We start from the raw sequence: 118,713 nt of genomic DNA on the forward strand, positions 1-118,713 counted from the left end.
CAAAACTGATTTTAAAAAGTCTTCTTGAGAGGGTTGTTATCCCCTCCGAAGATTTACTACCCTCTTTATATTTCTTCTTAAATGCAAGATTTGTTTCCATGGTTATCATCTTTTTGCTTCTCCCTTTTGCATCACGTCAAGCCTTGGGACCCACAGTGAATAAGTACAGTACTTATAAATACAGTATTGTCCCGCTGACTGCAAAGTCTTTGCAAAGGACACCGGATTCTGAACTGAAAGAGAAAGGCGTTGTGGGAGGTAGTTCAGCCAATAGCATGGTCAATTCCATGATGGCTAACCAATAGCAGACCGGCATTCTATTCGTTGTCGCAAAGATTAAATTTCATAGAAAACCTCTTATTCCACAGCTTTGAATACGGTGAAACATCATAATGCGGGATGCCGTATCTCAGGGATCTACTGTATGTTAAAATAACACAAGTTGTTTAAACAACAAAGCTTGTGATGGCCCTTTTTTTCTTATTTGCACAGCACTTTATATTTACTGCCCTTTTTAGGACCATGAATCTACGCCTCTTAAAAGGCTCCATTTTCCTCCAATCAGCCAGCCTCTTGGATCAGCGCCATAAATAAGACAGAGGCGAAAGATACAATCACGACAATAATAGCTAGCCGTCTCTCTTGCCATCCATTTCGGGTCATGTTGATGCACTCAAAGTCAAAGTTTGAGGTTAAAAACAGAAACATTGTGTGCGTCTGAAATTCATTTTTTGACTTAAAATCTTTTTTTTTTTGCTCTCATTTTTTCAGCTTTCAAATCTGATGCAACTTAATGTAAAACCTACTTCAAAACGGCGCTATAGCGATCTGCACACTAAATACTAAATCTAACAATGACTGGGGGAGAATTTGACTAAAAATTCAATTTTAGTATATTAGTGCTGGTTTAAAGGTTACGAATGTGATACTGTTATCCCTTGTTCATCACAGTTAATGGGGACCAGAACCCATTCTCAGTATGCAAAAATCCGTAAACTGGACTCCCCTCCCCCATTTTAACATGCACTCTGCTCATGACAATAGTCGACTAAGGATAATGGATGGCGGCCCGCACAGGAGCTCTCCATTCTAAGTGGAAATAACTACCGTGCATGATACAAATTCGGCCCTCACTCTCAGCAAAAGCAGGGAATGGATCACAGCCAGAACAGTGCAGTTCAGTTCAGTTCGTCTTGGAGACGCTTAATGCTAAGCTGTTAGTTGCACACCACCTCTCCAGGTTCAGGACCTCATCCCTGTAGGCCTCCTCGTTCTCCCCTGTTATCCTCCCCACCACCGTTGTGTCTTCAGAGAATTTGACGGTGATGTTCTCTGGCTGGATGGGGCGGCAGTCGTACGAGTAGAGAGAGTACAAGACTGGGTTCTGCACGCAACCTTGCCGCCAGCCGGTGCTGATGGTGCGGGTAGATGAAAGCTGGAGACCCAGTTTCACCCAACAGAGTTGGTTTATTAAAAAGTCCTTAATCCATGAGCAGGTAGTTGATGGGAGCTTGGGGATCAGAATGTCTAGTACGTATGATGGAGTTGAACTCTGAGTTGTAGTCAAGGAAGAGCATTCTAACATAGCTCCCTTGTCACTCCAGGAGGCTCAGCACACTGTGGAGAGCAGTGGTTATTACATCATCTGTGAATCTGTTGGGTCTGTATGTGAACTGGTGTGGGTCTAGGGTCTGGGGAGACAGGTTTGGATGCGGCAGAGGACATGTTTCTCAATAGAGGCCTAAGTGCATCACAGTTTGATAAATATTCTGCGATGCATTATCCCGAAACACATGTAGCTGCGAGCTGCCAGTAAAGCTTTGTTGCCTTTACTGCATTTCCCCCCTAAAATAAACTTATTTATTGCGTCTATTCATTTTTCGTCATTGGTTCTGTTAGAACCACTTGGTATTCTGATGAATCCCACGTTGTCCCCCTTTCATGTTTTGTTCAGGGTGAGCTAGTTTGTGTTCCAACACATCATGTGTCTTCTTTTTTTTGTGTTTTGTTTTTCAAGTGTTTTCAGTGTGGGGTAGTTTTCATTCCAACATATCGTGCGCCCCTTTCATGTTTAGTTCATTTAGATAGGTAGCTTATTACATTTTTCTTTCATGTATGTCTTTTTCAGTTGGAGCTAGTTAGTGTCTCTGCATGGTCTTGTCGTCATAGCACTCGTTTTTGTTCTGTCCATGTGAGGAAAGGTTTCTTATGTCACCTTACTTTCGTGTTTTTTTGTATTTGAGCTGTTTGGTGTTGGAACAATCCATACGTTTTCTTATCTTCCTTTCATATTTTGTTGAAACGTCATGAAAGTTCTCTCCACGCACGATTATGTTCCTTGCATCCTCTTCCTTTTGTGTTTTGTTTTGTTACCAACAGTTGGTATTCCACCATATCCCACGTTATGTTTTTGTTCAGTTCCAGCTAGTTAGTGTGCCGACTTCCCATTTCATGGTGTCAACGTCATGGTGTTAATGTTCTGTCCATGTGTGAGAATGTTTGTGTTGTCCCCTTTCATGTTTTGTTTTGTTTGTGCTGGATGGTGTTGGAACACTATGCAGTGAGTATGCGTCCAGCCTGCATCTTTCATATTTTGTTCAGTTAGAACCAGTCATAATTGGAGCATATCCTGCGTCATTCATGTTTTTCATGTTTTGTTTATTTAGATCTAGTTAGTGTTTCAACATGATGTAGCATTGTTGCGTAGTCGAGCTCGTGTTAGCTTTAATGTCTTGGAATTTTTAAGATCCCGGTAAACTTTGTTGTTGTTCTGTTTCTGTAAATGTATCCGATACGATTCCTTTTCTGTAAATGAATCCTTTTCTGAAATCGTATTTCGTTTTGACATTTATGGGATCTGCTTCTCATGATGAAACACCTCACAGGACCTAAGAACTCGCTTCATAAGAGCCACCAGTGCAGCGGGAAGAGATTTCGAGATGTTGTCGTAATACAAAGCACAGATCAGTTGTGTTTTGTATAAAAACGTTTGTGGGATTGACCTTTTATCAAACCAAGTAAGAAAAAAATTCAATTTCTCGCACAGTGTGAAATCACGCAGTCGAGTTGACTGAGATATGCCGTAAAACTTTTAATGAGGTTGCCAGAAGTGCTTCAAAGGCATTTTTTTTGTTCTTATGGTAAATCAGGACAGTCACTGGTTGCTTAGACCAAATGGTGGCACTTCAAGCCCTCTTTTCATTTTTTAATGGATCCCTCAGGGTTTACGTGGTCCTCTATAAGAGGGAATCTGAGACTTTGGACGGGAGAAGTATGTCATGATTTATTCTAATGACAGTCCAGGGGGAATCCTGACCAGTTCCCTAAACCGCTTCATTCAGATTATCGTATTGTGAAGAAGCAGAAGATCTAGTCTGATCCCTTCCTGCATGACTGAGATTCTCCAAGTCTTCTATTGGTTGCAGTCTAAGGATTGACATTTGGTAAAGAAAATGAGGTGGAAGACTTTAGGTCTTGATCAGTACAGTAGACGCCAGGGATATGGCGAACCCGCCTTACGGTGTGGGATAAAAGGGTTTTTCAGCACATCTTTATGACGATTGCTACCTTACTGCATAAGGAACATATTATTTCCAAAGCCTTTCGATGTTCATGTGCGAGTTAAGCCTTCCTGGTATTGATCTACAAACACACGGCCCGCAGGCCGGATCAGGCCCGCCGAGGGTTTGAATCCGGCCCGCTAGGCAAAGCTGAGAGAAGGACAAGAGTAAAAAAAGAGCTGCAGTTTGGTAGCGACAAAGACGGGCGCCACCAGCAAAGCAACTGGAGCTGTATTTCTTTTTCTCTCTCATTCTTTTCCCTCTCTCATTCTTACACTCTCTCTTTCTCTCCCTTTTTAACTCTCTTTCCTCCTCTTTCTCCCCCTCACTCTTTTTCTTTCTTTCTGCCTCTGTTTCTCTCTTTTTTCTCTTGTCCAATGCCTCTCTTTTACTTTCCCTCTTTCCTGTCCTTCTTATTTTCTTTCTTTCTTTCTCCCTTTTTCTTCCTGTTTCTCTCTTCCTCTCTGTTTCTTTTATCTCTTTCTTAAAGTGTCACTCTTTTTCTCTCCCTCTTCTTTCCCTTCTCTCTTCCTCTTTTTTCTGTCTTTTTCTCTCTGTCTCTCTCTGTTTGTTTTTCTCTTTCTTAAATTGTCTGTCTCTCTTGTTTCTTTCTGTCTTTCTTTACCTGTATTTGTCTCTCTGTCTCTATCTCTGTCTCTCTTTTTCTCTCTTTATTTATCTCTCTGAATTTCTTTCTCTCTCTTTGATCTACTTGTCTGGCCCGCGTGAGAAAGGTTTTTCAACCATGTGGCTCAAATGAGTTAGACAACCCAGGTCTACATCACATAAAATGGTGGTCTGCTATCAGTTTAAGTCACGGCATCATGGAAAGGCCGATTTGCTATCGGGAGAATTTCCTCCCACAATGCCTTTTTATATTTCCTATTCAGAATCTTGTAGGCTTTGTGAATCGGCAATACAATTCTGTATTTTTTTCTACTTCATTATGAGTTCCAATGAATGCAGTGATTCTAATAAGGGAAGCAAAAACATGCATCGATTTACTCCACTTGACCAGCTCAAGTCACATTAATTCAAAATAGAAATAAAATTTCATTTCTCCTATATATATTTAATCATACATTGTTATTACACAATAGTACTTAGTATGTACCATTTTGTTATTATCGTGTTTTTATCCGGTTGCCACATTAACTAATTAACCCAGGTTTCTATCTATCCCCTACTATACAGCAATTTCACTTTACCAACCTCACCTCAGAACAGATTAAGGTTGGATCACGGAGGTCTACTGTATCATTGGGTCCAAGTGGCTCCACATTTTTGGCACACCCCAAAGTACACGGTTGAAGTTTTTCCAAAAAGGGGGAGGATTTTGGTCTTGCAAGGACACAAAGGCCAGAATCCAAACATGAAAAGAAATACTAAGAAATTTGTTTTTTATAGTTTAGCATAAATGAGCACACATGCTAATAACAGCTACGGAAGTTAACTTACCTTATAGTTTAACATCCAGCAATTTGAACCACTTCAATTTTGTTCTGTCCGCCTCCTGCTGGATTCGTTGCACCTAGACTAAAGAACCACGGATGGAATTAGCTATAACTCGGAAAAAAGCTTTTTTGGCAAAGGTAATACGCGGACACACAACTGTAGCAATCACTGCTGACCCATCAGTGGTCAGAAATGACTCACGCGACGTCTTAGGACTGTGTCATGGAACTTCCATCGAGGTGGTACCAAAAAGGGTGGTGTCAGGGACCAAAAACCAGGTACTTTTTCATAATGGAAAACCAAAAAGGGCGAAGCGAGGAAAACTGGAACTGTGTAGTGGAGAAGCGCCTGTAGCATCCTCACTGGCGCTAACCGTCAAATAGTTTTTTGGGGTTTTCTATTTTGACGCTGCAGATTTGGTCAGGTTGCTGCGTCGGCCCCGTCGAGAGCGTGCACAGTCACCATAGAAAGTTTGCAGAGAACACCAAGTTCTGTTTTGCTGCATTAAATATGGAAGTGAACAGATGTTGTCTACCCTACCCCTCCACCCCCAAGTGTCCAGCGTAGCATTGTAGATAATCCTCCCCGGCTCGCTCTGCAAACTCCCTTCACCTACACACACGTCTATTCTACTGTTTGCGTTTGGGAATCCCCTCCACATCCCCGCCGCGCTTCTCATCCTCCAACACGTCAGTCAGGTTCTCTGGAGAGGAGCAAAACCCAGAGACGTTGGGGACACCAAAAGAGAGAGCGAGTGGTGGAATAAAGATTAAAAAAAAAAGGAAAAAAATAAGCAGAGTTTTGAAAGACTTTTAAGTTGCAAGCCGATTGCCGCCGCTGTGCTCGCCAGAGGGGGAGAGCACCTTTAAGCATACGGGATGAGAAACGCTGTGGAGGGACTACAAAAGTGAAATAATACATAAATAAGCAGCCGTGTTCACGTTTGTTCTGCGGGTTTGAGTTCGACACCCCCTTTCGGTCGCTGTTGAGGAACATTCGGAACGCGCTCGGGAGGTGAGCGCCCGGCGGTCTGTAAAAAGACATTTCTTCCGGGGAGGTCGCACCGATGGAGATGTCGGCGTCGATTTGGGAATTTGCATAGAAATGAGAAAAAAATTATCAGGGACGTGACAAACTGAATTTCAGAGTTCCCATATTTTGTATGAATCTGATTCTGGACATTTTTAGGTTAACTTGGACCGCGGTGAGAGAGCGGTTATTAGATTGGGGGCAGCATTATCTCAGGAGGTAAAGCACTCGTCTTGGGATCAAAAGGTCGCAGGTTCGATTCCCGGCTCCTCCGTGTTATATCTCCAAGTGTCCTTGGGCAAGACACTGAAACCCTAATGCCCCCGATAGCAGGTTGCATGGCTTACTCCATATTGGTGTGTGAGTGTGTGTGAGTGTGTGTGTGTGTGTGAATGAGTAAGTGTGGAGCACATTGTAAAGCGCTTTTGGCTTCATTGACTTGAAAAGCGCTATATAAATGCAGACAATTATCAGTGCTAATTTAAGAGAGTCATTAGTTATAGTTACTTGCTTCTTCTTCCAAAAAGTAATTAGTAACTGAATTACTCCATAGTAAAAGTAACTCGTTACCAGGGAAACTAAATCTTACCGTAAATTTAAAAATAAGTTGCTTTACGGCAAAGAATTTGAAATTTTATGAGCAGCATTTGAGTCAGTTGAACAGAAAAGAACAGGTAGTTGTGTTAAAGAAGCTTGTAATATTTATTGCACCTTCCCAGCAACAAAATTATACGAAACGTGAAGTTCAACAAAAATAAACAGTAAACAATAAAATAAAATAATAATCAACAGTAAACGATATAAAGTGAGTTTAATAAATTAGATATAACTCCCACAACCTGAGACAACTGGTAAGGTAAACAAAGCCTACTGTACTGAAAGTATTTTCACACAACAAAAAGTCATTTGTAAAAGACTATAAAGTGACTTTCACTCTATGAAACAAATCACAATCTCAAGTCAGACAACTGGTCAAATAGACATATGCTACTGTACTGAAAGTATTTTCACACAACAAAAAGTCATTTGTAAAAGACTTTAAAGTGAGTTTCACTCTATGAAACAAGTCACAATCTCAAGTCAGACAACTGGTCAAATAGACATATGCTACTGTACTGAAAGTATTTTCACACAACAAAAAGTCATTTGTAAAAGACTATAAAGTGAGTTTCACTCTATGAAACAAATCACAATCTCAAGTCAGTCAACTGGTCAAATAGACATATGCTACTGGACTTGCTCCCTCTTATCTTTCAGATCTGATTTGCCCCTATGTCCCGGTCCGAAGCCTACGATCTGAGAGTGCCGGTCTTCTGGTGATCCCAAGAGCAAAGAAGTGTTCTGCTGGTTCGAGAGCGTTCTCCATCCGGGCACCGGTGCTGTGGAATGCTCTTCCCCCTGAGATCCGATCTGCAACCTCAGTGGAAATGTTTAAATCTAAACTTAAAACTCACTTCTACTCCATAGCATATAAATAACCTACTCTTCTCGTCGGCTGAAAAATAGTCTGTGTAATATAGTGTAATAATCTGTGAAGCCCTTTGAGACTCTTCGTGATTTAGGGCTATACAAATAAAGGTGACTTGACTTGACTTGACTACTGTACTGAAAGTATTTTCACACAACAAAAATTAACGGTTCAACAATATAAAGTGACTTTAACACTGCAGTGTAAAATAAAGAAATCAACCACTCTCAACCTTTGACAACTGGTCAAGTAGAAAAAGGCAACGGTACTTCAAATATTTTGTTCAAAACAAAAGTCATCAGTAAAACAACAAAGTCACTATCCAATCCCTCTCTCTACCTCTCTCACTCCCTTCGTCTCTATTCTCCTCCCTCTATGCCTCTCTCACTCTCGTCGAGGATAGCTGACAAGACTTCTTTCAGTGAGGAGCAGCAGTTTTGAAACCACTGAGAAAGAATTCTACAATAGATTCCCCAAATGAGATGTTAAGTATTGTGAATTTAATAGCGCTATTACTTAATATTTTGGTAGGATGTTCCCCAATGTGTGACGTCATCACCCACTGCATTTTTTGGTGTTATTGTAGATGGCTCCCGTGTTAGGTTGAATGAGAGCCGCGTTTACGTTCCCGTTTGGTTGCCAAAAGGCTGACCGAGGATGTCCTGCCTATCCTCGTTACGCCAAAGAAGACTGCACACTCTGACATAGCCTTAACACGAGACAATATGCTGATGTGTAATAGACAAAGCAACGCACCCTTACTGAAAAAATAAGGCCATTACGTAACATCGTTATTATTAAGGGCATTATTACTAACAGTGGTTATGAATCTCGCCTGGGACCAAAAATAAAACAGGTTCAATTTTCTACGAATGTGTGAAGGGTACAGTAGACCCCCGGGATACAAAATGAATCTCTTCTGGGATGGAAATCGCACAAGATATTCTGAACTGAATGAAGAGACAGAAAGGCACTGTGGGAGGGAATTCAGCCAACGGCATATCAGCATTTTCATGATGCTGTGATGCCAACCAATAGCAAACTAGAATTTTATATGATTTCCAGCAAAGACCACTTGACGGTTGAGATTTGAGTCTTTGGATGAAAGCTACTGTGGCTCACCTTTCCCACATGCAAGGGTATTAAAGTAAGTACACTTCAGAAAAAAACCCCAATGAATACATACACAGCAGCCCACCGTTACTAACAATATCAAACATAAGAGAGTTAATTAGCGATTAAAACACCAATATGCATTTGAGGAAAAAAGAGGCGAGGAAGAAATCCCACAGCGTCATTCCTTTTTCAAGTCTCGGGGCCTGTAGGGAGTTCGTAATTGGTGATAAAAGACAAAGGGGAAGTCTTTTATGGAAAAGAACGCTCCCCCGTACCCACGGGAGTCAGCGGGTTTGGCTCAGAGGTCTAAACTTTTTTTTTTGTAGAGAGAAAGAGCACAAACAAAAAAAGTTCCCATTTATTACTCCCCACCATGGAGCTTTGAGCCAATTAAAAGTGCTGATCAGATCGTGTTGTTTTCAAATTTGCTGTTAAGTCGAATTGTATGATTCAGAGAGTTTTCTTTTTGTTTTTCAGGGAAAAAGAGTTTTCCTGTTTTTACCGCCTAAAATGAACTGCACCTGTGTTGCAGTGATCCATCATCCCTGGTCGCCTATTGCAGTGAGTTGGGGTTGCGGAGCGCATTTTTCTCAGGTCTGGCAGCTCCTTTTTGCCATTCTGTGAACTAAAAAGAACTGCACTAGTGTGGCCACATTCCATCAACTTTTGTCCCCAATTGATGGGACCGGAAATGGGAGATTGCTCTTTTGTCTGGCCTGGCAACTATTTTTGCCGTTATTTCCATCCAAATGAACTGCACCCGCGCAGCTGCGATCCATTATCCTCAATCCCATATTCCTGTGAGTGAGGACTTGCAGAAAGCACTTTGTTAGGAGTCGTGCAGTTCTGGCCAGCCTAAAATGAACTGCACTGATTTTGCCACGACCAATAATCGTTTTATGATCAAATCTTGAATTGTAATTTAAATTTTCTTTTATTGACATTCTAGAAGGGGAATTACCTAATGTGCAGTCCCTTCTCAAGGTTCCTTCATTTTCCTCATGATGAGGTTTTTGAGTTTTTCCTTGCCCTCATGTAAGTTTTAGATCAGGGGATGGTGTCATAATAGTCTGTGGTCTGATAATCTGTGGTCTGTGCAGCTCTTTGAGTCTTTCAGTGATTAAGGGCTATTCAAATGATTTGGCTATTGTGAGCCTCCGAAAAGACCCTCAGCCAACTTTATTGCCATTAATTTATCAGTCTGGCCCGCATGAGAATGAGTTTGACAGAGCTGACGTAGAAGTAAGGAGGTCACACGACCAAATTGTGCAACAACTTCTATAGAAAATTAAAACATTACAAGGAACAAAAATGCTTAGAACACATTCAGTACACGCCCCCAGCAATTGGACTAACCATGGCCGAGCTCTCCAGTGCCTCGCGGATCATACGAAGAGGTTAAAGAGCAGACACGGCCAAGTGGAGCCACTATTTTTTCAGAAAATCCCAAAATATTCTAAAGAGGGACATAAATGCTTAAGTTGGCTTCCAGGTTTTTTTCCCCTACCTGTCCGATATCGGGGACCACCTATTATCAGTTTGTTAACTATCATATTGCATTCCTAATCAAGAGGGAGAAGCTCACTGCCAAACATGTGAGACGTGACGGGAACAGAAGCAACGATAATGACCATTAGAGGATAATTGCGCACCGGGACCAGCCGAAAGTCTTTCAAGCGTGCCGGCGGGACAGTCTTCAGACACACTACGGGCCAAATTATCTCCGCGTTCTGCAAACCGTGTCAATGACAGATTAAACTTCCCGGCGGATTTGCGGCGTTCTGTTTAAATATCCCCGATACGGAACCTGGTTCGGGGACTGACTAATTTCCTGCGCCGTCGACAGACTGCTGCGTGGGCCCAGAAGGAAATGGAAAGCAATGACCTCAACTTGAATAGCTTGTGAGTCAGATGTCTTTGTGTTTATTTTCACGGCTTCCTTACAATGCTGGGAGCCGATTGGAGTGACTAAATCCAGGTCAGACGGTCCGATTAGTGCCTCGATTTGGCAGGCATCCTTCCAACTTACTAATGAGAAAGCCTTGAACTAAGGACCGGTTACCACAGTTTAAGACCATAGTGTTTTCATACAGGGTTTGTACCCTTTTTAATGGCAAAATTCAAGCACTTATAAAGGACTTTCTAAATCAATTTCTCCAGTACAGTGGTTTCTCTCCTTTCCAATTGAATTTGTTCTGGGTATAGCTTCGTAACCTGAAAATGACCTAAGTAGAGACGCATTTTGAATGTAAATGTGCTAATCTGTGCCAAGTCCCGCAAAAGTACAGTATATTTTTTTAATAAATCATCAAAGAGCATCAGAACATGAAACAAATGCATGTTAAAATTACCGTAGATTACAGCACAATAAACATAAAACAAGAGACACATAATGTAAAAAAAAAGAATAAAGGAATAAATAAAAACATTCATTTAACTTTTTGCCTGTCTTGAAAAACTGAGCCAATGATATCTGCTTGAGTGGGGTTTTGACAATCTGTCTGGAATGCCCGAGGCAGACATAGCGGTGGCGTGACTTGTCAACACTTTATCTGGGTGATTCTTTTCAACAAACTCCGAAACTTCATGAATTTTGCTAAAATGTCTTTTGTTTGGGCTGATTGAATGATGGCTATGTGCTCCTCCCGCTAGCTTGCCGGGACCCCACCTCGTCGTCTGAGGGGTTAAGGTCTTTGTGACAGTGACACGAAGAGCATGCCGGAAGCCGTATGCTCACTGGGTTGCCAGGTAGATTTTAAGCGATAACCAGTTTATGTTTGAGAAACTGGGAGCAGGAAACTGCCAAGTGCTAATTAAATGAGAAGAACGTATTTGGCGAAGGCTAAAAGATGTCCTAGGCAATTAAAAAAATGCTTACACAAGTTATCTTTGTTTCTATTGTACATAGTCTGTCTTGGTGTGAGTAAATAGGTGCTGCGTTGTGTTTGTAATGATTATCATCGTTTTATAAGAAGAACTGCAATCATTGAAAAGGAAAGCAACTGGCTGAAGTTCACAAGTATGATAGTTTGAGGACCCTGCCTTTATATGAACGTTAAAGGAACATTGTGTAATATTTGAGCACTAGGTGGCGCTATTTTCTGCCGTGGATCAGAAAACGAGTAAGAATGAAAATAACGGCGACTCAGAGTGACAACAAAGCATCGTTCATCTTTTTTGCTCAGCTTTTTGACAATTTTTTGTTTAGGTGTACCCTTTGCAGCAAGATGGTGGACAATTATGACATCTGAGGCTCAAGGTATGTAAAACGGAAATTTCTCTTTCTACGAGTGTTTAAAATCAAGGCACATCTATACGAGAGTTCACGTATTTTTCCTAATTAATTCAATATTCTTTTTTGTTTAATGAATGACATTTTATTTAACCCCTAGGAGGCACTGAATAATACATACTGTCCCTTTAAATGCATCCCTAGCAGGTTATGGATTCTTTATTACTAATTATCTTTAAATGAATTCTTAATGCTTTTTATTTTTTCATATCTTATTTTGTGAAGGAAATTTTAATAAAAACAAGATATTTGAAAACAGTGTAATGTTATTCCAAACCATTTTGTGAAAAACCCGATTTGGGCCCAACCTCACCCAGACCCCAGCTCCGGCAGCCCCCAGGTAGGTTGAGTTTGAGGCCTTTGATTTAAACAGGGATCAGAATGGAGATTTTCATTTTCAGCTGAAATAGCCAGCGTCCAGGAATAAACCAGGCCGTTTCCTTCTCTAGCCCCTTGGAGCTGAACACTGGTTGTAATGGTCGCGGCGCTTCAGATATTTGCCAAGTGGGCTTCATTTGTGTGTCTTCTTCCGATGAACAGGTTTCAACTCCATCCTAAGCCAAAGTGGCCTTTAGTGGTGGATTATTAGACACTGCCACTTTAAAACATTTTGAAATGAGTTCACAAAGATTCATTAGATTAAAAAAGTTTTATATTTGCTGTGTCAATAAAGGAACACACCAAACAATGATATGTACAAATTGAGAAACATTTCAAAATAGCATTAAAATGAGTAGGGAGGCTTTCAGTGAGACATTACTGAGGAAATTTCCATCAGAGTTAAATAAATAAAGAGAAATAGAGAAGAAGAAGCATGGCTCATTATGGAGTGTGTTGTGATAATCGAGTGCATACCGTTTTGCACCTCTCCTCTTTGGTTGAGTCCCAGCATGTTAAAGTTTCTGCAATCGTATCCGGGGAAATTATTACACGGCTCAATTTCCAATTCCGTCACAAGGACGTGCATGCTCAAGTCGCTGGCGGAATACGGAATCGTAGTACGGTTAAATCTTTACGTGTAGCGCCTTGCTTATTTATGACGCTTCTGTTTGGTTATTTCTTCAGAAGATGAAGCCAATTGGAAGCAGAATTTTGAAAGAAAATACTTGAAAGCACTTTCTAACATCGAAAAAATACATTCGAATAGTTCTTAGTGCATTCATGGAATCGTGTATGCCCAGTGGCATGATGGGAGAGGAATGCTTCACAAAATTAGAAATCGTAACGACAAAAATTACAAATAAACCTTTGAATTTAGAAAACATTTTGTCCATTTTATAATGCTTAAAAAAGGTTTTTATCTGGATGAAAATTATGCTACATTTTTTTCATTTATCCGACAAAATACGTTGAAATAGGTTTACTCAACATTTTGTACATCGAGAGTCATTAATTTTATTGGTAAAGTTACAAAAAAACTACAAAAATGGCTCTACAGATTGACAGCTTTGGGTTCATTTGAGCCAAATTTGTTATATTTGGTGTCTAAAACTAAACTTGAGGACGCTATAAGCGATAAGAAAACTAGCTTTTGTGATGTCGTCATAGCAACAAAGTAACAAATCAGTTATTAGTCTGGTTAACAAACGGATTGGCTAGCACATCTCAAGCGTCACCTTTTCACCAACAGTTGAAATAGTACAGTAGAAAGTCAGAATTGTTAATGAAAAGGGTACTTTTTGATTAGTTTTTGTGACTTTATTTGTAATCGCAGGCGGCAGAAGCGTAGCTAGCGTCGTCACGGAGTCGAATAGTCACAATGTTGACTCACTGGGAGATAGTCAGCGCAATAAAATAACATAGTTGAAGCTTCTTTATTGAAGACTTAAAAAAAAAAGGTTCAGCCTCACTCAGGAGTTAAAAAGTTTCAAATAAAAAGCTAAGCAGGATTAGTCTGCTCCGGTTCACATCGTTGCTTTAAGGCAGGAAAAGGTACAGTACAGTGCAATAGTAGTTTAGTCAAACATACCCCCCAAAAAAAGAGCTTTTCACGTCTATTTTGGAAACGTCTTTCCGCTCTAAGTCGTTGTTTACGGAGATAAAACTGCCGGCTTGGGATTCACTTGGAGCAGAAATGTTTTTATAGCTTTTATCCTCTTTTTGTTTTGTGCTACATTCACTTGTGTGGACTTTGAAAACAATGAAATACAGAATTTGGTCCCACCAAAAAAACAATCACTGTCGTTATAATGTTTGAAAGGCACACGGAATCCAACTGGAGGGCGAGGGGAAGCGGGGGTCAAAGGTTCCCCTCGTCCAGCATCTTGTTGAGGCCGGTGCAGATCCTCTGCAGATGGAGGCGGTAAACTTCGGCAGGCCCGTACAGAGCGGCGAGGAAGTCGCAATCGGCAAAGTGGTTGAAGACGTGATTGACGCGGGAATGGCTTTTGGCCGTCAGGTGGCGTTTAATGGCCTGGTGCAAGAGCTCGCGGCATTCGTTCAGCAGGGCGCTCATCACCCGACGGTCGAAGGTGAAGTCGATTTGGTGGAAGCTGACTGCCGTCATGGCCAGGGTGTGGACTTTCTTCCTGCCAGGTAAAAACAAAAAACAACAAAATAACACTGCACTGTCCTTTCTCAGTACAGGGTTTGTAAACCTTTTCCATGGAAAATTCAAGCACTTTCAAGGCCTGTTTTTCCAATTTTACCGGTACCTTCACAGGGAAAAAAAAATCCAGCACCAATCAAAAAAAATAATCACCGTCGTTGACTTTGATGACTAAAATAAAGTCGCTGTCTTGCTGCAAGCACATACATAGTTTGTGCTATTTTCAACTTTTTCCTATCTATGATCTTCGATCTTTTTGTGTCAATGGGCTGCTATAAACTGACATCAATTCTGTTGTTCTGCTTCAACAATATACGAGCAGCGTACCTTCATCACACATGTTTACAAAAACAGAAAGGGCTCGATAGGTAATAGGAAATAATGGAATTCAATACGGAAGACAAAAAAAATACTGTATGTATAAAAAGCAAAAAAATGAGCCAAGTTTGGACTCATTTTAATGATATTGATTGCTCTGAAGCGGAGTGCACTCAATCTTAATTGTTGAGACTCTTAATCTTTTGCTTTTTTATAATTTTATCTTTTAATAAGATAAAGATGGTGGTATTAGTGCACTTGAGGAAAAGGTTCTAAATATAGTGGACGCTAGAGCTTTTGTTGGTGATGGAAATGAGTGGAAAGGTATTATGAAAGGATAGTGGGATGTTTGGACGCGTTCTAAGGGATGGGCAGGGCACCTATATAATGCGGCAGGGGTAAACCAGTGAAAGCTGTCGGGCCCTGCTGTTGAACAGAAGAGTGTGTTGTGTCACCCTGACCAAAGTGACATGGCCGCTTTCTTGTGTCCCGTTTCATCTGGAGGGACGAAAGCAAGACCAACTTGGGTGGTGTGGTGCCTAACTTGTTTGGGTGTTTGGGCATTTGGGTTGGCCATAGTCAATTTTTTGTGTTTTTTGCAACTTTTTCCTTTTTTTCTTTTTTTTATGATTTATTGATAGCAGTGAATAGTATATGAAATTTTTTTTTCATTGTTTTGCATTTTTAGGGATTTTGTGTTGTTGTTGGACCTAAAATCAGTTCAGTATGTAAAAAGCGTACTTTTTTTTGTAAATCTGCGGATATCTATTTCAGGATGCCCTGGAAAAAAATAAAAAATCAAAAAGAATCAGAGGAGCCATTTGGGAGCCAAGCCTAAAGAGCTGGGTTTCTTAAAAGAGCTGTCCTCTTGGGTGTGACCAGTAGGGAGTGGTGACGCTTCACATGACAACGCCATAATGACAAGCCTTCAGAGCAGGCGCGTCGGCGTCATTCTCACACACTTTTTAATGTTTCTTCATTTATAGACTCAGACTTTCACAAACACGACAATGGCAACAATTTCAAGTGTTTTCATGCACTAAAACAAAAATTCAAGCATTTTTCTGACCTTGAAAAAAAGTAGGAAGTAAAATAGTCAATTTACATTTTTGAGATCGTGTTGACAAATTCTTGACACACTTATGGCCCTTCTGCTTGATTTGAGCACATTAAACTTGAAACGCAACTCTCAACTATTGTGTTTTATGCCTTTAAAAGGGGCAGAGCCTGCTTGAATTCGTAATATTGGTCCCTAGGTGTGAATGAGCGGGCGAATTGTCTGTCCCTGTATGCCTTGGCAACCAGTTTAGGGTGTCCCCTGCTCACTGCCCGGAGATGGGCTCCAGCACCCCCCGTGACCCTACTGAGGATAAGCGGTGCAGATAATGGATGGATGGATGGATGGTATCAATGTTTGTGAATGTCCAAGTGGCTGCAGAGAAAGACAGCAACTTATGTTGCTAACCCAATTATTTTAATAATTTCTGATGATGATTTAGCCTAGAGGTGTCCCAACTTCAGAAAGTGAGCCAGATTTGGTAAGCTGAAACTGTGTGAGGGCATTCTTTGATCAGTCTTTAATAAATTCACCCTCCGTGAAAGGTTTGCAGTGCTTGGCTCACTTTTGTAGCATTTTCATTTGACTCGCAGGGTCTCGTGAAAAAGTGCTGCTGTGTCGTTAAAACAGCTTCTAGTTGCTTCACCTTTTCACAGCGTTCGTTTCCAGTTACCTGTTGTAGTCAGCATGTTTTGGCAGCGTTTCTTGATATTATATTCCTTGAAAACAGCCAGTCTCTTGGCAAATTAGGAAGGCACATTTTTTTGGGGATTTTGATTAAAAAAAAAAAAAAAACTAAAATTTGCACTTGTTAGATCTTAGATTGATGCCCAAGTGTGTGCATATGAAGAAAACACATTATGAAAGCTTAAGGGAAACCACTGAACAAACTATTAAAATAGTTTATAATCGATTATTTGTCACACCTGTACCTCAAAGCAAAGGATATTTTAAGGACGCAAACAAAGGAGATGATGTAACTAAGTGTCCTAAATTTCTGGTTAAAAACTCCGCAATATTATTTGCTTAGGGATCACAGTGCCCAAATTGAATCAGAAGACCGAGTTGGACAAAAAACATCTGTTCTGGCCTGATAGAGAGCAGCTAGTGCTTGGTGAAGATAACGAACAGCGTATGATTCCATCAGTCCACACACAAATGCTGAATAGATTAGAGCAGTTCGAGACTGGGTCAAGTTTATGCCTGGAAAAATACTGTATTATTTTGTACCCACCTGAAGTTCTCCACTAGGATCAGCTCCTCGCTGCTGAACTGGTTGTTTCTATAGAGCACTCCCAACTTCACCACCATCTTGATTAGGTTCTTGATAATCTTCTGTGACTCCTTGCGGTTGCGGGTGTACTCCTTGGTGACCCGGTAAAGCTCGTCCAACACTTCGCTGCTGGTATCGTCGATAAAGAGGTTGGCCATGCTCTTGGTGGCCATTTTGCTCATCAGCTTCTTCTGAGCCTGCAGGGCCAAACTCTTGGTGCTGAAAGAGTCCATGATGAAGCTCTGGACAAGAGAAAAACAAAGTTTATTCGCAAATGCAAACTTTCCATTCTTTGCATGAATACAGTGGCATGAAAAAGTATGTGAAACTTTTGGGATTTCTCACATTTCTGCATAAAATCCCTATCAAATGTGATCTGATCTTTGTCAAAATCTCACAGAGGAAAAAAATCAGTGTATGCTTTGACTCAAATCACTCAGACATTAATATTTTTTTTTGCTTTTTGATGGGATTAGCATAGACACAAGGACAGAATGGGGAAGAACAAGTAACAGAACCCTCTCTTTAAAGACCAATTGAAGTACATTTTCACCCAAAAATTCAAGTCAGGTGTACCGTCTCTCAATCAGAGCCAGGTTTATATTATTTGGACATTTAGACTAACCCCTGTTCGACATCAGGGAACTAATAATTAAACTGTTACTTCAAGATATTACACCACAACCACAGTGAAACGATGTTCGGGTGTTTTTTCCAGTGAAAACGTGCCAAAAGGCGAAGATTAGGATGCACGGACTGGGGTGACATGTTACCACCAATATTAAACACTCATTGTTTTGTCCCCACCAATATAATGAAAAAGATCGATCAAAGCAGCACAAAAGGGGTTAAATCATGTATCGGACCAATGTATTAGTGGGGCCTTTCCGTATTTTACCTATGTTTTGTTATTATTAGTTTCTCGCTAATGCGAATCCCAAACCTATGTCTTTGGTGCCGAATATTCAAACTTTGTGACTTCTATGTGAGTATGCCAGCAGGAACAAAGAGATGCTTGGTCCTGCTTGCAAAACATGCTGCTTCATTCCTATCAGCTTTGATCAAAAAATTTAAAAGAGCACTAAATTTTTTATCTTCTGAAAGGTTGTTTAGTATTGTGCTCTTGAGTTATTATTAGTTATAAGTCTGAATGCATAATTTATTGATTTATGTAATTTTATTTTTAGTATCATATGGTTAGTCAGTCAATAAAACATGTTTAGTTTAAGGAATTCTATTTTAGAATTTCATTAAACTTTAAATCCTTTGTTACAGTCGATAAAGCTATTCTTTGTTGTAAATCGTCCCATTTTACCTTTATGTTTCTCTTATAATCTGTGTATTATTTGCCCTCATGTAGGTTTTAGATCAGGTGATGGTGTCATAATAGTCTGGTTTGCAATAATCTGTGGTCTGTGCAGCCCTTTGAGACTCTGTGACTAAGGGCTATACAAATAAACATGACTTATAATTTCATAACTTTTATGCAGAGGTATACTTCAAACAATTTAATAGACTAATTATACTATTTTTAATCAGGGGGTTGTGGTGTACAAGAGGATTTCTTCTTCTGGGGGGGCGTGACAGAAAATAATTGAGAAGCATTGACCTAAGGAGGGTCCAAATTGTCCCTAGGTGTGAATGAGCGAATGAGTTGTCTGTCCCTGTGTGCCCTGCGATTGGCTGGCAACCAGTTCAGGGTGTCCCCTGCCCACTGCCCGGAGATGGCTGGGATGGGCTCCAGCCCCCCCGCGACCCTAATGAGGATAAGCGGTACGGCTGATGAGATGAGATGAGATGACCTAAGGAGACTCAAAGAGTAATTAAAACCAATTTTCAACAAACAATTTAAGCCATATGGCTTCAACTAACTGATGGTTTGTCATGTTTTCATGAATATCTCCTCTGTGGACATTTATTGCAGTCGAGATACCCACAAACGTCAAGGTTTGATATACCATTGTAAATATATGACAGAGGGATCGATAACCTTGTTGATTGATCATTAAAAATTGTGCTATTGATTGTGTACCTCGATGATGAAGCAAAATGATTTTAGTATGGCTGCATCTGGCGGATGTGCTTCTGATTAGGTCGCAGGAAGTTAGCTGTAGATCAAGTCATTTCGTACAACGACTTGTGGGAAAATACACTCACGACATTTAAAATGAAAATATGTAAATAAACATTTGGAAAAATACCACACTAATCCAGTGGTGTGCAAACTGTTGAATACTAAAATGACTACGTAAATCTATTTATATTATGTACTGTAATCTTTTCACTAAAAAATCCAAATGAACTTATAGCATTACTCTTCATAACCGTGAGATGGATATTTGATTTTCACCTTAAAAATGGTCGTGGTTGGCTACATTTTAAAATACTGAAAGAAGGAACTACAATAGCGGCTAGAAGCGAGCCATAACATGCAGCAGAGTAGCTAACATGAGAAGGAAAAAGTGGGGGGAAGCTGCCTGCATCACAGAAATCTGCGACTTTTACTTGCATGAGCAGCTGAGGAAGGTGAGTTACAATGAAGAGGCTAACTATAACATTAGCGGCAAGCTACAACCTGAGGGCAAGTGGCTATCATGACCGTCGAGAGAAGGAAACGATGAGAAAATGTAGTAACACAAAACTCTGCGGCTTTTGCTTGCATGAGCAACAGTGGGAGGCGTGTGACACTGAGGACTGAAGCAGCTAACTATAATATTAGCGGCAACCGATAGCCAAGTGGCTATCATGACTGGCTAGAGAAAGTTGGAAGAAATAGTAGCATATGCCTGTATCATAGGACTCGGCGACCATAACAAGAAGCTAGGTGGGGAACGTTGCCATCAAGAGCTAAAATTAGCACCGGGACAAGCTACATTTGCAATATGGTAATTTGGGCTTTCGTGGTAGTAAGAGGACCACCAAGCCTGTCAGTTTCTCCAAGTGTTGTTGAAAATTACAAACCCTACGAATCATGTTTATGATATAGTATAGTTTTCATTGTATAATATTATTGCTTGAATCAGGAGTGTTTTAATCGAACAATTTGAAGTAGCACTAAGGGCCGCTGTAAACAACACAGGGCTTTTCCCTAAACAAGAGCAGAAAGAAACAGACCAAAAGGAAAAAAAACGAATCCAGATTCTTGTTTGTATCAGGGTATGTACACCCATTTCCTGGACAAATTCAAACACTTTTTAAGTACTTTCAAAGCCAATTTTCCAATGTTTCCAGTACCATTAAAAAGAAAAAAAACTAAGAATACATCGGCGGTTTACTTATGGAATTTTTAATCTTGCGTGTGAGTTTATCAAGACATAAGATTTTTTAGATCTTCAGTAAATCACAAGTATTTGTATTTGCAACAAGTCTCTCCTTATATGAGGGGTTGGGTAAAAATGACTAGCTTATGTTTTCTGTTGGGCAGCACGGCGGCACAGTGGATAGCACGTGTACGGCATAGTTCTGAGGTCACGAGATTGAACCTCCTGTGTAGAGTTTGCATGTTCTCCCCGTGCTTGCATGGGTTTCCTCCGAGCACTTCGGTTTCCTCCCACATTCCAAAAACATGCAAGTCAGGTTAATTGGCCAGTCCAAATTGTCCCGAGTGTGAATGAGCGAGCGAATTGCCTGTCTCTGTGTGCCCTGCGACTGGCTGGGAACCAGTTGAGGGTGTCCCCTTCCCACTGCCCGGAGATAGCCTGGATGGGCTCCAGCACCCCCGCGACCCTACTGAGGATAAGCGGTGCAGATAATGGATGGATGGATGTTTTCTGTTGCAGGAAGTTCTTTCTATTACATATCACTGGTAAACACTACCTTGATTTTTTTGCGTATCCTATTGTAAATGTCCATAATTGATAGGTAATCCTTGCACTAATACACATTTCATAGTTCCCTTTTAGGTGTAGCATTCACCTGTCCTCTTGGGCCCAACCTGTAGGGGGCAATGACGCTTTCATAGGACAATAACATACAAACTGATGTGCGCTGCCGTTAGTTGTGAGGCAAACAAAATGCAATTGCAAAGTGAAGCCCCGAGAGAGCAGTGTCAGCATCATTTTTAGGCAGACTTGTTGAGAAGGTAATAATGTCAAGCATTTACAAGCACTTCACACAAAATTCAAGCACTTTTCAATTACTATTAAAGGTTAAGCATTTTAAAATATTTCAAGCACCAGTACAAAACCTGTTAGGTATATATTCTGGCCTTAGCTTTCCTTGAGACCTAAAATTTGGATTAATGGGATTCACGTTGCTATAAAAAATATCACATATTCCCAATCCCGTAAAGAAATAAACCATTTGAGTAGTCAAAATTGGTCTTGAGAATTGCCACATTTAAGACCAAAGCGCCGCATACAGCGGGTAAATCATTTGTCTTTCTAAAATAAACGAGTGGCGACAGCTTCCCAATAAGACCCCGTCACTTTCTAGCTCGTAGCCTACAAGCCGGTTGGAGAACTCCCCTAATGCATGCGGACATCTCATCTCATGCGCCGAGGCCAACTTAGCAAAAGACGCTAGCGCCGCTCATCCTCCCTTTGATTTATGTACGATGCCCAGCTCAAAAATAGCGAGGGTCGGCGCTTCTTTTTTCTTGTTCCATCTTCGGAATCAAATGACTGCTGCGGCTCAAAGGCGTCAGGCGGGTCATCCTTTCAGGTTTGTTGAAAAATAAAACAAATCTGTTTTCTTGTATATCTACGTAGATCTGCGAGGATAGTACACCAAAATAAATAGGCAACCAAAAAGCCTTTTCCCCCCCCAAGGGCTTTTCAATGTCAACACAAAGAGAATGAATAAAAAAAGGTGTGGGGATTGAGTGCATGCGAGGAAGCCTTTCTGAATACGGACCTTCAAAAAAATAGCAAGTCTATTTCGTTTTCAGAATCTTTCCCATGAGTATTAGGATTTGAACGCATAAATATCACGGAAAAAGTTGGCAGTATATTTTTAAACCTTGAGAGAAAATGTCCATGTTTAATTGCTGAATAACAATATTTATTGAAATGAAATGAAATGATCTGCATTTATATAGCGCTTTTCAAGTCAATGACTTCCCAAAGCGCTTTACATTGTGCTTCACATTTCCCAATAGCGGCCGTGATCTGTGCAGCCATGTAAGGCGCTAACCTGCTTATTGGGGGTAATTGGGGGTTTAATGTCTTACCCAAGGACACTTCGACATGTAACACGGACAAGCCGGGATTCGAACTGGGATCCCTTAATCCTAAAACGATCGCTCTACCTCCTGAGCTACTGCCGCCCCAGAACTACGATGTGATGGTTATTCGATATCAAAAAAAAAAAACCACAAAAAAAAAAAAACAGAATTAATCGGTCACTCAGAGCCACGAGTTTCCCAGAAAATGTCAACAATTACTTTCTAGAGAAGGGCGGTAACAAATTGGACACATAGTGGCAGAATATGACGTCATCATTATCCGATATGAAAACTAAATTTAAATTTTTTTTACAAAAAAAACATTGATTAATGGTTATGTGGATTCCCTTGCTCAGAGAAAATGAGTATGGTTAAGAGCTGAAGAAAATAGACATTGATCGGACAGATAGTAGCAAGACATTACGTTATCTATCAATCTACCCTGGTCATATACCCCAAGAGGGGTGACCGACAGCAAGACACATACAAAAACAAAAAAACTAAAAAAAAAAAAGGGAAAAAGTAGCAAAAAACACCCACAAAAATTTTTGGATCATGGCCAACCCAAATGCCCAAACACCCAAACAAGTTGGTCTTGCTTTCGTCCCTCCAGATGAAACGGGACACAAGAAAGCGGCCATGTCACTCGGGTCAGGATGACACAACACACTCTTCTGTTCAACAGCAGGGCCCGACAGCTTTCACTGGTTTACCCCTGCTACATCATATAGGTGCCCTGCCTATCCCTAAGAACGCGACTAAACACCCGACTATCATTTTACAACACCTCTCCACTAATTCCCATCACCAACAAGAGCTCTAGCTTTCACTATATTTAGAACTCTTTCCTGCAGTGCACTCATAACACCAGCCATCCTCGTCAATCGCGGCCTTTCTCTTGGTCTCCTTCCATTTACTTCTGCAAAGTTATCTAATGACAAAAAAATGAATAAAATACTGAAATAAAATAATGATAGTCGGTCATTCAGAGCCATGCTAATGAATTCCACACATCAAAATAAATTATGATTTGTGTACAGAGACCCCTCGCTACGTTGTGCTTCATTTATTGCTGGTTCACTCTTTCGTGGAAAATAAATATATATATATATATATATATATATAAAAAGAGATCGTGAAAAAAGATGTGATTTAAAAAAAAAAGACAGACGACAACACATGCTTCCCGCACCATTGAGGAGCGTTTTCAGGCAAACAAGATTCAAGCCTATTGGCCATACAAATAAATAAACAGATTAAAAAAAAATAAATAAAAAAATAACGTTTCCAACACTGCACAACCCCTCTGTCGTGAAATCGCTCGCTGTGTCTGCTTGCCGGCTTGACCGCAGGGGCAGCAAAGAATAACGCCGATCACACCCTTTGATTTGAGATCTCCATAACCAATTCATATCACAGCGAAGAAGATTTGTGTCCTTCGCCTTTGTCGTGCCACAGAAGCGCTGTATCTGTCTCTCGCTCTGGCTTGCTCTATCCGTCCCCTTTTTTTCAAATACTTAAAATTTGCAAAATGATAAACAAGCAGGGATGCTGCTGGAAATGTGAATGCGGGGATGAATGAAGTATCTATCTATCTATCTAAATCATCTGCTGAAGCCGACAATTTTAAGTCTTTTTTTCTGTTCTTGGTAATAAATCTTAGAATCAGAAAATACTTTTTATTTTCTCTGTACACTTCTTTTTCTCATCTCACTACAAAAATTTGTTAAAACTAGCATCACATTTTTCAAAAGTTTAGCATCCCCTTTGTTAGACATTCTATTAAAATAAATAGTGAACAAGTAAAATTTTAAAAAAGACAAATTGCACTTCAGCATAATGTTGCCATCATGTAAAAAAAAAAGTAGCTCCTTTCGCCTTTATAGAACGTTTACAATCCAATTTGGGATTTTTTTTAATAGAATGATCTATTTTGAGGGGTTCTTAAAATAAATAACATTTTAAGGGGTGTTGTGTAACACGCGGCCCAAATTTCTTTACTAACATTCCATGGAGACAAAACTGTAAAAGGATAAAATATAGTTTTTTTTTTTCAAAGACAGCGATGTTATACTTAAGTACAATTAATGTACATATTACGTATTTAGATGAATATGAATTTGGTGGCTAGAATAATACTTGGGGAAATCCTGTTTATGTGGAAAAAGTGCTTATTTGGCCCCCTGTAGGAAAGGGAAAATTTTGAATATTCTGGTTGGATGTGAGGGCACATAATATACACTGCATTAAAAAGTTATATATGTATAACCTGTATATTTGATAGATGATTTTTCTGGTGTGGCATCGGCATGATCTCATCTACAACGTTTGAAGCACTGAGCAAAGCGTTTATATGCAGCTTAAGCGTGCGACTGCAAAGACGTGCAGCAAAGGAGCGAGAGAAACCTCGTCGGGCCTCCCTAGGGCCAAAGATGTAGAACAGGCTCAGATCTAATATGCCTCCTACGTCCCTGCCATGCTAAGCATCATTTCTGGGAAGGAAGCCGCAAACATATTACCGATCTCTTCATTCTATGAGCTGAAGTTCCAACCAAAATGAGCGTTTGACAGCAATTTTTTGGGGTCTGACACGAAACTTCCACGGTTGGTGCTCGAAGGTAAGCGCTCGAGTGGGACTCTCATTCCTTTGCCCGCTCTGTAATGCCTCTCCAAGAATATCAATAAGACTCCTTGGAGAGTGTCAGCAGGATGCTTCCCAGGGAGGGGTGAGGGGAGATAGAGGGTGAGGAAAGCTCGAGTGGTACTGGCACTGGGGTCAGGTGCAACATATCAATTCTAAGCCCGCGTGGGCGGAGGGGGTTTGGTCATTCTATGAAGTCTCCGGCTGAATCTACCTTTACATTTCTTTGTTGGAGATCATCCCGCAACAGACAAAAAGGAAGCAAATGATCTGCAAAGCAAACAGGTTAACGTCATATCTTGAGAATACAATTATTTACATTACATGAACATTATTTACAAAAGTGGTTCTCAAATAGTGGAACGGGCCCCCTTGGTTTCAGGGAACTTTTGAAAATGAACTTTCCCAAAATAAAGTGCAATTGCACCTCTACTACACTAGGGCGCAGTGGCGTTCTCATTGGCAGAGTGTTTCATTTACATTTAGCGTCTATGCAGTGCATTAGGCACAGAGTATGAAGTGCAGGCCTTAAAGTGACCCCATGAAAATATTTAACACTGATGCGGGGACCAGCCGAGAGAGACGGGTTAAGAGACAAACTAAAGTCTCCACCCGAAAGCTAAGACTGGGATGTTTGACTAAGCTTATGTAGCACTTCCCGCGACATTGTTGATCCAACAAACATCAGTCAATAAAACAGTTTGATTTCAAACTCTGATAATTATTAAGTTCTTTTGTTACAGACTTTGTAGCCAACTACTGAATTTCCTTAAACAATGCACATAGTTTTATTTACACTTCTACTCCTGCTAATGTGCCTGTTCTTGGTTAAGAAGGGATAACAAATGCTTGCTTGATTGAATTTTTTTTTAATTATTTGCCTGTCCCTAAAAAAAAATGAAAAGATGTTTATTCATGGATTAATGTCTACTGGCAGAGCTCTGTGCCTAATTGGTTTCAGATAGGGCATTTTATTTATTTTTTTGTCCAAAATCACAGTATTTTTAATAAACCATGTATTTTTCATTGTAGCACTTTAACTTGTATAATCATTGGCCACATAACTAAATCAAGTTGCTAAATTTAAGAAAAAAAAAAAAAAAATTATCAAATATTTCGACTAATCGTTTTAATTGTCTTACTAGTTGACAATTAAAATAGTCATTAGGTGCATCCCTACTCTCCATTGTGGCTCTGTAGAAGGCCACCAACAGCTACTGTTCGAAAGTGTAGAGCCTAAGTAGAGTTTTTATTTGGCATACTTAAGCCAAGCATTAACCTTATCTTCTCGACGGATAAATCACGGCGATCGTGTTTGCACTCCCTCGTCTCTTAAGATTCACTTTGCTCCGTTTAATGCGCCCTCGCCGGGGACCGCCGTCATTGGAGCCGAGCCGCCAACCAGCCATGGCTTGTTGATGAGCGAAAAGCTAAACGGATGATGGGAGGGGGTTCTGTGGAGTGGTGTCTAAGACGAAAACACAACCTGAGATTGTTGGGAATCAGCTTTCATTTTACCAGCTTTGAATAAGATCCAGCATGGCTTTCATTTTGTTCTTCATCTTCTGCCCTATGGCGAGATATATGAAGACTTCATAGGAGGACGTGGGAGTAGGGGACATGATCCTGCCCCCATGGGACAAGTGCTCAGAATGATAAAAAGGCTTTAGATGGAGGATGGCTTCTTCCGACTGCGTTTAAGGGCATATTCAGAAATTCAGGCATCCATCTTCTGAAGCAGGACAGAATGTCTACAACGTCCTTCGAAGTGTCAATAGTGTCCCCACAAGAGCTTGACACCTTGTTATCTTTGTTATGTCATCTCAAAGGCCGTAGTTTTATATGGCCGCATAAGCGTGTCTCTGCAGTGTCCCCAAAATGTCAAAATTATCATCACCACATGGAAACACCAGCGGCAATTTCCCGCAGATGTAATAACGTACACAGTTGAAGAACATCTAGGAAAAAAAGTTATCTTAAAGTGAAACCTGACCTCAGCCCACATGGGAATGGACGTCTTAGTGACGCAGGACATTACCACCAGATTTGCGCCCTCATGCAGGTGCTGACAGCCTGCGAGAAAAGCCATACCGGTCGAGTAAGAAATGATAAAAAGAAAAAAACCCTTTTGGCTGCCCATTCTTCACGATAAATGGACGTGGGTGGGAATATGAACCCCCTAGCTGAACAAGCATCTTTTGACGGCTGACCAAAAGGGCAGAGAGTCTCCAGACAATAAAATGGACGCTGGAAAACAAACAGACATGGAGACAGAACCAATAAGAAATGTTTCCCTTTTGTGTTTGGCCACGACAAACATTTGAAGGACTTTCCGTGACGCAGAAAACATCACGACTTGTCCTGGAGGGAGGGGGTGACCCTGAAAGAGGTGCCAGTCCTTGAAGCAGAGAATATTGTATTTAAGGGGATTTACTGCTCTAACATTCTCAAGAGTCATTAATCATGTCAGAATTATGCACTCCGTAAACACAAACAAGCCGATAACCAGCTGCTGACAGCCAACGTTTTTTCCGCTAAAGGATAAATTTGGTATATTAGGGTCGGCCGAAATTTTCTTTTTTCCGCCCCTGATGTCCCCAAACCAAATCATTTCTCCTTTGCTCAGCATCTTTTCAAGAACATTAAGAAACATTGCTGACAACAGCCTGATAAATACAAAAATAGAAGAAGCTCGACAAACGCAGTCACGATCAACGGAGAGCTGAGGCGGGCTTTTGTGAAGGCACCAGGCCACGCGTTATTTACATGTTGATTATTCGATTTCAATATCAAACCTCTCGGGGGGCCGCTTCAACAGCGCCCGGCTGGGAAAACATGAAGCGATGATCAAATGAATTGTTGATAAGTTGAATGATCTATAAGCGGAAAAGGGCATTGTAACACATCAAAAGAATTTTGCCGACTGTGGAATTGATCATTAATCTAGTCCTGGAGCAACTTGGGCAAAGCCAAATGCAAAATTTGGCTGCCAGCAGTTGATGCACGCTCGACTAATTTCCGACTAAAAAGGAACAATGAAAGCTACAAGAAGCTTAGCGACATATACAATAAGGCACGACACCACCAAGCAACGCCAATCGGTTCAATATGTGTTCGCATTGAATTTTTTCTGTACACTTAATTATTTGGTTCAACTTGATTACCTTTTCCTCAAGCTGTCAAATAAATATGTCAAGTGAATGAGTTAGTGCTTAGCAATTAGGCCTGGGGCGGCACTTTTTGAAAATGCCTTTAGTCTTATTTAATTATTTTTAAAAACATTTTAATGAAATCGTATAAATCTAAATTCATCAATCAATTGAAACCGGTTTAGTTTAAAAATAATAATTTAACTATTTTGCCATTTTAAAATGCCTGCAGGTGACACTTTTAAATCAAGTAATAAAATAACAATAAATCTAATTTTATTACTTTATTCATTTAAAAAATAATTGATTAATTATTTTGCCGTTTTAAAATATAAACACAATTAGCTACAGGTGTTGACAGTCTAAAAATGCATAATTAAAAGAACAATAAAAATTCAAATTAAATTATTGTATCACATTTTATAAAATTAATCGAAACTTGATCATTTAATAATAATTGTTTAATTATTTTTGCTGTTCTAAAAAATAAATAAATATATATCTAATAATTTGACATTGAGAGAAAGGAAATTGAACCGAACCACTTATTGTCACTTTGAAATATATCGAGATACTTATAAAATCATCTTTTAATTGGCTCATCCGTTGAAAGGTAAAGGCACACAGTATTGATACATTCTAGAGACCGACCGATTATCGGATGGGCTGATAAGCGGCAAAGATATTTGGGAATTTGATGGTTATCGGTATCGACATTTCTTTCATTCAACAAGCAGATTATTAAGTGTCATGCAGAAGACGCTCGCTCTCTCTTTACTCCTACTCATGCCCTCCCCCCCGCCGTCTGATTGTCCCCGGTTGCTTACCCAGAGCCACTAAAGTAAGAGGGAGCTGCATCTCAGCTAACTTTTCCCAACATGCCAGTGTCTGTGATAGAAAAGCGTGTTTGTTAGCGTTAAAAGTGTAGATAACTTGTTTTACGGAAGTAAGTTAAGGTTGAGATTGAAAATTTACCTCTCATCATAACATTAGTTGTCAATCAAGCGTGTCTTTTTGTGATTGAGAGCATAAAAGTACGCTTAAGTGGAAGTAATTATCATAACATTAGTTTGACGATGTAGCTGCAAAACAGATCTGTTGTAATCCCGTGGCCCTTTTTGTTTTAAGTTAATTTAAGTCATGTTGGTTGTATTGTTTATTTATTAAGGCTATTGTAAAACGTCTCAGGGAGCTATTTAAGTTTTTTATGTACCTTTCTACAAGTTGCTGCTAATCCCCATTTTATTTACTGCACTGTTAGTTTAAGTAAAAGATTAATCATGCAAATTGTGTTGAAATTTTAATTTATTTACTGTAAAAGGTTTCAGAAAGCTATGAACGTTGATTTGAATTTTTAACAAATAATATTTTTTTTGCAATATTAAAAATATTTTACAAGCTTTTACAGCAAATGAATAACGGCTCCAAATATCAGTCATCGCCCCCCATTTAATACCAATAATCGGTATTGGCCCTGAAAAGCCCATATCGGTTGATCCCGAAAAAATTCATTCAGATATTGGAAAAATTACCTGAAAATGGAAAGAGAAAAGAAGAATCATCATATCCTTGTAAACAGAGTCTTTGAATTGTTTTGTAACGCACATATCAAACAAAATTTTAGTAGAGAATACTTAATTCATGGATTACTGATTAGTTGGGTGACTAATTTGAAAAAAATTACGAAGTATAATGACATGTTTTTGCTATTCATTCAAATATGTTCGGTTTTAAAAACAAACACTTTCCTTTCAGTTGCCAAGCTATCTTGTAGCACATTTAATGATTACCTTAAGAATTACCCTTGCGTCATTTAACACATCTTTATTCTGCCCTGTTTATGGAAATCCAACTCAGTAGTGCAAATAACGGTGACGTCAAGGTCCAAGCATTTAATGTATATTTTTTCTTACGACAGAGCCACAAAATTCTTTTATCCCAAATGTCATAGGTTTTCAATTGTTAACAGAGTACCTGCTGAAAAAAAAAAATCAGATCTGCCAACTACTGAAATAGTCTTTCAGAATGGATTAGAAAAACTTTTAGCATTTTAGACCGCCAATTATAAATTGAAAGTGGTTCTGGGAAAATGTTTTCACTTTAAAAAAATTCTGTAAAGAAAGAAGCAATCATGGATCACTTTATAACACACATTTGGTTTACACATAGCCATTTAATATTGGTAACTCAATGTATTGTAGTTGTAAAAAACCTTTTCAATGCACAAATGAAATGGCCTGATTTTATTTCGATTTTTGTAGTTTTCATAGAAAAGGTGTATTAAGTAATTTGTTAAGAATTGGAGTGTAACCTATGGAAGACTCTTAGTATTCAGTAGCTCAGTCTTATTTTAAATATTTTGGCCATAATCGACTTACTTAAATCGGCCAGCCAATTAATTAGCTGGGCCCTCGCAAAGAATATAATCACGAAATAGGGCGTTAAATTGGTTAGAGATCACAGCTCGACTTGCATGAATTTCTCATGTAAAATGGACACTTTGGTCTGCAAAGTGGGATCTATTGAAAGAAAACCGACTCTGTAAAACTTTGAATTCAAACGGATGGATTACTCTGAGGGATAAGTACAATGATTAGGAGCCGGAACGTTTGATCGTGATTAGAGTTCAACGGAGAAATCCTGGATGAGAACTCCAGTCCATAGGCTTCTGAACCGGCTGCATAACATAATCCCCCCTTCCACTGTGAAACAATAGACAATCGGACTGGTTATATAAAAGGTGCATCCGTGCTTTGTGTTCACAACTAAGCACACGAATGAGAATCTGCAACAGCAGGACAGCACGCCTCTCGTCAACTCTTGTCTCGTTTTTGTGCAAGCCCCGATGATGAACATGCGTGTGCCCTTGCAATTCCTTCAAAAGTACACGCATGTGGGCACGGTTCAACATGCGTGATTTGAATGCGGAGTGACGATTAAGCGCCAGCCGCTTTCTCATCTTCCCACGCGGTCTGTCAAGATGGCAGCTTCTCAATCAGACGCCACGCACCCCAGCAACAATTTTTCCCCCCAGATCAGACACATTCCTGAGGATAATCAATAATTTAAACTAAAAGGCATATAATGGACATGATTAATAATTCATTTTGGAGATTTGGACCAAAATAGACCAAAGAGTGAGTGAGGGAGTCCTCTGGCAACAGGTTGGTGTGAATCATGTATTTAGCAGATCCACAAATATATTCCCTTTTTGCTCACGTTTTTCAGCCCCACAAGTATTTACGTTTTTCACATTTGTGTTCTATGGATATGTCAAGACATATCATTTTTAAATCTTGTGTCAATTGTGACACTGAACACTACTTGTGCTAATATTTTTGCGACAAACCTCTCACCCTTTTATAGGTGTTGCGTAGAAATGACGGCAACATGTGGCTTACAATTTCAGTTGCATAAGGTTTTTCCCATTAATTTACCACTGGGAAACGCTATCCTAATTATTTTAATGGCCCATACTAAATTTCCGGAATTTATATGTAATCCTTTTACTAAAAGAACCTACTACAGTGCCATGTTTAGGTGTAGCAGTTAGCAAACGATAACCAAATCAAATATATACAGTGAAGAAAAGAAGTATTTGAAAACCCTGCTATTTTGCTATTTCCCCCAATTAGAAATCATGGAGGGGTCTGAAATTTTCATCGTAGGTGCATGTCCACTGTGAGAGAGATAAACTAAAAAGAAAAATAAAGAAATCACAATGCATGATTTTTTTCTAACCATTTATTTGTGTGATGCAGCTGTAAATTGTTTGCTATATTGTTGGCTATTACAGAGGTCAAACATTTCCTGTAGTTTTTCACCAGGTTTGCACACACTGCAGGAGGGATCTTGGCGCACTCCTCCACACAGATCTTCTCTAGATCAGTCAGGTTTCCGGGTTGTTGCTGGGAAACGCGTAGTTTGAGGTCCCTCCAAAGATTTTCAATTGGGTTCAGGTCAAGAGATTGGCTGGGCCATGCTAGAACCTTGATATGCTTCTTACAGAGGCACCCCTTGGTTTTCCCGACTGTGTGCTTTGGGTCGTTGTCATGTTGGAAGAACCAGCAACGACCCATCTTCAATGCTCTGACTGAGGGAAGGAGGTTATTCCCCAAAATCTTACAATACACAGCCCCAGTCATCCTCTCTTTAATGCAGTGCACTTGTCCGGTCTCATTTTCAGAAAAAATCCCAAGACATGATGCTACCTCCCCGTGGCTTACAGTAGTGATGGTGATTACTAGATTTGTCTTTTTAGTTTATCTCTCTCACAGTGCCAATGCACCTACGATTAAAAATTTCAGAACCCTCCAAGATTTTTAAGTGGGAGGAATAGCAAAATAGCAGGGTGATCAAATACTTACTTTCTTCATTGTATATATCGTAGTTAGGCAAGTCATATCGGTGAATTACCTTTCAAATTACTGGAGAGCTGCTCTCCCATTGTGAAGCATTAGACATATTGTATACTTCACCGCATAAAACAACAGAAAATTTGCAAAGTCTGAGTTTTTTTTCCAAGACAGATCTACTCATGAAAAGAGTATTATATGGCTCCCCATTGGTTCCTGACCCCTGATATAAGGATTTCAATCACTTGTACGAACGAACCCTTAGTGTAATTTTTGCATCCTCAGTGCATCGCAGATTTTTTTATCTATTAATAGATTCCACAGATACATACAAACTTTTTGGAATTGCAGCGCCACCTTACAGTACACGCACCTTTACACGCTAATGGCTAACCAATAGGAGAACTGCCTTCTGTTTCTGGGGCGCTGATAGGACTAATGCAAATGAATTGTTTACATGACTAGTGACAAATGGATAACACTGTATACATGCCTGTTGGGAGCAACTTTAGACATTAAAGGACCTGGACAGAATTTAGAACGTTTTACCCTCTTCCGCCATCTTCTGGCTTAGGTTCATCATTGCAGCCTCTGTCAGCTCATTCATGATGCAGGAGCAAGTAGGTGCATTTCTTAGTCAAGCTCAAATAAACTTTCTTATTTATCTTTGTTTGGGTTGGTGTTTGGATTACTTGAAGCAGGCCGCTTCTTATCACTATTTTCATGCTAGACTAACAAATAAAACGTGGGGACGAGAATGACTCTCTAGCACTCCCCATGGCTCCTTTCCTCCTACCTAATGTATTCCGCCGCAAACAGCTTTATAAAGTACCGTATTTTCCGCACTATAAGGCGCACCTAAAAGTCTTGTTTTTTTTCAAAAGCTGACCATGCGCCTTATAACACAGTGCGCCTTATATATGGCTCAATATTAAATTCGCAAGGTCTCGCAACTACGAGAAACAGCCGCCGACTCCATTTTTCGCGCTGTGCATACTGGGAAATATTAAACGATTGGTAGTTGCCGGGGCTCGTGTTGTATTTGTTTACTAAGTGGCAAAATGGCTACCCCATTAAACTGCTTAATTCATATTCAACAAATACAGTATTTGTCTGAATCCAGGGTTGTGACTGGTGAAGATGTAAAGCACAATTTACCTTAAACAAACGCAGAATTATTCAGAATGTCACGTTTGAGAGAGAGAGAGAGCGAGAGAGAGAGAGAGAGAGAGCGAGATTCTCTTTCATACGTGCATTTGTATAAGAAAATGGCTCCTGTTAAGAGACACGCGTACAACGCCGAGTTTAAACTCAAAGCGATCAGTCACGCAGCACAACACGGCAATAGAGCGGCAGCGAGAGAGTTAAACTTAAATGAATCGATGGTACGGAAGTGGAGAAAGGATGAAGATAAGCTCCGCCAAGTAAGGAAAACTCAACAAAGTTTCCGTGGCAATAAAGCAAGATGGCCAGAGTTAGAGGAGACACTTGAACAGTGGGTTGTTCAACAAAGAGCGGCAAGCAGAAGTGTCAGTACGATAACTATACGTATGAAGGCAACAGCGCTGGCACAAAAACACCGGACGTGTTGGATGGCCCATTCACTGAGATATGGTCAATTCGAACACAGCAGAAGAAGAATTCGAGGGATTCGTCGATGAGGAGCTTATAGAGTGATCTTTGTTTTTCTTTTGTGTGTTTACGTTTTACATTTTACAGTTATTATGTTATTGCTTTGCACTCGTTGTTTTTGCACATTACGAGTGTCACTTTATTGCGATTGCACTAACGTTTCATTTAAAATAACAGTATCAGACGTTTTTTTCTTTGCGTGTTGACTAAATGGACAAAAAATAAAATGATATGTCGATGTTGTTCAAAGATGTCAAAGATGTGTCACGAAAATGCTTTACCTCAGAGAAAATAATAAAACGGCTGTTTATTTATTTTGGGAGTGAATGGAGTTGTGGAAAGCTTGTTTGTTAATAAAGTTTGACCTTTTTGAATATTTTGTTGACATTCCCTTGAGCGTGGCAACATCTAGAGGTTGCATAAAGTAACTACATTCTCTACTGTAGTCAAGTCGTCACATTTATTTACCGTAAATAGCCCTTAATCCCAAAAATGTCTCGAAGGACTGCACAGGATTACAATTACAAAATTGCACAATTACCTGATCTTAAACCAGCATGCACTTATAGCGCCTTATAATGGGGTGCGTCTTATGTATGGCATAAGTTTTAAAATATATCATTCATTGAAGGTGCGCCTTATAACATGGTGCGCCATATAGTGCGGAAAATACGGTAAGCTAAAAGGATACAAGCGCAGTGGAGGATAAAGCATAAAGGCTCTTTGAACTCCGCTGGGTATTGTTGACAGTCTCAATAAAGAAAATATTGAACTTCTAACTTTTTAAAGGACACACCAAACAATGCACCCAACTTCTTCTTTTTATCACTTAACAAAATCAACTAGGTATCGTTCTTGTTTGCTCCATAAGCATGCTCGACTGCTATTGACAAGTTGTGCTCATACGTGCCTATAGAAAAGATTAACTCATCACAATCAGTCTGAAACACGATACTCGAAAACTATACAGCTGGCGTCGCTCACCAATTACATGAGTCATCAAATGAGTTAAATGTCCACAAAAATAACTTTGTTATATCCAGGCCAGTCCAGAGAATCCAACAGTGTAAATAATGCCGACAGATCCACCTAAAAGCATGTCTGCATTGTCTTCATCTGTTCATGTCGCCACATAACTTCCATTTACAATTAAACTATTCCAAATAGCCTGTCCTTTTGATTGACACCACTTTCAGCCAATAGCAGGCTTTCTTTCACGTTCCACAGCCCCTATTAGCTAATAAGGGCCTGTATTGATAAAACAGAGATCGCATTTTTTAACTTCAAATATCTTTAGCCATTAATACCACATTAGCTAGCTAATGAAATTCCTAACATATTTTATGCTATTTTCCAGGAGTTTATTACAATCGGAGCCGAAAATGAACGTGAATGAATGCAACCCAAGATTCATTTTTAAGTGCAAACATAACGCACTAGTGTGCACAATCATTGATTGACTTCTGGAAAGAGAAGTCAAACATTTACAACTCTTTAAAATGTATAAAAAAATTGGCCAAAGTAAAATACGAAGTTGCAGACTTTTTCTATCTGTAAAGTTGTCGTCTCCAAATGGCCACTTTTTTTAAATGGCTAGACCTACCTATATAAAATGTCAAATACAGTGTTAATTTTTTTCACATTTTGATTAAATTTGACAAGAAAGCAGGTAAGGCTTCAAGCTATTGTCTTACCTGTTTTCCAGCTAAGATGACCATGCTACATTGATCTGCAGGCATTTGATTGCATAATTTTTTTAGGTGGGAATAAAAACCTATTTCAGTGTGTTCCACCTCAGATAACTCAGTGTCAGTAGCACTTGCAGTCAAATTTAAAATTGGGAAAAGACTTGAGTCTTACCTTTCAAAAGAGACCAAAATCCTCCATATTCTCCAAACAGTTCAAGAGGAACATTTAATTTACTTTGGATACGTTTTGGATTGGAATATTAGGTAAGTTTTACAGGCGCGATGAGGGGACAAACTTATATTCTTTACAGGTAAATACACCTGAGGTATTTTTGCCGTCGGGACAGAAAATGCTGGAGAGATAAACAAAGATACATTATGCTTTTTAGCAAGTAAACTAGAGTTTGCGTAAATCATTCGTCTCTGTACTACAAGTCCCACAATGCTTTGGAGCAGCAAAATATCCCAGATGACAAAGACTGTTCCTGCAGTAAACGGAATAATTGTGTTACGCTACAATGTATTTGAGTATATGTAGGACCTGCTTCACATATATTCAATTAATACAAGTTATGGAATGGATTCACCGGGAAAATTATGGGAATACAGTCCTATGGCAGGGATTTTAAACGTTGTGCCAGCGGGCACCAGGTAGCCCCTTAACAACACCTGTCTAGCCCACGAAAAAAATCAAAAAAAAAAAAACAGCTCACCAGTGAGGAGTATTAGCAATATCTAGTGAATTTGATTTTGAACTATTTTAGTAGTTGACTTAACTTCTAATAATTCAACCTGGTAATAGCGTCGTAAAAACACAGTTATTTTAGAAAGGTTTATCGAAGTGGTAGCCTTTTGCACCAATCATTAACAAAATGTAGCTCCCATCTGCAAAAAGGTTGATGACCCCCTGGTCTAAGAAACATGCCAGTTATACACATATACATCTGGTATAATTGTTAATATTGAAAGGGAAAGGGGACATTAGATAACGTCTTATAAGAGTGTCCCCTGAAAGAACAAAACTCTGCTAAATTAGCAAAAGATAAATGGTTCTTTTACGAACGCCAAATATATTAAAATCACTTCATCTCACCTTAATCACCCATTGCCATATTTTGTGAAGTAATGGCCATAAACACACATATATTTTGCACCACTATAATAAGGAATATGATTTCATTGGATAGGAATGAAGACTGTTGACTGAACATAACCAAGAGAATTTTGTTTATCTAGTTGTAGATAAAGTAGTGACTTAATTGATCTGTGCAATAAATAATTAATAAAAGGGTCATTTTTAAAAGACACAATACCATAATTGTGGAGTACAGTTCATCAGAATTTCAGTTTATCTGTTTATTATAGATTTAATCCTTGTACACTTTTAATTACTTTTTTTCTTTACAGTTATTAATCTTAGATTTGCGCAATATAATTCCGTAAGACCATAAAAAATGACGTGCAATAATGAGCTATTAAGTCTGAACAGAAGCTGGTTGGTGGAATTCCTTTGAATCATCCAAGACGCACCCCGCTGAGCTTTTTTAGGAACAGGACAATAAAGTCACAGTGCTGTACTGTCCCCATGTGGGCTTATTATTATTATCATTAAAAGCAAGGTGTGAAAGTGCTGTGGCGGCAACACTTGAGAAATTGTTGTAGCTTAGAGCAATTTAAGATAACTTATTGACCAGACAGGGTAGAGGTCTTTGACCCAGTTGTAATAGCTTGCAAAGTTCAGCGGCCGGCTTCCAGTTTCCCTGGTAACTCAAAACAGTCCTCGACACAATGGCCGTTGCCATGTTTGAAACGGAAAGAACAATAGATGACTGTCAGTTACGTATCGTGCCAAATGATTAAAATGTCGCCCCAGCTCGCCTTCCTTTGTAACGACTTTTCGCGTTATGGTTTTCTCCATTGACACGACTAAAGTGGAACCAAATTTTCAAATCAGGATTGTTGATGTCAATTTGTCCCCATTTGAATAGATATTTCTTGATATTTTATTGTTGTGTGAATTTTCCAACAAGAACTGCCTTCAGTGCTGTTGCATATCTTAATGAAGTCATGCTGTTCCATTCTGATAAAATTGACGCGATGCCAGCAGCCGCAAATATGTCTCGAAAAGGATTTGTTTGCCGCACAACCGTGTTATCTTCATTAAGGATGTGAACTGGCATAGTCATCGTTAGCAAAGATATTTGTACGATTTCTTGGTCTTATAATCGCAAATCCAGCCGTCATGTTTTTTTAATCAAGCCAATCAAGAACAAGTCTCGTAAATGGATTATCCCGGGTGTAATTATGACTAAATCTTTTTTGTAATAATAATTTCTGATGGCTTTAATATATTTTTCTTTGCTCAATGAAATCTTAGTTCCGAGAAGAAATAATAGTCCAACAGTCATTTGAACAAATAAACATTTACTGCCCTATTTATACAAAGAAAAATAGTGGCGCTCGTAAAAGCAGTGTCGCCTGAGGAATCGAGCCAAGACCCAATATGTTAAAAAGTAAAAACTGGTATTGACAACAAAAACAAATGGTGGCTAGCATAATAATTCTTCATGGGGTAAAATACAAACAAATCAACTTTGTAAAAAAGTGTTTTCACTGGTTCCAAACTTTTAGGACATCATGCATATTTTCATGTGTGGGCTGTCAAATGGATACAAATCTACATATGCAAAACCCCAAACTTCACAGTTGATTAATTTTGCTATTTTCTAAATTAGAGTGGCAAAGCGTAACAGCAGTGTGACCTTTCCGTACCGGCTACGTAAAAGCCCCCTTTGCCGTTCTATTAGCCGACTTAACAAATTAGGCTGTGTCGGCTGGAGGTGAGGTTAAATTAGTCATTATGTGACTGGTTTCTACGGTGGCCTTAATTAAAATGTCTTTGGCCCAGGCATTAGTCATTACCCCCTCACCACTATGGATTAAATTTATTATAGTATTGCTTATTATAATGTAAATAATATGCAATTCATTTTTGGATTTGGCAGTCAAAAGGAGAATGTCTGCCGCATTAAATCACTGTTAATGCGAAATAACCTGGAGTAGTGCAAGGATGAATGTCAGACAATGTTGTTTTGACCCTCAGCTCTGGTGGTCTGGTCCAAAGGGTACAGTATTTCCTTGATTTTCACGGTTATTCCGTTCTATTATCACTTGTATTGAGTGAATTTCTGTGAAGTAGGAACTGCAAAGTTTCTCTCACCCGGGATAGTTTTATGCCGCAAAGCACTGTGGGAATTATAGTGCAAGAATGAATGAAACACTCAAACTCCAATTTACTCAATCAAAAAAGCCACATTGGTATTGTTTGATTTGGTATGACATGGAGGCGCTGAGATCAGCGAGGGCTAACCTGAACCGTGCTATCAGACTAGCAAAGCGAACGTACAGTCAAAAAATCCAGGAACGTTTCCTCAATAAAACCAACACCAGGGATATGTGGAAAGGCATTCAGGCCATTACCAAATACAAGCCAACCACCGCCCCAGTGCAGGACACTAGCATGGACTTTCTGAATGACCTCAACAAATTCTTTGGAAGGTTCGAGGCACAAAACGGCACCACTGCAGCGAAAGCGGTTCCAAATCAGGACGAAAGAGCACTCCACTCCACTCCATGTCACTATGGTAAAATACTATACGTAGCCAAAATACAATACAACTTTATTTATATCTGTACATTCAAGGAAACTGTGGGGGTCAGATGCATCGACATTTCGTTCTGTATACACGTGTACTAGAATGACAATAAAGTAGATCTGAATCTGAATCTGAATTTGAATTTCTCCGGGACATTTCAGTTTTATTTTCTGCCCCACAGAAAAATGCCATAGGCTTAGCCATCTACATATAGTGGGTGTCACTGTTGCATTCACCCATATATGCTTTAAATCTATTCACATCTAGCAAACAAAACGACGTAACAATGGAGCACAAATATGGAGAAAACAAGCACGGTACTTAGTAGATTTTTTGACAAATATTTCTCATATTTTATTTAACGTCAAAAGTCAAATGGGGAAACGTCTTTTTGAATAGCAAGTATATAAGTTTATTAGATTGTCACTTGAAATTGAGAAATGAAATTGTGAGACAAAACCGAAGTAGTAGTGGAACTGAGCATGAGTGTGGATAAGAGTACTCGGTTGGTTTGGACACATGGAGAGGATGGATGAGGAGTGAATGTTGAAGAGGATCTACAGAGTAAATGGTAAATGGTCTGCATTTATACAGCTCTTGTCAGGTCAATGAAGACCTCCCAAAGCGCTTTACAATGTGCTTCACACACACACACACACACTAACACACCAATACCGGCCATGTAGCCATGCAAGGCGCCTACATGCTTATAATAATATAGTATTCTGTAATAGTGTGTGGTAGGTACAGCCCTTTGAGACTTCTTGCGATTAAGGACATGACAAATTAACATGACATCATGCATACCACAGTGAGACCAGCCATAATTCACTAAACACTACAGAGCAGAAATAAATGGACGGAGACCAAGAGGAAGGCTGTGATTGACGTGGATGGATGGTGTTATGAGTGCACTGCAGGAAAGAGGTCTAAATATAGTGGAAGCTCTTGTTGGTGATAGGAATGAGTGGAGAGGTGTTGTAAAAGGATAGTGGGATGTTTGGACCAATCTAAAGGATAGGCAGGGCACCTGCATGATGCGGCAGGGGTAAACCAGTGAAAGCTGTCAGGCCCTGCTGTTGAACAGAAGAGTGCGTTGTGTCACCCTGACCAGAGTGACATGGCCGCTTTCTTGTGTCCCGTTCCATCTGGAGGGACAAAAGCGTGACCAACTTATGTGCAGAGGTGCTTAACTTGTTTGGGTGTTTGGGTATTTGGGTTGGCCATGGTCCAAAAATGTTTGTGAGTGTTTTTTGCTATTTTTCCCCCTTTTTTATTTTCTTTGTTATTGTATGCGTTTGTCTTGTTGTCGGTCACCCCTCGTGAGAGATATGACCAAGGTAGATAGATAGATAGTCACTAATCTTGAAAACGGTTCATCTTGATAGGAACAATCTGCGCCTAAGAAAAAGAAGGTAGTGGTTTGAGTCGATAGGCGCTTGTAAAGTGACGCCGTAATTCCGTGAAGTATGTATTTATCCATATTATCGGTTTCATGTGGGGGAGCAAACCACTACCCAAAAAACAGCCTGGAGAGGGATGGGCGCCACCAGGCTGTACTTGCCCAAGACACACTACTGGAAGTGGTGCCCCAACGACCCTGGCGGTTAAGGGATCGGTGAACCGTGAACCAATTTATAGAATAAAACCCCACTAAAAACAAAGTTGAACCGATGGCGAGGAATTACTGTAATACAACAATGTTGCTGAAGTACATTTTCTTAGTAAAACAATTAAAAGTTTAATTCAATGATTTTAAGAGAAACTAGTTCACAATTTATACTTTATCATTTCCAACTACGTTTATTTCACTCAGAAATATTTTGCAGTTCATGCAAAGCCAAAAGATGTCAATACTGAACCAACAGCACCTCTACTGGCCAGACTACAAAAAGGAAATTAATTTGACTTCGGTTTAGAAAACCACAAACATTCAATATATTGATTTGAATTTTCAGCCAGATGAAGTGAAACCACTTTTAATCAACTCTCTTGATTAAAACGAAAAAAACATAATGTGTATAAAGTGGAACGCAGGCTTTTTTTTCTTACCATTTGTTCCTGTGTGACTGAAGAACATTTTGTAACACCTTGATCTTGGTTACGATTACAGCGAGCAAAACTAAATAGGGCCAAGGAAATGTGAGAGAGGTTGTGAAACTCCCCACAGTTTAAACCTGGTAACACAAGAAGTTAATTTTAAAGCCTGCATCCAAAGTCATCATTCATCAGACACGTCTGTGGAGGCTGTGCAAGATAACGTGGGCTGCAAGTCACCCAGAACCCTCGGGCTGCACACTGAAGCCATTCATCCACAATTGAGTCTTGTTCCAGAGCCAAGCTTTACATTGTAAACACCGCAATGTGTTACAAAACATATCAGTGTTTTCAAAACACACGTCTCAGCCTATTCAGCTTAAGCGGACAAGAAGCAAATCAGCCGGCAACTGCATTGAAGATTACTCACAACCACTTTTTTTCCCTGCATTTTCTCCACTTCCTGTGAGTTTCTCGCAAGGCCTAATGCGAAACATGACACCCTTGCGCAATACAAAATATGCATCCTCTTTCCGTCCAGACTGTGTGACTCATTTATTGTTTGAATTGTTGCGCTCCAAGCTTGCACATACTCGAGGTGAAATATGGAAACACATTTGTTGGCATCGTGCCGTTGAACAGAATTATCTCAATTTTTGCGGTGAATTTGTTACACAAGCACTGAAAAATTCTGCAAAGTAGAATCATTTTATATATGTACAGTAGTGTTGATTGATTAAAGACTATAGCCTGTCATATTTATTATACTGGAGCACAGTAAGTATTTTTCTCTGTAGTTTCATCAGGGATACTTTGAAGCCGCAAAGCACTGTGGGACTTGAAATGCAGAGACTAATGATACTCGTAAACTCCGTCTTACCCACTGAATAAAGCTTTAGGTGTATTGGTTGATGTCTCCGGGACTGAGCCGGTTTATTTTCTGCCCTCACGGCAAAAATGCCACATTCTGATCTATCCATGTATAATGCAAGTGCAAATTGCCAACAGACGGGAACCAGAAACTAAGCACACAAGCACAATGCAATGTTGGTTTAGAGTGAATGATATGAATGAAATAATCCTTTAATTATTGTCAAAAGCTAAAAATACAGAAACAATGTCCATTTGCTAGATGACGTCGGTCATACTAGCTGCCCCCATCAGTTTGCTCGCAAACGGTATGTACTGTTAAGGGAGTTATTTGATTGAAAAGAAGGATACGTATTTCAACCATTAGCACCCAGGAAATAGAATGCAGTTCTTTGATTTGTTTGATTGTAATGGCGCTTGTAAAGTGCTGCTGTAATTCCGCAAAGTAAAAAGAGTAAAATTCGGCAATACACCGAGGATGCGAAAGTCCAACTGTAAAATGGCTAGGGAAACAAGTCTATTCTGAAAAACATCCAATATGGATTGATCATTAGGCAAAATAATTAAAAGTCAACATAAAGCAAATCTTGATAAACGAAAAGCCAAAGGTAAAATGAAGAATTGAATTATAGACTACCTGATATCAGTACGTCTCCAGGTACAAGCGAGCATCAACTTGGATCTGACCAATTTGTGCCGAACACTTTGTTCTTTGGGTTATCTAAAACTTTGTAATTCACAGAAGAAAGTACTTAACCCCAGGCATTCGTTCCTTAAAAAGTTTGGCATACGATCAAAGTGAAAAATGAGCCAATCAGAATGCAAGCATGAGGGCTTGGTTCTCATGATGAACACAATAAAAACAAGATGAAATGCGTGTGAATTTACCTAAAAAGTACTTCGTCTACTGAGCTGAGAAGACTCATGCTCGGCTTACTGTTTTCTTACTCAAAACCTAACAGTGGATGCCAGACAAGTCTTTTGGTTGCAATTAAGACCATTCAATATATTTTTGTAGGCAGAAGTCAGCTTTTACTCACAGCCTTAGTGATGCTAAGCTTGACTCTCTAAATTCACTTCATCAAGGTTTTTGACACACAAAAACATTGATGTGAATGTTTTGACACCCAGGACTCTTTCAGTCAATGTTTTATACTGTTAACACTCGTTTTCGGTAACACGGAGTAATGCAGCAACATATAGTGGGCAAATGATACACACTGTCCTGTTTTACTTTTCTATTAAGGGAGGTGCCTCAAACTATCATCCTGGGGGCCATTATTGGCCATGAGTTTGAAACCCCTGCCATAAGGCATTCTGCCACCTGTTGCAAAAGCTTAAGTGTCAGCAACAATTTTGAGAGAATTAAAATAAACTCCGAAATTCCTTGTCTCGATTTCACTATCTCAGCCAATTTCAAATTATTGATTTTTGGAATAGCAAAATATTTAATTTATTGGATCGATTACTGGGCCATATGAATAAGAATCAGCGAGTACCTATATTGGGTAGTGTGACGAAACCAGACTTTTTACTGTATCAGAACTGGCTGTGGTAGCGCTGCCTTCTAGTGGCTATTTAACAGTCAGGAATTTAAGATGAAAAGAATTGTAATTTCCCATTTAATATTAACTCGAGGGTCTCCAACAAACAACTGAGAAGGTTCTGAAAATAACTCACCAGTGATGGGTCGTTACGATTTTCTAGTAAAATTACATTTCTAACTGACATGGTTGTTATAGTGGTCTAATTCTTACGACCTGTAACAAGATCCTTTGAGCCTTTAATACGTCACAAAAGCAAAGGACATACTGTCATCGCCACAAAGTTTGTATTTTAAAAAAAATACGAAAGGGATGCAATGCATATTGTGATTTAAGATCTAGTATTTGTTGGCCTGCAGAGGGATGGGTGCCACCAGGCTTTACTTGCCCAAGACACACCGCAGAAAACGGTGCCCCCATGAACCTAGTGGTTAAAGGAACCCACCGCAAGTACAGTTTTGTCACACATATGCCACTGTCCATCAATGCCAAGATCAGGCTAATCTCTGAAGGGACGACGTTTCAAAACAAAAACAACAGCGACCAGATGATAAAAATGCTGTATCTGAGTCACATCAGGAGGTTTCTCCTGCTACTGAGATGCATGGAAACCAGTACTATCCGTTTCATCGGGGAGCATACCCCTACCCAAAAAACTGGCCTGGAGAGGGATGGGCGCCACCAGGCTGTACTTGCCCGAGACACACCACTGTACTTGCCCCGACGACTCATGTGTTCCAGGCATCTGGACAGTAATTATATTATTTTATTCACAAATAATTATGCTTAAATTTGTTAAGTGTATAACTCAAAAAGCAAAAAATAAATAAAAGAGGAGCCAAAGAGCATGTTTTAGTGGTTGAAAAGCAACAGTTGGGGGGGGGGGGGGGGGGGGGGGGGGGGGGAACGTATTCTGGGTTTAAAATCTGGACCACAATACATGAGATAAACACAGCAACAACTAGTTTTTGGAACAAATTTGGTCCATGTTTGATGGGCTAATAGGACCATAGGTAGCTCAAACGCCAATGCCCAAAAGATATCTAGGGCTGGTTGGGAAATAACCTGTCAAATATGTTGTCAATTAAAAAAAAAATATATATGATCTTAGATGTTCATTTTTGGACTTAATTATGTCTAATATGGACCAGAGAGTCATCCCAGCACCAGATGTCTTTGGGAGATGAATTAATGGCAAAAACTGGTCTTCTTTAGACACCTTATAGATATCTAGAATAGAGTTGTGTTTAGCCCATCTAATGTGGACCAATTTGAGTCAAATTTGGTTGTTTTTGTGTTTGTTATGTCTAAATTTAAACCAAATTTAGACATGACTTTGTTCCAAATTAGATTAGAATTGAGTTGAGTTAGGTTCATTTAACGTGGACCAATTTTGGTTGTTTCTCTGTTCACAGCTTGTCCAAATTTACTCCAAAATTTGAGATTGCAGGTTCGATTCCCGGCTCCTTCGTGTTATATGTCGAAGTGTCCTTGGGCAAGACACTGAATCCCTAATACCCCCAATAAGTAGGTCGGCGCCTCGCATGGCTGCATGGCCGCTATTGGTGTGCGAGAGTGTGTGTGAATGGGTAAGTGTGAGGCACATTGTAAAGCACTTTGGGAGGTCTTCATTGACGTGAAAAGCGCTGTAAAAATGCAGACCATTTACCATTACACCTAAAGTTGAGTTGTGTTTGGCCTATTCAACATGTACCAATTTTAGTCATTTTTGACTTAACCTTGTCCAAATTAAGACCCCAAAAAGTGTATTTTTATCATCTTTAAAGATACATTTTACCTCAACTTTGACTTTTTGACCTGAAGACAAATTTTGGACGAAACCTAGGTATCATTTTAACGTCTTTTAAGGACGGAATTTGGGACTTTGTTACTTTCTGCTTATTTGTTTTTCTAGGGATGCAGGTCTACCTTAGGTCATGTGCAAATTTTTTGCGTTTTGATTCCTCATTTTGTTATCTTTTAATTTTGTTTAATGATCCTGATATTTGTGAAATGCTTTGTAGGAGTTGGTCACCATGCACCTTTGTTCTGACATTAAAGATTGGTTAAAGCAACATCTGTTTTTGTCATCTTCAGCTCACAGGCAAAAATTAAGACTTAAAATGTAAAAGAAAAAAAGATATACATAATTATCTCTATATTAATCATATCGACTAAAAATAAATTTTATATTGTAATAACAATTTTTGTCATGTCCCCCAGGCCTACATATATAATAGATTATTTTAAGCCCATTCAATGTAGATCAATTTTAGTTGTTTTTGTGTTAACCGTGTCCAAAGTTAGACCCCCAAAAGACGTGTTTTTAACGTCTTGAAAAGGACGGAGGCTTTCCCCAAATTTCAGTTTTTGACCAAAAGATTTTTCTGGACAAAACTTATTTATCCCTGCAACTTAATGCATGTTAAAGTAAAGAATTTCTTTTAAATGCCCTTTTAAATCATATTTACGACCAAGTCGGCAAATAATAATAATAATAATGACAATAAATAAATAAATAAATAAAACCACACACACAATTGAAACAAACAAAACATAACAAAATTACACACAATACATCATGCCTTGTACACATTACCTGGGGCAGCTTTTAGCCAAGGCGAAAAACGTTTGTCGGACAACCACTCCTTAATAAAATTACACTTTCACATACAGGTACAGACGCTCCACTACTTACGACCATTTGTATTACGAAAAACGGTAGATACGATCATTCTTTTCAGGATGTCGAAAAATATCCGGACATACCTGTGGGTTAGATTTTGTATTGTGTGCACCTTTTTTCGAGTACAGGACAGTACTGCAGGGCTTCCTTCACGCTACCGGCGTGTGGCACTGTGAAAGGTCACCCAGAATCCACCTCGAAGAAGTAGTCCGGCTTCTACTTCCTAGTTCTTGTTTAATGTCTCGTGCATCCATTCAATATGGTTGGTGTAAAGTTTAAAGGAGAGGCTAGCCGTTTCTTTTCAAACAAAGGTGGAATAAGAAAGCTTGATGCGGTTGAGAAAATGGTTGTATCGCTTTTTTCGGCCACTTTTTACAACAGAGGAGGACCTGTTCAAGCGTATATCCCAAAAGAAAGTTACACTTAACTTCATTTATCTTTAAAGAGCACATTATTTTATGAAATTGTATTTCTTAGTACAAAAACAATACAGGTTACTTATACAAGCCTTAAACATACTTATGTTAACCTTAATCATACAAAATATAGCACTGAAGCAACACATGAGCAAATTCAACTTACAAAACTTGAACCCATCTCATTCGTAAGTAGGGAAGCGTCTTCATTGTGGGTAGCCCGAAGACATGCATCTGCTCTAAAAGGCCTGACTGAAACCACATCGCCGTTTTAATCATTCTGTTATTGTGGTCAAGCCACGGTGCCACTAAAGTAAATAGGTGATTTATTTAAAAAAAATACAATTGATAAATGTAACTAGAGCTTTTAAGATTAAACAAATATAAATCTTATTAACATGTTCAAATTTTTAACACTTTCGAAAATTGGATTGAAGACATTTTAATGCCAATTAAGGCCTTATTCTTTAGAATATTCAAATATAAATTACATCCCGTTTGAGGCTCTCGCGGTGTCAAAAGTGGGCTTGAAGTGGCAGCATTCGTTTTTGACGTCCCCAAGCCAAAAGAGCCCACCCTTTTTAAAATCTTGATGGAATGTTCTGTTTAAAAAAAAATCACTGAATCCTGATTCTGGCTCACCTTACTCGAAGCAGTCAAGTGGATCGACCCAAAACGCAGCGAACTTCTCGCAACTTCTTATCTGGTCTTCATCCCTCCCGGCCAGGCGGGCCAAGCTGTTTTCACACCATTTTCTTCGGCCGCCTCAAGCTTGTCGTCCTTCGGTTTCAAGTCGTCTCCGGTGCTCCCTTTTCCTTGTTCTTTCTACAAACGTGTAGCAGGAACTGATGTGTGAATAATTCAGTGTTTTCTTCCCCCAGTTCGGTTGCCAGAGCTCGTTACTTGTAACCCAACGCCAGCTTGTTTTTTTTTTTAAGTTTTGAAGTTGAGGGGAGACCTGGAAGTGACCAGACTGATGTGGTTTTGGACCAATAAAGACGCAGCAAGGTAGTAAGTTTGGGCCAATTGGATAGGAGGATTGGCGGTCAAGCAGATTTGGACACGCCCTCTCTGCCCCACTGGAGGTTTCCAGCAATTATTCAGGTCCCAAAGGAAACGGTGCAGAAGAAACAATAAGCAGGGGAAAAATGAAGGGGATTCCCCCCTACCCCGCATCATAGTTTTATACTTCAAAATGTTTGTGAGCAGAAAAAAAACTTGTACAGTAAAATGTGCATTAATTCTTTACTTTTTTTTCTGCACAATGTGGCTACTAATGACACTTGCAATTAAGGCAGTCTACAACCACTACCCTGTAAATATTATGCATACAATCTATCACGATATTCTTTTTAAATAATTTTTAACTCATTCGATGCCAGACGTTTCTCTTAAAAGAGAAGAGTTGGTGCCATCCATCCATCCATCCATCCATTATCTACACTTCTTGTCCTGAGTAAGGTCGCAGGGGTGCTGGAGCCCATCCCAGCTATCTTCAGGCAGGGGGCAGGGGACATCCTGAACTGGTTGCCAGCCAGTCACAGGGCACACAGGGACAGACAAGTCACTCGTTCATTCACACCTAGGGACAATTTGGACCAGCCAATTAACCTGAAACGCAGGTTTTTGGGATGTGCGAGGAAACCGGAGTGCCCAGATGAAACCCATGCAAGGGAAGAACATGCAAACTCCACACAGGAAGGTTCGATCTCATGACCTCAGAACTGTGCCGCTCACGCGCTAACCACTGTGCTGCGGTGCTGCCCTAGTGCCAGCTATCTTTTGCCATTTTAACTCATTTCAAAAGGCATATAAATACTTTTTACAGGTATAGGATGTATCAAAAGAAAGCCCAACTCTTGTCTTTCATTAGAAAAAAAAGGATAATTCTCCAAGGCTCCAAACATATTTTTATGGTCCAATATGGGATATTTAGAGAAATTGGGTTAAGCAGATAACATGCCATTTTTTTATTTTTCACAAATAACTCCTTTATTGTCAAGTAATGATTGTAAAAACAAAAGTTCATTGTTTTTCTTCTTTAGCAGTGGGCGGAACTATGCACATTTACAGAGCGCACACTTCTCTCTGCCCAGCACCGTCTGCACCGAAGGTAAATACGTCAGTAAACTCGTTTGCAGTATTTTGTGACATTTTTACAAAATAACTCTGTTTGTACCTGGTTTGAAAAAAATAAATAAAGGTGGAAATGAGCCTCAATGATCTTAAGTAATTGCAGGAGGGGTACAAGTTTAAAGTGGTATATTTCCTGATAACACTTAATCGAAACACTCGGTATCCATTTTATCTCTGGGCTTCAAGCCACTCAAATATTTGCTTCTCCATTTTTGGGTATTGTTCCATAATTTTTGTTTTTCTTTTTCTCCAGGCATGTTGTATTGCAAAGGTACACTTTTACTAATGTTTGCCCCATTTCCACCTTAAGATGATCACTGTTTACAAATAATGGTTTTGAGGTTTTCCAGTTTTTCCTTGCCCTTATGTAGGTTTTAGATAAGGGGATGGTGTAATAATAGTCTGTGGTTTGCAATAATCTGTGGTCTGTGCAGCCCTTTGAGACTCCTTGTGATTAAGGGGGTCACAAATAAACAAGACTTGACTTGACATACTTGTGCAATCTTTGGAGTTTAAAAACTATATTTTGTTGTTGGGCTCTGTACAGCCCTTTGAGATGTTTTTGATAAAGGGCTTTACAAATAAATATAACTTGACTTGACCTTTACAGTTGTATATTAAACAACAGATGAACATCGCTAAGTTTCTTGAAAATACTAATTTGCAAGAAAACTTCTGAGGAAAAATGGCTTTTTGTGAAAGAATGTATTTCAAGCAGAACATTCACCTCTGCTGTATCTTTTTTTTCATTTGTGATACCTCCAATATCTAAACAATGCTTTCCATAAACACAAGGGCATTTTGCGCTCAAAATAACAATTCATTGCAAGAATACTGAACGATGCATGAACTTTTCAGCGTCCGATGTTCCCGGTGACGTTTTCACACGGTTTTGGTCACCCTGGGGACTACAGTATGTCGCTGCGCGATGCATGAACTTTTCAGCGTCCGATGTTCCCGGTGACGTTTTCACACGGTTTTGGTCACCCTGGGGACTATGTTGCTGCGGACATGCATGAAACACCATCCCTCCCTGTCCAACAATAATAAGGGACTTTGTCATCTTTAAAACTTTTTATAACTTGCCCTACTCCAATCACTAGAAAGTAAGGGCTTCGTCGATGTGTGGACAAAGATCTGATCAAAGCTACTCCTGCCATCTAATGGTGATTCATCATTCTGAAATTATTCCCGAACCCTTTTTAATTATATATATATTTTAATAAAACAAAATGTTTTGGCACTTAGCGACAAGGCTTTTGAAAACGCACTGAACGAGTCTTTATCACATGTTTACTCGGGTGTGCCACGTCAAATCTTATTGTAAACAATGAGCAAAATGTTGTAACCAATGACAGTTAAGACTCTCTTCTTCTTTGTAGTCATTAATTTTAAACCTATTGATTTAGGAGAGGCGGCGCGTCGGTCTGAGTGGTTGGCGCGCAGCCCCACGGTGGGGAGGTTCATGGTTTAAGTCCAGCTACCGCAACCTCCCCGTGTGGAGTTTGCATGTTCTCCCCGTGCTTTGGTGGGTTTCCTCCGGCATGCCGGTTTCTTCCCAAATTCCAAAAAACATACAGGTCAGGTTAATTGTCCGGTCCAAATTGTCCCCCGGTGTGAATGAGCGCATGGTTGAATGTCTCTGTGTGCCCTGCGACTGGCTGGCAGCCAGTTCAGGGTCTCCACTGGCCACTGCCCGGAGATGGCTGGGATGGGCTCCAGCACCCCCGCAACCCTACTGAGGATAAGGGGTGCAGATAGTGGATGGGGATTTTTAAGGGTTATTGATCTATCTTCGCTATTCATTAGCCATTATTCGTTATCGGTAAGTTCATAATACGCTACAAAGCCAAGGCGCCGGGACACTTACTCTCAGCCAAAAGGCCGAGCTAAGGTCCTAGCCCCAAAGCCTTGCTGCGATCATTGCGAATGCACCGCTCCCGGAAGTACTGCAATACCGGGCAGATGCGTGGAGTGGACAGAGCAAGCTCTTATTCTATCTCCGGGTTGCAAAAATCAAATCGCGCTTAAAGTACTCAGCTCAACAAGGAGGAAGATGAGAACGGTTTACCGATGGATGATTTAGGAGAGTAGCAATGTTATGGAGCTCCGCTTTGAGACAAGGGAGATTTCAGACCTATTTGTGAGTGCGGTGCTAGTAGGACAGGGTTCCATTGACATGCTACAGGTATACAATTTAACTAACAGCTGCCAACTCTGACATGTTCCTTCTTACTACATTTAAATGTCACTCGTCAGCAAACAAAACTACATCTCATCCTTTCTTCTATAATCAGAGGTGGCAAAGTGCTCATCCTCTCTGCTCTGCTTCAAAGGGGAAAAAATGTACTAGTCAAGGACATATGTTTGGTATCTGCATTGGTGGGGATATAAAGTGATTACATAATAATGGTGGGGATAAAACAATCATTCCTTGATGACTGTTTGAACATGTTACCGTCCACGCCAAAACTATGCCTCTGGTACTGGTACAAAAAAGTGAAAACAAAAATGTTCATATTACTATATGGGCACAGCAACATGAAATCATGTTTGCACATTCACTTTTATGTTGCAATCACTCAGGGAAAAAAATGGAGCAGACTAAAAATGGAGGCATCAAGACATTTTGTTCCATTAGCTTTGATAGTATAAAACAAGCAGAATAAGATAATAATGTCATACATTTTTAAAAAAGGGATAGTATTTATTATTTGGCACCTCCTACTGGTAAAAAAAACAAAAAACTTCAAAATAAAAATACTGATATAAGTAATAGGCAAAAAAAATACATGGACGATCATTTGAATGAATGGAACAGCAGCGAGCTCTTATGATAGATTCTTATTGGGAAGAAATTCAGGTACATGTTGATAAAATAACAGAAAAATCTTTACCATTTAAATTCAAAGGAAAATTATGTAAAAGATTCTGATATAGTCAAGTCTAGTTTATTTGTATAGCCCTTAATCACAAGTAGTCTTAAAGGGCTGCACAGACCACAGACTATTATTACACCATCCCCTGATCTAAAACCTACATGAGGGCAAGGAAAAACTGGAAAACTTCAGACAAAATTGAAGAAATCTTGAGAAGGGACCGCACATGAGGGAATACCAACAGAACCTTAAAATCAAATTTTAAGCTAACAGGTTGCCAATGCAGGTTAGCTAAAATCTGGGTAATGTGATATAGATAAAACATATTGACGTATGTTATTTGAAATTAAAATTGCATTTGACTTCCCAAAGGATTGTCAGGCTTTACTCTAAACTCTAATGAAGTAGCTTAATTAGACACATTTTAAGTAGGCTGCTTAAAACATCAAAATACTCCTAAATAAAGCACTGGTCTCTGTAACTTTGTTGATGAAAATGTCATTGTCTATAGATGTGCTAATTTCCTTTTCAGTGTACATCAGCATGAAGAAGTGAGCTTCTTGGCTTAGTTTTCACACATTTTAAAGCAGTGAAGCTCCGCTCAGATGCAACCCAAATACAGGATGTGCTCAACAGGAAGTAATATATTCCAGCCTAATGACATGGTAGGCATCTGTGAGAGGACCTGTTTTATTCTTCTTTTCATTTATTTTCCTTTTTTACTATCCGAAGCTTTTTTCTATTTTCTAGCATTTTTCCTATTTTTCATATTTTTCCAGCTTTTCCTTCCTTCTACTAATTTTTCTTGTATTATTTAGATTCTTCTAACCTTTTATTTTTTTCCCTTTATTGATGTTTTTTTCGTCTCGTTTTTTTTTAAATCTTACCTGAAAACTGTGTTTTTGACCATAAAATTGAGACAATGTCACACAGAGTCTTCAAATGTCTTGTGTGAGGTCAAAATGTAAATGAGAGTACAGTACTGTAACCTATGTCAATTGATAAAACTCTCTTCCAATTGGTCATACTCTGACTATTACAACTATCCGTGTTACAGCTGTACCCGATCTCTTCTACAAACAAATAAGCATTTCCCCCAAAGGTATTTACATTTTTAATTGTGATTGTTTTTTAAGTGATCTCCAAATAAATTCGAGTTGTGCAGGAAAAAAAGAATGCTCCACCAATCACAGAATGCTACCTTAATTGGCCGCTCCCATTATTAAATAGACCGCTCAGCGTCCAGATGACTGCTCACATTGCCTGCCCTCTACTGGTTATTCATGTTACAAAAAAAATAGGAACCTTTTTCTATTCATAGTTTGTATCTTTATCTTTCTCTTAACATCTACGATTAAAGTAGAAAAAAACCTTAAAAGTTGTTAAAATGTTTCGAAACTATATTTTTTGTACTTGAAACTGCATTTCCCATAAAGCACCATACAAAAAAGGAAGTGGCGTCACTCCGCGACGTGTCCGGAAACTCAAGTTATTTTCAACATGGCCGCGCAGCAGACTGACGTTGACGAGCTTTTCGATGTCAAAAACGCTTTTTACATAGGCAGTTATCAACAGTGTATTAATGAAGCCCAAAAAGTAAAGGTAAGTTTTTTTTCTCGTTTAAACACAAAACATGAAGTTAGCGCCTCTAAAATCAACCCGTTGAGTCGAGTGTCACCGACTAAAACGATAATTGATATAAAGCTAGTCTTGCCATTGATCTGACAAGATTCGTGTTTATTTCTTCTTCGGAAGACTTCTACGCCAGAAAAGGAGATCGAAAGGGACACTTTCTTGTACAGAGCATACATTGCCCAGGTGAGCAGCGCCTTAATTGTGTCACAACATCAACAAGCAGCATCTTCTAAAGAAGCTTTGCCATCTTGATGTGTTGCAGAAAAAGTATGCAGTCGTCATGGACGACATCAAGTCCAATTCTGCACCAGAGCTTCAAGCTGTCAAGATGTTTGCAGAGTATTTGTCGAATGAAAGCAAACGGTAAACAATTGTGTTAAACGGTGTTCCCGCAGATCCTTGAAAACTCTTAAAAGGCGCTGAATTCATTATCCTGAAAATAAAGCCTTCATTAGCATGAAAAAGTAAAACGTCTGTGTCACAGAAGTACATTTAATTAAATGACATTATGAATAAATATACAGGAACAGGTGTTACATTTGACCACGAGATGGCACTGTTGTCTAATGTGAACGAAAACCAGTGACACAGCAAGCAACAAGGCGCCAGACAAACATGCCGGCGACCTAAGTAGGGATTGTACTATGTAAAAGAAATACAAATTTCTCGATTTAAAATAAATAAATAAAAAATAACATTGGTACAATAGTTCAGGTATTTTTGCCTGGTATTCAAGTCAATGTTTTTTTTGTTGTTGTTGTTTTGTTTTCCTAAATGAAAGGTTTTCTTGTACCACCAGGGAACACTGGATATTACACACGTTCCAAGTTAAAGTTAACTTTGTGTGAGCGGGTCATGTTAGTTTGGAGTAGAGGATCTTAACCCCTTAAATGTCTATCGCTAGGTTGGCTTCTCTTTTTTTTCCCCAATTATCCACCTTGTATTGTATTTGTATTTATTTATTTATTCAGCCAGTATTAACCATAAACATGATATATACAAGAAATCATTTGACACGTGAACACTCAATAATGATAAAATAATAGATTTAAAAGAGTAGAGTAAAAAAGATATTGTAGTGTATAATACAAGGTAATTATATAGAATAGTTTGAAAAGAACGAATATTTAAATAACAAGACTAGAGTAGAATAGGTCGGAGGAACGCCGTTGGCATAATAATACTATATATAACAACCTAAATCAATTCCCGTTGAACATACGGATAGCGGAAGGGTAAAAACTCTCTTTAGGATGTGTAGTCTTGCTTGCAATGGAGCGAAGACGACGACCTGACTGCGGGTAATCAAAGTACCTGCGAGCAGGGTGACTGGGATCGTCTATAATTTTTAGTGTCCGTTTTGTAGTTCGATCGATGTAGATACTCTGCAGGGACGGGAGGCCATTACCTATTATTTCCTCTGCCGTCCTCACTACTGATTTCATCTTTGACAATTCTTTCTGATTGACACGACCAAACCAAACTGTGATTGACCTAGTTAAAACGGATTCAATGATAGCACAATAAAAATTACTAGAATGGATTGACAGATTCCGAATGATTTGAGTTGAGTAAGGAAGTAGAGCCTTTGTCTGGCTGACTTTAGAATATCATTAGCATTGACGTCCATGTGAGGTCAGCTGACAAGTATGTACCCAGAAACTTGAATGAATGGACCAGTTCCACCTCACTACCATTAATTGACAGTGGCACATGCGGGGGAGGCTTGGTACAGAAATCTATTATCGCCTTAGTTTTACCTACATTCAATAACAGATAACTCTCATGACACCAGGTGAAAAGTGAATCAATTTCTGCTCGGTATTCAGTTTCGTCTCCATTTGAAATAAAGCCAGTAACCGTGGCGTCGTCTGCATATTTAGCGAATAGTGAATGGTCAGAATTGGGTTGACAATCATTAGTGAATAGGGAAAACAAAGTTGGAGACAATGGACAGCCCTGAGGCGTACCAGTGTTGAGGACAATAGAACATGAATCTTTCTCACCAATGCAAACGGACTGTACTCCATTGAGAAGGAAATCTAAAATCCAATTTGATAATAAAACGGGAAAATTGAGGTCATGAAGAAGTTTAAAATGTAGTTTACAAAGAATGATAGTGTTAAAAGCTGAACTAAAATCTATGAATAAAACCCTACGTATGAATTCCTATGCTCAAGATGACTTAGAATCTCATGAAAAATTGAAATTGCATCATCTACACTTCTATTAGCACGATACGCGAATTGGTACGGATCTAGATTCGATGGTAGAAAGGACTTCATGAATTTCAATACGATGTTCTCGAAAGTTTTCATGATCATGGACGTGAGTGCTATGGGTCAATGATCGTTCAGACAATGTTCTTCTTCAAGACCGGTACAATTTTGGTGCGCTTCCAACACGATGGTACAGTAGCTGAACTCAAAGACCAATTGAAAATACCAGTAAAGACAGGGGCAAGTTGAGAAGCACACTTTTTGAGAAGGCGGGGTGAGAGTTTATCGGGGCCTGGGGATTTCCCGAAATCACATCTTACCTCTTCTTCACTGATGATCAAAGGATTGTCGTCCTCGGTCACCGGGGCTGGCACTGGAGTACTACTATTGTCCTTGTCAAATCGGGCATGAAAATCATTGAGCTGATCGGGTAGAGTAGCGTCCACATTACCAATAGTCTTCTTTGGTCCTTTGTACTGAGTTCTGAGCTTCAAGTTTGACCTTAGAGCTCTGGAGTCCTGAGTGTCGAATTGTATCTCTACCCTATCGCGGAATGAACGTTTGGCGGCCTTAACACCCTTTCTCAACGCTGATTTCGCTTGGCGGTAAGCGTCGGGGTCCGAGTCCTTGTGTCTTTAGGCGGAGTCCTTGGCAACAATAAATTTCCAGATGGACTTCTTGAACCATGGTTTTGGACGTAGTAGATAGACAAAGCTCCTGGCAGCAACGTACGTAATCCGACACAGTATCCGTGTACTCGTTGATGTCATTCCCGTGTTTGAGTACTTCCCAGTCGGTGCACTCCAAACATCCACGCAGTTTATCCACATCAGCTGGTGACGTTTGGTAGGTGGAACTTGCTTGAGCTGTTGTTTGTAGGCGGGTATGAGTAGTACCGTGGAGTGATCGGAATTCCCCAGACTTGACGTCATCACTACGCGACACCCGTAGATAGGTGTGCTGTCTCACGATAGGTAAACCTGTCATTGTTCTTGGTTTCTTATTCTATATGTTGAACGGTGGAGGATCTGTGCAATGGTTTCAGCCACGCTCTCGCACAGCGCAGCCCAGCCCTCACGAATAAAATATTCAGGGTTTTTTTTTTTTTTTAGTCTCGGCCCTTCAAATCAAGTTAATTGGTCAAGCTTGGGCTGGGTCGGGCTTTAATACTCAATGACATAAAATGGGCCAAAAAACCTCTTATTCCACTGTGTAAAGTGAAAACGCTGTAATGCAGGATGCCGTTTCTCAATGATCTGTATTTTGTCAAGGAGAGGGATTTATTTCCTACAATAATTTTCCATTTGAACAGCTATTTTTAATCTTCCGATTAGGGATTCTATTGTGGAAGACCTTGACAAGAAAATGGCAAAGAGTGTGGATGCTGCCAACACCACGTTCCTCCTCATGGGTGCTTCCATCTACCACCATGCAACAAACACCGATTCCGCTCTGAGGACGCTTCACCAAGGAGACAGCCTAGAGTGGTAAGATTGGTTTAAATGCTTTTACATGATGCATGCTCTAAATTTGGATGAAACTAAACAAATGCAATCACTAAAGCGTAACCGTTTGTGTAATAACTTGTTTTTTCAGCATGGCCATGACAATTCAAGTGCTTCTGAGTCTGGATCGTGTTGACTTGGCCAGGTAAGAAGCAGTTGAACAAGCCCTTGGAAGCTGGAAACCATTGTTCATGTTGGTTTTATCTTAGATATTCGATGCCTGTTATTGTATTCAGTGGCTTGCGAAACTATTTAGCCCCCTTGAACTTTGTGACCTTTTGCCACATTTCAGACTTCAAACATAAAGATATAAAACTGTAATTTCTTGTGAAGCATCAACGATAAGTGGGACACAATCATGAAGTGGAACACACCTAATTGGATATTTTAAACTTGTTTAACAAATAAAAAATGAAAACGTGGGTGTGCAAAATTATTCAGCCCCTTTACTTTCAGTCCAGCAAACTCTGTCCAGAGGTTCAGTGAGGATCGCTGAATGATTCAATGTTGATCTAAATGACTAACGATGATAAATGGAATCCACCTGTGTGTAATCAAGTCTATGTATAATTGCACCTTCACTGTGATAGTCTCAGAGGTCTGTTTAAAGCGCAGAGAGCATCATGAAGAACGAGGAACACACCAGGCAGGTTCGAGATATTGTTGTGGAGAAATTTAAAGCTGGATTTTGAAACAAAAAGATTTCCCAAGCTTTAAACATCCCAAGGAGCACTGTGCAAGCAATAATATTGAAATGGAAAGAGTATCAAACCACTGCAAATCTACCAAGATCGGGCCTTCCCCCTAAACTTTCAGCTCATACAAAGAGAAACTTGATCAGAGATGCAGCCAAGAAGTCCATGATCACTCAAGATGAACTGCAGAGGTCAACAGCTGAGGTGGGAGAATCTGTCCACAGGACAACAATCAGTCGTATACTGCACAAATCTGCCCTTTATGGAAGAGTGGCAAGAAGGAAGCCGTGTCTTAAAGATATCTGTAAAAAGTGTCATTTAAAGTTTGCCATAAGCCACCTGGGAGACGCACCAAACATGTGGAAGAAGGAGCTCTGGTCAGATGAGACCAAAATCAAACTTTTTGTTAACAATGCAAGACATGTTTGGCGTAAAAGCAGCACAGCTCATCACCCTCAACACACCATCCCCACAGTCAAACATGGTAGTGGCAGCATCATGGTTTGGGCCTGCTTTTCTTCAGCAGGGACAGGGAAGATGGTTAAAATAGATGGGAAGATGGATGGAGCCAAATACAGGACCATTCTGGAAGAAAACCTGATGGAGTCGCATGCTGGTTTAAGATCAGGTAATTGTGTAATTTTGTAACTGTAATCCTGTGCAGTCCTTTGAGACATTTTTTGTGATTAAGGGCTATATAAATAAATTTGACTTGACTTGACTTGAGTCTTCAAAAGACCTGAGACTGGGACGAAGATTTTTCTTCCATCAAGACAATGATCCAAAACATAAAGCAAAACCTACAATGGAATGGTTAATCAAAAAACATATCAAGGTGTTGGAATGGCCTAGTCAAAGTCCAGACCTCAATCCAATTGAGAATCTGTGGAAAGAACTGAAAACTGCTGTTCACAAACGCTTTCCATCCAACCTCACTGAGCTCGAGCTGTTTTGCAAGGAGGAATGGGCAAAAATATCAGTTTCTCGGTGTGCGGAACTAGGTAGAGACATACCCCAAGGGACTTGCAGCTGTAATCACAGCAAAATGTGGCGCTACAAAGTATTAACTCAATGGGGATGAATCATTTTGCACACCCACTTTTTCGTTTATTTGTTAAAAAAGTTTAAAATATCCAATAAAGTGTGTTCCACTTATTGTTGATTTTTTTCACAAGAAATTACAGTCTTGTATCTTGATGTTTGAAGTCTGAAATGTGGCAAATGGTCAAAAAGTTCAAGAGGGCCAAATAGTTTCGTAAGCCACTGTATCTTTTTAAAGGGATTCTTGTGAAACCCCAAAAAGCAAAGCACAACAACCTGGGACAGAGAAGAATTGTTGTTATTGTCATCGATCACAACGTTGTGTAGATGGTTTACAACAGGAATAGATGTGACACAAACATTAAATAAATTAAAAAAAACTTAAATAATACAAATATGATGGAGATGGGTAATGTTTACACGGTAGTTGTTGTTGACTGGCCCAAATTTTAAGGGCACCAAAAATAGTGCAATGACATTAGCAGCAACATTGTGCTAAAATACAGAAATTAAATATCAATGTACAGTTTCCTATACATAGGCAGGCTATGGATATTTTTTACGGCGGTGATGCCTCCGGGGAAGGAACTGTCTCTAAGCCTGTTAGGTCCTGTTTTAAGAAACCTGTGGTGTCTGCCAGAGGTCATCAGGTCAAAGAGGTGGTGGCCAGGGTAAGAGGAGTCCTTGATAATGTTGTCTCTGCTGTGTGACGCGAGCAGGCAATGTCCACCAGACTTGGCAGAGAGCAGCCAATTATTTTCTGGGTTATGCTGATGACACTCTGGTAAAAGATTGTAAAGTACGATGTTGTTTGTCTCCTTGGTTTTAATTCCAGCATGTTTTAGTCCATCTCAATCCCGACTCTATTCCCTGACAGGAAGGAGCTGAAGAAGATGCAGGAGCAAGACGAGGACGCCACGCTAACCCAGCTAGCCACAGCTTGGGTGAATTTGGCAGTGGTGAGCAGATCAGTCCCCAAAGGCTCAATTTTCACCTGCAGAATTTAATCACACTTTTCCCTTTTGGGAAACTTTTCCGTGTGTCCCCAGGGTGGAGAAAAGCTGCAAGACGCCTACTATATTTTCCAGGAGATGTCCGACAAGTACTCCTCCACGCTGCTGCTTCTCAATGGACAGGCGGCTTGCTACATGGCTCAGAACAAGTGGGAGGAGGCCGAAGGAGCGCTGCAGGAGGCGCTAGACAAGGTGAGATGGAAACGCTGGTCAAACTTTGATGATTTGCCTGCTCAAACGGAAATACTTGGATGGACATTAATAAATATATATATATATATATATATATATATATATATATATATATACAAAATTTTTGTTTTTTGTGCCACACTAAACCTTTCATTGTGGTTTTTATTTTTTTGTACTTAGATTGGACCATAATATCCACGTAGATAAAAAGTTTTGTCATTAATATGCGGCTGTGAGAGGATTGTTATGAAGTTGGATTAGTGTCAAATAAGCGTGATGTTTTCATTGCATCAGCAGGGGGCGCCAAAGCGTTTGACAAGAATTCAATTCGATAACGTTGGGGATGCCCATTTGTGGTTGACATGCAATGATAGGGTAACTTTGATTGTAATCACTCAGATAAGGCCTTTTCACCTGATTGACGTGGCAGACTCCGGGATTATAGTTTTGTGATTATTGGCGGAGCTATGTGACCTTTTACGTTACACTGAACCTCCCACGTTTCCTTTGTTAATCCTCATTTACAGGACAGCAGCCACCCTGAGACGTTGATCAACCTGGTAGTGCTGACTCAGCACCTCGGAAAAGCCCCCGAGGTTAGACTTTTGGTCCTGGTCGACAAGCCATGCATTACATTTAGTTTTTACAGACACACATTTGGTTGTATGTACTGATCGACATCATCTCAATTAATCCTACTGAGTTTCCTTCATTTTGATTATTGCATGTAGTTTGCAGATTATCATAATTACGTAATCATTTTACCACAAAACGGTCGGTCTAATCATATCTTTTGCGCTTCGTACCGAGTCAGTGCTTTGCACCCTTACAAATGATAACGACTTGATGTAACGGAGTGCTGATCATTGACTCTTAGCCATCACTACACAGAGATAACCCGTGATTACATCTTTGACGAGGTTAAATGTTTGTGCAACACTTAATGGACGCTTGCACAATTCGTTGCGAGTCCGTACCAGAGATGGATAGTCATTGCGTTGATGTTTAATGTGGTAGGAAATCACTTTTTTAGTAACCCGTTTGGGTTACGTCATATTTCTTCCCTATCTCTTTTTAATTACATCACTTTTCGTCCACAGGTGACCAATCGGTACCTCTCTCAACTGAAAGATGCATATCGGGCTCACCCTTTCCTGAAAGACTATTTTTCCAAGGTGACCTTTGCGCTTCTCATTGTATTGATTGATATGGTGTAATGTAATGTAGTGTATGAGCCTGCAATGGCATACATTGCAGGCGTTGGCTATTTACATTTGGATTGCTTAAGTGGGCTGCGCACACATTTATCTTTTGTACGATGTAAAATAACTTCATTTAAAATAGTATTTTGTCTACTCAAGGGGATGTTTGATGAGCTTTTTTGAACCCAATTTCATTGAAAATATCTCTTTGCATAATTGAAAATGTTTAGAAAAACTGAATTACCTGTTCCAGTTTGAATTGTCAATGCAAACTATAATTGAGACTTAGTTGCAAACGAAGTTGTTTGAATAGAATTCTATTTGTGGCAATCATGTTGTAGGAGGTTATTTGGGTAAATTATTTTTCTAACTCATTTTGTTGGAAATATTTAATTGGTATTTTTATACTTGTTATTTTTCCTTTTTTATTTATTTGTATTGATTTTTATGTAATTTTGTAAAAACTTAATATTTATTCATTCCCCCTAAAGCTGTGAATTAAGCTATTTTCAAGAAAAAGTCCAACACATTTGAACTTATTTTTCTAGTACAAGACAGGGTCACTTACCTTACAAAACTGAGCCCTGCATGTGATGGTTGCCGAGTCTCATGATTCCGGCATCTTCCAGTTTTTTTCCACGGTTTCCTTTTCTAGCCTTTGTTAGCCACTTGGCTGCTGACCATGGCTCGTCGTTATTGATAGCTGCTCATGCTTCATCTTTCAGTGTCACTTGTTTTTCCCGAGCAAAGAGTTGCTGAGTTCTACGATACAGGCATTTTCCACTTTTTTTCCCCCCCACCATTTTCTTCTCTAGCCACTCATGCAGGCTGTGGTTTGCCACTAGCAAGTTTTGCTCTGTGGCATCCTTCAGGCTTCCATAGTGCGTCCTTTCTCAGTGCAGACGCTTCAACATCATTTTAAGCTACAAAAACATCCAGGGGTGAATTTTAAACACTGTCACTTTAACCGTATTACATTATACGCATATCTTTACTGTTTTCTGTGCCAATAAGAAACAGACAGAGTGGTCAATCTGAACACCAATGATTAGAAGACGCTCACTCAGTCTTCAAACTAAATACAAATATTGCAACGTTTAAGTTCAAGTCAAGTCAACTCACATTTATTTATATAGCCTTTAATCACAAAAATGTCTCAAAGGACTGCACAGAATTACAATTACACAATTACCTGATCTTAAACCAACATGCGGGCAAGGAACAACTCAAAACCTCAGCGTGAGGAAAAGAGAAACCTTGAGAAAGGACCTCACAAGTGGTAATCCCCCTTCCAGGATGACCAGGGTGAATCACAATTAGCATTACTATACACAAGCATAGTAAACACTAGGTAAGATGTTGAAAATTTGTCCGGAAATTGCAAGACCGCAGCGGCCTGTAAACTAGTTCAGAAAGTCTATGACGGCCACGACGCAGTTTCCCATCTCTGCCAGCTAGTCCATGCAGGCGTTCACATGCTTCAGGTCAAACGCTGGTCCGCTGACTCATCTCCAAATCGTCCTTCTCCTTCGTATCACCACCAGCCAGGCAGTCGGAAAAAGACAAGACAATACAGAATATGAGATGGGCATCAATCATAAGCTTTGGAATAGAAGTGTGTCTTAAGCCTCGATTTAAAAACTTCCATTAAGGTTGCAGATCTTATCTCCGGAGGCAGGGCATTCCATAACACCGGGGCCCGGATGGAGAACGCTCTCGAGCCTGCAGACTTCTTGGCTCTCGGAGTCACAAGTAGACTGGCATTTTCCGAGCGCAGACTCCATGCAGGAACATAGGGGGAAATCAAATCAGAGAGATAAGAGGGTGCAAGTCCATGCAAACATTTATATGTCTATAAGAGAACTTTAAAGTCACATCTTAAGTGGACTGGGAGCCAGTGCAAGTTGGCCAATACAGGAGTAATATGCTCAAACTTGTTGGTCTTAGTCAAAAGTCTAGCTGCAGCATTCTGAACCAGCTGCAAACTTAAAAGCTAGACATAAGTTGACCTGATTATCGATACGCGTGCATTTTCTTCAACCTGGCCGGCTGTCTTAAGTGGAAGCGCCGCAGGCGTTCTGGGAGCCCTGCCAAAAGTTACTCTAAGTCTTTGGCCTTTGTCACACATTCTGTTGCACAATAGCACAGATGTACATAAACACTAGATTATCCACATATTAGCAAACAAATCATGCTATGCGCAGCTGTTCTTTAATGTTTTTTTCCCCTTTTTTCCCCCCGTGCAGGAGAATGAGTTCGACAGGCTAGCCATGCAGTACACTCCCACCGTCACCGCATAATGGAGCTCAAGTTTTCTTCAAGATTTTTCTTTTCATGTTTTATACGAAGAATGCTGAAACTGAATCTATATAACACCGGGCGGATTAAAATTAATTTAGCCAGTGTGTTTGAATTTTTCCCCAAAAGAGAAATGGCGATGTCAATAACCATTGTAAAATCCATCTACTTTAAAAAAAAGAAAATAACGCATTTTCATGTAAGTCCAATTCAGTCTGATGTAACATTCCTCGTGGTTCAATTAAAGCTCAATAAGTATTTGGGGTTGTTTTTCATTTGTTTCTTCACTTTAAAGGTCATGTTGTTTTGCGCTGATTTAAAAAAAAAAAAAAATTACAACACGTTCAAACGTAATACAATTTTTACATATTATTTCGTCTTTCTTTAGTTTTTTTTTTGTTGCAATAAAACTATGGATACATGTATAGTTCCAATAAAAGGTAAATCAAAGAGAACCATTGACTTGACAGATCTGAAAAAAGGAAAATGTTTGAGAAATTCGGTTGGGAACAGAAAAAAAAATACAAAAAATAATACAATTGAATACATAAATAGTAAAAGATAAATACTATATTTTTATTCCTTTTGGAAAATCATAAAAATATGTTGAATTGTCTTAAAATAAAAATGAATTGGAAAAAGGAAAATAAAGATAACAATATGTTCCCTCCTTTTTGTCATAAAATCAAAGTATTCATATATTAATGTATACATTTGATTTACAATTAAGACAGTCAACATAGTGTAATATGAAAAAAATAAAACGTTAAAAAAATTGCCGTTTTAGTAAAACTAGAAAAATAAAGCGAGCAGTTAGACTATCAATATGTACATTTTTTATAGGATTGTCACGCCCTCTGAGAATTTCCTCGCAACGTAGGGAATATAGCTTAAAATTAATTAATAAAAAAAAAAAGATACATAGATTCATTTAATAAACCCAGTTTGTACCATTTTAAAATTGGAAAATCACAAAATATGTAACATACACAAGATTATAAGCCGCACCCTCAAAATATTGCATTGGACTATAAGGCACATGCAATAAATACTACAGTAAGAGTGAGGGCTGGAAGAGAAAAAAAAAATTGAAAATTTAACTTATTTCATAGTACATAAATGTTGGGAAATCGGTTCTACCATTTAAATTACATGGTCAGTGAAAAGTATTTTATTGTAATTTTGCATTTCTGGTTTATAAACTGTGTTTCTGGTCTATAAGGCGCACTGGATTATAAGGAGAACTATTTAATTTCTGGAAAATGTCTGGTCTTAAATATCTTTATAGTCCGTAAAACGAGGTATTTAAAATGTCACCAATATTGGATGGGCTCATCAAACATAACTCATTATTAGACGTCTATTGTATTTTAGGTCTGAATTAGGATTTAAACAGACCAGACAGAATTAAGACCCAAGTCCAAAAGACGTCCACTGGTGGGTGGGGTTCAAATCTGTTATTTGGGTGTTCCAAAAAGACTTAAGATATAATTTCTATCATATTTTTTTGTCTTTAAATAAAATTCTATGAATTATTTGCCCGCTTCAAATTCGCATCACCCGGTTTGGCGATAGCCCTCGACGGATAGCGGTCCCCGTGACGTCACAACCCCGCCTCCCCCGTTTTTTTTATCCGCTCTTTTTTTTTTTAAATTTGCATAAACTTGGCCGTCGCCTTTTGTAGCGTCGCACTCGAGCCGCGAACACACTCGGCTCCGGAACTCGAATATTTAACCGGATTTCGTTCATTTTATTGACTGGTTCGGGTTGAAAAAAGAAGAAAAAAAAACCGTTATATAAGCGGAATAACGGATTCGGGGATGAGACGTTGCGTAGGGACACAATAGTCGCGTGCTGCCTTCAATGACCCCGGCTGTCGTTTTTTTCCGTTTATTTTGGAATCCTTATAACGACTCGACTGGTTGTTTCGGGGGGGTTTTCGTCGTCCCCCTCCTCTCGGACTAATTTGAAGTTAGCTTTCCCGGCTAGCCCCGCCGCGCTCCCGCCCGGTGAAGTGCAGCGGAATGACGATGATGGGGAGAGGAAACCTGCTCGCCGCGGTTCGTGGCTCCCTTTAATTGATATTTTCTTGCTAATTTAGGGGGCTATGATTATCACTGCCAACAAAATGAGCGACCCCCCGTCGTAAAAACATGGACAACAAAGAATAAGCCAAGAGTGACATATCACTTTTTTTTTCTTTTAATTTGAAATCAGCGAGCAAGCTTTTTAGCGGATTAGCCACACGGCCTGGACTCTTAATTCGGATCACCCCCTTCTTTTGTCCCCTTAATTTTTGCTACTATGGGCGCTCAAAGCGGAGATGTGGAGCCCATGCCGGGTTATATGGAGCTGGTGAGTCGAGCCTCCGGTGTCATGCTTCAAGCGTGGCGAGATTGTAGCCAGTGCGGCGTGGAGCTGACGACGAGGACCCTCCTCGATCACGCCTACATCACTTGGAGCGAGATCGCCCTCTTCTTCTTCTGCGCCTTTTTGTGGACGCAAGTCAGGTGGGGGCTGACGGAAAGTCTGTTCAAGGTGGGTCTGAAACGCACACGCGCATCCTTAAATCAACTCAAGTCATGTTTATTTGTGACGCCTTTAATCACAAGGAGCCTCAAATTGGCGCACAGACCACAGATTATTGCTAACCACGGACCATTATTACACCACCCCCTGATCTAAAACCTACATGAGGGCACGGAAACACTCAAAAACATGTCGAGTCATTCTTAATTGTGGCGCCCTTAATCACAAGGAGTCTCAATGGGTTCCAAAGACTATTGCAAACCACAGACTATTATTACACCAACCATGATCTAAAACGCACACAAGGGCAAGGAAAAACTCAAAAACCTCAACATGAGGAAAATGAAGAAACATTGAGGTCATCCCCCTTCCAGTAGCATAACAAATAATACACAGATATTGTCAACATGAAATATAGGTCTTTCATAAACTATAGAATATGTGTTTTAAGACTAGATTTAAACACTTCCACTTACGTTGTGGTGTAGTAGACCCCCCTGTATAGATCACGAGTCTGCTCCGAGGTGGGGATCACCAACATTGGAATTGCAATAAAGAGGGAGATAAAAATCTATGGTAACGCGGAGCTCCTGCATTCACAACCCTCGTTACCCCAGATAAGAAAACTTTCAAATAACAGAGTAATACTTATGTGTAATGTACATGCATAGGATCAAATAACATTTAAATAAATGTACATGTAACGTTTTGCCTACTTTTGGTGTGACGTGACTTGAACTGGTCAAGTAGAGTAGTGGGTGGATGCAGAGGAGGTTGGAGACGGCGGATAAAAATGATACTGTATACACAGTAAAGTTTAAATAGTAAAATACAATCAAAAATTTATAGAGGGACAAAGAATGTTCTCTTACCTTTACTTTCCATGTCCTGTTGCTTTTACTGAGTACCAAAAAGCTTTTCTCCAATCTTGGGCTTTATGCATGAGACCAAATGTCTACAAAGAATGCATACAATGCCATTGTTTGGGGGTGGGGAGTAATGTAGCACAAGTATTGTATTATGACTAATATTTTTTTCACATCTGCACAAGGTTGTCAATTGACTCCAACTGCACTCAATCGACAAAGAGCTGGGAAAAAAAACCATAGGAGGGCTTTTGATTACGCTTGAGTACTGATTAAATATGTCTTTTAGCGCAGGTAATAATTTGAAAAGATGTGGCTGAGCTTGTGCAAACACACCTAACTGGGGTTAAAAGTGTGCGTGAATAAATAGGCAGAAATATTTTACTGTGCCGTATTAAATGTGCATTTAAAGACTTCGGTAATCGGATCTTAAAGAGCGACGTAGATATTTTAGTGTTTTTTATGAGTTTTGGAACTGTTGGGACTGAATTTCCTTGATTCTGTGGGAAATGGAATGGACAATTAAATTAGAGGTAGTAGAGACTACATTTTGCACATATGTAAGAAAATGGATACTTATTTGAATAAATACTACAGTAAGATTATCTATCCATTATCTGCACCGATTATCCTCAGTAGGATTGCGGGGGTGCTGGAGCCCATCCCAGTTGTCTTCGGGCAGTGGGCAGGGGACACCCTGAACTGGTTTCCCAGCCAGTCGCAGGGCACACAGGGACGCTCATTTGGTTAGGCCAATTAACCTAACATGCACGTTTTTGGATTGTGGGAGGAAACCGGCAGCGGGCAAGGAACAACTCAAAACCTCAGCATGAGGAAAAGAGAAACCTTGAGAAGCATGGGGGAGTACATGCAAACTCCCCACAGGGGGTTCAATCTCATGACCTCAGAACTATGCCGCACACGCGCTCACCACTGCTCCACCGTGCTCCCTCAGTAAGATTATAAATACGGATATTAAAAATGTATTTGTTAACTTGATAACTTGATACGAACTAATACCAGTAAAATAATTTCACTTTTCTTTACAGTGATGTCATATTTGTTGTAGGTAGTTATAATACCTTTATAAATGGTCATTTTCACCCATTTTATTCATCTCAAGGGTCAGCCATTTGGCTGCTCACTGCCCACCGAAATTAGGAGTAATCTGTAGTAAAGTGAAATTACTGTATATTGGGGATAGAAACCTATAGTAATTAGCTAATGCTTTCCAAACCCCACGGTACTGTAAAAAAAAAAAATATATATATATATACATATAAAACATGATTTAAAACATACATAACTAGTACAGTATACCCCTGGGATACAACATTAATATTGTCTGTGGTGGGGATCGCAAAACGAAATTGCTGTGTAGCGGGGTATAAAAACGTATGGTAATTAGCCTATGCGTTCCGTCTTCCCAGTACCTCAGGTAATAACGTTAAAATAAACCACCAAAGAAGAAAGGTGACCACAGTGGACGTGTAATTATAGCTTAAATCCCTTCTCCAAAAAAAAAGTGAAAAATGCAAAAGTACATTAGAATGATTTGAGATCATGTGCAAATAAAGTTTATACACTTGACTTCTGTCAATACTATTACAAGATATAGTTGTTTATACATTATTCAAGCACGTTTAGAAACTTACGGCTTGGCCTTGTTAGTCCTTCAACATGGATGGAGATAGATTGGACCTGCAACCATCCTTTCAGCCATTGTGTGAGACTACTCATGACAACCAGATCAAATAACAGGAAGTGACACGGAAAACCAGAAGGTTGTATTACCCAGAAGTATTATCATTTCACTTTACTTTTCAATTTAAAGCTCAAATAAACCCAAAATATTTGTGTAGAACACTTCTAAATGAACGGTCATCCATTTTAAGCCTTGTATTACATTTTAAACACAGTAACTTTAACCAAGAGAGCTGTCGTAAAGACAACACACTACTTCTTTTTTTTAAATACTTGCGTATGATTTCAAAATGATAACATTTTGAAATGATAAATATAAGAACATGTTATTGACATTTTTCACCTGTAACTGGAGCTGGTACAGTGGAGTCCGTGGGTGGGTGCAGAGAGTGAAAGTGATGGTGGATTTAAACAAAACTGGTTTCAAAACTTCGATTTGCAAGAATTGTCATGCCCATAGAAGCCCATAAAACATGGCATTCCGTATCTCAACCTGAAAACGTATGCCAGGGATGCCGTAAACCAGAACTTATCTATCTCACGTGAGAGACTATCACATTGAAGACTGGCCAAAGAGGGAAGAGAGAGCAGAGAGCGGAAGGAACAGAGGCCAGAAGTAAGACCTGCTGAGTCAGCATGTAGCCACTAATCATTAACACAATAACGCACTACTCAGGCATGTTCGTATGTCGGCACTCTCGCAATCACTTAAGCGCCCGGACGCAGTTATAACACCAGTATCGGTAGTTGTCACGTATCGGCCGAGACCTTCTACCGCACGTGCCGCGATACACTCGACCGTTAGCGGCGGCTTATCTCCCCGAGCAGAGCCGAGAAGCCGACAAGAGGCCTCAGAGGAGCCAAAAGTGAAAGCGGCCTCGGGTTGAGCAAGTTTCCCCCACCGCAAGATACACGATCGCCTCATTGTTATTGAATCGGAGCCGGCGGGGGAAACCCGACTCTCCTGTCGCGGTCGGCGAAAGCGCCCGGGCACAAAGTGCGCGATCGGGCGGACGTCTTGGAATTCGGAGCCCGCAATGAAGTTTGGCTCTTGTTAGTATTCTGCCATGATACTGTAATCTAGTTTTCAGCTGCACGTGCCATGTCATCCTTGTCCTGCATGTTCCTTTGGGTGTTGTATTCATTTTGAGTAAGTATAAGGGCTGGTCGATTAATCCAGAAAATTCCAGTAGAATAGAATAGAATACCTTTACTGACATTACACAGCGAGTCAATGAAATTTGAAGCTGCCCCATATAGTGCACATTTTCTCTCTCTCTCTCTCTCTCTCTCTCTCCCTCTCCATTTCTCTGAATATCTCTCTCGATCCCTCTATCTGAATATCTCTTTTCCCCACACCTCTCACAAAAAGCTGGATAGTTCTTTGTTTTTCTCTCTCTCTTAGTTTATTTTGTCTCACCTTTTATTTATTTCTCTCTCTTACACAAGAAAGACAGAAAAATTGAGTATCTTTTTTTCTTCCTCCCTCTTTCACCATCTCTTTCTCTCATTTATTTCTCCCTTTATTTTTATTTCTCTCCTTCCTTTATTTTCTTTATTTTTTTCTCTTTTCATTTTATATCTCATTTTCTTTCTTTGTCTGTTTTTATCTCCTTTTCTTTCTTTCTCTCTTTCTTTTTATATGTCATTTTCTTTCTTTCTCTTTTTTATCTCTTTCTTTCTCTTTCTTTTTATCCCTCATTTTCTTACTTTTTGTTTTTATCGGTCCTTTTCTTTCTTTCTATTTCTTTCTTTGTTTTTTCTTTCTTTCTCTTTAGCTTCTGTCTGTCTTTCTCTTTAGCTTCTGTCTGTCTTTCTAATCTATTACTCCAGCCTGCGTGAGGTTTTTTTCTTCTATGTGAGCCTGTACGTTTAAAAAAAAAAATCCTTTCTACTTTCAGTACCTACTCTGTCACTCCAGCTTGCCATGGACATCAACAAACAACAAACAGCTCATGCTGTTCAAAAAAAAAAGAAAAAGAAAAGAAAAGGAGCTTTTAAGAGCGCACTTTAGCGTGCACCACCTACTCGGCACTTAGCTGCAAACTGTGAGCAAGCGACCAGTGCGAGCCAAGGTGAAAAAAATGCATGTTGTACTCGATGGATACGAACATGATTGTTGATGTTTTTGTGTCGCTCAAATCTATTTTTTTTTTTTCCATAAGATAGCAACAACATGTTTTTTTTAGGAGATATACAACTATGTTTCAGCAAATATTTGGATTGAAAGTTTAGATTGGAAACATTTCATTGCGAAAATTGCAAAATAAATGTCAATGTTTTCATTCGTTACTCTTTTTTTATGAAGGGGGATTACCACTTGTGAGGTTTCTTATTTTCTTCGTGCTGAGGTTTTTGAGTTTTTCCTTGCCCGCATGTCGGTTTAGGATCACGTGATGGTGTCATTGTAACTTTTGAGACATTTTGGGATTAAATTTGTATTTATTATTATTATTCAGCCAGTATCAACCATCAACATGATATCTACCGGAAATCATTTTGTCACGTGAAGCTATCGACGTGACTCGTCGCCTTCGATTGGCGCCGGGTTTTTAGACCCAACTGGTGTGTTGGGAGTCATTAGGTGACCAAACCCCCCAATTCCAACCCTTAATGCCGAGCGCCAGGCAGGGAGGCTATGGGTACCAATGTTGTAAGTCTTAGGTATGACTCGGCCAAGGCTTGAACCAGCGACCTCCCAGTCTCAGAGCGGGCGCCCTACCATCTAGGCTACCGAGCTGGTAAAGGCGATACAAATAAATGTGACTTGAATCGACTTGAGGAACAACAACGGTTCACAATTTGGGTAAAATTTACTGAAGTACTGAATTTACTTATTTGAGTACGTCCATCCATCCATTATCTGCACCACTTTTCCTCAGTAGGGTCGCGGGGGCACTGGAGCCCATCCCAGCTATCTTCGGGCAGTGGGCAGGGGACACCCTGAACTGCTTGCCTGCCGGTCGCAGGGCACACAGGGACAGACAATTCGCTCGCTCATTCACACCTAGGGACAATTTGGACTGGCCAATTAACCTGAAATGCATGTTTTTAGAATGTGGGAGGAAACCGGAGTGCCCGGAGGAAACCCACACAAGCATGGGGAGAAGATGCAAACTCCACACAGGAGGTTCAATCTCATGACCTCAGAACTAACCACTGTGCCGCTGTGTTACCCTGTTTGAGTACAGTGAGGTTTTTGAGTTTTTCCTTGCCCTCGTGTTGGTTTCAGATCAGGGGATGGTGTAATAACAGTCTGCTCAATATCCTGTGCAGCCCTTTGAGACTCTTTGTGATTAAGGGCTATACAAATAAAAATGACTTGACTTGACTAGATGTAAAATAATCCTACATATGAATGTAATCAATTATAAAGATATTAATTGAACTGACATTGTATAACGAAGTAACTAAAAAAAACAAAACACTTTAATAGTATTGAAAATGACTTCATTATTTACACAAAAATACAAAAGTCACGATTAAAAATATACTCGGGTACAAAAGTATAAAGTCAATTGAATTTTTCCAAAACTGTTACTCTTTGAAAAATAAACTACTCTTATAGAAATAGTGGTATTACTTACTTCACATAAAAATACAAAATTCACAGTAAGAAAATATAATAGAAATTAAATTTTTAGAGTACTGTTACTTGTCCAATAGTTGCTTGTATAAAAATACTAAGATGACTTATTTGCGTTAAGGTACATAAGTCCAGATTAAAAATATAATTGGCTCCAAAAGTAAACGTTATTTGACCCTGTACAGCAGTTTCTCATTCAAAAACCTACACGAGTTAAAGCAGTGTCTGAAACTCATGACAAAAAGTTAGCGGACACCAGGACAGACAACTCTGAAAAGTTGCAGTGTACATTTTACCTCTGAAAAGTGATGGGTCCCGGTCTCCTTTTATACTTCCTTTTTTTCTTAACTTCTTTATACAACATAATTCGTAATATCAATCATCAAAGCAAGTGAGACGTTTGAGAGCCGGCTCTTTTTAATGAGTTGAGCCAAAAAAGACGGTTCTCTAAAAAAAGACGGACTTCTTTTCACTCCACAACGAGATCTCGTTGGCTGAGATCGGTGTGCTGACGAAAACTCGAACCGCGAGACCAAAACGAAAATGCCTGACGAAAAGTTTGGAGTGCAGTAAATCTTTGTTAAAAAAAAAAAAAATCGAGTAATAATGACAATTTTGTGGCAAAAAGGTTGCGTCCCGGGGACGCACGTTGATTTGAGACTATGCGTTCCCAGCAAAAATGATGTGTCTAGGACGCAGGGACGCGGGCAAATGAGAACACTGAAGTTGCTTGCCGCATTTTTCCCAACTTGAAATGCAATAAGATGACTAATCGCAAAAAAAACTGTTGTTACAAAGTATTAAGGATTGATAAGCACAATATATAACAGAACAACACTTTATTATTATTAATTATGTTTATTATAAATCTACTTATAACATTCATTGCATGCTTATGACATCTTCATTCATGCGATGTTTGCGTTGCGTCGTCTGCTACAAGCCATGTGAACTCCTCTTTCCACGATGCTTTTAATGTACGTTTACGCTTTGTAGCGTCATCCATTTTTTTTAGCTTCTTTCGAATCTTTCTTCTGGGGCTGAGGTTTTGGCTTGATTCCTAACCACTTATCCATTTTTGTTGTGTTCTCTGTGCGTGTACTTTGAAAACTGATATGCAAATGCACGACCTTATAACGCTCGGGAATGTCCGGAAGCACAAAGTTATTCGATGCAGGCTTCTGATTGGCTGCCGAGGATGCAAATTGCCTAACGAACCGAAATTCCGAAAATTCCAAACCGAACGAAGATTTCGAAATCGGAATAAAGCAAACATTTGATTTGAAAAATAATAATAATAATAATAATAATAATTAAATAAAAAAGTTTTTTGTTTTTTTCTTGAAAAAGTTGTTGACCACCCGAGCAGAGACGTTGTGTAAGTTGTACGCCCGACGTAAAAGATGCAAGCCCCGAGCGTCTGTGCAGACGTTATTTCAGAAACTGGTAAAGGTACTAAAATTACATATTTATGTAAAAGTACAAAAGTCGCAATTAAAAATGTACTAATTCTGTTATTTTTTTAAAACACAAAATACAGTTAACCGAACTTTCAAGAGAATAAACAGATTAAAGTATTGAAGTACTCGTTTTAGTATGAAATAGAAAATATTTTAATGGAATTGAGTGTTTTAAAAAAATATTCATTTATTATTTATGTGTATTTATCGAATATAGAACTCATTATAAATAATTATTTACTAGGCTTAAAGGGGTAGGAGGTTAGGATAAGGGTGTCATATGTATATATATATTCTTTTACCAGAATATTTTTTCGCTACTATATTATATATAAATGGCTGCTAACTGTTTACAAGCAAATTCTTTCCCCTGATTCAACAACTTTGTCAGCCAAGCAAGCGATGCACTCTGCTTACATCAACAATCTACACAATCAACAGAATTTTTAATCCGCTAATACTCATCGCGATGTCATGCATTATTCAATATTTCCTGTGGCGGACGCGACTGGAAAATAGATACATCGATTGAGTAACGCACAAAAATATTGTTCGCTTGATTGCTGAGGCTTCTAGTTGCGAGACCAGAAAGTGGTGGATGGTGCAAAACCTTGGAGAAAAAAAATACAAATATAATTATTTGGTAATATGTACAATGTAAGGATGATCGCTAACTGTTCCCTCCTACCGATGACAAATGGAAATGCACGCAAAATCCAATAGTTTTACTGTATGTGTGTTATTTTTTTGTTTAGAGTTACTAAAACATTTTAAGGTCTTGGTAAACAAGTTTCCAAAAAACTGGTGTTGTTGACTAGAGCCTAATCAATCAATCGTCCGATACTTAAACTATAATCAGCAAGCTCTCCAGTTTCTCACTCATCTTACGGAGAGGTAGAGAGGATACACGACCAAGTTGTGCTACTCATCCCATTATCTGCACCGCTTATCCTCGGTAGGGTCGCGGGAGTGCTGGAGCCCATCCCAGCCATCTTCGGGCAGTGGGCAGGGGACACCCTGAACTGGTTGCCAGACAGTCGCAGGGCAAACAGGGACAGACAATTCGCTCGGAAAATTTGGACAGGCCAACTAACCTGAAATGCATGTTTTTGGAATGTGGGAGGAAACCGGAGTGCTCGGAGGAAACCCACGCAGGCACGGGAGGAACATGCAAACTCCACACAGGGGGTTCGATCTCATGACCTCAAAACTTTGCCCCACTCGCGCTAACCACTGCGCCGCTGTGATGCCCGGTTGTGCCACTACTTCCAAAAAAAAAAAAATCGATGGTGCCATTATAAGTGGCAGTTATTGATCTGATCATGAATAACTAGTCAAGGGTAAAACTGTACTGATTTTAAGATGTGTTTAACTTTGTCAATTTTTTTAGATAACATAAAAAAAAACTGAAGAACATATACTTAAATGGAATTATTTTTTTTACGTAAAAAACTAGCCAAATAAAGATACCTTAAATCATTTAAGACTTTAAAGACAGTAAGATATTTAGTTTAGTAAGAAAGCATAAAACGAATGACCAAATATTAATAATAGTAGTAAAAAAATACTACATGTTATTTTGTGTTTCGGCCTCTTCGGCAGTGTTGTGCCATAGAGACTTTCAATTAGAACAAAAGAAAACGAACTTCGGAGACAATCGTTCTTCACAACAGGGACGATTCAAAAAGAATGACACTCCCTATACTAATTTGTTGTCAGCTTTTGAGAAGGGTTTTCCAAGTTCTTTTTAGCACCAGTGCTAAGCTAGCGCATTAGATTGAAATATATAGTGTTATTTAATCATTTTCTCTGTTTTTTGTAGTATAACAGTGAACCAGGGAAACAACAATAATATTTTTTAGAAAGTTTTTATCACATGTAAGCAACAATTCAAACAAATAACAAAACCAAAGTAAATGCTAATATTCTGTTAGCATGGACTTTTTAGCATCAGCGCTGAGTCAGCGAATGTTTCATATTTAGAAACTATTATGCTTTGAATATCTCTTTAATAACTTTGAGGGAGGATTAAATGGTAAATGGTCTGCATTCATACAGCGCTTTTCAAGTCAATGAAGACTTCCCAAAGCGCTTTACAATTTGCTTCACACTTAACATAAGATTTAAAAAAAAATTCAAGTTAAGTTTCTTACTCACATGAACGCAACAACTTGAAGAGGTCGCTGCTAATTTTCTGTAAGCTTTGGAAAAGGCTTCCCTCGGAAACTTTTTAGCATGATTTTAATTTATTAAACGACTGCAATTTAAAATGTTTTAAACAGTGACGATTTTGATGACAAAAACATTTTCTGTCACATGACAGCAACTATTTCAACGGATAATACACCAAAAGTCAATGATAATTTCCTGTTAGCATTTGAAAAGGTTTCTCAATGGACTTCCTAGCATTAGCACTAAGCTAGCGCATCTTTTATATTTAGAAAATGGTTACTCATTAAATAATTTTTCTACACAACTGTGTTGATTTAAAAGAATAACACTCCCAAGGTTGATGCTATTTTTTGATAGCATTTGAAAATATTTTTTTCGGATTAGTGCCATGATAGTGCCTGTTTTGTATTTAGAAAACAGTTACTAATGAAATCATTTTCGGATATAAACTATTAAAGGGATTATTTAGATGATGAGAAAACAAAAGCTAATTTCCGAGATAAGCTAGATAAGTTCCTGTTTGCATTTAGAACGGTTTCTCCATGGACCTCTAGACATCAGTGTCAAGCTAGCGCATGGTATTTCTTAGAGAACAACTGCAAAACATCGACTAAGGATTTAAATAAGTTTTCATGACAGCGTCGATTAAGAAGAATAAAAATCCAGAGGTCGATGCTAATTTCCTTTTAGCAATTGAAAAGCCTTCCCCATAGATTTTCAGCATGAGTGCTAAGCTAGTACATGTTTTATATGTAAAAGTGCTATAGATTTAAGTCTTATTTTCATTTTTTGGTATTACAGTTAAGTAACACGGATATTTTTTTCAATGTAAAATCGCAAATTGAAATTTTGTTGCGCACGTTAACGGCAACTCTTTCCGATTTTTCACACTTGCCCTTCTCGGATTCACACGCCGATGTGAAAGCTAGGCAGCGTGACGGCAGGATGACTTTGTCCGATTTGTCGGCGAGGTTTTCGAGCGTCTGCGGTGTGACAGCTAGCGTATAATTATCATCCGGCGTAAATCTTCTCCAGCTAATTGCTACACACACATTTGCACACAGCTGTTGTGTCACGTGACCTCTCTGCTAAGTCGTGTTAATAGCATTAGCGCTCACCAGGGACCCAACCTGCTGGGAGGACAACAGCCGTCCATTTAGATTTGCCAACGATTGGCCTTTCGCGCTCTGGAAATTTCTCGAAAGAACATGAAAGATCGTGCCGGTGGCTCGAATTGCTCGTGTGAGCAGCGAATTTTCCCGATATGAAATAATTTAAAACAAATCGGTCCGTTCCAGTCCAACCAAAAGCATACAAGTGAACCCTAAATAGCTATTACGTCTTCCTCATCACTAAAAAGACATTCAAATAGTCATTAACTCATTCAAATGCCATTAAAGATTGTTGTTATTAAGACATTTAACTTCACTACCATTGACGGCCGATGACGTCAAAGATACATTTTACCAGGGCTTGCAAAAACTGAGTTGTGAAACATTTTCTGAATAATGTTGTGAATTAACACTGAGTGTGTGTGTGTGAATGGGTAAGTGTGAAGCACGTTGTAAAGCGCTTTGGGAGCTCTTTATTGACTTGAAAAGCGCTATATAAATGCAGGCCATTTACCATTTAACTTATTCACTGCCATTGACAACTATAGACATTAATAACATTAAACCTCTTCACTCTGCCATTGAGGACTATAGACGTAAATTGCATTTAGTCTCTTCACTGCCATTGACAACTAGATAGGTCAATGACCCTTAACTTATTCTTTACCATTGACAACTGTTGACGTCAAAGATCCATTTTTCCAGGGCTGGCAATGAATGTCTTTAGTAAAGGCCCGGTCACACAGCCTTTCATGGGCATATCGAGGCTGAATCACGGCCAGAAATTTCTGCCCGTGAAGCAGACGCTGTTGGACGCTTTGAGATCGCGATACAGACGAAATACAGCCGAGCTTTACACGCGGTAAGAAATTCACACGAGGTTGGCCGCGCGTAAAAGTTTTGCGCTGCTCAAAACTTTAGACCACGGGTAACCGCGGGCGGCACACGTGATACACACGAGGTAAAGACGCGGTACGAACGTGCTAGGACGTGCTACGGCCGCGGCCAAGACGTGGTTACTCGCGGGTAGGACGCAAAATTTTAGCGGGTAATCGCAGGTGGAGCACGGTCATAGCACGTTTGTTTTGCGCCTGTATTGCGGTGTTATCACGTGCATTAGTGTGTGTACCGCGTGTAAGCACGGTCAAACGCGATGCAGCCGCGGTTACTCGCGATAAGGACGCGGAACAGTCGCCGGCGTCTGTTTCGCGGGCATACCACGGGTAAACAGCGGGTTTAGCCAATTTTGCACATTTTCCACCGCGTCTGCTTCACGGGCAGAAACTTCTGGCCGTGATTCAGCTGCGATACGCCCGTGAAAGGCTGTGTGACCGGGCCTTAAGGTAAGGTTTTCAGAAATTATTGTAAAATGTGAAAAAAAAAAATAATTATACTTAACTTCTTCACTGCCATTGATGACAATAGACGTCAATGACCCTTCACTGCCGTTGAGGACTATAGGCATTAATGGCATTAAACCTCTCTACTCTGTCATTGACAATTATAGACGTAAATGCCATTTAACCTCTTCACTGCCATTGATGACTTTACACGTCAATGACCCTTACGTTTTCCCTACCATTGATGACTGTAGACGTCAAAGATCCATTTTACCAGGGCTGGCAATGAATGTCTTTAGTAAGGTAAAATCTTTGAAAAATAATGTGAAATAACAAAATGTATACTTAAATTCTTCACTGCCATTGACAACTATAGACGTCAATGACTCTTCTTTACTGCCGTTGACAACTATAGACCTTAATGACATTAAACCTCTACTCTGCCATTGACAATTACAGACGTAAATGACATTTAACCTCTTCCCTGCGATTGATGACTATACACGTCAATTACCCTTACCTTTTCACTACCATTGACGATTGTAGACGTCAAAGATCCCTTTTACCAGGGCTGGCAATGAATATCTATAGTAAGGTAAAACGTTTGAAAAATATTGTGAAATAACAAAATGTATACCTAACTTCTTTACTGCCATTGATGACTATAGACGTCAATGACCCCTCTTCACTGCCATTGACGACTATAGACATGAATGACGTTGAACCTCTTCACTGTGCCATTGATTACTAAAGACGTAAATGACATTCAGCCTCTTCACTGCCATTGACGACTATCGACGTTAATAGAAATTAATAACTTTAAACTTCTTCACTGCCACTGATGACTATACAGGTCAATGACCCTTAACTTATTCACTTCCATTGACGACTATAGACGTCAATGACCATTCTTCACTGCCATTGATGACTATAAATAGAAATTAATAACTTTAAACCTCTTCACTGCCACTGATGACTTTAGACATTAATAACATTAAAACTCTTCACTCTGCCATTGAGGACTATCGACGTAAATTACGTTTAGTCTCTTCACTGCCATTGACAACTAGACACGTCAATGACCCTTAACGTATTCTCTTCCATTGACGACTGTTGCCATCAAAGATCCATTATACCAGGGCTGGCAATGAATGTGTTTGGTAGGGTACAGTTTTCGTAAAATATTGTGAAATTTTCGATATTGTCCTTCCCATTTCGCCTCTAATACAGTTTCGGTCACTGATACCAGACGTCAACGTCATCGTAGATTGCTAATATTGTCGCTGCGTTCAACATAGTTTGTCTTGTTGTGAGAAACAAGTGCCGTCTTGTGTTTATCATCGCTTAATGAGGAGGATTCGAAATAATTAATAAGGAGAGCATTGGCGGAGCTAAGCACTTACTGTACACTTAAAATTAGTTACTGTATCTTTGAGTGTATGTACACACAAAACATCTTTTTTTATTATCTGTTGTAGTTTGCATATGCAAACAGGCCGAGCTGAATCGGGTATTGAGCGTTCTCGAGCTGTAGCCTCTGGGACAGGTCGTGTACTGGATTTTCCTTTATATAGCGAGATAGCTTTGTGTTTAAAAAAAACTTGCATACCAAAATTCTTGAGTTTAGAGGTGTTCTTTTGAAGAGGTGCCATTGAAATCGAAACAATGACACTGATGTGCAAAGCCAATAATTCTCGAACAGCTGTAAAGAAGATTTCGAAATAACCTACCTTAATAAATATATAAATATGTATTTAAGTACATATTTTGTATGCATTTTTTTCAAGACTAAATAAATATGTTCAAAAGGCTCTAACAATAGATTGATGAAAATCAACCCAATTTGAATCAAGAGTGGACCCATCCTTGACTTGAGTAATCTCTCAAAATCTGGGTCATTTGATTCAAAACAATCCCACGCCCAAAATAGGTCATTTTGTTTAAAAAGATACAAGAAAATGGTTAAAAGAAAGTCTGAATCGCCCTCTATATTTTAAAGGCTTAGAAAACCCTATTTTGAACGGTGCTGAACCCAATTTAGGTCAAAGGTGGACAATTCCACTACTTTAGTCATTTATCCATAAATGAAAAAAAAGTAGAAAATAGAAAATTAGATCTTTTTGTTTTACACTGAAAATGTGTCATAAAAAGTAGGAGTTGTTCAAAACGACAAACCAAAATTTCTAAATGAATGATGGTTGGTCCATTTTTTATGGTTTTCTGACATTTAAATTAAGGAGTTCTTTTTTGTTCTTTGAAATGAAAAATCCAAAAATAAAACAAATTTAAATAATGATTTTAATAATAGATTGGTTTATTTTTATGTTGGCTCCAAGGCAGAAGTTTTTTTTTTGTTTTTGTTTGTTGGTTTAAACAAAATTACTCCTTTTTTTAGGCTTGTAGAACAAAAAAAGAACTCCTTTATACATAATATAGATAGTTGTTATCCTTAACCATAAAAGCAGATAAGAAGTACATTTATATCATGAAATATATAGATATTCTTATCGGAGCTCAGTGTTTCTGATCCGTTATCATTTCTAAAATAAAAATAAATAAAATATAGAATCCAATAAAAACAAAAGATCTTAAAAAAATCAACCAATGCCAAGTTGCCGTTTTCTCTCTTTGTTTTTTTTTTTTAAATAATGTACACTGTAGAGTCCGATTGACCCACTTTTAAGTAAGTCCTTAAAAAAGCTTCTTTGTTCCGGGTGGCAAGCTCTTGAAGGACCCCATTGTCCGTCCAGGGGACAAACTGAGCACCCCCCCCAGCTATCTGTGGCAGGGCCACTGCATTATGAATGACGGCCATATGTCCGCGAAACCCAGACGTTCCGAAATGAGACCAGAATAAAGTCACTTCATTCAAATAAACGAACGTTAGCATGAAGCAAACGAATGTACAGTTGGAACTGTAATTCCTCGTTTATCGCTGTTAATGTGGACCAGAACCCTGCAATATGCTCGCAACAATATTAGACCGGGGATAGGGGATCGCATCCACACGGTACTGTTCCTTTTTCGGCAAACTAACAAACAAACAAAAAAAAGCTGCCACAATTTTGCTCTCTCAGTCTCCACTCTCAGCAATAACTAAATGGGGATAACAGATCGTAGCCAAAACGGTGCTGATTATTTTAGGCGGACCACAATGGCACACTTTAGCAGCCCAAACTGAAAATTAAAAAAATGCCCTGTCGGCCCTGACTATATGCAATAGTAAACCAGGGATAATGGATCACAGCCAAACCATTGCTGTTCTCATTTGTTCTCTCAACAAAAGTGCCTCCCCGAATCACAGCAAAATGGGATTAGAGATAATGAATCGCAGTTACACGCGTGCAGTTCAATTAAGGTGAAAAAAAAGGCAAAGAAAAAAACACCAGGCCCAAGAAATGTGTTTTTGGCTGGTTTTCATTCACAGCAATATCGGATTAGGGATGATGGATCACGGCCACATGAATACTTTGAATAAGGCAAAAGTAATGGCAAAGAAAGAAACACCAGGTCTAATCAAAGTGTGTTCTGCTGGTCCCCCCTCGCAGCAATATGGGGATAATAAAACATGGCCACACAAGTGCAGTTTGAGTTAGGTGGTAATAACGGCAAAGAAAGACCTGCCAGGCCCGACAAAAGCATGCTATGCCAGTTCAAGCTCACAGCAATATGCAATTTGGGATAATGGATCATGGTCGCTCCAGTGCAACTAATTTTTTGTTGGACAAAGCGGCAAATTAGAGCTGCTCCTCGCTCACAAGTATATTGGATTTGGGATAATGGACCACGTCTCCACGAGTGCAGTTTATTTAATAAAGACATATAGCAACGGCAAAACAGCCGCCAGGCAAGAAAGAACAGACAGGCCTGGGAAATATGTGCTCTGCCATCCTCTGCTTTCAGCAATAGTTGACTGGGGATAATGGTTTGCAGCTAAACCAGTGCTGTTCTCATCTTAGCCAGGCAAGAGTGGCACGCCTTCCGACAAAAGTGCCTTCTGCCAGTCCGAGCTTGCAGCAACATGAGTGGGGATAACTGATCGCAGACGCTTAAGTGCGATCCACTTTTTGGTCACAGAAAGGCAAGAAACTCGCCAGTCCCGAAACAATGTGTTCTGCTGGCCTGCGTTCACAGCAAACTTGCTATTAAGGATAATGTATTGCAACTGCTCAAATACAGTTCTCTTTTTAGTGGACTGAACGGTAGAAAAGAGCCGCCAAGCTGACACAAATACGCCATGACGGCCTCCCCTCGCAGCAATAAATGGTCTGGGATAATAAGAGCTGCTACTTCTGACAAAAATGCGCTCTGCCGGCCCCCACTTGTAGCAATATACGATTAGGGATAATGGATCGCGGATGCTCAAGTGCAGTTTACTTTTTGGTCGACAAAACGTCATAAAAGAAGCTCCCAGGCCTGACAAAAAAGCGCTCTACCAGTCCTCGCAGCAACATGTGGTCGGGGATAATGGATCCGCCAGGCACTTAGGCCGCAAAGTACGAAGCGCAAAGAAGCATGGGCTCACAGTATTTGCGTTTTCTGATGTGGGGGTTATAGCCGTTGAAGGTTTTCCTCCTGATTCAATGCACGCCATGGATTGTGAAATTCCGATGATGTAACTTGGCATATTTGTGGCATGGCATCGGATTTGAGAACTTGAGAGGAAATGAGTTCAAGACGCAAGTTTCTTAAACACTTTTTTCCCCCTACATGTTCAGAAAAATTAACGGGTTCGAACAGGACCTGCAAATTCAAACTTAGCTGAGTTGATGAATTCCATCCATCCATTACCTGCACCTCTTATCCCCAGTAGGGCCGCGGGACTGCTGGAGCCCATCCCAGCTATCTTCAGGCAGTGGGCAGGGGACATTTCGAACTGCTTGCCAGCCAATCGTAGGGCACACAGAGACAGACTCACTCACTCACACCTAGGGACAATTCGGACCGGCCATTTAACCTGACATGCATGTTTTGGGGAATGTGGGAGGAAACCCACAGAGAGCACATGCAAACTACGCACGGAGATGCTGGTATTTGAAATTGAACCCCAGACCTCCGCGCCGCTGTGCCTTACGTGTTGATGAAATCATTATTTGGAATCATTTTTTCCCTGGTTAAATTAAAAGGGACATCCAAATTTTTCAACAAGAACTATTGAAGTAAATATTACTATGATTTTTTTAAATACAAATGACAATAATAAAATAAAATAAAAAAACAATACAAGAAAATATGACAATAAAACATATTGAGAAATAAAATCACAATCAAAAAATTACTAAGAATAATAGAAAATGTTATATAATAATAAGAAGAATTACATTACATTCTAAAAACAATATATAAATAAAAAATACATTGAATAATAGTAAAATAAATCAATACAAATAGAAATTATTACAATGGAAAATGATACATAAATAATAACCCTATAATAAAATTCTTAACAATTTAATAGGAAAAAAACTACAAAATTATAAATAATAAATACTATTATATGGTAATTTGCATGCATTTATATAGCGCTTTTCAAGTCAATGAAGACCTCCCAAAGCGCTTTAGAATGTGCTTCACACACACATGAATTCTAAATATATTCAATAATAAAAATAATAAGTAATGATACTAGAAAATATTACAGAAATATAGAATCCAAATATTATATAAATAATCATATATAAATAGAAATAATATAAGTAACAAATGATTTAAAAGAGTTGGTATTAAAAAATATAATATTAAAATATTACAATAACCAATGTATGGTTATTTGTGTTTAGGCTAGGCTTACACATAAAATTTACAATAGATTAATATAAAGGCTATTGTATCTATTTTATACTTTCTATTATATATATTCATTTAAAGAAGTTATGCTATTTTTTTGTTCTTATTTTGCCTGCTAGCATATATAAGATAAGACGTCACATGTCACCGTTTGCCATTGAGGGAGGGAATGCAGCTGACTCCTGGTCAATCGAAGCAGCTGCCCACAAATAACTTTTACCAAAGGTTGTACTGTGAAATTTGGACTACAAACCTCGACTTCTTTCCCAAACATTTAACCCTGCGGCTTATGCCATGATGTGGCTAATGTATGCGCCCGAGCAGTAAAGGTAAAAGTGAGACGGGTTGAATATATGTGTCGAAGAAGACGCAAAATTAATGTAACTTCGCGCTTTGTGCATCAGCAGACCCTCGGGTGTCCATTAAAAAGGGAGGACTAAATACCATATCGGAAATCATTTCACGAGTCTATTTGTAAACGGAAACAATGCGGCGAAACGATGGAATGCGACAAGGAATGCCCAATGATGCAGTAATGCTTTTAGGCGGATTTTTTTAATCTGTCGTCATTATCGTGTGTTTTGGAGTAAATATTTTACACGGTTGGATTCTATGGATTGTCTTTGATGTAACAAGTCATTTTCGCGGACATTCAAATAAGTTAAGGACGGCCAGGGGACGTAATGGTGAGTTAGGTTTGGCTTTATAGTTTTCGGGTATCTTGTTTCAAACTTTTCTCTGATGCATATATTTTGAAATCATATCTTGAATCCCAAGAGTTATGATATGTGGCATGAAGTATTTCAGCGACTGGTGACATCGTACAGACACGTATTCGTTTATTAAAAATCTTTCTGCGTATTGTCTTCTTTGTAAATATCTCATGTTTCGATGCGGTCACATGCGGTTTATAGTCAGGTGCGGCTTATGTATGTACAAAATGTTTTTGTTTTTTTTTTTTGTTTTTTTTTTTTGTTTTTTTTTTTGTACTAGATGCGGCTTATAATCATGTTGCGCCTCATATTGCGAATTTTACAGTAAATCACTCGTATTTGAGCCATATAAAAATGACTTTTTCTCAATCCCAAATGCTGTCCTAATCATTTTCCACTATTTATCATGACATGTATTATCAAAAAGAAGTATTATGCTAGCGCTTTGAGACATTAGCCTTTTCCTGGCATTGAGGCAGCACATTCGATCCCAGGCCCGCTCTATTCAGACTTTCTTATTACTTTCAAGTGACGGAATGGAAATCGTCCTCGCAGTCTTTTTTTTTAGGTCAGTATAGGTTTCCTCGATTTAGGCTGTGAATTTAAATGAAAGCACATGCTAGCTGTGAACATTTGTTTCCTCTCGGGTTATTCCCCTCGCATTTTTCTTCAAGGTGAAGTCATTCAATTGTCTTTCATGTAGCCTATTAAAAAAACTGCAGCTGGGCCTTCCTTGTTTTCTCAGATGAGCGCTACAAGAGGCGAATGATTGAACTGAAATGACCTGGTTCGTGTTTTTGTTGCACTATTGATTTTGCATCGGAGAGTTTTATACAAAGGATTCGTATGGGTGCTTGAAATCATTGGTAATGTTTGAATTTTAATGTGTTGTCAAGGTCAGAAAAATCCCAAAAGGTCTTTTGGCTGCCAAAAGGCTCCTTAGGTTTTTTGTTTTTTGATATATTATCAATTATAATAAAACATAATGCACTAGATTATTTAGTAATTAGTTATTTAATATGTTTTGCACGGGATCCATGGACAGATCTACCAAAAAATTCTTTGTAAAATACTGAATAATTTTAGGTTTTTACACACTGAACAGATTTAAAGTCCAACAACACAAAATCCCTGAAAATGCAAAACAATATAATATAAAATGAAAGTATTAACTCTTCAGGGCTATAAATGAATGATAAAATGCAAAAAAATATAACTAAACATATCTTCTGAAAAACCCGCAAAAAAAATATAAATTTAAATACGCAAGTAAGACAAAAAGCAAAATATAAGATCGGAAGATTGAATGCACTCTGCTTCAGAGCCATCAATACAATCAAAATGAGTCAGAATTTGACTCATTCTTCTGCTTATCATTCATACCGTACATTTCTCTTTTTTGGTCTCTGTAGATAGATAGATAGATAGATAGATAGATAGATAGATAGATAGATAGATAGATAGATAGATAGATAGATAGATAGATAGATAGATAGATAGATAGATAGATAGATACTTTATTCATCCCCGTAGGGAAATTCACACTTCCAGCAGTATCCTTGTGTTGAAAATAAAACAATAATAAAGTAAAAGGAATATAATACATAAATACCCAATGTAACGTGTTGATATAGAGTATTTAAATAGTGCTACATAAAATACACACTGTAATAAAAATAGGGTAATATGCAAAATGGGGGTGTGGTTTAATGTGGGCTTTTACTCCCTTGGGTGGAGTTAAAGAGCCTCATGGCATGAGGAAGAAATGATCTTCTCAGTCTGTCTCTGGAACAAGACTGCTCTTCCGTTTGGAGATGATGCTGTGTAGTCGATTTGATGAATTGTCCATGATTGACCGGAGCTTTTTCAGTGCCCGTCTCTCAGTTAGTGTTGTCAGGCTGTCCAGCTCTGTGCCCTCAACAGAGCTCGCTTGTATTGAACTCCATTACGACCCAACACATATAGAACCCTTTCTGTTTTTGTAAACAAGTGTGACATAGCTAAGCTGCGTGTGCATTTTGAATGGCAGAATTCATTCATGTCAGTTTATAGCAGCCCATTGACACAAAAATATTATAGATCATTGACAGGAACAGCTCAAAATAGCACAAAGTATGTGCTAACAGGAAGATAGCAACTTTATTTTAGTCAACAAAGTCAACCCCTCCCAAAAAACATTTTTTGATCAGCGCTGGATTCCTTCTTTTGAAGGTACTGGAAAAATGGGAAAATTGGCCTGAAAAGCGTTTAAAAAGTGCTTGAATTTGACCATGAGAAGATGTATGAACCCTGTATACAGACAGCAGACCCCAGGATACAACTTTAATCTGTTCTGAGGTGGGGACTGCAAAGTGAAATTTCCATAAGGCGGGGTAAATATATTTATGGTAATTTGCTGATGTCTTACGAACCTCCACTTCACCAGATAAAAACATATAAAAACAAATTACTGTACAGTAAGTAATATATGTTCACGGATTCCTTACTCACCTTGGTCATCAGGGCTTCACTTTTAGTGGTGTGTCTAGGGCAAGTCATCCTGGCCGCGCCCATCTCCCTGTAGGCTGTTTTTTGGGGTAGGTGTTTGCTCCCTTACATGGAAAAGATTGAACTGGTTTCCATGGTTACCAATATCAGGAGAAACCTGACCTGACTCAGATACTGCACTTTCATCACCTGGTCGCCGTTGTCTTTCAGTGTGTAAAGCGTCATCCAGTATTGACAGGCAGCGGCATGTGACAATAATGATATGAGATCCTTAACTACTGGGGGAAAACTATTTTGTTCTGAAATTTTAAGTATCACATCGTACAGTACACATTGCATCATTTGTGGCTTTCATAAATTTTGTTGAAAAGATTAAAGGTTCAAAGGCTCTTTCTCCTTTAAAGTACATTCAATGAAATAACAATCCAATCAAACGTACATGTAAAGGAAAAATTACATGTTATTTACCTGCACTGTGACGTAACTTGAGCTGAAGCAGTGGGGTTACAGGTGGATGCAGAGGATTGTGAGACCTTTAGAAGGTTTCATTGCTTTAATTCTTATTTTTAAAGATGGTCCTGGTCGTTGATTTGCTACGATCATGCAAGGCTAACAATTCATGTGCCTTCTTTGTATTTCTTGATAATCTCAGGCTTTGCTTCCATGGTTAACATGTTTTGCTTCTTGTTTTTCCATCACTGCAAGTCTTGGGACCCATGCAACGTTCTTACGAAGTTTCTGAATTATGCCAACCGCATATTGACATTCTCATGATGTGCAAACCAATAAGAGCTCAGCATTTTATATGTCGACCAATGGTAGACAGGCATCTCGTAAAACGTAATTCTCCATACACAAGAATCCGGGAAAGTATAAGATGTTTTTGGGCATGCAAAATGATTTGTTGTTGATGTTGTACGGTGGGGGAACTGAAAAAAACCTGTTATCAAGATAGAGTGAAAACATCTTATGGCACGCTATATCCCGAAGTTCCACTGCACCTCTTCCCAGTTTACTTGATTGTAAAAAGAAGTTGCCTTGGGTTTGCAACATGAAGAGAAACGCGAAGGAAAGGTTAATAGAGCTGACCTGTCATTATGATGATGGGCCTACTCAGGGCCAACCGGCGCCAACCTCCCTTTCTCTCGTCGTTATACTGGCATCCATTTTCTTGAATGCTCTTTCCCTGATGCTTCCTCTAAGGATCGCCCAACTGACACTAAATTCAATGTAAACTCAAAGTCAAGATAGACCCAGACCAGCAAGAATTGATCTCTGACGTCTTTAGCAGGCTTTGGCAGCCCAGCTAAAATGGATCTTTGACCTCTATGGGGGTCTTGGGGTCCTTCAATGTCATGGGGGCATGCATGGGTGCAGTGGGTAAAGGCTCTTCTGCTACTTTTCTATTTATTACTGTTTTTGTCTATTTTTCTTTTTATTTTGGACACATGATTGGGCAATAATGCCTGGAGTCGCCAGGAACTCATACATTTTGGACTGAGTCTGAATTACAGCGATTTTGGCAATTCTTATGCCACCTCTGATATCCCCAAATAAATTCAAAGGGTCATGGGATCACGTGGGTGGCGAACCCACTCATGAAGCAGCGTTGGGATCGTAAACAAAAACAGGAATGTCGGTCGGGCTTTAATGTTAAGCTAAGGAAGCTACTTCAGCGGCACCGCAAAAGTGATTTTGGAAACAGCAGAGGAGGACATAATGACTGAACTTAGCCTCATACTAGTGCTATTTCTTCACCGATCTCTTTAATTTCCCCCTATTTTCCTGCTCGGAGTCTTTGCTCAGAAAATACTGGTCTACTAGTGATCCCAAGAGCCAAGAAGAAATACGTAGGTTTGAGGGCTTTCTTCATTCGGGCCCCGATGTTGTGGAATGCTCTGCCCTCTGAGATTCGATCTGCAACCTCAGTGGAACTGTTTAAATCTAGGCTGAAAACACACTTTTCTATAGCTTGTGAACGACTTATATTTCATGTTGACAATATCTTTGTATTAATTGTTATTGCAACATCTATTGCCCCATGGTCATCCTGGAAGGGGATTACCTCATGTGCGGGCCCATCTCAAGGTTTCTTCATTTTCCTCATATGCTAAGGTTTTGAGTTTTTCCTTGCCCACATGTGGGTTGTAAATCAGGGGACTGTGTATTAATAGTCTGACTTGACTTTATAACCATTGATGGCAGCCTAGCTAAAATGGTCTGTTCATGTCCATACAGGTCTATGGCAGCCTGAATGAGCTCGATCTTAGACGTCTATACCCTTTGATGGCAGCATAGTTAAATAGATCTTTGGCGTCTACAACTGTCTATGGCAGCCTAGCTAAAATGGATTATTCCCATCTCTTGAAGCCCGACTAAAATTGATCTCTATAGCCTTTATTGGCAGCATGGTTAAAGGGATTCCAAAACAGGTTTTATTAGGCTCAGAACGTGTAGTTTCCTCAAGCTTGCTCTGTCCGGCATGTGTCGGTCAGGCTACATCAATGCTGTAAGTTTGATTTTTGCAATTCGGAGATGGAATAAGAGCTTGCTCTGTCCACTCCACGCATCAGCCCGGTATTGCAGTACCTCCGGGAACGGTGCAGTCGCACTGATCGCTGCATGGCTCTGTGGCTAGGACCTTGACTCGGCCTCTTGGCTGAGAGCAAGTGTCTCGGCCCCCTGGCTTTGTAGCGTATTATGATTTGACCGATAACGGATAATTGATAAAGAATATAGAACAATAAACCTTGTGTGTTGGCATTGGTAGAATTTTATCCGCCGATCCCCTTCTTAGACTTTTCTTGAAACAGTCCTTTCCTTACTTTCGTCATTTTCATTGTAGAATAAAAGAAAACCGCCAACACGCGCATGAAATTACTCTCCTCCCCATCTAATTTCCTCCAGCATAATGCACTCCTTGGCCGGAACACCGAGGGTAAAAGATAAAAGCAGATAGGTGCGGTGGGAAAAAAAATATATAAAGGCTCTTTGAACTCACACGGGTATTGTTTACACATACTTCACGGTTAATGAATCCCTTGACCCCCTGGGTCGTAGGGTCACCACTTCCGTTGTGTGTCTTGGGCAAGTACAGTTTGGCGTCGCCCATCTCTCTCCAGCCCCTTTTCTTTGGGTAGGGGTTTGATCCCCGACATGTCACAGATAATACTGCTTACCATGGATACCAGTTGCAGGAGAAGCCTCCTGATCTGACTCGGATACAGCACCTTCATCACCTGGTCGCTGTTTTTTCCCGATGTAAAACGTCATCCCGTTCTTGAGAAATAATGGGCAGTGGCGTATATGTGACAAAACAGTACTAAGATTTGGTCTTTAATATGCCTAATAGAGAAATATTTCATTTTAAACTTTTTAAAGACACCTCAAACTCAGCTCCCTTACTTTAAGATTTTGGGATTAGACTTAAGCTTATTGCGCAGTTTCAGTCTCACGACACAAGTTACTCTCACTGACTCTCGCTGATCAAATCGTAATATCAGTTGGAGGTGAAAAAGAAATCCAGATTCCAAAGGGATGAGGGTAAAGAGCTCCGAGCAGAACCGCCAGCGTCCTGACTCACTGGGCCGACTCATCCGCTTACACAAGCCGGCTGACAAAGTCCATTCACGGACTTCCTGGAGAACTGGGAAAAACAGAGGAACCCGTAATTAGAGCAGATGCGTGTCGGCGGGTGACCCAAGGAAATGACGGAGATAAAAATGAGGAAGAAGCGTGAGAGCCCAGGGGAAAACTTGTCATCAGGCCTCAGATCTTTCTCAAAAAAGTAACCACATTTTACAGTTCAAGGTACATTGGTACCTCTACATTTAATAAATCATAAAAGAGCATCAGAACATAAAACAGATACATATTAAAATGAGATTACCGCACAATAAACATAAAACGAGAGGCAAAGAAAATAATAACCTTTGAACTGGCCTCTTTGTTCACTGGTGCACAGCAGTGTTTACTGCCTCTGGTTTCTGGAAAAACGGATCCAATGATGTCTGTTTATACTGACTTTTGACAGTCCTTCAGAAATGCGCGAGGCAGACGTCTTCATAAGCCCAACTTGGGTGATTTCTTTCTACAAAGTCCATTACTTTGTGGAATTTTGCCAAAATATAATTGATACAGGCCCTCAAAATGATGGCTGCGTCCTCCCTGTCGCCTCTGAACTCCTCCTGCACTACAGTGTGTGTTTTCATACCTTTCTATTATTTCTTGTTTCGTTTTGATGGCCAGGCAAAGTCTCTTCCTCTTCTTCTATCTTTGTCTACTAGCCTTTCTTAGCGGTACCATACCGTAGACTGTTTACAAAGCGGCAAGGGGACACGAAGCGCATTCTGGGATTCACGCATACGCACCGGTTACCAGGTAGAACTCTGGGAGCGGCGTATAGCAGGGCTGTATTTTTGACTTCGTATCCTGAAAGAGGCAGATACTTTCCTTTTCAGGTACTTTGTAACCTGAAACTTTTGTATGTAGAAACATTTGTAAGTAGAGGTACCGTTGTAGTTGCCGCCAATATTTTTTCAAAGAAAACTTGTTTCAAATCGTCACAGATTTAGAAGTGCTTATTTTAAAAAGCCCCAGTGTGTTAAATTTGACCATTAGATGGCACTGCATTGTCCGATGCAAACGAAAACCAGTGCCAAGAGCACAGCACAATGGCAAGATGCTAGAGAAATATGAAGGGCACTTTTAGGATTTACATGTTTTTGTTTATTAGTCGTCTTTTTTTCTAAATGCATCAGTGAAAAAAAAGAGCTTAATTCACTTTTAAGCTGTCAGTTTGCCAAAACAACTATGCTTTATTAAGCTAGCTTGTCTTGTGATTTTATAGTGACAAATTTAGTTAAATGTTGTGTTTTCTTTCTTAATTGTTGAGCTTATTGGGGGAAAGTCTAAAAGTAGAGGTCAAGGCCATTGGACTCAGGTTTTTGTGAATTATCTCAGTGTCCTTCATCCGTGATCATAAATGGTGCTACAAAATAGGACTTTGGCCAAACTGGCTATATAGATATTACAACTGATATTCCAACAATAAGAAAAAAAAAATTCATATTTTTTGTGTATCTATTTATAACAAGTTTTGAAGGATCGTATTGTAAATGTATATTGTAATTTCTATAATTGTAAGAGCATATTGTCATTAGGGCTTAACAAATGACCTTATATTTATTTATTAAACAAAAAAAGGGATATTTTAAAGATGAAACAATGAATAAAATAAGAAAAATTAAACATATAAATTAATATGAAAATAAAATTATATTAAAATAAACATAATGTACACATTTCATAAATCAGAATAAAAAACAACTCAACAAAAAAACAAAAATAACAAAATCAAAAAGAATGAAAATATAACAAACCCCCCTTAAAAATAAAAAGTATAACACAATAAAAAGTAAAGTAAAATACAATAAAAATACAAATAACAAAAAAAATAATACAAACAAAATCATAAACATTAGAACAAAATACAAATAAACATTATAAATCTTAAAAAAACAAAATCAAAGAAAAACATAAGTACAATAAACAAAATACAAATTAAAAAGATGAAAAAATACAAATAAAAAACACATTAAACTATATTGCAAATAATATTAAAATAAACAAAGTAAAGTGTACATGAAGATAAAATAAACATACAAAAATAGAATAACATAAAATAAACAAAATCCAAATGCAATAAAAATAAAATAAAACAAATTCTAAAAACAAACTACAAGTTCAAAATAAAATATAAATAAAAAATAGAATAAACATTCAATAAACATATATAACAAAATGAAAGTGAACATAAACAAACTTAAAACAATATAAAAATAAAACAAATCAATATAGAAATGCAATCAAAATAAAAACATAATAGATCAATAATAGAACATTTCAAATGATATGAATTAAAAAGCAATCTTTTGATGGCGACCCCGGGAGGACTCCCGGTCCCCACTGTTGTTGGCAGGCTTCCCGCGTGAAATGCTACCGTAATCACAACCTTATCAGATCATGTCCTGTTGCCCGTTTTTGCTAACAAGTGACTCACACGGACTGGCTAGCTTAGCCAAGGCGTCTTTTTTGCTTCGTTTGCACTCCATCGCAAATTCTTTAGCCAACTCCCCCTTGTCTTTCTCGTCACGTTGCGACGTTTGCTTGAGGAAAGCGGTTATTTTCTATCTGGCGGGCCTCTTCTCCACTTCCTGTCTTTTGCTCTCTATCACCGGTATCAATACCACATGGTGCAAGCCTACCCGGCTGCTTTCATACATCTGATGTTAAATCGTTTTAATTTAAAATCATTTCTTTCCTTTTGAAATTCTATTGTTACTTGACTGCCCATTTTGCACATCTGGCCAGCTGCTCCTCTTGCACTCCTGTACAGTACTCATAACTATGATTATTTACCCATTACTGCACATCCAGGTATTTGTATATGATCTTATCCTCACAATATTTTTTTCCAGAGAATTTTACTACATATTTATTTTACTTCATACGTATTATCAGTGTCTGAAACCTGTGACCGGACACCAGGGCAGACAACTCTGAAAAGTTGCCTGCCCCATTTTTCCCAACTTGAAACATAATAAGACGACTCATCGCAAAAAAAAACCATTGTTGCAAAGTCTTAAGGATTGATCATCAGAATATATAACAGAACAACACTTTAAAATTCAGTTTATTATAAATTTACTCATAACATTCATTGCATGTATATGACATCGCCGTTTTCCATCTGCCATCAGTATGTACCTGTATTTACTCATCTTCATTCATGCAATGTTTGCGTTGTGTCGTCTGCTACAAGCCAGGTGAACTCCTCTTTCCACGATGCTTTTAATTTATGTTTAAGTTTAGTAGCGTCATCAATTTTGTTAGCTTCTTTTGAATCTTCTGGAGTTTTGGCTTGATTCCTCAGCACTTCTCCCTTTTTCCTGTGTTCTCTGTGCGTCTACTATGGAAAATGATATGAAAATGCATGACCTTATAACGCTCGGGAAAGTCCGGAAGCACGAAGGTATTCAATGCAGGCTTCTGATTGGCTGCCGAGTATGCAAATTGCCAATTGAACCAAAATTACCAAACCGAATGAAGATTTCGAAATCGGAATAAAGTAAATGTTTGATCTGATTTTTTTTTTTTTTTTTTCCCTTGAAAAAGTTGTTGCCCACCTGGGAGGAGACGTTTTGTAAGTTGTACACCCGACGTAAAAGATGCACGCCCTGGGCGTCCGGGCAGACATTATTTCAGACACTGGTATTATATATTGACGGAAACTGGGCGGGTCGGATGTATTGACATTTGTTCTGTATACTTGTGTACAAGAACGACAAAGTACATCTAATTTGTTTAGGTTTTTGGGGTCGGGAACCTTTTTGACTCAAAGAGCCATAAAAGCAAAAAATATTAATTTTATTTTGGGAAAGAGCCACACCATATATTATGAGACAAATTTACTAAATTGCTAAACCGGCGCCCCAGACAAAAGCTTAGTCTTCAGCACATTTATTTTTGATGGTTTGATAAAAATTATGAAAAGAGAATAATGCCAGAGCCCCTGTCCCAAATTCAACAAACAGACCACTTTAAACTTGTCTCTTTCTTGCAATTACTCAAGATCGGTTAAACTCCTTTTGATCCTTTTTTTCATACATATTGGTTTCAAAACCAGATGCAAGCATTTATTTTATAAAAACGTCACAACATTCTGAGAATAGGGAGCCTTATGTGCTTACCTTTGGCGAGAGATGGGAGGCAATGCTTGTACTTGCATAGCTCCACCCATCCCTCCCACTCACCCAATCAAATGACTAAGTTCTCTTCCGGTGTTTTGGCGTATTTACAGTTCTGTGGATTCATCATAAAGTATCTGAACACTGAACACAGATTATATAGTGAACTTTTAAATAAAGGATTCTTTAGCGTTGTACAGCCAAAACGAGTTTTTTCCCCCTTTTTTTGTGTGACACCTTGACTGTAAATTGTAGTGAAAAACATGCCCTATATATACTGCGAAGTGTTGCCTTTAGAATTAGCTTTGGTTTGGCTTTACGTGTAACTGAATAGGTTATACAATTTCGGTATTGAACAAGATGGAGAAATTTTGCATGCAATCAAATTGGTCTCTGAGCCACAGATACTCATAGAAAGAGCCATATATGGCTCGCGAGCCATAGGTTCCCGACCCCTGGTCTAGAGCAATGGATTTCAAATAGGAGCCACTGTCTCACCTTAGTCGTGACCCAAATCAAGAAATACTTCTTAAATTTATGAAATAAAAGGATGGTGCTGTTTAAAGCATATATATTATAATATAGTCTCAATTTTCAAAAAACAAAACGACCAGCAAAACCAAAACTACTTCAAGTACTGTATATACTAGCACATAACCCTACATCGCATACAAGTCACCCCCTAAAAATGCTTTAAAATAGCCACGTACTAAAATAATTACCTAAAATATGACTAAAACATGTACCTAAACAATGAGAAATTATTTAAGGATGTAGATAATAAATATTAATATACTGGTTGAAAGAAAAAAAACAAAATACAATTACATACAAATGTTTTAAACCATTTACTTTACTTTCCAGCAACCTGGCTATGGCAGACACCATCTTGGTATTTCGCTATCATTTCCTACTTTGACTCAGTCGTTGTCACTGTTTATTCTCCTTCTCACTAACATTACTATGCACAACAAAAGGGAATAAAACCAGCAAAATCAAAATAAAATTAAATGTGGTCCCTCTCAAATACATTTGGGACGGCACTAAATGACTGAAAAGGAAGTAAAGGTCAAAGAGGGTATTATGCCCATCTTATGTTAAAGGTGGAGTGTGTGGTTTCAGGTGTCCTTAAAAAGTTGAAAATTAAATATTTTCTTGATTAAGTATGTTTTAACAATGCCCAACACTTATGCTTAGTTTTCCATTGCACCCATCTGCTTTTATCTCATTTTTATCAAGCGTGTTTGGGGTGGAACAAACCCCCAAAATGATGAAAAAAGAAGAGTTAATTCGAGCACGACTAAGAAATGCCATGTACTTGCAAGCAAATACTCTGCCGGCATCTGCCTGCTTATGATCATGATTGCAGCCTTGCGTTTTCAAACGCCGCACCCTACCTTCAAGGAGTGTAATTGACCCTCTGTTTTTTTGTTCTTTTAAGCATTATTTTGCCAAGGCAAATGCCTGCCACCCGCTGAAAATGGGTCCGCGAACCCTTTTTGGGTTCTCACCCACCTATTGACAAGCACTGGTCGAGAGTACATTTTGAAATGTCAAGCACAAAAGACAGATACATTTGCCTGTCATCTTTACTTACAGAGACTGATGTATGTATTTTGAAATCAATATATTTTCACCACTAGGAGGTGCTAAATAATACACAATGTCCCTTTCAACACTCTTTGCCACTTATAATTCTGGATTAGAGTAAAATGAAATGATTTTTTCTTTTAAATAAATGCTTTGTTTTGACTGGCAATAAGTATTTATTGATGAAGAGTTTGAATAAAATGTAATATTTCCATTTACATTTATGTAAATGTACGAAAATGGGCTCTACCAGACGACCCTACAAATCGATAAGAAAATCAATACAGGAAAAATAATGTTATTTAATTGACCATTTCAGTATGCGTTGGAATACTGTATTCCCTTAACTACACGGGTCGTAGGGGCACCACTTCCTGTGGTGCGTCTTGGGCACATAACAGCCTGGTGGCGCCCATCCCTCTCCAGGCCAACACATGTCACCACCCAGCCTCGAACCGGGGACCTTTCGTGTGTTAGGCCAATGTGCTGACCACTACACTCCCGACTGGATTGAGTACAGGGTATTTCATCTTTTCCGATGAATCGATCTGCGCTACAGCAGTAGTTATTTCTTTCGTCGGACACAAACATTGGGAACGCGAAAAAACATGACTTAAATTGAGTCACGGAGTGGACACTTATTACAATTTTAGGGTTGCAACAAACAATTATTTGTGAGATCGATTAATCGGTCGATTATTTTTTGGGATTAATCGATGAATCTGTTTTTTTTTTTTAGAAACACATTTTAAATTTCCTCCGATGTTCAAATATTGAAGTTTTAGAAAGATAGAAGAAAATAGAATATTCTGTTGTGCACATAAAACAATAAAAACTCCAAGTGTTTGACAAATAAAATAACAGTAAACAAAAAATACATAAAAACGTATGCTATACACCTGAAAATGATACACCTTATCCTGTCAGGACTAGAACGGAGACAGGATCCACTTGCGTAACGTTTCTCTCAGTTTTATTGGAAGAAAGGAAAGGGTTGCCCCCACCATCCGGTGATCGCTGGGCGCGGGAAGCAGGTCGCTCTGAATGCGGAAGTGAGACTTCCGTGGCGAGCGATGGCGGTGTCGGGAACGGACAAACAGGTCAGTAGCCGGGACAGGAGAGAAAATGTGGTCGGGTCGGAAGAGAGTCGTAAGCCAGGACTGGGGAGTAGATGTGGTCAGGGACGAAAAAAGTCGAAAGCCGGGACGGGAGAGTAGACATAGGCAAGATCAAAAACGAGTCGAAGCCGGGGGACAGACAGTAGCAAAAAAAAAAACAGGTTGGAGTCAGAGTCAAAAAAAGGCTTGCCTAGTGTAAACTGAGGTTCGCAGACAGACTGACAACAGGTGACAGAAAGGAGTGGGATTAAATAGGGACAGGGAGCCAATCAGAGTCCGAGGCAGTTGGCGCCAAAGGAGCGGGCACAGGTGATTCACATTAGTAATCATAACATATCCAAAGATCATGCAACATTTAAACTTATTAAAATTGTATGTGTAGGATTTTTTTTATCTGCAACAAAATTATCAAAAATGTATACCCACTTTAAAAATTGTTGTCCATAAATTTGTTTTTTGGGTTAAAATATTTGAATATGATCATCATTCCCGATGTGCAAATAATATACAATACTGTATGCTTAAAAGACTGCCCCCTTGTGTTGTGATAAACAGGTCATCATTATTTTCCTCTTTATGAAATGAAATGAACAGTTTTTATATACTTTAATAACTTAAATATGAAAATTTATTTCTCTGTATTTCTGCAGCACTTTCTGTTCCCTTCTGTTTCATACCAATTTTGTTTGTAACGATGCAATGTTCAATTAAAAAAAAAATAAACACGGTCGCCCTCTGCCGGACTAAAGTGGTACTACAACCTTACAACTTCACAACAAGATCCAAAGCACTTATTTGCTTTGTTTAACTTGCTTCATAGCTCATGAATTACGCTAAATGACGAATCGATGAGGTAATTAGTTGCCAACGCTTTTAATAATCGATTTCATCGATTTGTTGTTGCAGCCCTTGTATTACACATTTTTGTCTTTTGATTAAACATATTTGATTCGTGAGCACTCAATTCCACATATCAAGGCGTTTCTTTCAAATACAAGACTGCTCTTGAATCTGAGATACGCGAAGGAAAGGATTTTGACTAGGTCATTTTGAAAGTAGCTCGCATGCCGATAAAGTATGAGTACCCCTGGTTTGCCTTCCTGTTTTTGTAAGGAAGTAAGTAAGTAAAGAGGGTTGTGGATTATATCTCTAATCATGTCAACAACATTCCGACGCAATCAACATCACAAGCATTCCTGCGTTTTTTCTCCGGTGACAAATGATGTGCAGCAGCACGAAGGAAGGACTGAAAGTTTTGTGTTTTGTGTGTGCAGCCTCTGGCCCAGCGGTTCAGGCTGCTGCCCAAAGATGCGGCCAAGATGCCGGAAAGCGCGTGGAAGCTGGTCTTCTACACAATGTCATGGTGCTACAGCACCTATCTGCTCTTTTTCACCGCCTACCCCTTCTTCCATGACCCGCCCTCAGTCTTTTACAGTAAGTTAAAGAACGGTCACTTTCAGTGGCGGGCTGTGCATTTCACACCTGGGCCTTCAGTGAAAATGTTTTCCCCATATATTTTCACCTTTTATATGTGTTATAAATAAATATATATGAAAATAATTATATAGTATAATACTTCAAATGAGTCAGAATTTGCAACAGATAAAGAAAATGTACTTGGAAAGAGTATGTTTTCTCAAATTTTACCTCTACTTACAAATTTAATGTGTTCTGGGAGTAGCTTCGTAACATGATAACTTTGTAAGTAGATACGCATTTTGTATGTTAATGTGCCAATCCAAGCCCCACAAAAGTACAGTATACATTTTCATAAATCATAAGAGAGCATCAGAGCATGAATCACATCTTAAAATTAGATTACCTCACAATAAACATAAAACGAGAGGCACATAATGTAAAAAACAAAGAATAAAGGATAATAAAAATATTCATTTTCCTTTTTGCCTGGCGTTTCTTGAAAAACTGATCCAATGACGTTAGCTTTTGTCGACTTTTGACAATCTATCGGAAATGTGCGAGGCAGACGGAGCGGTAGCCTGACTTGTCAAAATTTTCCGGGTGATTCATTTCCACAAATTCCAGAACTTGGTGGAATATTCCTAAAATGTCTTTAACTAGGCCTGATTGAATGAAGGCTGCGTCCTCCTCCCAGCTACCTCGCCTGAACCATTCCTCCTTCTCGTCTCTGAATTATGACAGTGACACGAAGAGCATGCTGATAGCATGCATGCACACTGGGTTGCCAGGCAGATTTAAAGCAATAACCAGTTTGTTTATGTTTGGGGAACTGGGAGCGGTTAACAACAGCGCATACTGTATTTTTTACTCCGCATCCTGAAACACCTGTGTAAGTCAAGGAAATATTTTCCCGGTCTACTAACTTACGTATGAAGAGACATTCATAAGTACAGGTACCACTGATATATATATATATATATATATATATATATATATATATATACATATATTTGTCCCACTTAAATTTTACCTTGAGTATTTGCAAACATTCCTATAATGTTTTCCATTTTTAGATTCCCTCATAAAAGTGAAATAAACAATTTTAATATGCACACTTGTTTAATGGTGTAATAATCATCCCGAAAACGTTTCCAAAGTTCATTTTTGTGAGAGAGGATAGAGGTGGGGACCGACCGATGTGGGTTTTTCAGGGCCGATGCCGATTCTTAGTATAGAGGGGAGGCCGATAACCGATATTTGGAGCCGATATTCATTTGCTGTAAAAGCTTAAAAATTGGCGCAACGAGTTCTCAATATTGCAAAAAGGAAAAAAAATATATATTTGTTCTTCACTCAAATAGACCTTTCTGAAACATTTTACAATAAATGTATCAGAATTTTAACACAACGAACATGCCGAATCTGTCACTTAAATCAAAAACTAACAGGGCAGGAAATATGATACATAAAAACTAAAATAGCTCCCTGAAACTTTTTACAATAAAAAAATAATGTCAATACAACTAACAAGACTTCAATTAACTTAAATCAAAAAGTGCAACGGAATTTCAACGGAGCTCGCAAATTGAAATGTGTGGGCACTCCTGTTTTACAGCCAGATTGACAAACTAATGTTATGATAAGAGCTCATCACTTCCACTTTAGCGTGCTTTTCATGCTCTCGCTCAATCGCAAACAGACACGCTTGATTGATGAACTAATGTTTTGATAACAGCTAATTCATCAGTTGCACTTTAAAACAAGTTAACTTCACTTTTTACGCCATCTCTTAATCACATAAGCTTTTCTAATACAAACACAGGCATATCCTGCTTTACTGGCTCCGCCACCGGTCGCTCACCCAATCAGGAGGTGCGGGGTGGGTAGTAGAGGATTTTAAGTTTATTTTATGAGAGCAAGGCAGTGAGTGGGGAACAATGAAGCAAGAAAGGGAGAGACTTTATAATCGACTCGTGAATAAAGAAAAATGCCGAGACCCTTATCCTTCAAATTCCCAAATATCGGCAGGATGATCTGTAGACTACCACCTCTTGTGTTTCAATGTGGTCAATGTTGAACCTCAATATAAAGGAGCAGGAGCTCAAGCACCACCTGGTGCCCATATCAGTGCAGGAAAATTGGAATCTCAATCCGAATTTCGGACCTCTTCTATCTCATTAAATTTGCGATGGTGCACCAAGGGAAGAGTCAAATTCGGTTTCCGGTTGCACAGAGAAAATGTATATTTAATCGGGATGACACCGAGCCCGTCTCTTACGTAACTGCCCAAAAGTAGTCCAGACAAAAAAAAAATAGGAAAAAAACCGAGACGCACGAAGAGGCCTGTGGGCGGCCAGTCGGCCATCTAGCCAAAGAAGACATATTTTAGAGTACATCAAGCGTAGTCCGACCTAGAATTGGGTGATTTGATTTCCACTAATGTAGCTGTTAGCCGTATTGACAAATAGCATCCATTTGGTGGCTTGCTTCGTTTTAGCCGCTAGCATCACTTTAGTAGCTCATGCTAAATAATAATAATAATTTAACCCATATTTTCTCAAACGCAGCCGTTAGCCGTATCGGCAAATAGCTTTAGCCACTAGCATCACTTTAGTACAAGGGTGTCAAACTCATTTAAGATGGGGACCACATGCTAGTGAAGAAAATGGAGCCAGACTAGAAGGTTCAAGCAAAATAGAGAAAGAATGAGGGAGGGAGGAAAATAGAGTGAAAGAGAAGGAAGGAGAAAGATACAGAGACAAGGGAGGAAGAGTGAGAGAAAAAGAGAGCACAATAGAGACACAATGAAAAGAAAGGGAAAGAACACAGGATAGGGTGAGAGAAAGAAAGACATACAAGAGAGAAAGGAAGAAGGGAATAAAAGAGAAATAAAGAGAAATAAAGAGAGAAACATCCAAATGAGACAAAAGGACAGTAAGAGAAAGAGAGAGGGAAAAGAGTGAGCGTGAGACAGAGAAAGACTGAATGAAAAAGAGAGAAGGAGAAAGAACGGGAAAAGGAAACAGAGTAAGGGTAAAAAGAGAGAAAGCAAGAGAGAAATAGAAGAAAAAGGAGAAAATGAGAAAGGGTGAGAAGAAAGAAAAACAGACAGCAAGAAAGAGTTAGGGAGAGAAAGAGAGCAGAGAGAGAGAGAAAAGAAAGAGAAAAAATGAGAAAAGAAGAGTGGGAGAGACAGAAAGAAATAGAGTTTCTTTCCTATTTAAACTCCTTCTCAGGTTTGTCTTGCAGGCCGAATTAAAACCTTGGCGGGCCTGATGCGGCCCGCGGGATGCCTTTTTGACACAAGTGCTTTAGTAACTCTTGCAATATGATCTAACTCATATTTCTGCTAACGCAGCTGCTAGTTGTTTCAGCAAATCACTTCAATATGCTGGTTAGCTTCGCTTTAGCCGCTAACATCAATTTAGTAGTTCGTGCCAAATAATTTAGCAATATATTTAAGGTCTGTGATACAAGCATAACTAAGACTTTGGACTGATTTGTATACTTGTTAGTAAAAACCCAAATATACTTGTATGCTTATACAATATAGTTTTATATAGTATGCGTAAACTCTGCTGCTTCTGTTCTTGTACAGTGGTGTAAGCGTATGCGCATCTTTTGACATTTTTACATTCCTGCAATGAAATCACCATCAAATGTGATTAGATATTTTATAAAATCGCACAGACGGGGGAAAAAAACAGTGCTCTAGCTAAAACCAGCTATAGTTTCCATATTTTTACAAGGATGCCATGCAAACAATGACTCCAAGGGGAGGAATAAGTAACTACCTGCAATTTGATTCTTATCAGATAGATAGAAAAACTGAATCTGATTTAACCAAAACCACCCAAAAATGTAGACGTTTTCTGTATTTAAATGAGGATAACATGCAAACCATGACGGAAGGAGGAGGAATAAGTAAATACGATCTAAGCTTATTTAAAAAAAGTCACCCAGAGGAAAAAACACTGTTTACCTAAAACCATCCAAACATTTATAGATTTCTATACTTTCATTTGGATAGTTTGCAAACAATAACAAAGGCGGTAGGAATACGTAACTTAATGTGATCCAATCCAATCTTAACCAAAATCACAGATGAAAAAACTGCTTTAACTAAAACTAACTTAACATTTATAGATTTCCATATTTTATTAGGATAGCTTACAATGATGGAAAGGGGAGGAAAAAGTAACTAAATGTGATAAGATCCTTCCTAAAATCACGCAGATGACAAAACAGTGTCTGTTTTAACAAAAAACACCTAAGCATTTTAGGTTTCCATATTTTATGAAGGGTAGCATGCCAACAATGACAGCAGGGGTGGGAATAAGTAACTACATGTGATCTGAGCTTTATTGAAATCTAAAAAACCAAAACTAAAATCGGTCTGCTTTAAAACTAGAACCAGCCAAGCATTTATAGATTCCCATATTTCTGTGACAATAGTTTGCAAACAATGACATAAGGGGGAGGAATAAGTAACCGAACACCTCTGTTTTAGGCTACCAATTTTCACCGAACACTTTAAGTCAGGTGTTTGCCCAATCAATAATATATCCCCTTCCCTCTATTAAACACGCAGCTGCTAAAAATTGTCTTGATGAGAAGGGGAGGAATAAGTAACGTAACAGTCACATATAATATTTTGGCACAATTGTTTGTTGAAAATTGTTTACGACTGCTCTTTGAGTTTCCATAGGCAAAGGTTTCAGTGACTTATTCCTCCCCCTTATCCCCTCACACACAATTGCATCAAAAGGAATATATTTTTCCCCGTATTCAGACTGGAAGAGCGGAATGCCAGTGCCTACAGACATCGCCATCGCCTACCTGATCCAGGGCAGCTTCTACGGCCATTCCATCTACGCTACCGTCTACATGGACGCTTGGCGGAAGGACTCGGCCGTCATGGTAGTGCACCACATCATCACCCTGGCGCTCATCTGCTTCTCCTACGCCTTCCGGTAGTCCACTATGTGGTTTTTTTTGGGCGGTTCTTTTTCCTGCCGTTGCCGTGACGACTAACGCGGTAGTGATGCCCGGCAGGTACCACAATGTCGGCATCCTGGTGTTATTTCTGCACGATATCAACGACATCCAGTTGGAGTTCACCAAACTCAACGTATACTTGAAGTCCAGAGGAGGCGGCTACTTCCTGCTCAACGACGTGCTAGCTAACGCCGGCTCGGTTAGCTTCAGCATCACCTGGTAGGCCGCTTATAATTGGGATTATTTTGCAATGTTAGAGAACATGCTAGCAGTAGGATTCGCAGTGGTACCTCTACTTTTGAATTTAATTTGTTCTGGGAGTAGCTTTGTAACCTGAAACATTTTTAAGTAGAGGCACCTTTTGAATGTAAATGTGCTAATCCGTTCCAGGCCCTGCAAAAGTATGATTCTTTTTTTTTTAATAAATCATAAAAAGAATACATATTAAAATTAGACCACTGCTCAATGAACATAAAACGAGAGGCACAAAAACAAAAACAAACAAAGAATAAAAGAAATACTAAAAATATTTACCATTTGACTGGCCTCTTTATTTACTGGTCCTCAGCAGTGTTTTTTTTTCCTGGCAATTTCTTGAAAAACTGATCCAATATATAAAACTGTATGAATATACTTGATATTAAAATTAATATCGAGTGCTTGTCATATTTGTCTTTTTCCACCGTTTCCTTCCCTGGCCACTTACTCGGTCACCAAGACCCATGATTTAGGGTCCTGACGCTTGAAGAATTCAATCATCTCGTGGCCTTTTTTTTGCAGCTTTTCATGCTAGCTGCTAAAGTTAGTTTGATGCTCCTGCTCTGACCAGCTCCACTGTTTGTCTCTTTTCAGCTGCTCCAGCTGTATCCAGCTCACTCTGTATTTTGTGCTAAATTGAATCAATTTAGCACTGGTTGTCCGTAAACAAAGTTACTGCAGTTCTAGCTAACATGCTAGCAGTAGGATTTGATTTTAGATGAAAAATGATAAAATGCCACTTTTCCCAATTTTTTTTCCATTTTTTATATGGATACATTAAAATATTGGGCACTTGTCGTATTATTTTTTTTTCCTTCTCTAGGCACTCATGTGACAGAGTCCTGTGATTCAGGGTCCTAATGCTTGACAATCTTAATCTTTTACTGGCCTTATCTTTAGCTTCTCTCTCTCTCGCCACTGACCAACACCAACTAGTGGTTCTTTTCAGCTGCTTAATTTATACATTTAACTCTGGTGGTCAGTGAACACAGTACCTACAGTTCTAGCTAACATGCTAGTAAGAACATCTATCCATCCATCCATTATCTGCACCGCTTATCCTCAGTGGGGTCGCGGGGATGCTGGAGCCCATCCCAGCTATCTCCAGGCAGTGGGCAGGGGACACCCTGAACTGGTTGCCAGCCAATCGCAAGGCACACAGGGACAGACAAATCGCTCGCTGTGGGAGGAAACCGGAGTGCCTGGAGGAAACCCACGCAAGCACAGGGAGAACATACAAACTCCGCACAGGGAGTCCTGTAGCAGGATTTGAACCCATGATCTCAGAACTGTGCCGCCATGCTGCCCCTAGTAGGAACATTTTGTCTTAAATACAAGACATAATAAGCTTTTTCTATTTTTCATGAGTTTAATTACATGAATATGTTAAAATTGAACACTTTTCAACTGTTCCTCTCTTTGGCCACTTCTGTGACTGAGTCCTGTGATTCCGGGTCCTAAAGCTTGACATATTCAACCTTTTACTGGCCTAGTTAGTAGCTTCTCGCTCTCGCCACTGACCAAAACCAGTTACTGGTTCTTATCAGCTGCTTTGGGTGTATCCAGCTCTCTCTGTATTCTGCTGTCGCTAAATTCATTAAATTTAGCTCTGGTTGTCAGTGAAAACAGTTGCTACAGTTCTAGCTAACATGCTAGCATTAGAATTTTATTTTAGATAAAAAATATTAAATTGAAACATTTTCTATATGTATATTTTTTGAAGTTATTCAAATTCAACACTTTTCAAGTGTGTCCCTCTCAGGCAACTTATGTGACCTACTCCTGTGATTCAGGGTCCTAACGCTTGACAAATTCAATCTTTTCCCAGCCTTTTGATTAGCTTATTTGAGTAGCTCTTACCAACTCGCCAAAACAGTTGTCATTGAAAATGTTATTGGATTTTTACACTTTACGAAAGTAGATGTGCATTTTAGCGTAAGATTACTTCGTAACTTGCCTTGTGTCTGCTGCTCAGGTTCTGGTTCCGGCTGTACTGGTTCCCCCTAAAGGTTCTGTACGCCACCTGCGTGTCCGTCCCAAACATCCCCTTCTACTTCTTCTTTAACACACTTCTCCTCGCCCTGTTGTTGATGAACATCTACTGGTTCCTGGTAAGAGCGCAGAAACATTTTCAGAAAAAGTCAGCATCTTATTGTGCACCCTCTCCAGTTCATCGTCATTTTCGTGGTGAAAGTTCTGAAGATGAAAGAAGTGAACGACGTGAGGGAATACGAGGAGGAGGAGAGCGCTAAGGCAGCAGCCGGCCTGCTGAGCAAGTCTCGGTCCGACGCCCTCCATCACGGACCTCAACATCTCTGCGCTGATGCTGGACATCACAATTCTGATGAGGGGTGAGCAGAAGCGGAACAGAAAGGGGAAAAGAAACGCATGAAAACGAAACTAAACTTGAACAAAAATTAAAATGTCAAGACGTACAGACAACATGAAAAAAATACCACCGGGGCAAACAAAATTCAATTTTCTTACTGTATTTTCCGCACTATAAGGCTCATCAGATTAATAGGCGCAACTCCAAAAATATGTATATTATATGTAAGGCGCCCTGGACTATAAGACATATAGAATTATAACTACTGCAAGAGCTTGTGTTTAGAAAGTCCCATATTTGTGCATTGATTGATTAGCAAGAAGTCATTACTGCATACCATGATTGTAGCATGGAGAGTGCCAGATCATGTCCACTAGACCAGCAGGGATACAAATGACACATGAAAAGGCATTGGGTCTTACCTCATCATCACACAATATTTTGTCACGGTACCCTATGTTGCTATTATTATTGGTCCGGACCGCATTAAACTAGTCCGTTGAATAGCCGACTCGTAGTCATTCCCAAACGCACGACAGTCTGCAATCTATGTCGATGTGGGTATTGTGGGAAGTAATTTGGTTGTTCTGACAGTTATAGCTAGCACATATTGTCGCATGGGAACAGGTTGCATTTCCCCTTATGCTGCGGCATATCTGGCACGTATTGGGGCCATTCCAGCCTATGGGGACCGACCGTTCTGGCATATTGCAATACAGACACTCCCCTATTTACAGCCATTCGACTTATGCAAAACGGTAGGTACAAACATTTTTTTTCGGGATGTCGAAAAAATCCGGACATTGCTGTATGATAGGTTTTGTATTGTGTGCACCTTTTACCGAGTACAGGACATTACTGTCGTGTTTCTTTCCGCCGCCATTGGCGTCTGGCGCTGTGAGAGGTCACCCAACATCTACCTGAAGAAGAAATCCAGCTTCCTCTTCCCAGTTCGCGTGTAAACATTCTATTCTGTATCTTTAGCGCGTTGATACATTTATTATTGTTTAATATCTCGTGCATCCATTCAATATGGTTGGTGTAAAGTGTAAAGAAGAGGCAAGCCATTTCTTTTGAAATGAAAGTGGCATAAGAAAGATGCGGTTGAGAAAACGGTTGGATCGCTTTTTTCGGCCACTTTTTACCACGGAGTAGGATGTCGCATAACTCTTGAAGCTCATATTCCAAAAGTAAGTTAAACTTAAATTTATCTTTATAGAGCAAATTAATGTTTATTTTTTAGTACAAAACAATACAGGTTACTTATACAAGCCTTAAACCTACTTATATAAACCTTAAACATACAAAATATAGCACTGAAGCAACTTAGAACAAACTCATCTTACGAACGATCGTCTGTAAGTAGGGCAGCGTCTGTATACGCTAGCTCTTTGTCTGTTCTGAACTGAATGAAGAGAATGGCATTGTCAGAAGTCATTTGGTTTGCCCTGAAATATATAAACACATGTCCGAACATATTCAAAACAATTATCCATTTTTAATGCTTAGTTTGAGCTGAGAAAAAAATGAAACAACATTCTAAAAATGACTTGACTTCTCTCTAAGATATCTGTTACCTTGACTAAAAATAATGTCATAATGAGATAAAACCTCATGCCTTTTTATGTGACGATGTGGTGTAGTGAAGAGAATTCTTGCCACCATGTTACACGTTTAATTCATGTTCCCTTAATTTCCATGCAATTGTGAACAACCAATCATATTCCTCGCGGTTTGGTGAATATGTATCGGAACCGGTGACACCAATATTATGCAATTGGGGTCGGAGATTAAATCTATCGATTGATCAATCAATCGTACTAATCAGGTAGCACATTTCCAATTTGTGTCCACATATGAGGTGCACCGATTCATAAGGCGCGCATTCAAACTTCTGGTCAGGGTGCGCCTTATAGCCTGAAATATACAGTGTATTTTTTATGTCATTTTGTGTTATTCATTAATTAGCACTTATTCTCAGAAAGCAAAAACAAGGAATAAAAGAGACCTGAAGGAGGAAAACACTACAAACAAGAAAAATAAAACAAACGAAGGCAGTGGTCGGCAACCGTCAGTCCATGGACCGGTGCTGGGCCACACAAAGAGAAAAAAAAAAAAAAGCGCCTCATTTTTTTGCATAAACAATATTTACTCATGTATAAAAAATAGTAAGGCAAATCGCATTAGATAGTCATTTTTTACTTTGTTCCTATGTTTTCATTTTTGCGTTCGACGCTCGCGTCCTTTTAACGACAGGTGGTGATGGACTCTGTGGCCTTAGGGTCGCGCGCCCGCCTCATGACTGGGAAGTCGCAAGTTCGAGCCTCGGCCGAGTCTTACCTAAGACTAACACAACAATGCCTTCCTGGTTGGCGTTAGGCGGGCTTAGTCACCTAATGACTAAAGATCAGGAAAATTAAAGAAAGGAGGAAAAAAATGGATAGCTGGTATCTGCTAGCGATAAGTGGATGAGCTTTAACCAAGAAAATGCAGAGTCGACGCAAATGTACCGTTATCTTGAGTTTACCATCATCCCTTGACTCCTTAATCTCCTCACTTTGCACTTTAAACTCTAATACAGGGTTACTACGGCTTAAGGCAAGTTAAATTCCAAGACTTTTAAAGACTTTTTAATGCCTTTTGAAATCAAATTTAAGACCAAAAAACACAATTGAAACAAACAAAATACCGCATGAATTAGAGTCAATTTTAAAGTCAAGTCTGGCCTGGAGAGGGATGGGCAGCATCAGGCTGTGCTTGCCTAAGACACAACACAGGAAATCTTTGTGTTTGCCTTTTTAATACTTCCAGAATTTGGATTTAAGACATTAATTGCAAACTAATGGCTTATTTTCTTAGAATAATGCATTCAATTCCTTATAAGTCTTTTCAAAGATCCTAGGGAAAACCTGTAAAAGCGGTGTTTGTTAGGTAACAGATGACACAAAAACATTTTGGGGGAGAAAGAGAGCCACACCATATATTTTAAGAAATTCCAGCAAAACCCGCTTTCGAGACAAAATCTAATTTTTCAGCGCATTTATTTATTTCACTGAATGATTTTTGATGATTTGACCCAGTTTATACAATAAGAATAATGCCACGGCCTGCATCCTGTATCAACAAATACTGTATCCAACTTTAAACTCGTTTCCCTCCCGCTGTAACTCAAGATTGTCTAGGCCCAATTTGATCTTCATTTTTTTTCATAAACAATAGTTTCAAAACAAGGTGCAAGCAGAATTCTTCTGTAAAATATGTCACAAAATACTGCAAATGAGGATACCAATGTATTTACATTCGGGGCAGACGGCGCTGGGCAGGGAGAAGTGAGTACGTGCGCTGGGTGCATAGGTCCGTCCATCCCTACTTTCACCCAATCAAATTGCTCTGTGTGCTTGGAGTTTCTGGGCGCTTAAAAGATGTTCTGTGGGTTTACACCATTAAGTGTCACAACATTGAACATACATCGTTTAATGAGCTACCATAAAGGATTTATTAGCAATATACAGCCAAAACGGGATTTGTTGGTGACGCCTTGACTGTAAACCTTAGTTGGGACTGTGCCCTTTGTATACTGGACCGAACCATTCACAACACAGGCCGTTTTGTGGGTTATGAAAGCACTAAACTCGACTCCGAGCTCGTCATAATTGGAATGCTGCTGTGGAATTTTCGAATTAGTTTGAGACAAATCTCTCCCCTGTAGGTGTAAGGTAGAAATGACAGTTATATGTAGCTTAGATTTTCAGTAAGTACTTCCCATTAATTTACTACTGGGATTTTAGCATGACCCATAATAAATATTTATAATTGACACGTAATCCTTGCACTAATATACATTTCATAGTGCCCTGTTTGAGCGTAGCATGCACTTGTCCTCTTGGGCGCAACCCGTAGGGGGCGATGGCACCTCAAAGGACAATGCCATACAAACTAATGCCAGCTGCAATTAATCACGAGGGAAGAAGATATGCAATGGCAAAGCGAGGCCACCAGATAGCAGTGTCAGCGTCATATTTAAGCAGACTTGTTGCAAAACCTGGCAACAATTTCAAGCATTTACAAGCATTTCAGCCAAATTTCAAGCACTTTTAAATTCTTGAAAACAAAAATTCAAGCATTATCAAAGATTTCAAGCACCAGTACAAGCCCTGCGTGTTATTACTGGAGTGGACAATCGGCTAATTTAACCACAAAGAGTTGTATTTATTTATTTTTACAAAAATGGGTTTTCTACATACGTTAATTCTAAAAAATATATTACATTTGTATCCATGTCCTTTGGGATAGTTTTTCAAGCTAATACTGCCATCTGCTGGTCACAATATATACTCCTAATCCATTTCCACACAAAAACACAGGAGCAGTAATTGTCTGAATTTCGTAATTGCATGCTAGGGTTGCATGATAACGGTTTTTCACCTAATACTAATGATCAATAAAACTTGCTTTTTAATTCATATTACAGTGTTATAACACACAATGAGGCAGGTGTCAAACATATAACAGGCCCACCAACAGATTGAATCTGGTCAGGAAGACAACACTGATAGAAGTGCAAGATAAAAATTAGCTGTGCTTTCATATCTGTTCACTTGGTGTCACCAAAACTAGGTGCCACTCACAAAGACACCGTAGCTGTATTTCTCTCTCTCCTCTTTCTGTTTTTTTCTTCTCTGTCTTTCTCTCCCCATTTGTCTTTCCTCTCTCGCTGTGTCCCTTTCTTTTTTTCCTTCTCTTTATCTCCCCATATCTGACCTTTTTCCCTTTGGTACTCTTTCTTTCTGTGTCCCTTTCTTTTTCCTTTTCTTTCTCCCCTTGTTTATCTGTCTTTCACTCTTGCTTTCTCTTTCCCTTTATTTTCCTTTAATTTTTCTTCATCTTTCTTTTCACTTTCTTCTCCCTCTCTATTTCTGTCTTTCTACCTCTTGTCCTCACCTTCACCCTTACTAATTCTTCTCTCCATTTTTCATTTTCTTTCTCTCTCCCTCTCTATTTTCTGCTTTTTTCTCCTTCTTATTCTTCCATTTGTCTTTCCTCTTTCTCTCCCTCTCTTGATTAGCCTTTCTTTCTCTCTTGTACTGTTTTTTTTTCCTTCTCCATCTCTCTTGTACAGTCTTTTTTCCTATTCTCTTTTTCTCCTGTTTCCTTAACATACTAGTCCGGCCTCCGGGAGTTTTTTTCTCTAACATGTGAAAGCCGAACTTAAATGAGTTTGGCACTGAGGAGGAGGAGGAAAATAGGCTCAAGACGTTGTTTTTCAAAAAACGTTTTCAGGGTTCACAGATCCCTTAACTGCCAGGGTTGTCAGGGCACCACTTCCTGTGGTGTGTTTTGCGCAAGTACAGCCAGGCGGCAGCCATCCCTCTCTTCAGGCCGGTTTTTGGGTAGGGGGTACTGGTTTCCACCGTTGCCAGTAGCAGAAGCTTCCTGATCAGACTAAGATATTGCACTTTCATCATCTGGTCGGCCTTGTTTTTCGGTGTAAAGCGTCGCGTTTAGAAACTAAAATTGTTAAAAATAGGAAAACCCACACGGCCTTCATCCCATCTCTCTCTTGCAGGAAGCACGTGCAGAACGGCATCGCCAAGGAAAAGCGCCTATAAAAAAAAAAAAAGATCAACGGCGCCCCCCGGTGGGTGGGAGGCCACAAGAGGAAAGGAATTCCGTGGCAACAACACGCGCACAGACGAAAACAATTTTAAAGTATTTCCGTGTTCCTTTTTATTCCAGCACTGTGAATGTGAACAAGACGGACCGTAGGGCGGGTGGCGAGCTGTCACGTTTTTTTCCTTTCTTTGTCTCCGATTCATCTTTTCTTTTTATTTTACAACACTTCACCTCGGTTTTGTTAACCCCTTACCTCCCGCCCCCTCCCATCCATGTGTGTGCACTGAAATGAAGGCAGACAAGTGGATTGCCGATTTAATGACGGCAACTAGCTTGGAGTGATTGACTTGGGTTTTGTTATTATTAGAACTGCTAATCCAAATCTAAATGAACAATATTTCGAGAGAAGGAATAATAATCGACGTATAAACACATATTACGGAACGCATGACATTGGACTGATTTTTATAACTAAATTAAAGTGTATTCGGGTTATTTTTTGGAGAAGAGCCTTCGGTGCTCGTGGTCCCAGTCGATCAACTTCAGGCTTTTGTTTTGAAACGTCGGCATTCTTGTGGTGCCGGAACGGGGCGCGCACTTTTTTGTGGTTTGTTTACTCTGTGGTCGTCGGAGGAAATCTCACATAGGAACTTTTCGGATTTAGGGCAAAGTTTCGCGACAATTGGACGTGTAGAACCGTCAGTGAGAGTGAAAGGAAGGCAGTAGATTGACGTCTATTGTCGTGAATGGCACTGAATGTCTTAATCTGGGTTTTTTGGGGGGGAGAAGGAAAACTGGAGCATTTTTCTGGAAGTCCAAACATCCCGAAACGTTTCAAGTAGCGTCATAGTTTTTAGTTCAGGTCGTTTGTTTGTTTGTATCTGAATGGCTGCTGTTTAATTTTGGTCTTCTTCTCTGAGCACACTGTTGTTTTATTTCTCGCACACACTAACACTCAAAGTTGCTAGCTTGCGCAGTGGAAAGCGGAAGTAGGAACGCGCCTTTTTCCTTAATTCTTAAATTAAATAGGATACCCTGATCTGTTCTTAATTTCAGGACCTCATGCTTTTTTGAAACCCAGATTTAAACCTTGTTCCTTGAAAATGTATTTGTATTTTAAACCCCTTAATTTCAAGCCACAATCTGGTTTTGAATCCTCATTTTGAAACTCTAAAACCACAGAAATTCCAAATTCAATACTTTCAACCCCAAAGTTTAAAAACCCAAGTCTCAGGGGCAGAACCTGTTTTTGGTACCGTAATCTGTTCGAATCTCCATTTACCTAACCGTTTCTTAAATCTCTAAAACCCCAAAGATACCTAAAAACCCTACTTCAAACCCTAACAGTTCAATATCAGTGGTTACACACATTTCTGCCTTAAAAACCCTAATTTCAGATTATACTCTGTAATTTTGACCCTTAATCGATCTTGTCAACTATATAACCCTCTAAATACAAAATTTGTACTTTCAATCTGCAATCCAATCTTTAAAACCATCTCGGGGAAGATACAATTTCTGTTTTGAAACCCCAATATGAGACTAAAATCCCCATTTGAATACCTAATTTAGATCCTTGTTCTATCTTGGATCTCTACTATAAACCCCTAAAAAATACAAAATTTGTACTTTCGATTTACTATCCAATCTTGAAGCCTTAATCTCAGGGTTGACACGTTCCATCTTGACACCCTGATTTAAGACCATCATTTAAATTTTACTCATTTAAATTTTTTTTTGTAACACAACTCGAAACCCGATTCCAAATGGATACCTTCATTTTATAATCCATCCTTGAAACCTAAAAATCAAAGTTGTAACCCTATTTCTGTCTTGAAAGCCCTAATTTCCAACTACAATCCATATTTGAATCCCCAATTTAAACCTTCATTTTATTGTGGATCTCAATTTTAAATACCCAGTCACTAATTAAGGCATGTCTCAAGTTCGGCCTGAGGGCCAGTTACGGCCCATGATCAATTTTTTTACTGGCCAATGGCCTCTGTCATTAAATGAATACATGCCCTGCCAGTAATGGTGACAATAGTATAAAATTTGTACAAAAAAAAAATATAAAGAAAATCACCATTTCACCAGATGATGTCAGTAGCCCTTTGGCTACCTTTGACCTTGGCTTTCTCTGATCATTTTAACCCACCCCATCTCCAACATGGCGACTGTAGATAAAAAAGGAAAGTTGACTGTGAGGTCCAGGACAAGTGGAAATTGGAGTTTTTCCTCACCAAAATTTTTAAAAACTGCGTTCGCCTCATTTGCCAAGAGAAAACTCCATTCTTCCCCTTCTCGTTCATTATTGAGACATGTATACATGTACAAACATTCCAAAGGTGTTAGATTGCACAGGGAGTTTAATTTAGATTGTTTCCTCGATTGGATTTAGGTCTGGGCTCCGACTTTCTCTATCCACTGCCTAAATTCGAGCACCACATCACCTCGTTCATTTTTAGGGACAAATTTGAGCAGCTGTGTGTCAGGTTGGAAATTTGCGAGGCATTTTTGTGGCAGTGTTATTATTAGCTAAACTGTTTTTTTCTTTGTTTTTGGTGCATGTAATTACTAGTCTTCTAAACAGAAGTTAACTATTCCTATGAGGAATTGGCCCAGGAAGCAAATTAACTACTTGAAATGGGGGAGTGATTGTCAACAACCTCAACTTGGTTATAGAACTCCGTTTTGGAAATAATAATCGTTTTTTTTTGTGTGGGAGTGATATTCAAAAACCTTGACATAGTTTTAGAATTCTTTCTTTGGAAATAAAACGTTTTAATGGGGGAATTATCATCAACAACCTAAACCTAGTTCTAGAACACTTTTGTGGAAAAAAACATGTTTTTTTGTGGGAGGAGTGATCGTCAACAACCTTAACATAGTTAACCATAAGGAGCTCCTTGGAATTGCTCCTCAATGGAATTGATGTTTTTTATTTGACTTTTAGTGGGGGGAGCGATAATCAACAACCTCAATATGGTTTTAGTACTCTTTTCTGGAATTTTTTGGGTGGGGGAATGTTCATTAACAATCTCAACATAGTTCAAGAACTCCTTATTTGGGAGAGACCATTTTTTTTGTGGGGGCGAATAGATGTCAACAACCTCATTCTGGTTATAAGGCTCTTTTTTTGGTAAATGAAAGTACTTTTCTGTGGGGGAAGTGATCATCAATAACCTCAACATACTGTAGTTCTAATTCTATTTTGTAAAATAGTGTTTTTTTTGTTTGTTTCATGTGAGGTCCTAGAACAACCTCAACATAGTTCTAGGACTTTTTTTTTTTTAAATGACCGTTTTGTTTTGTGAGGGGAAGCTCTCGTTAACCACCTCAACATAGTTCTAGAACTCTTTTTGGAAATTAGTTTGTTTGTTTTTCTTAGTGGGAAAAGTGATCTTTATCCATCTCAACATAGTTCTATAACTCCCTTTTTTGTTATTTTCTTATGGGCTAGGGGCGCTACTGTCAACAACCTCAACATAGTTCTAGATTCTTTTTTGGGGGAAATGAAAGTAAGTTTGTATTCTTTCTTTTTTGTGGAGGGAGTGATTGATATTACCCTTGACATAGTTCTAGAGCTCCTTTTTGAAAAATGACCATTTGGGTTTTTTGTTTTCTTGCAGAGAGGGACTTCTTTCTCGAACTCCTTATTTTGGAATTGAAAGTACAAGAAAACAGTTGTGACTTTAGTGGCTCGGATAGCTTCTCGTCGTCTAGAAAACAGACATTAAAACACGTTTGGTACTCGGGCAGCGGCGATTTCATTATTATTTTTTGCGTGACTCGGAATGATTGAATGGATATGTTTTGATTGTGCCAAAATGTCCAATGTGGAGTCGGGAATGATGCATGACAAATGTTCGACTAAAAATAAGGATAATTGCACTGTAATTTATTAGCATTTTCAAAAAATGGTTTAGCTGGCTGAATGCTAGAAAAGGGACAATTGTGGGTATTTTAAGACCTTTTTTGGACGTTGGGGTAAAATTGAGTGTTTGAATCATTCCTGGAGGACTGATGACGAGGCCCTGTGAAAATTAATCGCTCACGATGCAACTACTTGCTCTTTTATAGAATATTCCGATGTCTTTTTGGTTTAGCCCCGCAAATAAAAAAAGGTGTCAAATACAAACAATATCAAACTGTGTGAGTCATTTTGTCTTCTTTTTGGGTTTTGTTGTCATCATGGCTGTACAAATATTACTAAAGTGACAGTGTGTTATCAGGGTTTCCTCAGGATTTTTCCATTCAAATGCAAGATTTTTAAGACCACTTCCAATTAAATTTAAGACTGCACATATTCTGGCTTACATTCATGAAATAATGCAAAATAGAATAACTGCACAAGATAGGGACAAGTAACAGTTCCCATCCTGAAGTTTCTCTGACGATGACAGCGGGTAAGAGACTGACTGTAGGTAAAGCTCCAATATAATGCTGCATTTTCGAAAACGCAGAGATCTGGATTTCACATTCATCCGTCAAGGATTAATAAAGTTGTAGAAAATGAAAAATCATTTTACAATACAACGTTCCGTACTTTTGCTACTTTACTTATTATACAGTTATAAGCTCCATCACTCAGATAAAAAATTAACATTAAAAGTAAAATTTAAGACCTTTTCAAGGCCTTAGTATGCGGTTATCAAAATTTTAAGACTTTTCAGTGTTAAATACCCCGCTGGAACCCTGGTAATAATTCACCTCTAGCAGTCGTTATCTCAGAATGGAGCTTAGGCAATAACGGCTAGCCATAGCCTGCAGCAAAGTGGCTAACGTGAGTGGCTAGAGGAGGAAACAGAGGAAAATGATGTCTGAATGAGAGGACTCAGCGACCATTACATGCAGCTGTTTGCAGTAAGTGGCCACCAGGACAAGCTAGCTTCGCAAAATGGTCATTCGGGCTTCTGCAATAGTAAGGTGGGTGCCAAAGTCGTCACCTGTATTTCATGGATGCTGCTGGAAATGTGAATTTCCCTTCGGGGATGAATAAAGTATCTATCTACCTCATTGAGTTGTGTAATACAATTATACTTTTTTTTTTAAATGTCATATTCATGAGATCGAGCAAAAATGCATGCCCTTTTTCTGAATTAACAATATTTCATTTAAATGATTTAAATACTTTTACATCATTAGGGGTCACTACATAAATACCCACTGGGGCTTAAAGGTCACGCGTTTTCCTTATGGTTACCGCAAAAGCTAATGTTTATTCTTTTAATGGGTTACCCACTTGTGGACGTTTTGATAAAGTACAGAATAGAAAAAATATAAAGTAACACTTTCATGTTGTAGAAAAATCCAAGTACATGTATTACCTAATGGCCAAAACTATTTATACGTTTTATAAACTTAAAAAAGAACTTTCCATAAATTTCACGGAACTTCCCGAAAATTTTGATATGGAGTTGAAGAGCTAACAGTATTTGTATCTTTAATACTCAAAATAAAAACTTGTAGAGCGCTCGTCTTGGGATCAAGTAGTCGCAGGTTCGATTCCCGGCTCCTTCGTGTTATATGTCGAAGTGTCCTTGGGCAAGATACTGAATCACTAATGCGCCCAATAAGCAGGTAGGCGCCTTGCATGGTTGCTATTGGTGAGTGAGTGTGTATGTGAATGGGTAAGTTGAAGCACATTGTAAAGCGCTTTGGGAGGTCTTCATTGACTTGAAAAGCGCTATATAAATGCAGACCATTTACCATTTAGTATCAGTGACTCAAGAATTGAGGACTTGTACTGATGTCAGTCTATAATTAAGTGGCAGCAAATATCCACCATTTTGTTTAACAAAACAAGAATACATTTTTAAAACAGAACTTAAAGAAAATGGGCAGGCGTCAATGCATATTGGAATGGCTGACTCAAAAATGGATTTGTTCTGATATCAGTCTTAAAAAGATAGCAAATATCCCAAATTAAATATTCACCAAAACAAAATATTTTCTCTTTGATGGCAGAATACTTACATGAATACTCTAAAAAAAGAAACTTCAGATACGTATTAGTGATACAAGAAACAAGGACACAGAGTTATTAGCTTAAATTTAAGTGATACTAAATATACCTATATTTAAATACTGTCTCTATTTAATGTATCAATAC

At 39.1% G+C, this 118,713-nt stretch overlaps 3 protein-coding genes, 1 long non-coding RNA gene and 2 pseudogenes across 5 annotated transcripts; 4 read left to right on the forward strand and 2 right to left on the reverse strand.

Annotated features, from left to right (window-relative positions):
* Window positions 1-12,554: 12,554 nt before the first annotated feature.
* On the reverse strand, window positions 12,555-47,918 carry tnfaip8l1 (tumor necrosis factor, alpha-induced protein 8-like 1). Of its 2 annotated transcripts, none has more exons than XM_088350174.1 (3): window positions 47,597-47,918; window positions 17,078-17,358; window positions 12,555-14,448 (listed from the first exon to the last, which is right to left on the reverse strand). In XM_088350174.1, exons 2-3 carry the CDS (start codon window positions 17,347-17,349, stop codon window positions 14,160-14,162), a joined length of 561 nt encoding a protein of 186 aa, XP_088206300.1. In that variant the 5' UTR covers window positions 17,350-17,358; window positions 47,597-47,918; the 3' UTR covers window positions 12,555-14,159. The 2 variants fall into 2 exon arrangements, with proteins under 2 accessions (XP_088206300.1, XP_088206299.1); XM_088350173.1 differs by lacking the exon at window positions 47,597-47,918 and adding an exon at window positions 43,989-44,077.
* Window positions 47,522-52,634, forward strand: LOC148354800 (uncharacterized). Its single transcript, XR_015852268.1, has 3 exons — window positions 47,522-47,962; window positions 49,000-49,067; window positions 52,502-52,634. It is a non-coding gene; the product is annotated as an uncharacterized LOC148354800 (long non-coding RNA).
* On the reverse strand, window positions 51,015-51,153 carry LOC148354801 (U2 spliceosomal RNA; annotated as a pseudogene).
* Window positions 52,635-53,403: 769 nt separating the features above from the next.
* On the forward strand, window positions 53,404-64,029 carry cope (COPI coat complex subunit epsilon). Its single transcript, XM_088350156.1, has 10 exons — window positions 53,404-53,571; window positions 53,725-53,787; window positions 53,867-53,967; window positions 57,158-57,310; window positions 57,420-57,473; window positions 59,942-60,023; window positions 60,114-60,269; window positions 60,797-60,865; window positions 61,370-61,444; window positions 63,718-64,029. Exons 1-10 carry the CDS (start codon window positions 53,470-53,472, stop codon window positions 63,769-63,771), a joined length of 909 nt encoding a protein of 302 aa, XP_088206282.1. The 5' UTR covers window positions 53,404-53,469; the 3' UTR covers window positions 63,772-64,029.
* A 1,387-nt stretch (window positions 64,030-65,416) lies between these two features.
* cers1 (ceramide synthase 1) lies at window positions 65,417-114,207 on the forward strand. The gene is made up of 7 exons (XM_088349225.1): window positions 65,417-66,307; window positions 99,256-99,415; window positions 104,193-104,373; window positions 104,456-104,617; window positions 106,632-106,767; window positions 106,826-107,007; window positions 112,552-114,207. Exons 1-7 carry the CDS (start codon window positions 66,074-66,076, stop codon window positions 112,592-112,594), a joined length of 1,098 nt encoding a protein of 365 aa, XP_088205351.1. The 5' UTR covers window positions 65,417-66,073; the 3' UTR covers window positions 112,595-114,207.
* LOC148354804 (U2 spliceosomal RNA) lies at window positions 89,993-90,136 on the forward strand (annotated as a pseudogene).
* Window positions 114,208-118,713: the final 4,506 nt, after the last annotated feature.

Source organism: Urocampus carinirostris, chromosome 12, assembly GCF_059441175.1.
Source record: "Urocampus carinirostris isolate Australia breed hairy pipefish chromosome 12, RoL_Ucar_1.0, whole genome shotgun sequence".
In the NCBI taxonomy this organism is placed as follows: domain Eukaryota; kingdom Metazoa; phylum Chordata; class Actinopteri; order Syngnathiformes; family Syngnathidae; genus Urocampus; species Urocampus carinirostris.

What these genes read in the sequence shown, in the direction of transcription:
- cope (XM_088350156.1), top strand. Translation starts at nt 53,470, where the DNA reads ATGGCCGCGCAGCAGACTGACGTTGACGAGCTTTTCGATGTCAAAAAC. An exon ending in ATGAAGCCCAAAAAGTAAAG is followed by an intron (nt 53,572 to 53,724) that starts GTAAGTTTTTTT and finishes CTTCTTCGGAAG; the next exon opens with ACTTCTACGCCAGAAAAGGA. An exon ending in ACAGAGCATACATTGCCCAG is followed by an intron (nt 53,788 to 53,866) that starts GTGAGCAGCGCC and finishes GATGTGTTGCAG; the next exon opens with AAAAAGTATGCAGTCGTCAT.
- cers1 (XM_088349225.1), top strand. Translation starts at nt 66,074, where the DNA reads ATGGGCGCTCAAAGCGGAGATGTGGAGCCCATGCCGGGTTATATGGAG. An exon ending in CCCGCCCTCAGTCTTTTACA is followed by an intron (nt 99,416 to 104,192) that starts GTAAGTTAAAGA and finishes CCCCGTATTCAG; the next exon opens with ACTGGAAGAGCGGAATGCCA. An exon ending in CATCACAATTCTGATGAGGG is followed by an intron (nt 107,008 to 112,551) that starts GTGAGCAGAAGC and finishes TCTCTCTTGCAG; the next exon opens with GAAGCACGTGCAGAACGGCA.
- tnfaip8l1 (XM_088350173.1), bottom strand. Translation starts at nt 44,039, where the DNA reads ATGTCAGTTAGAAATGTAATTTTACTAGAAAATCGTAACGACCCATCA. An exon ending in ATCGTAACGACCCATCACTG is followed by an intron (nt 17,359 to 43,988) that starts GTGAGTTATTTT and finishes TCTCTTGTCCAG; the next exon opens with AGCTTCATCATGGACTCTTT. An exon ending in ATCCTAGTGGAGAACTTCAG is followed by an intron (nt 14,449 to 17,077) that starts GTGGGTACAAAA and finishes TTTACCTGGCAG; the next exon opens with GAAGAAAGTCCACACCCTGG.